This window comes from Ylistrum balloti, unplaced genomic scaffold, assembly GCF_031769215.1.
Source record: "Ylistrum balloti isolate Yb309-2 unplaced genomic scaffold, AGI_CSIRO_Ybal_v1 Utg371248, whole genome shotgun sequence".
In the NCBI taxonomy this organism is placed as follows: Eukaryota; Metazoa; Mollusca; class Bivalvia; order Pectinida; family Pectinidae; genus Ylistrum; species Ylistrum balloti.
The window spans coordinates 1-101,953 of record NW_026782675.1 but is presented as its reverse complement, the minus strand read 5'-3'; the positions used below and the strand labels follow the sequence as shown (position 1 = coordinate 101,953).

The 101,953-nt window shown below is 36.1% G+C and overlaps 2 protein-coding genes across 3 annotated transcripts; one reads left to right on the top strand and one right to left on the bottom strand.

Annotated features, from left to right (window-relative positions):
* The first annotated feature begins 7,956 nt into the window (after positions 1-7,956).
* On the top strand, positions 7,957-43,566 carry LOC132561632 (uncharacterized). The gene is made up of 19 exons (XM_060226333.1): positions 7,957-8,053; positions 9,103-9,319; positions 10,164-10,301; positions 14,791-15,056; positions 17,036-17,557; positions 18,542-18,706; positions 19,882-20,035; positions 20,539-20,722; positions 20,807-20,902; positions 22,209-22,448; positions 22,685-22,812; positions 27,972-28,207; positions 28,814-28,952; positions 31,559-31,562; positions 31,785-31,905; positions 36,958-37,108; positions 37,498-37,610; positions 38,850-39,057; positions 42,954-43,566. Exons 1-19 carry the CDS (start codon positions 7,957-7,959, stop codon positions 43,564-43,566), a joined length of 3,792 nt encoding a protein of 1,263 aa, XP_060082316.1.
* A 6,620-nt stretch (positions 43,567-50,186) lies between these two features.
* Positions 50,187-82,259, bottom strand: LOC132561637 (poly [ADP-ribose] polymerase 2-like). Of its 2 annotated transcripts, XM_060226338.1 has the most exons (18): positions 82,189-82,259; positions 81,307-81,491; positions 78,435-78,549; positions 76,089-76,298; positions 73,870-74,067; positions 66,057-66,172; positions 65,464-65,633; positions 63,324-63,420; positions 61,136-61,225; positions 60,402-60,486; positions 58,404-58,542; positions 57,817-57,880; positions 55,100-55,231; positions 54,481-54,605; positions 53,379-53,478; positions 52,901-52,999; positions 52,214-52,338; positions 50,187-51,824 (listed from the first exon to the last, which is right to left on the bottom strand). In XM_060226338.1, exons 1-18 carry the CDS (start codon positions 82,205-82,207, stop codon positions 51,671-51,673), a joined length of 2,223 nt encoding a protein of 740 aa, XP_060082321.1. In that variant the 5' UTR covers positions 82,208-82,259; the 3' UTR covers positions 50,187-51,670. The 2 variants fall into 2 exon arrangements, with proteins under 2 accessions (XP_060082321.1, XP_060082322.1); XM_060226339.1 differs by lacking the exons at positions 52,901-52,999; positions 53,379-53,478 and having other exon boundaries at positions 51,736-51,824.
* Between the last annotated feature and the right edge of the window lie 19,694 nt (positions 82,260-101,953).

Here is a 101,953-nt window from a genome sequence, read left to right as displayed (position 1 = left end):
TACAGCTAATAAAGGTTTATTGTATTATCGAACGGAAAGGGGAGGAAGTTATATAAATAAACACTAATTTTTAGATATTCGTTATGTAACATTGTTTATGAATATTATACCCTGGCGAATGGTAACATACTTTTATACTTATGAACTTCATCATTCTGACTCTAATTTCATCGATACGCTGGTGAGAAGTTCGGTGAACATAGGCCCTTGTTGATGGTTGTTCGAATGTTTGTTTATAGCGAGGTGTTGTGAAAACGTTTACTCTTCATAGTTAAGTTCTCCATAAACAAATCCGAAATGTACAAACGTCTTATTTTACGTCAAGTTTATCGACTGCTTTGCCTTTTACCAACCCAAAACACCCTTATTGTAATACTTCGAGTAGGCCAACGAGATCCTGTGCACGACACATTAATCAACAGTTCCTGTTAGTTTTGTCAATACATCGGTAACATTTTGCTTTGTTGGCTGTTTTCTTGTGATTCACGCTGCCGTTGTAATATCACAGGGGCTTGGTTTTGGAATTTTGAGTAATGTATGACAACAGTTTATGACCACTGTATTATCAAGCCAGTATTTCAGGAAACCTTTGGGGAAGCAACGTATACAAAATTTTCAGAGTGTGTTTACAAAGTGCTGGAGTTATAGTGTTGTGGTTGCTAACTGATATCATACTTAATTTAAAATGTTGAAACCGAGTCCCTGTGTACTGAATAACCTTTCTAAATGGCTTGCGAAACAAGTTTTCTAGATCTATTCTTAATCCATTAATTAATTTGATTTATTTTTCAATAGAAATTATGTAGAGAGGGGTTCATTGTCACTGATCACCAGTTAGATTTCTGCAGACCAGGACTAACTAGACATCTTCAGTTGTTCAGTCATGCTGGATGTTATGTATACATAAACCTGGAAAAATCTGCATTTGTCTTTCAGCACAAATTATTCCCAAAATTAAACCTGCAGGTTTGCCTGAGGAAATCATGAGCTGTTTTATCTTGTTTATTGGTTTTATTGATAGGTTTTCGTGTTTTCGGCTAGCTAGACTAGCCGTCATCAGAACATGATGACGTCATCAGAACGTCATCCGATGACATCAACAGAATGTCATCTGTATATGACTAGCTTGGTTATCTTGATGAAGCTCTTTTGAACACTGTTTGGTATCCATCTGTGATTCCATTCATTACCAGATCTATGACTGAAGACAATCAGGACGTTGGCTCATTCCTACTCTGTTGAGAGTAAAATTTTTTCACAGTACAATGTTCATACAATACAGGCTGTAAGACACAATCAATATTGGACTATAAAATTCAAATGCATTTGGTATTTTACAAACATCATACAGTAAGCCATTTTAAAAAGTAGATTGAAGTAAACGTGTGTATGGATTTGACTAGGATAATTAATTGACATTATCAGATGATAGTAATTTGATTAATTGATAGAGTATATAATTAAAATTCTAATGTGTAAACAGAGAGTCCTAGAAAAGTCCTGCGATTTGTCAAATGTCTGGCATGATATATCTGTATGGATTAACATTTTTAAAAACCGCTGTGCAAGTTTTTCTTTCATTTTCATGAAGAGCAGAAATGAGAGTTGGTTGTCATTTTACTCTTAAGCTTCTTACAAATCATACTATTCGAACATCAGCCTCTGTAGTCATACATTTACAAAAAGGCATTCAAGTCCAAATATGTAAGTCTCCGTCTTGGTAGAAAATGTGAAAAAATAATGTGAAGAAAACAATTAATGATTTAATGGTAAACCTCCAGTCAGTTTGAATAGGCGGGTAGTTTGAATAGGTGGGTAGTTTGAATAGGTGGTTTGAATAGGCGGGTAGTTTGAATAGGCGGTTTGAATAGGCGGGTAGTTTGAATAGGCGGGTAGTTTGAATAGGTAGTTTGAATAGGCGGTTTGAATAGGCGGGTAGTTTGAATAGGCGGGTAGTTTGAATAGGCAGTTTGAATAGGCGGGTAGTTTAAATAGGTAGTTTGAATAGGCGGGTAGTTTGAATAGGCGATTTGAATAGACGGGTAGTTTGAATAGGCGGGTAGTTTAAATAGGTGGTTTGAATAGGCAGGTAGTTTGAATAGGCGGTTTGAATAGGCAGGTAGTTTTCACAGGCGGGTAGTTTAAATAGGTGGTTTGAATAGGCAGGTAGTTTGAATAGGCGTGTAGTTTGAATAGGCAGGTAGTTTGAATAGTCGGGTAGTTTGAATAGGCGGGTAGTTTAAATAGGGGTGTAGTTTGAATAGGCGAGTAGTTTGAATAGGCGGGTAGTTTGAATAGGCGGGTAGTTTAAATAGATGGTTTGAATAGGCAGGTAGTTTGAATAGGCGGGTAGTTTGAAAAAAATAATGAGAACTGTCCATGAGTAAAGATTGTTACTTTGAAATTGTATGATGAGAAAATGAAGAGATCAAATTGGTGGAGAATGGTGACTGGTTAATCCTTAGGGTAAAACTCGATCGAAAGTTTGGAAGGGCTGGGAGTTAAGAGCAATCTTGATATCAGACATTTGCAGGCTGTATTAGAAAATGTATGCAAACAAAGGTAGTTCACAAAGTGAGCATCAATATTGACAGATTGATTCTGAAAGGTAGGTTTAAAATGGCCTAAGAAACAAATCATCAGCTTGTCATGTGCTATTGGCAGCCTCTGTAGTCATACATTTACAAAAAGGCATTCAAGTCCAAATATGTAAGTCTCCGTCTTGGTAGAAAATGTGAAAAAATAATGTGAAGAAAACAATTAATGATTTAATGGTAAACCTCCAGTCAGTTTGAATAGGCGGGTAGTTTGAATAGGTGGGTAGTTTGAATAGGTGGTTTGAATAGGCGGGTAGTTTGAATAGGCAGTTTGAATAGGCGGGTAGTTTGAATAGGCGGGTAGTTTGAATAGGCAGTTTGAATAGGCGGGTAGTTTAAATAGGTAGTTTGAATAGGCGGGTAGTTTGAATAGGCGATTTGAATAGACGGGTAGTTTGAATAGGCGGGTAGTTTGAATAGGCAGTTTGAATAGGCGGGTAGTTTAAATAGGTAGTTTGAATAGGCGGGTAGTTTGAATAGGCGATTTGAATAGACGGGTAGTTTGAATAGGCGGGTAGTTTAAATAGGTGGTTTGAATAGGCAGGTAGTTTGAATAGGCGGTTTGAATAGGCAGGTAGTTTTCACAGGCGGGTAGTTTAAATAGGTGGTTTGAATAGGCAGGTAGTTTGAATAGGCGTGTAGTTTGAATAGGCAGGTAGTTTGAATAGTCGGGTAGTTTGAATAGGCGGGTAGTTTAAATAGGGGTGTAGTTTGAATAGGCGAGTAGTTTGAATAGGCGGGTAGTTTGAATAGGCGGGTAGTTTAAATAGGCGGGTAGTTTGAATAGGCAGGTAGTTTAAATAGATGGTTTGAATAGGCGGGTAGTTTGAATAGGCGGGTAGTTTGAATAGGCAGGTAGTTTGAATAGGCAGGTAGTTTGAATAGGCGGGTAGTTTGAATAGGCAGGTAGTTTGAATAGGCAGGTAGTTTGAATAGGCAGGTAGTTTAAATAGATGGTTTGAATAGGCGGGTAGTTTGAATAGGCGGGTAGTTTGAATAGATGGTTTGAATAGGCGGGTAGTTTGAATAGGCAGGTAGTTTAAATAGATGGTTTGAATAGGCGGGTAGTTTGAATAGGCAGGTAGTTTAAATAGATGGTTTGAATAGGCGGGTAGTTTGAATAGGCGGGTAGTTTGAATAGATGGTTTGAATAGGCGGGTAGTTTGAATAGGCAGGTAGTTTAAATAGATGGTTTGAATAGGCGGGTAGTTTGAATAGGCGGGTAGTTTGAATAGGCAGGTAGTTTAAATAGATGGTTTGAATAGGCGGGTAGTTTGAATAGGCGGGTAGTTTGAATAGATGGTTTGAATAGGCGGGTAGTTTGAATAGGCAGGTAGTTTAAATAGATGGTTTGAATAGGCGGGTAGTTTGAATAGGCGGGTAGTTTGAATAGGCAGGTAGTTTGAATAGGCAGGTAGTTTGAATAGGCAGGTAGTTTAAATAGATGGTTTGAATAGGCAGGTAGTTTGAATAGGCGGGTAGTTTGAATAGGCGGGTAGTTTAAATAGGCAGGTAGTTTGAATAGGCAGGTAGTTTGAATAGGCAGGTAGTTTGAATAGGCAGGTAGTTTAAATAGATGGTTTGAATAGGCAGGTAGTTTGAATAGGCGGGTAGTTTGAATAGGCAGGTAGTTTGAATAGGCGGGTAGTTTAAATAGGCAGGTAGTTTGAATAGGCAGGTAGTTTGAATAGGTAGGTAGTTTGAATAGGCAGGTAGTTTGAATAGGTAGGTAGTTTGAATAGGCAGGTATTTTGAATAGACGTTTTTTTTCAATAAAAGCGATAAGTTTTCTGTCTAGTTATAGTTTGAACCTTTTCTAATTTGTTACACTTACATTTTGAATTGTTCCAACACATCACAAGACAGAAGTCTTACTGTTGATGAAGGCATTGGCATGGTAATAATCACTCCATGTGGTCACTATTCACCTTAACTTTAAACACTGTGAGTAGCAGGCTATATATGACCATCATAAGCAATTGACAGTATCAGATTACATACATACATGTCACTTAATTAGTATTGATGTGCAGTGTGATTTATTTCACATCTTGCAGTAACATCATGTTCACACCAGCTGACACAACTCTAGGCCCAAACTGTATTACAAGCTAAGCGATTGGTAAATATCTATGGACCATGGGATATGGACCATGGGATATCGGTATGTGTTTTGTCAAAGAACAACCTTGTCTCACTTCACATTTTGATAAGACAGTCACATCAAGACTGTCCCAATAATTGTAAGATTCATAAAAATTTTAACAAACATTAATCCGTAGTCATATTAAGATATGTCAATGCTAACTTCCGCCAATACACAAGCAGAATTGTGCTTTTTACGGGCTGGTTTCTTTGTCACGATATCCAAAGTTATGAAGATAAACAAAAACCGTGATTTCTTAACAGTACAGGAAATTTTTTCAAAAGATAATGATTTTTTAATTGACCTCTTACCAGAAAATGTCATTTCCAACGGGTAGTTTCCTGCCCTGCTAAGACACTTTTAGAGACTTTGTCATGATTTTTCGGCAATTTTGACCCTGATAGTTTGAATTCTAATTTATTTTCACAAGCATGATTTTGTATAATTCCCACAGGTTCAACAATATCTAATGAATTTTGTTCGAACTGAGTGAAGGTTTCCTGTATATAATATGTTGTTGGAAGATTTGTTTAATATTTATTGGTCATATAATATATTGTATGTAACATCCTAATGATAATTGTCAGATATAATCATTCAAAGACATGTTGGCATTACTTGTAAGCGTGCTAAGGGTTGTTTTATATTGGGAATGGCACATGTATACATGAAGGTTTTCAGTGTAACAGGGTGGTCTCCTATGTCCACTATCATTCAATAAGTCGTTACGGTAATAGACATCATAAAAAATCCATAATATCGGTGGTATACTTACTGTTTCGGTATTTTGGTATTTAGTTTATGGTTCAAACTTCCCTATTTTGTTGAAATGATTAATAATTTTTTATCTGTTTTGTGACAGTCAACCTCCATAGTTTAGTAATTTAGTTACATGTTTAATTAATTGGGCAAGTGAACAAATATTTGGGCTAACCTCTATGGGAAATTGAATGACAAGGTGATAATGAATTTATGATTTATCCTGCAACTGGTGCTGCCATTGTCAGAATACGCCTAGAATTTTTCTAATAAGTGATTTTATTTATTGTAACAAACAAGTTTTATTTACAAAAATTCATAAAGTTGTTTTTCCCTATTCAGCAAAGTGTGGAACTATATTTCCAGGTAGAATAACTATTTTGACAATTGCATTTTAACTTTGGAAAGAAAGACAGAAGTAACTTGCCAAAATACAGTTTATATATTCTAAAAAAAATGATAATGGATTCTCTATTTGTGAACAAAGAAATTACTGTGTACAAAATTGTATGAGCTCTCCTGACCCTTAGCCAATTTAAATAACCTGGTCCAGATTATATGGTACACCCCAGAGTACTCAAAGAAATGACAGAAATGTATGTCTGATATATTCGCTACTGATCAGGAAAACACCATCACTTTGGAAATAGGTCAGATAACTGTAATATTCAGAAAAAGGAGACAAAGAATTGGATATTACCTTCCAGTCCGTTGGGACAAAGGTAAGAGTTAATGAAATGTACAAAAAAGGAGACAAAGTATTATAAAATTACCTTCCAGTCAGTTGGGACAAAGGTAAGGGTTAATGAAATGTACAAAAAAGGAGACAAAGTATTATAAAATTACCTTCCAGTCAGTTGGGACAAAGGTAAGGGTTAATGAAATGTACAAAAAAGGAGACAAAGTATTATAAAATTACCTTCCAGTCAGTTGGGACAAAGGTAAGAGTTAATGAAATGTACAAAAAAGGAGACAAAGTATTATAAAATTACCTTCCAGTCAGTTGGGACAAAGGTAAGGGTTAATGAAATGTACAAAAAAGGAGACAAAGTATTATAAAATTACCTTCCAGTCAGTTGGGACAAAGGTAAGGGTTAATGAAATGTACAAAAAAGGAGACAAAGTATTATAAAATTACCTTCCAGTTAGCCTTACCAGTGTCCTATGCAAAGTAAGGGGAAAACGTCTGTGAGCTGGAGTAATGGAACATCTTGAAAGCAATGATAAGTAAGTAATCCACCAGTTAGGGTTTGTAAAGGGAGATCAACAGTATTATAGATCCTCTCTGGACAGAAATAATAGACTGTGGCAAATCAATTACAACACACAATTTAGATTTCATGAAGGCCTTCAACAAGGTTCCACGGAGAAGGTTAATAGGAAAATTGAAAACTTATTGGATCTGGCAGTATACCACACAGTAGTGTCTTGGGACCATGTATATCTGTGCAAATGTGTTACCAGACTGGATAGAGACTATGACATCAATTTTTGCTGATGGTACCAAGATATACGAAAACTGCAGAAATCTACTGGGATACCTAGACAGACTACAACTTTATATAAAGTTGATTCGTGGCCACTGAGATTCCTAATGCAAAAAATGTCCATAGGGATGATACTAGTGAAAACCCCTTGCAACTCTCTTATACAAAGATACTGAGAACTATGAAGGGTGAACTCGTTAAAGTTAGAGAAGAAAAAGACCTTGGTATCATATTAAACATGACAAGCTTAAGTTCCATAATCAAAACCAGGCTGATATAAACAAAACAAATAAAATCATGGTATTGATGAAGAAGTCATACTTACCTTGAGCGACTGTCTGCTTTACAAAGCCCTTGTCAGAATGCATCTACTGTGTAGACCGATAGTCTGGAATCCATGTTTGATAAAAGAAAAGATAGTGAAAAGCTTGAAAAAGTTGAATAACGGCCAAAAATACCAGGAATGAAAGATCTATCATATGAAGAAAGGCTTAGACAATTTAAACTACCCACATTAGGATGATATTGTCATATGCCAGTTGAACAGTATATAGTTCACACCTGAAAAAGCTTACTTTCTGCTGTTTTAGATTAGTAGTGAAGTACTTGGATTAATGTGTTGGGTTGGGGGAAACAAATGATTTACTCTTTGTATGAAGCATCACAGTGCCTGAAAAATTTTAGAATTTTCTACATAATCAATTTGATATCCTGTAGATCTGCACAAGAAATCATGTCAGGGGGACAATACCCAAAATTTGAGGAATATATGTTAGCTTTGAGATGCCATTCATGTTGTATTCATGTGTAGTAATATTGAACTATTAAGTTTTTTTGTTTTTTTTTTTATAGTAATTAATACATCATGACTTGAAAGTGATCTGATGATGAAAGTCAGATTTGGACATGTGGAAAAAGATTCCTCACAAAACATGGCTGGAACTTGTTCAATACAGTCAGTCTAATCATGACAACTACAGGGTTTGGAGTCATGGTGACTTTAATGTTGTCATGGCTACCAAGACTTTGGGCCACAGAGCAATTACATTGTTTACAAGGTGAAGGTAAGCTCATTGTTTAAGCTTTGATAGGAATATTTCTTAGTTTCATGCTCATTTGAAAGGAGAACTGATTTGCAAAACTAAATGAATGTGAGTTGTTATGTGTTTCCAGCATCAAAGTCAAAGACATTACCTAAATGGTTACCATCTGATAATTCGGACACAAAATTTATAGGCAGAAAATGTTTTGGCGATGTAACATGGCATTTAATCCATTTTTCAAAATGTATGAAAATATAAAATAATGTTATTTTCATTTCCTGACAAATGCATTATTTACACATTGTTTAATTTTAGTGTATGTTATAAGTTATTGAAATGTTCATGTTGTTCAATGTCTGTTTTTGTTTCCATGACGGTGACCAACATACAGTATCTAGGTAATCAGAAAAAAATGGATGAATCTGAAAGCAGCATACAAACAATGAAAAAATAATTATATTGCAATGTCAATCAGAAAACTGATGTATCAATATAATAATAAATTAGTTTATCAAGGGAGATACTGAAAGTTATTATCTCAATGTTACACATATACATTGTCATCCTACTTGGCGACATTTGGAATTTCCATTGAGGTATAACTATATCAAAATTTTAAGACTCAAATTTATGTGTATAATAGTTCCTTTTGGCAATAATTGATAATAATTGAATTTTAAATGAATGAAATAATTCATAATGAAAAAATTTGAATGCTGAATTTTGTGAAAAATTTTCTTTCAAAGAATTGTCAAAATTCTTAAGAATATGGATGTTGTACAAATTATTGTATTTTATAAAATGATATCCAGAATTTAGAATTCTATTCCTGAAAGAAGCAACAGCTTGACTTTTATCATCGAAGAATTAAATGAATTTTGGCATCAGACGTCCTGTATTCTTCAAGAAAAAAGGAAAAGAATCAAGGATTTTTACCATATCATCAGCTTTTTCCTGGCTCATATATCATGTACAAGTAAAAAATCATGTTGAGGAAGAATTAATACAGGTTGGAAACAAAAAAACTGTACAATATCAGTAATTATAATATATTTTCTGAAATGATGCAGGACTGGTAAACAGGCGTGAAATGTACTACAACAGTAAGAGTCTGACGTTAATGTTAGAGAGCAGTCACAGTGTGTCCCATAATATCACCAACCAAATCCTAAGAACGCTGCTTACAGAGATAGTGGGGTATCATCGTGTCCAGATACAGAATGAGTTCTCCAATACACTCAACACTACAGCCATACTAAACCGTATGTCCGGCTGTTACAGTAGCGGGTAAGATGATAAATAATATCTCCATTTTTCTGTTTTTAACATGAACAGGAAAAGCTTTTCATTTGCCTAAGATTTCCTCATGTTTTAGTGAAATCTTCAATGCAAATGTTTCTATAAGATTTTGTGTTGCTAAAGTTCTGAATTGATTCTGATTTAAAGATTGGTTACATCTGGATATGCAGTGGCTATAAAACCATGTTTTGTAAATGTTGTAGTACATAGGTCTTAGGAAGAATTCTTTGATGTGACATCATTGAATACACTAAAACTTATTATAGTTAGGATGTATAGTTTATTAGCTCACCTAGCCCAAAGGGCCAAGTGAGCTTATGCCATGGTACAGTGTCCATCGTCCATCATCCATCATCCGGCTTCAACTTTTTCCTTTAAACAACTTCTTCTTAATAAATAATGGATCAAATGTTTTGATATTTGGCTGGTATGTTCCTAGGATAAAGCCTTACAAAGTTTGCCAATTGAAATAACCTTTACCTATATTCAAGATCACAGGGGTCAAATTTGTGAAAACATTTAAATGACTTCTTCTCATGAACTAATAGGCCTAGAGCCATAATATTTAGCCGTATATATATTCCAGATGAGCGCTGCAGGCACATTGGGCCTCTTGTTAAATTATAATATTAAAACTGAAAATGTTATATGTAACGACACAAAGAAACAATGTACTATTCATAACCATAATGTAATGAGCTTCAATGATTATGGAATCATAATATTTAGCTGTATGAAATTATTTAGAATATATTTAATGATATGAACAGCTTTTGAAAAAACTTTTATTAGTAAGGGAGAGATTGAATTTTTTTTTTTTAACATTTTACAGATGTACTGCCAAGTCGAAGTCTGTTGTCCCACGCACAATGATTAATATTGAAGTACCAGTAGTAGCAGGATTTCTGTCCAACCAATGGAATCAGGCCGGCACTGTTGTCAGTGTTGGAGCACTTGGACCACTGGCCAGGTAAGGTTAAAAAGGGACATTATCTAGAATGTAGAGTCTATTAGACACTGAGTTGGAGAGTTGGGTTTTGATTTTCTTGGGGGGTGCAGGATGGAGGGTGGGGAGGGGGGGGCTGATAATTGATATGCATCACCTACATATGAGGTGATGCAGTTCATTGAAAGCAACATGCAGTTAAATCTATAAATTGACAGATTTTGGCAGTTATAGTCTGACATACACAGTTTTATTATGATCACACTGATAAAGTGTTTGTGTATTTTACTATTTTACTCAAACACTGGTAATGAAATGTGCAATAGAATTCTATAATGTTCACTAAAAGTAAAGGGAGGAGTTACTGTACACCCAGGGGGCTGCCTCAAAGTCAAGGGAGAGGTTATAGTAAACCCAGGGTGCTGCCTCAAAGTCACAGGCGAGGTTATAGTAAACCCAGGGGACTGATTCAAAGTCAAGGGAGAGGTTATAGTAAACCCAAGGGGCTGACTCAAAGTCAAGGGAGGGGTTATAGTAAACCAAAGGGGCTGACTCAAAGTCACAGGCGAGGTTATAGTAAACCCAGGGGGCTGATTCAAAGTCAAGGGAGGGGTTATAGTAAACCCAGGGGCTGCCTCAAAGTCACAGGCGAGGTTATAGTAAACACAGGGGGCTGATTCAAAGTCAAGGGAGAGGTTATAGTAAACCAAGGGGGCTGCCTCAAAGTCAAGGGAGGGGTGATAGTAAACCCAGGGGGCTGCCTCAAAGTCAAGGGAGGGGTGATAGTAAACCCAGGGGGCTGCCTCAAAGTCACAGGCGAGGTTAAAGTAAACCCAGGGGGCTGATTCAAAGTCAAGGGAGGGGTTATAGTAAACCCAGGGGGCTGACTCAAAGTCAAGGGAGAGGTTATAGTAAACCCAGGGGGCTGACTCAAAGTCAAGGGAGAGGTTATAGTAAACCCAGGGGGCTGCCTCAAAGTCACAGGCGAGGTTATAGTAAACCCAGGGATCTGATTCAAAGTCAAGGGAGGGGTTATAGTAAACCCAAGGGGCTGACTCAAAGTCAAGGGAGGGGTTATAGTAAACCAAAGGGGCTGACTCAAAGTCATGGTAGAGGTTATAGTAAACCCAGGGGGCTGATTCAAAGTCAAGGGAGAGGTTATAGTAAACCCAGGGGGCTGCCTCAAAGTCAAGGGAGAGGTTATAGTAAAACCAGGGGGCTGCCTCAAAGTCACAGGCGAGGTTATAGTAAACCCAGGGGGCTGCCTCAAAGTCATGGTAGAGGTTATAGTAAACCCAAGGGGCTGACTCAAAGTCATGGTAGAGGTTATAGTAAACCCAAGGGGCTGACTCAAAGTCATGGTAGAGGTTATAGTAAACCCAAGGGGCTGACTTAAACGAATAGATGTCGGTTGGGCATATTATCTGGATATGGGATGGACAAAATGCCAGATGATGTGTCCTCTACTGTTACATAATAATGTTGTGTGTGTGTCCTGTACTGTTACATAATACTGTTGTGTGTCCTGTACTGTTACATAATACTGTTGTGTGTCCTGTACTGTTACATAATACTGTTGTGTGTGTCCTGTACTGTTATATAATACTGTGTGTGTCCTGTATATAATACTGTTGTGTGTGTTGTGTTCTGTTATATAATACTGTTGTGTGTGTCTGTACTGTTACATAATACTGTTGTGTGTGTTGTGTTCTGTTATATAATACTGTTGTGTGTCCTGTACTGTTACATAATACTGTTGTGTGTGTCCTGTGCTGTTACATAATACTGTTGTGTGTGTCCTGTACTGTTATATAATACTGTTGTGTGTGTACTGTTACATGTTGTGTGTCCTGTACTGTTATAATACTGTTGTGTGTGTCCTGTACTGTTACATAATACTGTTGTGTGTGTCCTGTACTGTTACATAATACTGTTGTGTGTGTCCTGTACTGTTACATAATACTGTTGTGTGTGTCCTGTACTGTTATATAATACTGTTGTGTGTATCCTGTAATGTTACATAATACTATGCCAGTATATGTGTGTCACTTTACTGCTATAAAGAAATGTGGAGATTCCAACATTTAACAAAAGACTGTTGTGTGTGTCCTGTACTGTTATATAATACTGTTGTGTGTGTCCTGTACTGTTATATAATACTGTTGTGTGTGTCCTGTTCTGTTATATAATACTGTTGTGTGTGTCCTGTACTGTTACATAATACTATTGTGTGTCCTGTACTGTTACATAATACTGTTGTGTGTGTCCTGTTCTGTTATATAATACTGTTGTGTGTCCTGTACTGTTACATAATACTGTTGTGTGTGTACTGTTACATAATACTGTTGTGTGTGTCCTGTTCTGTTATATAATACTGTTGTGTGTGTCCTGTACTGTTACATAATACTGTTGTGTGTGTCCTGTTCTGTTATATAATACTGTTGTGTGTGTCCTGTACTGTTATATAATACTGTTGTGTGTCCTGTACTGTTACATAATACTGTTGTGTGTCCTGTACTGTTACATAATACTGTTGTGTGTGTCCTGTTCTGTTATATAATACTGTTGTGTGTGTCCTGTACTGTTACATAATACTGTTGTGTGTGTCCTGTTCTGTTATATAATACTGTTGTGTGTGTCCTGTACTGTTATATAATACTGTTGTGTGTGTCCTGTACTGTTATATAATACTGTTGTGTGTCCTGTACTGTTATATAATACTGTTGTGTGTGTCCTGTACTGTTATATAATACTGTTGTGTGTGTCCTGTACTGTTATATAATACTGTTGTGTGTGTCCTGTTCTGTTATATAATACTGTTGTGTGTGTCCTGTACTGTTACATAATACTATTGTGTGTCCTGTACTGTTACATAATACTGTTGTGTGTGTCCTGTTCTGTTATATAATACTGTTGTGTGTCCTGTACTGTTACATAATACTGTTGTGTGTCCTGTACTGTTACATAATACTGTTGTGTGTGTCCTGTTCTGTTATATAATACTGTTGTGTGTGTCCTGTACTGTTACATAATACTGTTGTGTGTGTCCTGTTCTGTTATATAATACTGTTGTGTGTGTCCTGTACTGTTATATAATACTGTTGTGTGTGTCCTGTAATGTTACATAATACTGTTGTGTGTGTCCTGTACTGTTATATAATACTGTTGTGTGTCCTGTACTGTTATATAATACTGTTGTGTGTGTCCTGTACTGTTATATAATACTGTTGTGTGTGTCCTGTACTGTTATATAATACTGTTGTGTGTGTCCTGTACTGTTACATAATACTATTGTGTGTCCTGTACTGTTACATAATACTGTTGTGTGTGTCCTGTTCTGTTATATAATACTGTTGTGTGTGTCCTGTACTGTTACATAATACTGTTGTGTGTGTCCTGTTCTGTTATATAATACTGTTGTGTGTATCCTGTTCTGTTATATAATACTGTTGTGTGTGTTCTGTACTGTTACATAATACTGTTGTGTGTGTCCTGTTCTGTTATATAATACTGTTGTGTGTGTCCTGTACTGTTACATAATACTGTTGTGTGTGTCCTGTTCTGTTATATAATACTGTTGTGTGTATCCTGTTCTGTTATATAATACTGTTGTGTGTGTTCTGTACTGTTACATAATACTGTTGTGTGTGTCCTGTTCTGTTATATAATACTGTTGTGTGTCCTGTACTGTTACATAATACTGTTGTGTGTGTCCTGTACTGTTACATAATACTGTTGTGTGTGTTCTGTACTGTTACATAATACTGTTGTGTGTGTTCTGTACTGTTATATAATACTGTTGTGTGTGTCCTGTACTGTTACATAATACTGTTGTGTGTGTTGTGTTCTGTTATATAATACTGTTGTGTGTCCTGTACTGTTACATAATACTGTTGTGTGTGTTGTGTTCTGTTATATAATACTGTTGTGTGTATCCTGTAATGTTACATAATACTGTTGTGTGTGTGTCCTGTACTGTTACATAATACTGTTGTGTGTGTTGTGTTCTGTTACATAATACTGTTGTGTGTCCTGTACTGTTACATAATACTGTTGTGTGTGTTGTGTTCTGTTATATAATACTGTTGTGTGTATCCTGTAATGTTACATAATACTGTTGTGTGTGTCCTGTACTGTTACATAATACTGTTGTGTGTGTCCTGTACTGTTATATAATACTGTTGTGTGTCCTGTACTGTTACATAATACTGTTGTGTGTCCTGTACTGTTACATAATACTGTTGTGTGTGTCCTGTACTGTTACATAATACTGTTGTGTGTGTCCTGTACTGTTACATAATACTGTTGTGTGTGTCCTGTACTGTTACATAATACTGTTGTGTGTGTCCTGTACTGTTATATAATACTGTTGTGTGTATCCTGTAATGTTACATAATACTATGCCAGTATATTATTTATGATTGAGAAATTCAGCCCAACATCACTTTTATTCCTGCTATAAAGAAATGTGGAGATTCCAACATTTAACAAAAGACATAATATTGACCTGCAGGCCTGGCTGGTATATTGCTGATTACACTATAGACAAGCTGTGGGAGACTGGACAGATTGCTGACCACTGGCGGTCACTACTTCTGGAAGATGTGACCCAGATCTTCTCCATGTCAGACCAACTGCCAGTTTTGAGAAACCTGACTAAGAAAGCTAATGGCGGATACTTGTGTAACTTCCATGGCTGTGTTCAGGGAATCTACTATGGCCCAAGGTGTCCACAGACTGACCAATCCACATGTGCTGTCTTGTTGTCATCCTATCCAGGTACACTCTTGGAATACTAAAATAACTAAATATATGCATTTAAAAACATGAAGTTTGTTGAACTGATGATACAATGTATACAGGCATGTATAAAAAACATCACATGATCCCTTGATGAACTGCTCCCCACTGGAAGTAAGATAGAATGAGATTTGATTTTTAGACCCTGCACTGACTTTCTTGGCCCTATACTGACTTTCCAGGCCCTATACTGAGTTTTTATGCCCAACACTGACTTTCTAGGACCTATACTGACTTTCTAGGCCAAACACTTACATTCTAGGCCATATACTGACTTTCTAGGCCCTATACTGACTTTTTAGGCCCAACACTGACTTTCTAGGACCTATACTGACTTTCTAGGCCCAACACTGACTTTCCAGGCCCTATACTGACTTTCTAGGCCCTATACTATCATTCTAGGCCCTGTACTGACTTTCTAGGCCCTATACTATCATTCTAGGCCCTGTACTGACTTTCCAGGCCCCAAACTGACATTCTAGTCACTATACTGACTTTCTAGTCCCTATACTGATTTTCTAGGCCAAACACTGACTTTCTAGGACCGATACTGACATTCTAGGACCTATACTATCTTTCTAGGCCCTGTACTGACTTTCTAGGCCCTATACTGACTTTCTAGGCCCATCACTTTATTCAATGCCTTGCACTGACTTTCTAGGCCCTGCATTGACTTTCTAGGCCCTATACTATCATTCTAGGACCTGCACTGACTTTCTAGGCCCAATACTGACTTTCTAGGCCCTGCACTGACATTCTAGGTCCTATACTGACAATCTAGGCCCTATACTATCATTCTAGGCCTTGCACTGACTTTCTAGGCCCTATACTGACAATCTAGGCCCTATGCTATCATTTTAGGCCCTGCGCTGATTTTCTAGGCCCTATACTGACATTCTAGGCCCTGCACTGACATTCTAAGCCCAACTCTATCATTCAAGGCCCTGCACTGACTTTCTAGGCATTACAGTCAATGATGTTATGACAAAATGACACAGAAATAAATTTTTCTATGTTGTATGTATAAAAAGTAAAAACAGTGCTGTTGGTTATACCACACTATCTTGCACTAAAATTTGGGGGCCAACATATGTCATCTGATTTAAAGGCAGGAGGTATGCTAAATATAGTAAAAATGTTCCACTTAAAGCAACATATGGGAGTGGGCTTATTATCAGGCATTGGCTTATTATGAGGAAGATACAGTACACCAAGGTATTATACTGTATATTACTAGAAAGCATCTTGAAGGATATTTTTTTTTTGTTGAACTTCTTTCTCTCTTTATCAATATTAATCACTATGCATCATAATGCACATAAAATACACTACAAAGAGAATGCTATCTGTTCCCATGGCTACCATTTTAATTCTAATTGTTATATCAGTTTAATACACTACAAAGAGAATGCTATCTGTTCCTATGGCTACCATATTAATTCTAATTGTTATATCAGTTTAATACACTACAAAGAGAATGCTATCTGTTCCTATGGCTACCATATTAATTCTAATTGTTATATCAGTTTAATTTTTTTAAAACATTCTTATGATCAGGTCAGTTGTTGGAAGGTAAACAATTGTCCATCTATATGGAAGACTATCTAGTTGTTACCATGTAAATCAGTATAGTAGAATTATATCATTTGTAAGTAGATTCCATGGAAAGTTTGTTACAGTGTTGAACTGCGAAGAGAAAACACTGTCTTTTGACAATAAGTTAGAATGTTTCATGACTGAATAGAAAATGTATACAAAGAATTAGTGTTAAAGTAGTATTTTTGTTGTGACTTTGAACAGCAACATGTCAATCTTAAAACTGATGATGTAAAGATTGATAAAGAATTGTGTATTCTATCTTGATACCATGATATGATTGCACATGTGGTATATGATAATCATTTGTTAAAAGAGATTCATTATATGTATTTAATGAAGGGTTTGTTTTTATTTTTCAGAATGGAACAAGGATGTCCTGATAGGCCAAGTAGAGACTTTAGACCTACTTGTAAATATTGCCTGGCTGGGTGACCACTACTGGAGATATATAAGTAATCAGGTGGAACAGCGCCATCCAGTGCTGTTATTTGGCCTTCACCCAGACATCATTGCCTTGGGAGCAGACTTTACCCGCATCAGGTTCCCAACATGTAAAACTCTTCCCACAAACTTTCCTGTTGGCTGTGATTATGAAACAAATCAATTTACAAAATTTGTTTGGTCGAAAATAAAGACAAATGCTCCTGAAGCCTATTATGTCATCTCAAAATTTCATTTTGAACAATTGGAGTTTGAATCTCTACTTAAGAATTACAGCATATCTAAATCTGTATCAAGTGTTGCGTGTGATTGGTTAAATCAGAATAGACATAAATGGTTGGCATGGATACCGAAAAATTTATCGATGAAACAGAAAATTTATTTGCTTGGATTTTTTCCTGTATCTGGAGTACAATGGACTCAACCCGGATTGGTGCAAGGTAAGATTTGTCTTGACAAAAATGTTTAAATTTTGTAAGATGTCTGAATTCTAAATGCTAGTATTTACCAACCTAACTAAATATGATCACTCATCTAATATTTCTGAAGGTGTACAATCATGAAAATTGGATAAATGCTTTGGAGACTTGCATTACTCAGAGTTACTCATATATAACATACTTTTGATGTCTTCCTCTTACATTACTCAGGTGTCAAATATGTGAAAATGAAATGGGTAAACATATTTGATTATCTCTTCAAATTCATTTGGTAAGTGTTATTTAATTCTATCTACAACTGCAGGTATAAAAGTGACATACTCTCAAGGTGTGCTTTAGTGGTAACTTCCAAATTGTTCAGAGGTTCCATTTTAAGAGCTCTGCAATGCTCTCATGCTTAAACAGGATTAACCTTGCGTTCTAGGCCCACCTCAGCATAAAGTGTTATATTACTTTTAAAGTATAAAAGTATACCTTTAACTTCAAACTCATTATTGTATTTACAAGACGGATGATAATTAATTTTTCTATAAAATTTTTACCTAGGAATCACATGCCATAAAAGTATAAATTAAGCATTTTCTTGTCTGATGGTGTTAGCCAAAACACAGCACATAATTGGAATAGGTAGCTTTGAACGAGAGTATCTTACCTTGATTGCTTACATGCTCAGGTGAGATTACAGGCCATCTGGGCCTCTATTGGACCCTCTAAAACTCCTATGCCTATTACAGGTAAAATTCTGTTTAATATGCATACTTTGAAAAAGAAAAGAAGAATAATGCTTGAAAGGTTCTGAAATTCCAACACTATGATTATCCACATGTTTACTTCAAAGGTTGTGATCACCACATTTTCATGTAGGTATTTGACTCATTTTGTTTTTGTTTATTGTGTTATGAAAATGTAATTTCTAGTGGAATCTCAAAGTTTAAAAACTTTCTCAGCAGCCATTGATTAGAATAACAATGTACTTAATTACAGGAGCTGAACTGGCCTTAGACAGAGTAAATAAAAATCCTGGAGTTTTACCAAATCATGACCTTGAACTCATCATTGTTGACTCTCAGTGTAAAGCAGATGTAGCCATGAGGGAATACATCAAATATATTCACAACTCTACCAACCTCAATATAGCTGGTGTCTTAGGTAAGTCTTCAGGGTTTGGTGCAGTAGCTATGGTTCTACCAACCTCAATATAGCTGGTGTCTTAGGTAAGTCTTCAGGGTTTGGTGTAGTAGCTATGGTTCTACCAACCTCAATATAGCTGGTGTCTTAGGTAAGTCTTCAGGGTTTGGTGCAGTAGCTATGGTTCTACCAACCTCAATATAGCTGGTGTCTTAGGTAAGTCTTCAGGGTTTGGTGTAGTAGCTATGGTTCTACCAACCTCAATATAGCTGGTGTCTTAGGTAAGTCTTCAGGATTTGGTGTAGTAGCTATGGTTCTACCAACCTCAATATAGCTGGTGTCTTAGGTAAGTCTTCAGGATTTGGTGTAGTAGCTATGGTTCTACCAACCTCAATATAGCTGGTGTCTTAGGTAAGTCTTCAGGGTTTGGTGCAGTAGCTATGGTTCTACCAACCTCAATATAGCTGGTGTCTTAGGTAAGTCTTCAGGATTTGGTGTAGTAGCTATGGTTCTACCAACCTCAATATAGCTGGTGTCTTAGGTAAGTCTTCAGGATTTGGTGCAGTAGCTATGGTTCTACCAACCTCAATATAGCTGGTGTCTTAGGTAAGTCTTCAGGATTTGGTGCAGTAGCTATGGTTCTACCAACCTCAATAAAGCTTGTGTCTTAGGTAAGTCTTCAGGATTTGGTGCAGTAGCTATGGTTCTACCAACCTTAATATAGCTGGTGTCTTAGGTAAGTCTTCAGGGTTTGGTGCAGTAGCTATGGTTCTACCAACCTTAATATAGCTGGTGTCTTAGGTAAGTCTTCAGGATTTGGTGCAGTAGCTATGGTTCTACCAACCTTAATATAGCTGGTGTCTTAGGTAAGTCTTCAGGATTTGGTGCAGTAGCTATGGTTCTACCAACCTTAATATAGCTGGTGTCTTAGGTAAGTCTTCAGGGTTTGGTGTAATGTTATTTGCATCTATCCCCACCAGGGTCTCATAGTCTTTTGATTAGATATACAAGTTATCAAGTATAGTTCACCATTATTTCAAATTTACAGTTTAGCTTTCGAAAATTTAAGTTTAATCAAATTTCAAGTAGATCCATTTGTAAATCAAAATAGCTGATATGACAATCTTGAGCCTTAGATAATATCAAAACATCTGATTTTCTGTAAATATTTAATTGACTGTTTTATTTTTGGATAGGCCCAGCATGCTCTGATGAAGCAGAGTCCATTGCGTCCCTGTCTAAGCACTTCTACATGTTTACAGTAAGCTACAGTGCAGAGGCATCATCACTTTCTGACAGAGTTACCTACCCTTATTTCTACCGTACAATTCCCCAAATCAGTGTGCACAAGTAAGACATGTTTCTTTGCTCTGAATATTCTTCATATTCACATTGACAGTCTACACCAATATCTCAGTATAATCTCCAGACAATCAGCAGTGTCTACACCAATATCGTAGTATAATCTATATTTACTCTTGACCGTCTTTGCGATACAGAATAAAAAAATCTGTATGTATAACTCCAGTATTTAAATTAAGATGATTTTGTATGCATAAACTATGTTTTACTTATTTCAGCTTTGATACACATCACATACATAGAAATCTACTTAAACTATGTGTAGACGGAGATTTAACTATATTTTTCATCTCACACACATCATACATGTCCTGTCCACTGAAATATTTCACTTTATCATTAAGTAAAAAGTCTAGTTATCATTTGAATATAAATAACTCTTGTGTATAACTTCTCTGCAAATTACTTTTATATGTGTCTATTGTGTTTTAATATATACCTGACTCTCCATGAATTTGAATTAAAATAAGATTTGAAATTTTTGTATTCAGATATGTGTATGAGCAACTTTTCAACAAATTAGAATGGCACCAAGTGGGTGCATTAGCAGAGGCAGGCCAGGAATTGCCAGAGTATCACCTTTTACTTCAGGATCATCTACAGAAATCTGGGGTCAAGGTCGTTATCCGGCACGATATAGTACAAACACATGATCACAGCTATGATGTCACCCAGGTAAAACTTGTGTCACCTGAATGGTATAGTTGTAATGGCTTTTAAATGTTATCATTCCGTGTTATAGTTACTTTTTCTTTTTAGATTTTTGCTGACCTGCGAGCGAGAAATGTCAGGATAATCATTGCTGATTTCTATGTGGGAGCAGCTCGTGCAATCATGTGTGAAGCTTATCGACAGGTTTGTAGCTAATGCATCAGTGTTAAACTGAAGATATATACTTTTATCTTTATATCACAAGATCAATACCAAAAAGTCTTGTTCACACAGATATGGCATGTAATTACTGAGGACACATATCTTGTTCACACAGATATGGCATGTAATTACTGAGGACACATATCTTGTTCACACAGATATGGCATGTAATTACTGAGGACACATATCTTGTTCACACAGATATGGCATATAATTACTGAGGACACATATCTACAGAAATTAAGTTGGTGTATTTTCAAATTTTCATGATCAATATTTTAATGTAACACATGTTTTTCTACACAATGCATAGCTGAACAAATACTGACGTAATCAGATCAGGCTTATTTAACTTAATATGGTCAGATACACACAAACATACATTAGTCACTACGATGGTGGAGGCACAACATCCCTAAAAGTACGATTCGGTGGAAATCCCGATGAACTGGCCATTGATCCAATAGTATACACGAGGTCTCGCTAAAAATCCAGGTAATGAGTACAAAGGAGTGAGTCCAACACAGTAGTTCTTCTGTATACTTGATGTTTATTGCAAAGCGTTGTTCAACAAACAAACAATAGACATCAAGTATAAGGAAGAACTATCAGGATGGACTCACTCCTTTGTACTCAAACACACATTAGACTTAGAAACTGTCCTTAGTACCACCTTGATGCATTCACCCAGGACCATGGTTCTATTTGTTGTCTTGGATAGAGGATCTATAATTAGATTTCATATTATGGAGAGAGTCTTCAAACTTTTTCACGCGACCAATTCAAGGTGACAAGTTTCCTTAATCTCTTGAGTTCAACAAACGTACAATGTAACTAAGCATTCATTGCGTTCAATAAGACCAATTAAATTAGACTGATATCAGGTGTGGATTTATTTTCACTTCCTGTCTCAATCTTTGGTGATGTCACATGACAAGTTCTGTCATGATGTCACAATTGAAACGCAGCCCAGTCACCCACAGCTGTGCTAGGTGTTACATGTCATGTGTTCACTCAACAGAATTTATGTTATGGATGTTATTACTCTGATAACTGGGTGCTTATGTAAACTTTATTGCAATTACCTCTGTAATGTCAATATATGTATCTGCTAGCATGTAAAAAGTTAAGCTTGAGGTTAAGTGTGAAAATCCTCTGTCAACTTCAGTTACCGTCAAAAGTCTTAGATTTACAAAATGTGAGGAATTATCAAAAGAACATCCTTTTAATGATTTGATAAAAGCTGCATCAAAAACAAAAAATAAAATATTTTTTTGTTGTGTTTCAGAGGATGACGGCTCATGAAGGTTATGTGTGGTTTTTGCCTTCACTGTGGTACTCTGTTGGCTGGTGGCAGGTCAGACAAGGGGCGGATGACATTCCCTGTACCACTCAACAGATGCTTTATGCTATTGATGGTCATTTCATACTATCCAAGACTTTTGCAGATTCAGATCAAACAGTCATCATGGGCAACTTTACTGTAGGAATGTTTAAGAAGTTATACGCAGAAAGAGTTGGGAGAGCAGTAGGTCTTCTATTGAAATATTAGAAATTTTACAATATACCATTTCATTTTTGAGCTATATTCAGTTGGTGACAACTATGTAACATTTAAGAATTTTGATGTTATTGAAGCGTCAAAACTACTAAATACTGTGTTTAATAATAGATGATCTTTCCTGAGCTTCCACTCATGTAAGATTTCTGATGTTTTTCCTACTAGCAGTGATACTGATGTTGAACATTTTTGATACTTTGTAGCAGGTGAAACCCAGTCCCTATGCAACTTATGTATACGATGCAGTGTGGGTGTATGCTCTCGGGCTCAACAAGCTTCTCAGCTCGCAGCCAGGAGCATTAGAACTGCTTCATCAAAAATCTACAGCAGAGTAAGTGCCTCCTGTTAAATGAGTGTTACAGCTTCTACCATCAAATGTATTGTTACCACATTATCTTACATTTCATCAAAATGACTTCCATAATTTGTCACCACCTGTAGTAAGTCACCTGTAGTAAGTCACCACCTGTAGTAAGTCACCACCTGTAGTAAGTTATTACCTGTAGTAAGTCACCACCTGTAGTAAGTTATCACCTGTAGTAAGTTATCACCTGTAGTAAGAAGTCACCACCTGTAGTAAGTTATCACCTGTAGTAAGTTATCACCTGTAGTAAGAAGTCACCACCTGTAGTAAGTTATCACCTGTAGTAAGAAGTCACCACCTGTAGTAAGTTATCACCTGTAGTAAGTTATCACCTGTAGTAAGAAGTCACCACCTGTAGTAAGTTATCACCTGTAGTAAGAAGTCACCACCTGTAGTAAGTTATCACCTGTAGTAAGTTATCACCTGTAGTAAGAAGTCACCACCTGTAGTAAGTTATCACCTGTAGTAAGAAGTCACCACCTGTAGTAAGTTATCACCTGTAGTAAGAAGTCACCACCTGTAGTAAGTTATCACCTGTAGTAAGAAGTCACCACCTGTAGTAAGTTATCACCTGTAGTAAGAAGTCACCACCTGTAGTAAGTTATCACCTGTAGTAAGAAGTCACCACCTGTAGTAAGTTATCACCTGTAGTAAGTTATCACCTGTAGTAAGAAGTCACCACCTGTAGTAAGTTATCACCTGTAGTAAGAAGTCACCACCTGTAGTAAGTTATCACCTGTAGTAAGAAGTCACCACTAGTACGAGACATCATTAAAGGGTTTCTATGAGTACCATATGCTTTGACTGAAATAAATCACATGGAACCAATTGCAAATTTACGCTAAATTATTTGAAGATTGCAGTTAAATAACATTCCTGTGTATTTAATTGATAATATATTCTTTTCTTATGTGGTTTCTTGACAACAGTATATGTAGGAAAGCATAGCAGATATTTCCAATAGACTATTGCACCTTGGGATCAATAGGTTGAGGCCCTGGATGGGGGCAACAAAAAATTATACAAATGTGTATACTATTACTAAAGCCATTAAGGAGGCAAGTTGTTTTTTGTATTTTTTGAGATTTTATAGGACGCTGGGAATGGCCCTGAAAAGGGCCATTGAATGGGGTAGGATATTAAGTATACACTTACCAATTAATGTAAATTAATGAAAAGACCTTTTGTGGGCCCCACTGTGCTTGCTTACACATTGATATGCATCACTTTGTCCTGGAGTGAAGAGGTCAAATTTTTTAATGGCTACCATGTTTGTTTACCATGTCCATGACTTTGATGCAGCTTACAAAAAGGTATTATGGGATTATAGGAACTTTATCAACATGCAGTAGTCTTTGTTAATATTTAACAGTACAGACACTGGTGGAGAGGTTGTAATACTCTACATAATGTCAGGCCCTACCTGTGCTTTGGCAATTACTGAAGGCCCCAAACAAGTTCGATATTTTATGTATTTTAAATGAGCAACACAATTTAAAGATACATCCATGAAATAAAGGATTATTTGTGCAAAATTCATCAGTAAACTTTATTGAATGTTACACTGATGATCAGGATAAACTGCCTTCCTTTGTTATATCAACAAACTTTGGTCATCACAACAGTAACCACTTCCTAACTCACCAGTAGTACAAACATAACAATTATATAGTAGTCGTGATATGGTAAGAACGGGTGCAGGTTATATGCGGATCAAATAAAACTTGGCTAATCCCTGCGGTTATACTCGTGCGCTTTATACAGTATATTTTCATGGAACAATAATTGTAATAATTGATCAGTTAATGCCTGACAGTTTAAAGTCATTGTTTCTGTTGTAGTAAATAGGTTTATGATATTGTTTCTGTTGTAGTAAATAGGTTTATGATATTGTTTCTGTTGTAGTGAATAGGTTTATGATATTGTTTCTGTTGTAGTAAATAGGTTTATGATATTGTTTCTGTTGTAGTAAATAGGTTTATGATATTGTTTCTGTTGTAGTAAGTATAGTGTAGGTTTATGATATTGTTTCTGTTGTAGTAAATAGGTTTATGATATTGTTTCTGTTGTAGTAAATAGGTTATGATATTGTTTCTGTTGTAGTGAATAGGTTTATGATATTGTTTCTGTTGTAGTGAATAGGTTTATGATATTGTTTCTGTTGTAGTAAATAGGTTTATGATATTGTTTCTGTTGTAGTGAATAGGTTTATGATATTGTTTCTGTTGTAGTAAGTAGGTTCTGTTGTAGTGAATAGGTTTATGATATTGTTTCTGTTGTAGTAAATAGGTTTATGATATTGTTTCTGTTGTAGTAAGTAGGTTCTGTTGTAGTGAATAGGTTTATGATATTGTTTCTGTTGTAGTAAGTAGATTCTGTTGTAGTAAATAGGTTTATGATATTGTTTCTGTTGTAGTAAATAGGTTTATGATATTGTTTCTGTTGTAGTAAATAGGTTTATGATATTGTTTCTGTTGTAGTAAGTAGGTTCTGTTGTAGTGAATAGGTTTATGATATTGTTTCTGTTGTAGTAAATAGGTTTATGATATTGTTTCTGTTGTAGTAAGTAGGTTTATGATATTGTTTCTGTTGTAGTAAGTAGGTTCTGTTGTAGTGAATAGGTTTATGATATTGTTTCTGTTGTAGTAAATAGGTTTATGTTTTAGGTTTATGATATGCAGTAAGTTTCTGTTGTATAATAGGTTTATGTTTCTGTTGTAGTAAGTATGATATTGTTTCTGTTGTAGTAAATAGGTTAGGTTTATGATATTGTTTCTGTTGTAGTAAATAGGTTTATGATATTGTTTCTGTTGTAGTAAATAGGTTTATGATATTGTTTCTGTTGTAGTAAATAGGTTTATGATATTGTTTCTGTTGTAGTAAGGTTTATGATATTGTTTCTGTTGTAGTAAATAGGTTTATGATATTGTTTCTGTTGTAGTAAGGTAGGGTTCTGTTGTAGTAAATAGGTTTATGATATTGTTTCTGTTGTAGTAAATAGGTTTATGATATTGTTTCTGTTGTAGTAAGTAGGTTCTGTTGTAGTTAATAGGTTTATGATATTGTTTCTGTTGTAGTAAATAGGTTTATGATATTGTTTCTGTTGTAGTAAATAGGTTTATGATATTGTTTCTGTTGTAGTAAGTAGGTTCTGTTGTAGTAAATAGGTTTATGATATTGTTTCTGTTGTAGTAAGTAGGTTCTGTTGTAGTGAATAGGTTTATGATATTGTTTCTGTTGTAGTAAATAGGTTTATGATATTGTTTCTGTTGTAGTAAATAGGTTTATGATATTGTTTCTGTTGTAGTAAATAGGTTTATGATATTGTTTCTGTTGTAGTAAGGTTTATGATATTGTTTCTGTTGTAGTAAATAGGTTTATGATATTGTTTCTGTTGTAGTAAATAGGTTTATGATATTGTTTCTGTTGTAGTAAATAGGGTTATGATATTGTTTCTGTTGTAGTAATAGGTTTATGATATTGTTTCTGTTGTAGTAAATAGGTTTATGATATTGTTTCTGTTGTAGTAAATAGGTTTATGATATTGTTTCTGTTGTAGTAAATAGGTTTATGATATTGTTTCTGTTGTAGTAAATAGGTTTATGATATTGTTTCTGTTGTAGTAAATAGGTTTATGATATTGTTTCTGTTGTAGTAAATAGGTTTATGATATTGTTTCTGTTGTAGTAAATAGGTTTAAGTAAATAGGTTTATGATATTGTTTCTGTTGTAGTAGTAAATAGGTTTATGATATTGTTTCTGTTGTAGTAAATAGGTTTATGATATTGTTTCTGTTGTAGTAAGTTTATGATATTGTTTCTGTTGTAGTAAATAGGTTTATGATATTGTTTCTGTTGTAGTAAGTAGGTTTATGATATTGTTTCTGTTGTAGTGGTTTATGATAGGTTTATGATATTGTTTCTGTTGTAGTAAATAGGTTTATGATATTGTTTCTGTTGTAGTGATAAATAGGTTTATATATTGTTTCTGTTGTAGTGATGATATTGTTTCTGTTGTAGTAAGTAGGTTTATTATTTTCTGTTGTAGTAAATAGGTTTATGATATTGTTTCTGTTGTAGTGGTTTAATAGGTTGTAGTAAATAGGTTTATGATATGTTTCTGTTGTAGTTTTATGATATTGTTTCTGTTAGTAAGTAGGTTTAGTAAATAGGTTTATGATATTGTTTCTGTTGTAGTAAATAGGGTTATGATATTATTTCTGTTGTAGTAAGTAGGTTTATGATATTGTTTCTGTTGTAGTAAATAGGTTTATGATATTGTTTCTGTTGTAGTAAATAGGTTTATGATATTGTTTCTGTTGTAGTAAATTTATGATATTGTTTCTGTTGTAGTAAATAGGTAGGTTTCTGTTGTAGTAAGTTTATGTATTCTGTTGTAGTAAGTAGGTTTATGATATTGTTTCTGTTGTAGTAAATAGGTTTATGATATTGTTTCTGTTGTAGTAAATAGGTTTGATATTGATATTGTTTCTGTTGTAGTAAATAGGTTTATGATATTGTTTCTGTTGTAGTAAATAGGGTTTATGATATTGTTTCTGTTGTAGTAAATAGGTTTATGATATTGTTTCTGTTGTAGTAAGTAGGTTCTGTTGTAGTAAATAGGTTTATGATATTGTTTCTGTTGTAGTAAATAGGTTTATGATATTGTTTCTGTTGTAGTAAGTAGGTTCTGTTGTAGTAAATAGGTTTATGATATTGTTTCTGTTGTAGTAAATAGGTTTATGATATTGTTTCTGTTGTAGTAAATAGGTTTATGATATTGTTTCTGTTGTAGTAAGTAGGTTCTGTTGTAGTAAATAGGTTTATGATATTGTTTCTGTTGTAGTAAATAGGTTTATGATATTGTTTCTGTTGTAGTAAGTAGGTTTATAGTAAGTAGGTTTATGATATTGTTTCTGTTGTAGTAAATAGGTTTATGATATTGTTTCTGTTGTAGTAAATAGGTTTATGATATTGTTTCTGTTGTAGTAAATAGGTTTATGATATTGTTTCTGTTGTAGTAAGTAGGTTTATGATATTGTTTCTGTTGTAGTAAGTAGGTTCTGTTGTAGTAAATAGGTTTATGATATTGTTTCTGTTGTAGTAAATAGGTTTATGATGTTTCAGTACCTTGGTGCACTACATCAATGAAACAGACTTCCAAGGGGTATCTGGGAGGGTACGGTTTGAGGGAGGAGATCGTCCCGGACAGATACAAGTCATGCAGGTCTTCCACAATATCACCAGAGTTGTAGGCAAATATACTCCTGGGGTTCCAGCTGGGGCAGGAACGCTGGACCTGTACCAGTCACACATCAGATGGCTTACCCCCGGGGGTCATACACCTAGCGACGGTCAGCCAGGTACGTGCTTGTTTATTACAGCCTCTTATTCATTCTTAAAAATGCCTTTTCCAAAAATTCCGTTTTTATTTGAAAATACTTTGACTCTGTTGGATAAATTGATTTGCTGCTCATCCAAGTATTTATATCTGAATTATTGTAAAATTTTGAGAATTTTGATGAGATCAATTTCAGATCATGATTGTGGGTGCAATTGTTGTTAAGTCATGGAGTAAAAGTACTTTAATATCTATGTCAAATTGTTATTGAAAATATTGGATTTGTTTTATTTTTAAAGTTTAATATATTTTAATGTGAGAAATAATTAACTTATAAAAATTTGTATGATTTAAGTTTAAAACTGTTTTATCAATTTCAATAACTAACTGTAAAACGATACTTTCAGGTCTAAATACCAAAATACTCATCATGGATGTTACTCCTGATTTACTATAGAATTAGACACTTCAATGTAAAAAATGCATGAAAACATTTCTTATTTATACGTATATCAGGATTTCAAGAAAGTGATATATGTGATTGTCTCATTTAATTACGAAATTGTTCAATGGTATAAATTTTTTTTAAAAGTCTAAGAATGATTTTCCTTAATTCATTTGTGCACAGAGGAGAAGTTGTGTGTGATTGAAGACTTCCGAGAGATGTTCAGTGTAAGCTGTGAGATGTCCATTGTTATTGCTAATGTCATCGGCTTTGGGGTGTTCGTCATCTTAGTTGTGTTTGTACTAGTCGTCATCAAATTCAGGTAACAAGGAATTGATTGTTTGTAAGGTTTGAAAACAGTTACAGTATTATGTAGTACACCTGTCATTTATCATACTTAATCCATCAGTACACCTGTGTTCATTTATCATACAATACATCAGACAGATCCTGTGATGTTTCATCTTCATATGTAATCACTTTAAAGTACACCTGTGATTTATCATACTTAATCACCTGTCATTTATCAAACCATGTACACCTGTCATTTATCATACTTAATCCATCAGTACACCTGTCATTTATCATACTTAATCCATCAGTACACCTGTCATTTATCATACTTAATCCATCAGTACACCTGTCAGTTATCATACTTAATCCATCAGTACACCTGTGATTTATCATACTTAATCCATCAGTACACCTGTGATTTATCATACTTAATCCATCAGTACACCTGTCATTTATCATACTTAATCCATCAGTACACCTGTGATTTATCATACTTAATCCATCAGTACACCTGTCATTTATCATACTTAATCCATCAGTACACCTGTCATTTATCATACTTAATCCATCAGTACACCTGTCATTTATCATACTTAATCCATCAGTACACCTGTGATTTATCATACTTAATCCATCAGTACACCTGTGATTTATCATACTTAATCCATCAGTATTTATCACCTGTACATTTATTTATCATACTTAATCCATCAGTACACCTGTATTTATCACTTAATCTGTACATTTTTATCATACTTAATCCATCAGTACACCTGTCATTTATCATACTTAATCCATCAGTACACCTGTCATTTATCATACTTAATCCATCAGTACACCTGTGATTTATCATACTTAATCCATCAGTACACCTGTCATTTATCATACTTAATCCATCAGTACACCTGTGATTTATCACACTTAATCCATCAGTACACCTGTGATTTATCATACTTAATCCATCAGTACACCTGTGATTTATCATACTTAATCCATCAGTACACCTGTGATTTATCATACTTAATTGATCAGTACACCTGTGATTTATCATACTTAATTGATCAGTACACCTGTGATTTATCATACTTAATTAATCAGTACACCTGTGATTTATCATACTTAATCCATCAGTACACCTGTGATTTATCATACTTAATCCATCAGTACACCTGTGATTTATCATACTTAATCCATCAGTACACCTGTGATTTATCATACTTAATTCATCAGTACACCTGTGATTTATCATACTTAATCCATCAGTACACCTGTGATTTATCATACTTAATCCATCAGTACACCTGTGATTTATCATACTTAATCCATCAGTACACCTGTGATTTATCATACTTAATCCATCAGTACACCTGTGATTTATCATACTTAATCCATCAGTACACCTGTGATTTATCATACTTAATCCATCAGTACACCTGTGATTTATCATACTTAATCCATCAGTACACCTGTGATTTATCATACTTAATTAATCAGTACACCTGTCATTTATCATACTTAATCCATCAGTACACCTGTGATTTATCATACTTAATCCATCAGTACACCTGTGATTTATCATACTTAATCCATCAGTACACCTGTGATTTATCATACTTAATCCATCAGTACACCTGTGATTTATCATACTTAATCCATCAGTACACCTGTGATTTATCATACTTAATTAATCAGTACACCTGTGATTTATCATACTTAATTAATCAGTACACCTGTGATTTATCATACTTAATCACATTTATCATACTTAATCCATACACCTGTGATCATACTTAATCATCAGTACACCTGTCATTTATCATACTTAATCCATCAGTACACCTGTCATTTATCATACTTAATCCATCAGTACACCTGTCATTTATCATACTTAATCCATCAGTACACCTGTCATTTATCATACTTAATCCATCAGTACACCTGTCATTTATCATACTTAATTCATCAGTACACCTGTCATTTATCATACTTAATCCATCAGTACACCTGTCATTTATCATACTTAATTCATCAGTACACCTGTCATTTATCATACTTAATTCATCAGTACACCTGTCATTTATCATACTTAATTCATCAGTACACCTGTGATTTATCATACTTAATTCATCAGTACACCTGTCATTTATCATACTTAATCCATCAGTACACCTGTCATTTATCATACTTAATCCATCAGTACACCTGTCATTTATCATACTTAATCCATCAGTACACCTGTGATTTATCATACTTAATCCATCAGTACACCTGTGATTTATCATACTTAATCCATCAGTACACCTGTCATTTATCATACTTAATCCATCAGTACACCTGTCATTTATCATACTTAATCCATCAGTACACCTGTGATTTATCATACTTAATCCATCAGTACACCTGTGATTTATCATACTTAATCCATCAGTACACCTGTGATTTATCATACTTAATCCATCAGTACACCTGTGATTTATCATACTTAATCCATCAGTACAATCCATCAGTACTGTGATTTATCATACTTAATCCATCAGTACACCTGTGATTTATCATACTTAATCCATCAGTACACCTGTGATTTATCATACTTAATCCATCAGTATTTCACCTGTTTTATCATACTTAATCCAGATCAGTACACCTGTGATCAACTGTCCATCAGTACACCTTATGATTTATCATACTTAATCCATCAGTACACCTGTGATTTATCATACTTAATCCATCAGTACACCTCAGTACACCTGTGATTTATCATACTTAATTCATCAGTACACCTGTGATTTATCATACTTAATTTACCATTTTCATGTCAGTTACAATATATTTGATAATTAGGAGTTTGTTCTTTTTTTAGATTGACTTCCTCACAGAGTCTGAGATAATGAAACGGTTTTCCCATCCAAATATTGTCAAGTTACTTGGGGTGTGTACAAGGGGCGAGCCAGTGCTTGCCATAATGGAGTACCATCTCCATGGTAAGTTTTTAGCCCACCATGAGATGTTGGGCTATTCAAATCACCCTGTGTCCATGGTCTGTTGTTCATCTGTCTGTCTGTCCGTCCGTCTGCAAACAATTTTTGTTATCACTATTTCTTGAAAAGTACTTTAATGGATCTTTCTCAAGTTGTATATGTAGGTGTGGTGATCTGTTTTTTTTCAGAATAAGTTAAAACAAACTCCTCTGTCATTTATTTTCAACAAGAATTTTATTTTGGATCACAAGATCCAGAATCTAGCCCTGTAACAACAGATAAAATTACAATTACTTAAAATCTACACTTACACACATATCACATATAACTTGACACATAAGTATGCACTTTGCCAGGCAAGGGAGATAACCCTTACTAAACTTATACGTCATTCAAATTATTTCAAATTACAATTATAGATGTAAATTGTAAATTAAATTATATTCTTGGGAACATTACATGTACCAATTGACATCAAATAACATTGTAGAACATATCGTACCTCCGTGCGGCACAAAGCCTTTATTCTGACCAAATAGACTTCTACAGCTGTTCTGTTCTAATACTGTAAAGGACAAATAAAAAATGGACTAAAAATATTTCCAAATCTCAAATACATATAAGAACAGAAACATATTTAGATCACTTTGGGAATTTGACAAAGTAAATCTTACAATATATGTTTTTCTAGATTTCACAATTTCAATCAATAATCATGATTAATTATATCTAACTAATCATATTAACTTGATAACCAAATATGGATCTAAAAATAAAAGCGTTGCCACACTTCAATAAAAATCATTCAAACACTTACATTCAAAAATATGTCCGTCCTGCCAGGAGTCCACTAAGGGTACTGCCTAAACAGACTTGAAACACAAAGAAACACGCACCAAACTGACCATAAGAACCTACCAATAAAAGTGGACAGGATTTTTTCAGTGAAGTTTGTTATGGCTATTTCTTGAGAACTACTGTATAGATCTTTCTCACATTTCATGTATAGGTTCCTCTTGGTACCTGGTTGTGCCCATTTAATTTTGGGACTGATCAAAAAATAAAAAAAGGCTCACAAGCAGCCATCTTTGATTTTGACTTTGAAAGATTTTTTTCACTATTTCTTAAGAAGTACTCTATAGATCTTTCTCAAACTTCATGTATAGGTTCCTCTTGGCCCCTGGTTGTGCCTGTTTGAGTTTGGGACTGATCAGAAAAAAATAATTGGCCGACAGGCAGCCATCTGGGATTTGGCTAGTAAAGGTTGTTCTCCCTATTTCTTAAGAAATACTTAATGGATATCTTTCAAATTTCATATCTATGTTTCCTTTGGTCTCTACTTGTACCCATTTGATTTTGGGACTGATTAGAAGAACAAAAATAGCTTCCAGGCGACCATTTTGGAAGATTATCATCACAATTTCTGCCAAGGAATGTTCCAATGTCTTATCATTAAGAGCAAAAACAGAGAAGAGAAAAGATCCAGTTTCCTAAAAACAAATAAAAATAAAAAAAATGGTGTGCACCAAGATCCTTCTGTACCTGTACAATACAGCCTTGGGGGTTTTACCTGTACAATACGGCCTTGGGGGTTATACCTGTACCATACAGCCTTGGGTGTTATACCTGTACAATATGGCCTTGGGGGTTTTACCTGTACAATACGACCTTGGGGGTTATACCTGTACCATACAGCCTTGGGTGTTATACCTGTACAATACAGCCTTGGAGGTTTTACCTGTACAATACGGCCTGGGGGGTTATACCTGTACCATACAGCCTTGGGGGTTATACCTGTACAATACAGCCTTGGGGGTTATACCTGTACAATACAGCCTTGGGTGTTATACCTGTACCATACAGCCTTGGGGGTTATACCTGTACCATACAGCCTTGGGGGTTAAACCTGTACTGTACCATACAGCCTTGGGGGTTATACCTGTACAATACAACCTTGGGGGTTATACCTGTACCATACAGCCTTGGGGGTTATACCTGTACAATACAGCGTAGGGTGTTATACCTGTACAATACAGCCTTGGGGGTTATATCTATACAATACAGCCTTGGGGGTTATACCTGTACCCTTTGGGGTTATACCTGTACAATACAGCCTTGGGTGTTATACCTGTACCATACAGCCTTGGGTGTTATACCTGTACCATACAGCCTTGGGGGTTATACCTGTACCATACAGCCTTGGGGGTTAAACCTGTACAATACAGCCTTGGGGGTTATACCTGTACAATACAGCGTTGGGTGTTATACCTGTACCCTTGGGGGTTATACCTGTACAATACAACCTTGGGGGTTATACCTGTACCATACAGCCTTGGGGGTTATACCTGTACAATACAGCGTTGGGTGTTATACCTGTACCCTTGGGGGTTATACCTGTACCATACAGCCTTGGGGGTTATACCTGTACCCTTTGGGGTTATACCTGTACAATACAGCCTTGGGGGTTAAACCTGTACTGTACCATACAGCCTTGGGGGTTATACCTGTACAATACAACCTTGGGGGTTATACCTGTACCATACAGCCTTGGGGGTTATACCTGTACAATACAGCGTAGGGTGTTATACCTGTACCCTTGGGGGTTATACCTGTACCATACAGCCTTGGGGGTTATATCTGTACAATGCAGCCTTGGGGTTATACCTGTACAATACAGCCTTGGGGGTTATATCTATACAATACAGCCTTGGGGGTTATACCTGTACCCTTTGGGGTTATACCTGTACAATACAGCCTTGGGTGTTATACCTGTACCATACAGCCTTGGGTGTTATATCTGTACCATACAGCCTTGGGGTTATACCTGTACAATACAGCCTTGGGGGTTATATCTGTACAATACAGCCTTCGGGGATATACCTGTACAATACGGCCTTGGGGGTTATACCTGTACAATACAGCCTTGGGGGTTATACCTGTACAATACAGCCTTGGGAGTTATACCTGTACAATACAGCCTTGGGGTTATACCTGTACAATACAGCCTTGGGGGTTATATCTGTACAATACAGCCTTGGGGGTTATACCTGTACCCTTTGGGGTTTTACCTGTACAATACAGCCTTGGGTGTTATACCTGTACCATACAGCCTTGGGGGTTATACCTGTATCATACAGCCTTGGGGGTTAAACCTGTACCATACAGCCTTGGGGGTTATATCTGTACAATACAGCCTTGGGGGTTATACCTGTACAATACAGCCTTGGGGGTTATACCTGTACAATACAACCTTGGGGTTATACCTGTACCATACAGCCTTGGGGGTTATACCTGTACAATACAGCCTTGAGGGTCATACCTGTACTATACAGCCTTGGGGGTTATACCTGTACCATACAGCCTTGGGGCTATACCTGTACCATACAGCCTTGGGGGCTATACCTGTACCATACAGCCTTGGGGGTTATACCTGTACCATACAGCCTTGGGGGTTATACCTGTACAATACAGCCTTGGGGGTTATATCTGTACAATACAGCCTTGGGGGATATACCTGTACAATACAGCCTTGGGGGTTATACCTGTACAATACAGCCTTGGGGGTTATATCTGTACAATACAGCCTTGGGGGTTATACCTGTACAATACAGCCTTGGGGGTTATACCTGTACAATACAGCCTTGGAGGTTATACCTGTACAATACAGCCTTGGGGGTTATACCTGTACAATACAGCCTTGGGGGTTATTCCTGTACAATACAGCCTTGGAGGTTATTCCTGTACAATACAGCCTTGGGGGTTATACCTGTACCATACAGCCTTGGAGGTTATACCTGTACCATACAGCCTTGGAGGTTATACCTGTACAATACAGCCTTGGAGGTTATACCTGTACAATACAGCCTTGGGGGTTATACCTGTACAATACAGCCTTGGGGGTTACAGCCTTTGGGGTTATATCTGTACAATACAGCATTGGGGGTTATACCTGTACAATACAGCCTTGGGGGTTATACCTGTACAATACAGCCTTGGAGGTTATACCTGTACAATACAGCCTTGGGGGTTATACCTGTACAATACAGCCTTGGGGGTTATACCTGTACAATACAGCCTTGGAGGTTATACCTGTACAATACAGCCTTGGGGGTTATACCTGTACCATACAGCCTTGGAGGTTATACCTGTACCATACAGCCTTGGAGGTTATACCTGTACAATACAGCCTTGGGGGTTATACCTGTACAATACAGCCTTGGGGGTTATACCTGTACAATACAGCCTTGGGGGTTATACCTGTACAATACAGCCTTGGGGGTTATACCTGTACAATACAGCCTTGGGGGTTATACCTGTACAATACAGCCTTGGAGGTTATACCTGTACAATACAGCCTTGGGGGTTATACCTGTACAATACAGCCTTGGGGGTTATACCTGTACAATACAGCCTTGGGGGTTATACCTGTACAATACAGCCTTGGGGGTTATACCTGTACAATACAGCCTTGGGGGTTATACCTGTACAATACAGCCTTGGGGGTTATACCTGTACCATACAGCCTTGGGGGTTATACCTGTACAATACAGCCTGGGGGTTATACCTGGCCTTGGAGGTTATACCTGTACAATACAGCCTTGGGGGTTATACCTGTACCATACAGCCTTGGAGGTTATACCTGTACCATACAGCCCTGGAGGTTATACCTGTACAATACAGCCTTGGGGGTTATACCTGTACATGTTTGGTGTTTTTACCTGAATACACTAATTATATTTTTCATTAGCTGTGTACAACAAAAAAATGTCTCTCCATTAAAATATTCATTTTTATTAGCTCTATGTTTGGATTGAGAGAGCACAGTAGGTGGTTTTTTAATAAAAAGTTTCCCTTTGTACCTGTGGAGTTTCAGCAGTTCCGCCTCAAACTAATGTTACTAATAATGATGTTATCATCTCTGATTGGTCCATTATATACTGTGTTATTTGATCTTCATGTGTTGACACTAATATATAGTCATATAGTGTTGTCTTTCTGTAGTAAAAACTTTTTATACACAATTATTAAAATAAACACATATTCATGTGTGACCAGGTGACCTGAAGACCTATCTGTTGTCCCGAAGGAGTCTAGTTGGTCAGGCAACACGAGAGGCTGAGGACATCAGTGCTGAACGTCTCACACAGATGGTGCTGGATATCACTAGTGGTCTGAAGTACATACATGACCTTAGATATGTACATAGGTAATATATATATTGTATCAGATATGTACATAGGTAATATACTATATATTCTGTAATTTATATATTCACATATGTACATAGGTAATATATATTCTGTATCAGATATGTACATAGGTAATATATATATACTGTATCAGATATTTACATAGGTAATATAATACTTTATCAGATATGCGCTTATCTTTGATATGGTAATGTTTCAAGATAATTAAACATTGATTTATATAATAAGCTGACTTTAACTGACCTGGAGCTTGGAGTAAAAAAGCCTGTTTAGACAGACTTTCTGTGTCAAATCAAATATCAAAAAGCTTCTGCTGGGTTCAGATGGATAAATCACGCGTTTATTTTATCAATATACATTGTATGATACAACTTTAATGTTACAGAGATTTGGCGTGTAGGAACTGTCTTGTGCATGCCAATCAGACTGTGAAAATTGGAGATTTTGGAATGACAAGGACATTGATTGAGTCTGATTACTACAGATTTACTAAAAAAGGTACCTAACGTAATAGCCCTCAGCTTTATCTTTATTTACATATATTATGTATTTTTTCTGTCAAACTGGGAGTTGATTTTGACTTTTATTAGGTCACTTGAGACAAATTCTCAAGTGACCTATTGCTATCGCCCTTTTTCCACCATCATGCATGGCAAACAATAAACATTTTTGACTTCCTTTTAATAACCAAAAGGCCCAGAGTGCTGATATTTGAACTGTAGCATGCTGGAATGAAGGGTATGCAAGTTTGTATAAATTAATGACCTTGACACGCTTTGAAGGTCACGGGGTAAAATGTGTTGAAATTTTTAAACAACTTCTTTTCAATAACCTAAAGGTCCAGAGTGCTGATATTGGGCTTATTGTATGCTGGCATGATTGGCTACCATGTTTGTTCATATAGTTGACCTTGACCTTCTTTCAGGGTCACATGTATCAAATATGTTAAAATCTTTAAATGACTTCTTCTCAATAACAAAAAGGCACAGGGTCATGATATTGGGCCTGTAGCATGCTGAGATGAAGTGCTATCATGTTTGTTCAAATGAATGACCATGAACTTGAGTTAAGGTGTCACAGGGGTCAAATATGCTTAACTACAACAACAGAGAGTATTATCAGTTCAGTTTACCCGGTAATTGAAAATTAAGCCTTCAAACTTAGAAACAATAAAAAAGTATACATACATCAGTTCTGTTCTGTCTGTCCCAATGCTAGGACTGATGGACAGGTACTAAAACTGTCCAAAGACCTGAAGACCTCAGGTGACTGTTAAGGCCCACTGGCCGCTTGTTTTGTATGATAACTTTGCCCTTCTCTGATTGGTCAAGAAGTACATTGAAATTTTGTATTAGCACATTGTCAACTCAGGAAATGGAGTTCAGTATCAATACAGTAAAATGAATCAGTGTAACCTGCCAACACATGTAGTTCTAAAATTAGCAACTTGGGATTTTTCGTTTCACCAAATCACAATACAAATTATTGGTGCGACAAAGTAGTAGACATTGATGACAAAGAAGCTACTGCGACAAAAGTATGGTTTGATGTTTTTTGGATCTTGTTCATTACTTAAATGTGATCGATTTTTAATCATAACTAAGGCCATCATATATGGATTACTTAACTGTATACAATAGTATTATCAGTACTTTGAAATCCTAACTAGTTTTTAATTTGTAATGATGGTTTAGGTAAAATGCCAGTTTAAAATACTTTTACTGTTTTCTCCTTAAGGCATGTTACCTGTGCGATGGATGTCTCCTGAAAGTTTATGGGATGGAATGTTTACTTCAAAGTCTGATATATGGAGTTTTGGGATCTTAGTGTTTGAGGTGGTAACATTTGGGAGTTTTCCATATCAGGGATTATCTAACAATCAGGTGCTGGAATTCGTTAAAAAGGGAAACAGGCTCATCCTTCCTGGCAACTGTCCTGAAGATTTGTAAGTAATTTGAACAAAATTTAATCTGATATTTTCCATCGCCAATATGTTATATATTTTATACAGGGGAGGAGGGTAAAGAAACCAAAATAGAAATAGAATGATTAGGATAAAAAGTACCGTTATGTGTAACTGTATGACGACCCATATATAATTGGTATTTGTCAAAAACATATTTGAGAGAAATTAAAGACTTACAAAATTTATTGGAAGTAAATGTAAAAAGGGAAAATTTAGATCTCTGAAAAATGCATTTCATTTCAGTAATAATAACCATAACTTTAGTATTCAAATACAGTACCTACATCCATCTTTGTATCCCAACAACAAAACATTCAAACAATCCCGCCCTCCCTAGGATCCATGAGCCATCACGGCAGGAACATGGAGTGATCTCCCTTCCTCTTACCTTTATGGCTGCTGACGAGTGCGGAGGTGTCTGAGCTAAGCGCTTTTCTTACTTCTTCTCTTCGTACTGCTATTGTCGTTTGAGTATATTGTTACTCATTTAGTAGTCTGTAAACCCATCTCCCAACTTATATTGTGAAATTAAGTATTGTCATTTGTTTATTTTGACGGTTTTTCCGGCTGTGTTTTCCTCCATGTGTTCGAGTGCGTGACCACGTGTCTCGTCGTTTGGATTTTCGTTAAGTTGGAATTTGTTTTCTTGCTGCTTTGTTGGCCGTTTTGTACGACCCTTTTCTTTTTTGCAGTGCAGTCTTGCTGCGTACGGTAGGCTTTGTACTCTCGTTCGTAGTTTTTTGATTGTTAGAAATCTTCATTGTCCTTGTTTGTCCTTGTTTTTCATTATTACAATTTTTATTGTTTTGATGATGGATAGTGCCGGGTTACGTCGGGGGTCAGTGCATGGGTGTTCCCATTTCTATGGCGAATGGGACCCCCATGATGCCTGTCCCCTTTGCCGACCTTGCAGCCAGACTTCGCCGTCTGAACTTTGTTTGCAGTTACGGACCTAGCCCATACATGTCTGGGTGTCCACCTGGTGGGAGTGGCCGTCTATCCATATTTTTCGGACATGGTGGCTAGCCCCAGACTCAGGCGTGACATGTGCCTAACGGTGAGTAGGGTTCCCAGGGGGAAGATGGCCCTGAGGCTGCTGAAGCTGAGACTCAGCATGCTCTGTCTGGGATGCAGGCCCTCCGGGCAGATGTCTCCCGTATTCTTGGGGCGGAGGTTTGCCCACCACCTTCTGCGTCATCGATTCTTGAGTCCACCACCCTTTTAGGTTCTTTGGTGGCCCCTCAGGCATCTGGTCGGTCAAATGGTCTCTGCCAGAAGGCACTATCGTGTCTTCAGCTCTGGCCACTGCCCGGGCTCGGGTTATGGAGAAGAATTCTTCCTCTACCCATGCTCCTGGGTTTGCTGGGTTGCAACTCGGCATTGGTGATCTGTCGGAAGCTTCTGCCAACGACTATGCCAACTAGCAACTAGCCTCTCAACCAGCAAGGCTGGAATCGAGAGAGCTGGCGGTCCAGCCCGGCAAATCGGTGGACCAGGTGATGTTCGGTGCTAAGGAACACCATAAGATGGATAGATTGTTGCGTCTCTACATCCAGATTCTGTCGTATATAGACTACCTGACAGTTTGTCTATATAGGGTATCCGACTTGCCTGAGGGTCGGTTATCTGAGGCAGAACAGGCCGACATACAGGACAGAATCACCTCTGCCCTGAACACGGGTTTGAGAGCATCGGCGGCCTTGCAGGTCTCCATGCTGTCTAACGTCGTGTTGGCCAGGTGGTTTTCAGTATTGAAAAACTGCCAGGTTGAGGAACCCTACCTCTCCCATTTGTTGACTGCCCCCTTCTCGGATTCTACCCTGTTCGGGGGGGTGCTTCCTTCTGTATAGAAGGACATGATGAAGGAGGACTCGGTTGCCTCAGCAGAGGTTTCAGACTGAGAAGGCCAGTGCCTTACAGGGGTCAGCGCCTCCTAAGAAGAAGGCGAAGTCTTCTGCGATGCTGAAGTCCAAGCCTCACTTCAAGGCCAACAAGGGGAATGGTAGGAAGGGTAAGAACCCTCCTGGGGGCAAGAAGAAGGGTTCCTGATGCCTTCAGCTCCATGGCCGCAGCAGACCAAGAGCCCGGTTGGGTGGACAGCTGTCTTCCCATCTCTCCTGCAGTGGCGGGAGATCACGGAAGATGCTTGGGCTTTGTCAGTGGTCAGGGAGGGTTTAGGTATCCCCCATCTTCAAGATCCGCCCCTCACCGCCCAGTTGATTTTCTTTCCCCCTCCGGGGGATGTAGAAAAGGCTTGGTGCTCCAGGAGAATGTAGGGACAATGCTGGCCAAGGGCATGGTAGAGGAGTGCACTCCCGGCTTCTACTCTAGAATGTTTCTGGTTCAGAAGAAGTCTTGGGCGTGGTGTCTGATCATAGATCTCAGTGCCTTCAACATGCACGTAGATTCTCTTCACTTCAAGATGGAGACCCCACGGGGCATTATGGCCTCTGTGAGGGACGGAATGTGGGCAACTTCAGTAGATCTGAAGGATGCCTACTTCAATATCCCCATCAAGAAGTCGGCACGGAAGTTCCTCCGTTTTACGTGCAAAAGCAGGGTCTTCCAATTCCGGGCCATGCCGGTTCACCAAATTGCTGCAGGTGGTTGTGGGATTCCTTCACTCGCGCGGAATAGACGTCCACATCTATTTTGACGACTCCCTCATGCTTGTTTGGTGAGGGAATCGCTAGTGAAGGACACTCAATTGGTCTTGAAACTCTTGCTCAGAGTCAGCTTCATTCCTTCCAGAGAGAAGTCAGAGGTTTCCCCGTCTCAGGATTTGTCTTCCTGGGGAACACGGTTCGGGGCTGAGCCCTTCCACCTCTGGAGAAGTTCGAGAAGGCCAGGGCTCTGGCTCTGACCTTCATTGCTTTGTTGCATGTCCAGGCACGTTGGTTCCTCAGTTTTCTCGGGTATCTCAACTCCCTGGCAGATGTGGTCCCCCTAGGGAGGCTTCACATCAGACTTTTCCAGATGTTTCTCCTGTCCAACTGGGTTCCATCATCCCGAAAGTGGGAGGCCTGGATTCCACTTACCCATTCGGTCAGGGAGTTGGCTCGCTAGTGGACCATTCAGGATAATGTTCTCCGCAGGGTGCCTCTGACCAAGCCTGTCCCCTCTATGACCCTGTTCACGGATGCTTCCGTGACGGAATGGGGAGCTTACCTCGACGGCCAATGCCGCTCGGAGGAGTGGTTTGGCGAACAGTTTTCGGAGCACATTGATGTGCTCGAGATGAGGGCTGTTCTTTTGGCTCTGCTGTCCTTTCCGGGTATCCTGCAGTCCAAAGTGATTTGTATGGCTACCGACAACTTTACAGTTCTTGTGTATCTGGAGAGGCAGGGGGGCACCAGGTCTCAGGGCCTGTGTGCCCTTCGCCATCCTCATCTTTCTTCTCTGCCAGGACATGCAGTTGACCATAGCGGTCAAGCATCTTCCTGGCAGTGGGGTGCTCCATAAAGGTTATTAGAGGAAGGGAGATCACTCTATGTTCCTGCCATGATGGCTCATGGATCGTAGGGAGGGCGGAATCGTTTTTATCTTTTGTTGTCGGGATACAAAGATGGGTGTAGGTACTGTATTTGCATACTAAAGTTATGGTAAGTATTACCTCATAAAAATTGGTTTTACATGAAAAAACCTCCAAATAACTGAACTACAAAATTATATTCCAGTTAGAAATTTTAATTTTGTGACTTCAAACACAGAGTTATGATCACTATTCATATTGAAGATTGATTCATGCTTTGATGATATTTCACTGCTTATCAATAAAAACTTCTCATTGTTAACATTTCTTACTAAAGCACCTAGTTTTTGTAAGCTGACCTACTGGTAATGTGATCTATAATAAACAAACTGATTGTTTACAGGTGTGACTTTATACATTCCTGTTTATCCTATGAGGCAAATGACCGTCCAGACATTGAAGATATATTTGACAAGCTGATGAAAGATCCTACTTTCATTCAACCGTGTCTGGATGCTCCGACAACAAGTGTTGTGATAGAGGATATGGAATCAATGGAACTAGTCAATGCTTCCTGTCAAAATACGATAACAAAATCTCACTCGGTCTTACCAACCCTTCTTAATAGACTCTCACAGACATCTCAGGATGTCAAACGCCTAAGTGCTGGTAGTCAAGGCAATAAACTGTCCACGCCCACAAAACTTTCAATCAAAACTTTTGTGCCTTCTATATTTACACGCTCCCGTAGCAACAGCCTTGACCTGGTGGCTCAATCACCATGTAAGAAGGACCTGTGCAATCAATTTGAAGAAATCCAAGATTATGAAAGTCCCGACAATTCAGAAACTGCAATAAAATCCAATCACAACTCCCATGAAATCCACGTAGACAGTGGCTACAGCCAGTATCCTCTCCTGAGTCCAGGTGAGCGTGGTGACTCCACCAGTGATTACTTCAGTGATAAAGATCAGTTGACGGTGCTAGAAATGTGTGAAACTATTACCTCAGTATAATGGTGTGGAAATCTAGTTTCTTAAAATCTTTTTGATGTGATGAAAACCCAAAACTGTTGTAGTAACATAACATTAAGTCTAAAATATAGACTTAGACGTATGTTAGATGCCTGTGAAAGCTGAGGTAGTTGGATTCTATTCTCAAGACTCACCTTTATCTCCAGACTCGGACCTTTATCTCCAGACTCAGACTTTCGTCTCCAAACTCATACCTTTAGCTCCAGACTCAGATCTTCATCACCAGACTCAGATCTTCATCTCCAGACTGAGACCTTTATCTCCAGACTCAGACCTTTATCTCTTAACTCAGACCTTTATCTCTTAACTCAGACCTTTATCTCCAGACTCAGACTTTCGTCTCTAAACTCATACCTTTAGCTCCAGACTCAGATCTTCATCACCAGACTCAGATCTTCATCTCCAGACTGAGACCTTTATCTCCAGACTCAGACCGTTATCTCTTAACTCAGACCTTTATCTCTTAACTCAGACCTTTATCTCCAGACTCAGACCTTCAACTCCAGATTCCAGACTCCGACCTTCATCTCCAGACTCCGACCTTTATCTCTTAACTCATACCTTTATCTCCAGACTCAGACCTTCATCTCCAGACTCAGACCTTCATCTCCAGACTCCGACCTTCATCTCCAGACTCAGACCTTCATCTCTTAACTCATACCTTTATCTCCAGACTCAGATCTTTATCTCCAGACTCAAACCTTTATCTCCAGACTCAGACCTTCATCTCCAGACTCAGACCTTCATCTCTAAACTCATACCTTTATCTCCAGACTTGGACATTCATCTCCAGACTCAGACCTTTATCTCCAGACTCAGACCTTCATCTCCAATTTCTGATCTTTATCTTTACATACCACATTTCAACTTTGACCTTAACATTTCCAGATATTTTACCTTTCAACTCCTTGCAAACACTGAACTGATTTTTGCCTTCATCTTCAGACTTTGACCTTCAACTTTATATAAAAGTTTCTACCAAATCACAGTGAATGTTAGGCTGTTGGAATCTGTCTGAACTTCTCTGTAAACAGTTCTTGACTTATACTGTGACCTTTATAAAGTTGATGTGTTTTTAATAAAATATATTTGGAGGCAAATTCTGCTGGAAAAATGTTGGACAGAACTTCCTCTTGAAATCATTGAACTAGATGTGAATATCTCATGAGTGAACTTAAGAGAAGGACACTACATGAAAAACTTTTTTATCATGTTTATTTGTGATACTGTTAGAAGATTGTTGTTAATGACATTTAGCATTATTACGTTTACAAGCATATTTATTGATGTGGAGACATGAAATCATTCCAGGTTTTACATGTACATAATTATATATATTTCTTATTTGTTGGTAAGAATACATTCAGGATTAATAGCATTACACAATATATATATGGTTTATATTTTAGAATAATTGTTTAAGTCTTTTGTTTACATTTCATATTTGCTTTGTGAGAACAAAATTATATTTTCACAATGCAGAATTTTATTTTTTTTTGCCAAAAATACAGAAAAATAATTTGTCATATCATTTGAAACAGAAGAAATTTATGGATGAATATATGACATTCACGAAGTTTTAATGCCTATCAGTGACTTTTAAGTAATTTAAGAGTACCTTTGTAATTTTTTATTTTGAATTTTTGCAACTTTTAAAACTAGTTAAAATTGTTTCATTCTTCTTGTGCATGTATAAGTGATACCCATGCAAATTTATTTTTATGTTACTGTAAGTAGTTAGATAGAAGATATATTTTTGTATATACTTCAGTGACCTGTAGCCTGAACAATCAGTGTAATGTGTTCTGTAGTTGATGTTTAAGACAATTTATATTTACATTGTGAAACAAGTTACCACAATAGATACCATGATTCAAATCTCCAGCTATCTAAGAGGTCACAAATTTACTAAGATTATTTTTGATATCACTGTTTTTTAACAGCATTATCTGACACTAGATATCTCCTGCCCAGACAGCAATTTGCATTTCATGCAATATCATCATGATACATGACATGCTTTACAATTACTACAAGCAATCCACTATCTGATTCAATTGTAGGATTAGCTTTCTATAACAGCTGATATTTTTTTTATTTTGTCATAAAATGATTTTAAAAATCTGTCAAAAATAATAATGAAGAAAATATTAAGACATGATTATAATCAGATGTATAATGTATGATAGAAAATCATGGATTAAATTTTTCTCTTAAGCTATATCAAGATTGCTTTAGCCACATAGAAAGCTTTGCTTAATTATCTGCCATCAGGCTACAGGAAAACAAAATGCTAATTTCATAAAAACTTGGATTCAGTACAACAGATAAATGTCAAAACATTGTTGAACTGGGGTACAATGATATGTTTTACACAAAATTTTATTGTTTAGCATGAATTTTCCTATTGATTTTTAAATATATCTATTTACAGCATTTGATAAGGAAAAGTAATAAACAAAGGTTCAATGATACAATGGGTCAATGTTACCACAACTTTCCTTTCAAAAACAATGTATAAAATGTATTTTCTTGTTTGAAAATAAAACCATGTCAAAATATCAATCATCAGATGAGTATATCTAATTTATTGAAAAACCTACATGTACGCAAAATTTGAACTGAGAAAAAAACCTCTTTGAATCATGCCTTCATATGCAATATCTATTAAATGAATATTTTTTGTGTAAAATACAATGATTTTTAGCCCACCATCATCACCAATTGTCAGGCAGGCAGCCATTTTGGATTATTTCTATGAAGTATGTTATCGCAATTTCTTGAAATGTATGGGACGAATCTCTCTTAAATTTCATATGTAGGTTCCTCCTGGTTCCTAGTTGTGCCAATCTTATTTTGGGATTTATCAGAATGCGGCCATTTTGAATTTTGACTTTGAAAGTTTGTTATCGCTATTTCTTGAGAAGTACTTGATTGATTTTTCTTACATTTCACATGTAGGTTACCCTTGGTCCCAAGTTGTGCCGATTTGATTTTGGATCTGATAAAAAAAACAAAATGGCTGACATGCAGCCATCTTATATTTTAACTTTGAAAGTTTGTTATTGCTATTTCTTGAGAAGGACTTCATGAATCTTTCTCAAATTTCATATATTGGTTCCCCATGGTCCCTAGTTGTGCCTGTTTGATTTTGGGTCTGATCAGAAAATCAAAATGGCCCATAAGCATCTTGGATTTTGACTTTGAAAGATTGTTGTCACTATTTCTTATGAAGTACTCTATACATCTTTCCCAAATTTCATGTAAAGGTTCCTTAATGTCCCTAGTTGTGCCTTTTTGAGTTTGGGACTGATCAGAAAAACAAAATGGGAGAAATGCAGTCGTCTTGGAATTTGCGTAGTAAAGATTGTTACTGCTATTTCTGAAGTATTACTGTATGGATATCTCTCAAATTTCTTACATATGTTTCCTTTGGTCTCTACTTGTACTCATTTGATTTTGGGACTGATCAGAAGAAACTAAATGACTTCCAGGCGGCCATTTGTGATTTGGCAGGTAAAGATTATCATTGCAATTTTTGCAAAGGAATATATTATTATCATTAAGAGCAAAAACAGGAAAGAGAAGAGAAAAAGACCCCTCGCGTGTTTCCATCCGAGCCAACAAGAGTGATTTATATAAGTTGGAAAAACTTGCTTCGCAATTGTTGTATAATAAATAAAGTTTATTATTATTAGAGAAAAAGAAGAGAAAGGAAAAGTTCCAACATTCAAAGAGCAAATAAAGATCAAACAATGGTGGGTGCCAAGATCCCTCTGGGATGTCTTGTTGAGACTTTATCTCCAGTGACCTATTGTGATCGCGTTTTTCATCCTTCGTTGTGCCTCAATTTCTTCTATTGTAGAAGCAGCATTGAGGAAAGGCCATGTGTCAATCACACACTAAATTGAAGTCATTATTGCTTGACCTATGATTAAGGTAATCTATAATACATAACCTGGTCTCTATGGTTACAAAATACATGTTTTTGTGATGGAAAGTTTAGTATCATTTAGATTAAAGCATTACTGATGGGATCCCTGCCTTTTGTCACATGACTGTATATTCCTTGCTTATTCAAGATGGCCACTTTCGATATAGTTACCAATTCTCATATATGTACATCCCATTTAGTTTGGGGTTGTTATTAGTTACCAAATTTCTTTGCTGACTGTGGGATATGTATCTGTAATAATTCCATCAAGGAAGTGTCCAAAGATTGTGCACAGGATCTAAGGAGTCCTAGGACAGATTTAGTGTGTATTCACACCATTGTAGTACAACATATTGGTGATCATCAATCAAGGTTCAAGGTCACCCTTGACCACTTTCGCAATAAAATACCAGCTTACAAGGTATTTCATACCATGCACCCATGATTTACTTAAAGAGATCTCAGAGGGATGCTGACCAGGGTATAATCTTTATCATATGTTGTATTGACTTAATCATAGGGTAACATCAATAAACAAGGAGAGGAAAGTATACAACTCCATCTAGTACATAATTAAGGACCAGGGGGAACCTACAAATGAATTTTTACAGCAATCCATTAAGTATTCCTCAAGCACAACAAACTTTTGTAAAATCAAGATATGGCCCCATGTTAGCCACTTTATTTCTTTCAATCCGATTGGAGATTGAACGAGCTCCACTAAATACGGAGATCAAATGAATACTACGAAAGACAGGAATTGAAATTGCACCAGAAGAGACACACATTTATAGGATGTTGGAACTAATATATATAAAGATCAAACTGCAGATTTGGAATTTCCTTTCAAGCATAAAAGAATGATCTAAGAATAAGATATCAATTAACTCCTACTTGATGTCATAATTCACTCGGAAATATGTGTGTGCACCAAACCTGCTTTATGCTGAAATTCTGAAAACTAATGATATTCACCAAGTTGTTTCAGACACGTATGGCTTGGCCCCTCAATCTGCATGTGCCCAATATAGTCCAGCCTCGTTCCCAGTCTGTACCTGGCGTTTTCTTGCAGGTTCAATAAGTTCTACCACTTATGCGAAAGCGTCAGAAGACTATTGTAAAAATACAGTCATTTCAATTTTTCTAATCAGTTCAAATGTCCAAAGGGCATAACCAGAGACCATTGGGAACCTACATATGAAATTTGAGAAATAGATTTCCTGTGCTTCTCAAGAAATACTGGTAGTGATACAAAAAATTCATTATCAAAATCCAAGATGGCGTCTGTTAGCCCTCTTGTTTTCAAATTCATACTCAAAATTTGAGGGTACAAGCGACTGTTGGGACCTTACACATGAAATTTGAACAGTATCTTTCCATAAATTCTTAAGAAATAATGAAAACAAACTTCAACTGTCAAAATTCTAGATGGTCGTCTGTTGGCCATTTTGTCTTCCTTAATAGCCTCAATATTATTGTGAACAACTAAGGATTGAGAGGAACCTTAACATCAAGTTTCAGTTTCAAATTCTGATGATGGTGGGCTAAAAAGATCACAGGGTGGGGAGGTAGATTTATGTAAACTCTTGCTCAACCAGGATATATTAAACATTCTTCCTAAACATCTCTAGAAATAGCAATAAAAAACCATTCATTACCTGATCAGATTCAAAATCGTAACAGCGCAACTGTGGACTGAGGGGAACCTACCCATCAAGTTTCAGAAATGTCTCGCATACTTCTCAAGAAGTCATAATCCGCAATGACCACAGGTCAAATATTTTGTTATTATGATCAAAATCAAAATTAGATGGGCACAAAAGACAAAGGAGATTTTACGTATGAGGTTAGAGAAATATCCCTCTAGTAGGTATGTAACCTTGGTAAATACTAACCACAATGTACCACTCAGAGAGAAGGTAACCCTGGTAAATACTAGCCACAATGTACCACTTGGCTAGAGGGAAGGTAACCCTGGTTAATACTAGCCACAATATACCACTCAGAGAGAATGTAACCCTGATAAATACTAGCCACAATATACCACTCATAGAGAATGTAACCCGGGTAAATACTAGCCACAATACACCACTCAGATAGAGAGAATGTAACCCTAGTAAATACTAGCCACAACATACCACTCAGAGAGAATGTAACCCTGGTAAATACTAGCCACAATGTACCACTTAGATAGAGAGAATGTAACCCTGGTAAATAGTAGCTACAATATACCGCTCAGATATGGAGAATGTAACCCTGGTAAATACTAGCCACAATATACCACTCAGATAGAGAGAATGTAACCCTGGTAAATACTAGCCACAACATACCACTCAGATAGAGAGAATGTAACCCTGGTAAACACTAGTATTAATATACCACTCAGAGAGAATGTAACCCTGGTAAATACTAGCCACAATATACCACTCAGATAGAGAGAACTTCTGTTTAATTTGATCGGTTGAATGACAGGCTAGTAAGCCAAGGGTCACGGGTTCGAATCCTAGAGGAGCATTGAAATAGAAAATGACCTCTGTTACATTCATGATTAGCAGTATTTTGTAGGAGAAGCTGACTGCTGGGCCATGGATGCGGGGCCATGAGATGAATATATCATTATGGTCCTTTGAACCAGGTGAGCTAAAAAAGAAAGTGACACTACAAACAATTTCAACTAAAAGTTTTACCATTTATTTCTAATGACCATTTCAGACATGGACAAGTAAAAGTGTCATTTTCTAAGGAATACTATTTAAGTATACAAAAAAATATACTGTGCATTCAAAAGACATACATAGATATGCTATCTAGTTTTTACAGTAGTAATGATAATGTTAAAATTTCAACATCACTGACATGTTTTGAAAAGTGGAATTTTCGTTGATTGTGTTGTGTGTTAGATTCTTGAAGCATGATGTTGGGACTGTATCAAAATATATATCGTAGAATTCTAATTTACACAGAAATTCATGTTCACAAATACATACAACATTCAGTTAAACACAGACCAGTGTATCAGTGATCATAGCCATCAAATAGCATCCTTGAACCAAGGAATACTTAAAATTCCAAACACTCTTCCATAATTAACAATTACTGCATAAAGTGTGTATTGTGTTACAGTGTAAACAGTAGCTGCCAAGTCAATATGTAAGATGACCTGCGATTGGACAGAAAAACATGATCTAGCCTTGACAACACAAACTACAATGTACCTGTTTCCAAGGCCATCTTGATACAAAGGCCATCTACAAAGGCCACCTTGATATAAAGGCCACCTTGATACACAGGCCACCTTGATATAAAGGCCACCTTGATACAAAGGCCATCTACAAAGGCCACCTTGATACAAAGGCCACCTTGATATAAAGGCCACCTTGATACAAAGGCCACCTTGATACAAAGGCCACCTTGATACAAAGGCCACCTTGATACAAAGGCCATCTTGATACAAAGGCCATCTTGATACAAAGGCCACCTTGATATAAAGGCCACCTTGATACAAAGGCCACCTTGATACAAAGGCCACCTATAAAAGCCACTTTTTTATGCCTTTGTATGGGATTCATAGATATTTCACCTCTATATATAGGACACTCATATATAAAGGTAAATTTTCTCTGGCCTCTATACACAGGTTTGACTTTACATGTACTAGCTCTCAAACAGATTATAATGATTATCATGTGGATCCATGATAGTTACCAACTATACAATATCAAAACCAGATTGATTCCACACCAATAAAACCTTACAATGGTTCAAAAGTTTGATTGTTTGTTTGTAATGCTAGATGTATACATACATGATTACCGTTGAAGGAAAACATACCAACCCTTCAGAAGGAAACCTCTGACATCTCTATTGATGTAATCCAATCACATATACCTATTACAAATATGAAAATCATGTTCTTAACAGAATTTGTCTCCAAACATTTCAAATGTAACTTTATCAATAAAGAAAGTAACACAATTAAGTTAGGTGTTTGATCAGTATCTCCCAGTATTCAATGTCATCAGGCTTTGATTTTTCCACTCTGGTTTTAACTGAAGTTTGATGACATTTCATAAACTGATCATGATCACCATGAGGTTTTACACTGCCATTGCACCACAATTAATGTCAAGAGTATTTTCTACATAGTTACTGTCACTTAAAATTCAACTTTACTTTAACAAGATATTTCATGCGTATCTGTTTTGTGTCATACACAATGAATTCGTTGTAGTTTAGAGTGTAGCCTTTCGGATTTTTAACTCCAGTATCCTTACTCTTGCCAAGGGGGACAACTGTGCCATCAGATCTGCAATATTATGCAAACAGGAGTCTGAGTATGTTGTAGCAATTCTAAGCACTCAAGAAATAAATTCAATGAAGCTGTAAGATAAAATGCTTTAACTGTTTGAGTATTTGTATTAAGGGGACAATTTCTAATGAGTCACAAAATGTTGACCAAATCCAATATTTTACTCTCCTTGATAGCTAGTTTTTTTGATGGAACTCCTTTAATGATGAACAAATCATGAACCATATATCATAATCATGAACCATATATCATAACCATCCCTTTCAATCATAAAATTTATATTTCATCGGATCTATTTCAGTTTCTCATTGGAAAAAGATTCTTATCAGTATCCAAGCACTCAGCAAACCAAGTATTTGGAATCCCCAAGGGTTGATATGACTTACAGTGTTTTGTTGCAGGCTGGATCTGGAGCTACCCTACCCAGGCCCCTTGTGCTGTGTTTGCCGGGGGGCAGCTTGGCTGCATTATAATCAGCGTTGAGTAAGTCATTAGTCTGTCCCAGAGAGACCTGGAACAAAAGGTATTGTCCACCTGATAATCACCTTGATAAGATAATAGTAACATTTAATATCATTCAATTATCTTCGATAAAAATGTACTGTGTAAGGCATGTGCCGAAGACATGCACACTTTGTGAAACATTTACCTCTCCATTGTGGTAATGATTTGTTTTTTTACTTTCAAATGTAGGTCAAAGGTCACGACCAAGGTCAAATGGTGAAAAACTTTGGTACCACCATCAAGGTCTTGTCATAAGGAACACACATGCAGAATGTGAAAGCCCTACCACTTATAGTGCAATAGCTATTGTCAATGTTAACACTTTTTCAAATGTTGGTCAAAGGTCACATTCCAGGTAAAAAATGTTGGTTATGGGCAAGCTTAAAGTTGAAAACAGACAGCACAAAAATGATATGCCCCTGATCTTTCAATCTGGGGGCATAATAAATATGTTTTCTTACTTGAGGAAAAAGCAACCTTATTACTAAGTTTTCAAATAATGCCAACACACACATAACATTAAAGTATCTTGACGTCCTACTTGATTCCTATTATAATTCAAACTTTACCTCACACAGAAGGATGAGAGCTGTGTTTTTCGTCTTGGTGGCAAAGCAGTAATTTGCACTTTTACTGGACATGTCAGCAAAGTAGACTCCCTTGCCAAACTGTAGTAGAGTTATTAAGATTTGAGTAATACAATGGAGGTTGATTTAGTAAATATAGTTGTAGATTTTACAACAAGATGTACTGCTCAGTTATCAGAATATCAAATTTAGGGGACAAAAATGACCCATAATTACTCAAGGTAAGGATTGCTTTTAAGATGTTATGAGAAATTTACATTTTATTTCAAATGTTTACAATCAATATCAGTCAGTGCAAGATATTGTTATCTACATATGTCAACAAAGAAATACTGTTATGATATATTCAATACATTTCTCATCAAAATCTTTAAAATGCTATTAAGGATATTTTCAAACTGAATCTAAAGCTTTCATTACCTTAGGTATTCTTACATCTCTAGTAACAAATCCTACATACCATATATCCTGTGACAGGAGCCTCTGGTGGAGCTATCCTTAAACCTCTACTCAGAATTCCAACCCAATTTGTTAAACGGGAGCCGTGCCACAGCAACATCCTATGACAAAAGACAGGCTAATAGTGTGATATTGCTACTGCAGTTCTGTTGTGAAAATGATACCCAATTCCTTCAAAACCTGTTGGACAGCTCCATTAGATATATCAATTTGTATTATTGAAGTAATTTTGAAGTGAATACATCAAAAATGTTGAATCTTTTCCCTTCATTTGATTCTTTTCTCTGTTCTTGTTCTTAATTACGTGTAATTTGAAAATGCCTTAGAAGAAACAGCAAACATAATCTACAGCTGTCAAATCCAAAATGATTTCCTCCTGGCCATTTCAGTTTTTTAACAGTATCACATCTAGGGACTAAGAGGAATCTAAATATGGAATCTGAGAAAGATTCATCAAATACTTCTCAAAAAATAGCAATAACAAACTGTTATTGTCCAAATTCCCAAATGACTGTCGGCTATATTGTTTTTCTGATTTTTCCTTAAATCAAAAGGGCCCAAATCAGGACCATGTGGAACCAACGTGATGGATGGATGGATGGATGGACGGGTGGATGGATGGATGGACGGATGGATGGATGGATTGATGGATGGATGGACGAGTGGATGGATGGATGGATGGATGGATGGATGGGTGGGTGGATGGATGGATGGATGGATGGACGGACGGACGGACGGACGGACGGATGGGCGGGTGGATGGATGGATGGATGGACAGACTGACATATAGACCACAGAGGTACAGCAATTTGAAAATGAAAATGTATCTGAACGTTTTGTGTCCTATCAAAGAAAGTGAAAGTTTCTTCTTTCATTTATTTTACAAATTTTGATTACAAATGTAGCACCAGAGCAGATAAGTAATATTTTTTTGTTTATGGTTAAAAGAAGTAGGTTTTATCTGTGTATTGTTACATTATCTAGGAGAAAACTTAATGATATGTGTGATTTGAAAAAAGACTATATTAACATATCCTTTAAGAATAATTGAAGTAAGATTTTGTCCTTGCCTATTCTTACAAGATCTGTAAAATATACTTTACCTATTTCCATAATCTTTAAACACAGTTGCTTCTCCTTCTTTGTCAACTTCAAAGATGTCTAGTACCTCGTACTTGTACTGGTTATGTGTGGCCGCATGGGTGTTAAATAAGTAATCTTTTATCATCTAAAACAACACAAATCATCTGTTATCATCTAAAGTAACACAAATTATCTGTTATCATCTAAAGTAACACAAATCATCTGTTATCATCTAAAGTAACACAAATCATCTGTTATCATCTAAAGTAACACAAATCATCTGTTATCATCTAAAGTAACACAAATCATCTGTTATCATCTAAAGTAACACAAATCATCTGTTATCATCTAAAGTAACACAAATCATCTGTTATCATCTAAAGTAACACAAATCATCTGTTATCATCTAAAGTAACACAAATCATCTGTTATCATCTAAACCAACACAAATCATCTGTTATCATCTAAAGTAACACAAATCATCTGTTATCATCTAAACCAACACAAATCATCTGTTATCATCTAAACCAACACAAATTATCTGTTATCATCTAAACCAACACAACAAAATGTGGATTTGAAGGCTTTTGCAGATCGGAATTTTCTCGTTTTTAAATGCCCATGCAATATATGACCTACCTTAAAGTCATCTCCATTGTGGTCCATGGGTTCCATTTTACACTTGAGTGAGTGGTAATGTCTATCTACAGGATTTTCTGATCTATCTCCCATTTTCAGAGTCTTTATAGCAATCTCAATATCACTGAGTGCCTACATAAACATACAACCACTATTAACACAGCAAGCATAAACCACAATTTTACTGTACAATACTAGCCTGGTACCAAGCTTAATCATGTTAAATCATCTTGAACACCCTATATCTGTCTGGTACCAACACCCTATATCTGTCTGGTAACAACACCCTATATCTGTCTGGTAACAACACCCTATATCTGTCTGGTACCAACACCATATATCTGTCTGGTAACAACATCCTATATCTGTCTGGTAACAACACCCTATATCTGTCTGGTAACAACACCCTATATCTGTCTGGTAACAACATCCTATATCTGTCTGGTACCAACATCCTATATCTGTCTGGTACCAACATCCTATATTTGTCTGGTAACAACACCCTATATCTGTCTGGTACCAACAATATCACCCAACATATATCTGTCTGGTACAACATCCTATATCTGTCTGGTAACCAACATCCTATATCTGTCTGGGTAAACAACATCCTACAACATCCTATATCTGTCTGGTAACAACACCCTATATCTGTCTGGTAACAACATCCTATATCTGTCTGGTAACAACACCCTATATCTGTCTGGTAACAACACCCTATATCTGTCTGGTAACAACACCCTATATCTGTCTGGTACCAACATCCTATATCTGTCTGGTAACAACACCCTATATCTGTCTGTCTGGTACCAACACCCTATATCTGTCTGGTAACAACATCCTATATCTGTCTGGTAACAACACCCTATATCTGTCTGGTAACAACACCCTATATCTGTCTGGTACCAACACCCTATATCTGTCTGGTACCAACACCCTATATCTGTCTGGTAACAACACCCTATATCTGTCTGGTACCAACACCCTATATCTGTCTGGTAACAACACCCTCTATCTGTCTGGTACCAACACCCTATATCTGTCTGGTAACAACATCCTATATCTGTCTGGTAACAACACCCTATATTTGTCTGGTAACAACATCCTATATCTGTCTGGTACCAACACCCTATATCTGTCTGGTAACAACACCCTATATCTGTCTGGTAACAACACCCTATATCTGTCTGGTACCAACACCCTATATCTGTCTGGTAACAACACCCTATATCTGTCTGGTAACAACACCCTATATCTGTCTGGTAACAACATCCTATATCTGCCTGGTACCAACATCCTATATTTGTCTGGTAACAACACACTATATCTGTCTGGTACCAACACCCTATATCTGTCTGGTAACAACACCCTATATCTGTTTGGTACCAACACTCAATATCACCACTATATCTGTCTGGTAAACACCCTAATCACCCTATATCTGTCTGGGTAACAACATCCTATATCTGTCTGGTACCAACACCCTATATCTGTCTGGTAACAACACCCTATATCTGTCTGGTACCAACACCCTATATCTGTCTGGTACCAACACCCTATATCTGCCTGGTACCAACACCCTATATCTGTCTGGTACCAACACCCTATATCTGTCTGGTAACAACACCCTATATCTGTCTGGTAACAACACCCTATATCTGTCTGGTACCAACACCCTATATCTGTCTGGTAACAACACCCTATATCTGTCTGGTACCAACACCCTATATCTGTCTGGTAACAACACCCTATATCTGTCTGGTAACAACACCCTATATCTGTCTGGTAACAACACCCTATATCTGTCTGGTAACAACACCCTATATCTGTCTGGTACCAACACCCTATATCTGTCTGGTAACAACACCCTATATCTGTCTGGTAACAACAATATCTGTCTGGTACCAACACCATATATCTGTCTGGTAACAACACCCTATATCTGTCTGGTAACAACACCCTATATCTGTCTGGTAACAACACCCTATATCTGTCTGGTAACAACACCCTATATCTGTCTGGTAACAACACCCTATATCTGTCTGGTACCAACACCCTATATCTGTCTGGTACCAACACCCTATATCTGTCTGGTACCAACACCCTATATCTGTCTGGTAACAACACCCTATATCTGTCTGGTACCAACACCCTATATCTGTCTGGTACCAACACCCTATATCTGTCTGGTACCAACACCCTATATCTGTCTGGTACCAACACCCTATATCTGTCTGGTAACAACACCCTATATCTGTCTGGTACTATATCTGTCTGGTAACAACACCCTATATCTGTCTTGTAACAACACCCTATATCTGTCTGGTACCAACACCCTATATCTGTCTGGTAACAACACCCTATATCTGTCTGGTACCAACATCCTATATCTGTCTGGTAACAACACCCTATATCTGTCTGGTACCAACATCCTATATCTGTCTGGTAACAACACCCTATATCTGTACGATCATGCTTTACAAGCTTTGGACATTAGGTCCCTTGATCCATTAGAGTTCAAGTCCTAATATTTGAAATCTTATTTGAAAAAAAAAGATTATCTACATTTCATTTCTGTAAATGTGTGTTTTTAAGGAGGATTTATCACATAATGATGAAAAAGGGTTTTCTGGCAAATTTTCTACTGAATGTAAAATGTACTGATATGTTGTTACCTTTGGAATAAATTGAATTCAACTTTTTTCATTGTTCATTACCTCAAGAAGCTGCATTTTGAGTTCTACAACCTCTTTGGTCCGAATCACAGGTGGCGTGCGCATCCTTAAACAGATCACTTCTAATCAGATATACAATATCATGGGTATTACGAAGCGTAAGTAATACTTTATCTATATACAAAACCAAAATCATCTATATTTGAATATTTATTTCTATATATTCATATCTGGTTATCCTGCACATATATTTGCTATTACAACTGTATCCCTTTTCTGTATGTCCATAGACATAATATTAAACACTTCTTAAAATATATCTTGGGACTTTAAAAAAAAAAAGAAATCTGTTTTAAAATTTCTGCATCTACTTTTGAACTGACTGGTATTAATCATTTAGTGTTAGATGCAAAGATTGATGGAAACACTATTCTCCAAAAAACTCACATGTATATATTCTTTTAAATGCAACACTGAAAATAAATCCTTTATGTAAAAGTTAAATTTGAAGAGCTGATATCTTAAAACAATTCTGGTAGATGAATGGAGCAGATTCAGGGTTGCATAGACACAGGTTTTCTGACTTAAGAATAATAGGTTTAGAAACGATAATGTTAAATAGTACAAACCCAAATTCGTGGGGAATCCTTGTGTAGAAATCATCACATGCCCGACTGAGTCGTGTACCAAAGTCATTGTTGGTTATACAGGTGTCAATGACTTTCAGGGCAGCATATCCTGCTTTAACTTGTTCTGTTGTTAGCTTTCCTGTATAACATGGAAACATCAACAAAGTGAGCACGGGCCCACATAGATATACAGCTCCCCCCCAATCTTGTATACAACCTTTTACTACAAAAATTGACTAGGGCAACTTTTGACCTTTAAACTTAATCAATGACCATCAAAATTGACTCGTGTGTTGTGATTCTATGGTGCGAACATAACAAAATTGACAGAATAGAAGTTCATAAAACATAGCCAGTAGAAGATAACACTGTCATCTTAGTCAACTATTTTGGAATTTTTTTGTCATCAATGATCTGATTGTTGAATGATTTGTAAGTGCCTGTAATTGATCTGCAACTTAGACTGCTTTCACTCTAATGTAGTGAATTTCCTGTCTTCTCCGGATTCTGCTCTTTTTTCTGATGTTCATTAAGTCAGACCCCTTACAAAAATTCCAAAGCAGCATAGTTCTTGTAGCCAATCTTGTGTATACATATTCTTTGACATTCCTCTGAGATCTAAGGATGGACTAGAATATTTCAGAGTCTTGAGAAGTTTCATTTTTGATTTGTTCTTTTCTCTGGTGTTTGTTTCTTAGTCATTTTGCTTTTATCAAGATCGTTTTTTTTTCTTCTGGATTGCCCAATCAGGGTGTGCACATGTTTTCACTGTGGATGTGATTGTGCTTCTAGTCTTGTTCTTATGTGACGCTAATCTGACATCTGTTAAGCAGAGTTCATACAATACCCATCTTCTGGTGTAACCTGTAGTGCGATCGAAAGCTGAGGTATTGGTGTCTATAGACCAATACCTTGATAGTGTTATTATATTTCTTGACTCTCAGACATTCATGACCAAATGTTAAAACAAAGCAAATTGAATACAGTACATTGTTACCATCTTCAGAATATTTATATCGATGATCTTTCTCACCATCTTGTCAGACTATTTTTGACCAGTGTACATAGGATTATAGTAAGGTTGAACAAATTTGTTGTTTCCTTACCATTGAGGACACTACCTACATCAGTGCTACTGTTTCACACTGGTTATTTGTCTGATCAAGAAGACAGTGTTGTCATCAAATCATTATATTTCAACCTTCTAATGATTGTATTTATAAGAACTTTTAATATAATGACATGAAGAATATGTTCCAAAATGTACCAAACCAGTTTAGAGCTTCATGAAATAACTTGTACACAAGGTTATAATGGATGGATGCATTCACAAACAGATGACTTGTTTACTACATACAGTGCCCACCATATCCTTCTTACATAAGTGGGAGGTATAAAAAGGTAGAGGGAGGTATAAAAAGGTAAAGAGGGAGGTATAAAAAGGTAAAGGGAGGTATAAAAAGGTAAAGAGGGAGGTATAAAAAGGTAAAGAGGGAGGTATAAAAAGGTAAAGAGGGAGGTATGAAAAGGTAGAGAGGGAGGTATAAAAAGGTAAAGTGTGAGGTATAAAAAGGTAAAGAGGGAGGTATAAAAAGGCAAAGGGAGGTATAAAAAGGTAAAAAATGTAATATTGACGACGCTGCTGATTAATATGACAGCACTGCCTTGGACATTTAAATCAGGCCTGCTTCCAATGTCCACAGTGCAGTCATAGTAATCTTCAGCATAGGCCTATTTATATATTCTGAATAAAAAGGTAGGTGTAGTAATTTTTTTATTGTTTCTGAATGCAACTGGACACTCAGCCAAGAAATTTTCCTTGAAAAAAGCACAGGCGCCCTTATTGAAGCATCCTAAAGGGTCATACACGTTTATATGTATGTAACAAACTACAGTTAGTAACAGATGTAAAATTTTACAATTACTATGGAACTTCATGAATCCATCGTTCTACAGCAATGTAAGTAATAGTTTCAAAAGTTATATAAAGACACTGACCTAGAGGAGCTTTTTTTGCATCATATTTCATCTCAATCACAGCCTCCTCCATAGATTTGATGTCGCATATCAAATTCACCAGGTCCTGAATAATACATGTTGTGGTATCATAAATGAAAATCCTATCAAGAAAATGTACTGAGAAAACTGATTTCACTGACATACATATCTTCAATATATATAGGTCCATCCCTGCTACTTCAACCACTCTCTGCAGTCATGGAACATTTCATGGCAAAAATGAAGATTCTGCATGCCACATGAAAAGAGTAGTTTGATCCTTTGATATTCATCAAACCAATGTTGAGATCACATAACAGTATATTGTACTGGCTTCGAAGTTGGGCAATGCTCCTATGTAATCTTAAAAGGAGCATATCAGCCTGTGATTGGTCAGTTTTTGCTCCTGAAACTCACCCCTAGACTAATCAAATTATGCTGCACGTGCCTTCAAGTTTGCCATGAAGTGTTCTGGGGTTGCAGAGAGTGAATGTGAGCATAATCCCTGGATTATCCAGGATGATATAGGTCTACAAGGATGTATTGTTGTATCAGAATTGATACCAATAAAAGGCATTATTTTCAAAGGGTTCTGTTTTTCGCATTTATGTGGATAGACCAAAATTGTGAAAAGAGACACATTTGAAAACGAAACAAATGGAGAACCTCCTAGTCCAATTTGAAAACTTCATATCTACATCTGTATATTTGATTGTGCCCCAGGGCCATCATACCTGTAGACTCTGTTCGAGTTTCGAGGGAGGGCATTCAACATCCTTGTCAATACTTCCCGAAGGTCCAGCATCCATTTCATCATCACCTTCCTAGAGCACAATATCAAGTGGTTTAGAATATATTACATAATATTAATGTAACAGCTCCAGCTTACTGTATAAAGAGGAGATAACTGTTTTACTAGACAAGATTTACATTATCAATGTAACAGCTCCAGCTTACTGTATAAAGAGGAGATAACTGTTTTACTAGACAAGATTTACATTATCAATGTAACAGAAACACATGTACTCCAGCTTACTGTATAAAGAGGAGATAACTGTTTTACTAGACAAGATTTACATTATCAATGTAACAGAAACACATGTACTCCAGCTTACTGTATAAAGAGGAGATAACTGTTTTACTAGACAAGATTTACATTATCAATGTAACAGAAACACATGTACTCCAGCTTACTGTATAAAGAGGAGATAACTGTTTTACTAGACAAGATTTACATTATCAATGTAACAGAAACACATGTACTCCAGCTTACTGTATAAAGAGGAGATAACTGTTTTAATAGACCAGATTTACATTATCAATGTAACAGCTTCAGCTTACTGTATAAAGAGGAGATAACTGTTTTACTAGACAAGATTTACATTATCAATGTAACAGAAACACATGTACTCCAGCTTACTGTGTAAAGAGGAGATAACTGTTTTACTAGACAAGATTTACATTATCAATGTAACAGCTCCAGCTTACTGTATAAAGAGGAGATAACTGTTTTACTAGACAAGATTTACATTATCAATGTAACAGCTCCAGCTTACTGTATAAAGAGGAGATAACTGTTTTACTAGACAAGATTTACATTATCAATGTAACAGCTCCAGCTTACTGTATAAAGAGGAGATAACTGTTTTACTAGACAAGATTTACATTATCAATGTAACAGCTCCAGCTTACTGTATAAAGAGGAGATAACTGTTTTACTAGACAAGATTTACATTATCAATGTAACAGCTCCAGCTTACTGTATAAAGAGGAGATAACTGTTTTACTAGACAAGATTTACATTATCAAGGCAGTGTGTCCTCATTAAAATTACAAATTTTCCCAAGGTTAGAAATATGCCTCCATGAGCATAAACAGGGACCTTCTCTATTTTATTCATTTTATTTTTTATTTTTTCTGTAAGACAGGATTTCGTCATTCAAAAGACAATTCATACCCAATATTGGTAATAAACAAAGCACATCCAATCTGCTGTTATTGGGCTGTGTCCTACACAAAACACAGCCTGATTATTGAATCATCTCAAGCCGACATACAACTAAAAATTCTATATAGAATAGGCATACAGTAAATATCCGGTCAGTTCAAAAAGGTGGGTAGTTCAAACACAAGATTTTTTCAATAAAAACAATAATTTTCTGCCTAGTGATGGATCAAACCATTTCTAGTTTGTTACACTTATGTTTCAATTTGATCCAACACATCACGACACAACGTCGTAACATGGTGTGCAAGCCAGCTGACACAATTCTAGGCCCAAACTCTGTATTACAAGCTAAGCGATTGGTAAATACCTATGGATTATGGGATGTCAGTATGTGTTTTGTCAAAGAACAACACTGTCTCACTTCACATTTTGATAAGATAGTCACATTCATAAAGATTCATAAAGATTGTCAACACTAACATATGCCAATACACAAGCAGAATTGACCTTTTTACGGGCTAGTTTCTTTGTCACACTATCCAAAGTTATCAAGATAGAAATAAAAACTGTGATTTCTCAACATTCAATTAACATGTATTATAGTGCAGAAAGTGTTTCAAAAGATAAGGATTTTTCAAACAACCTCCCCCCCCCAACTCCACCTGCCCCCCAGAAAATGACGAAGCTTCCTATCTTGCTAGAAAACTTTTAGACACATTGTCCTGATTTTGGGTAATGTCGACCCTGATTGTTCGAATTCTAATTTATTTCACAACCATAATTTTGTATAATTTAAGCAGATTCAACAATATATAATGAATTTTGTTTAAATTGACCGAAGGTTTACTGTATATACATGTACCTAAACCTCTCCAAAACAAAAACAAATTTGTATACATCTGAGGAATTTCTGTCACACCCATGGAAAGAAATTGGTTAAGTAAATGTGAAATGCTTTGTCTATGATTACAAACCTTGGAACCATAGTCCATCTTAAGAAGGTCATATTTTCCAGGAATTTTGACAAAATTGTCCCTGAGAGCCCAATCATTTTTTGTCTTGTCTGAAAATCTGAAAAATGCATCATTTTAGTTATGAACATGAAACATGTCTATCCTGTTTATCACAGATCATGAAGACACTTTGTTTTAGCTAGATTTGATAAAAATTCATTTTTATGAATTCTGGCTACTTTTGCTCAAAATGAAGTAAACGTGGAATATGCTAAGCAATTGCTGTGCTAACTGCAATTGCAGTTCTTAAGCTGTAAATGAGTAGAAACAGATATCCTGAAAACTCAGTGTCCTAACTGAAGCGGTTCTTTAGCTGTAAATGAGTAGAAACAGATATCCTGAAAACTCAGTGTCCTAACTGAAGCGGTTCTTTAGCTGTAAATGAGTAGAAACAGATATCCTGAAAACTCATTGTCCTAACTGAAGCGGTTCTTTAGCTGTAAATGAGTAGAAACAGATATCCTGAAAACTCATTGTCCTAACTGAAGCGGTTCTTTAGCTGTAAATGAGTAGAAACAGATATCCTAAAAACTCATTGTCCTAACTGAAGCGGTTCTTTAGCTGTAAATGAGTAGAAACAGATATCCTGAAAACTCAGTGTCCTAACTGAAGCGGTTCTTTAGCTGTAAATGAGTAGAAACAGATATCCTGAAAACTCACTGTCCTAACTGAAGCGGTTCTTTAGCTGTAAATGAGTAGAAACAGATATCCTGAAAACTCACTGTCCTAACTGAAGCAGTTCTTTAGCTGTAAATGATGTAACACAATGGCCTTATTACGTAATGATTACATGATCATTACATGATCCTGTTTCATTACTATTTCAAGATATGAATTTTATATTATATATATTAGTGCGACATAATCATGTTTTCCTGTGGTAGCATGTTTTCCTGTAGTAGCGTAAACAATGTTAATACTGTGTGTATCGTACATTAAGGGTAATGGGTTAACTGGACGATAATGGACCATGGAGATGACACAGGCTGATAAAATAAATGGGTAGGAAGAATGAACGTACGTGGCCGTTGGTCAAGAGCCAAATAGAGTACCATTTCAAGATGGTCAAAGTATCAATTAATACAAATCCATTAAGTTCAATTTACACAATTTGATTGTATGGATACAGGTCAGCCGACCTGGGGCAAAACAGGTGTGTTGACTCCCGCTGGGATGTTGTGGGCAGGGGAGTTGACCAATCGCTGACATTCATATGTCACAGGTATTATAAAAGCAGCCCTGGAGACTTGCGGAGGCAGTCAGCTCGGAGAACCTTTACTGACGCCAACCTGCGGTCTCCGGCTACCTTCGGCCATATGAAACCTAAAATGTTATAGGAACTTTCGAACTTTTCGCCAAGAAGATTACTTAGTTATACACCAGTGTGACGGGTCGTCGGTCCACTGTTTTACTATAGTTGTAACGTATCCTGTTGTTATTCTCGTGGAGCCATACCTGGTGAATTATGCTAAATAAAACTGCGAACCTTTGGAACCTGGGTTGTTGAACTTTTGTCATTTCAATACGCATATGAACACCTGAAGTGTTATAATGAGTAGAAACAGATATCCTGAAAACTCACTGTCCTAACTGAAGCGGTTCTTTAGTTGTAAATGAGTAGAAACAGATATCCTGAAAACTCACTGTCCTAACTGAAGCAGTTCTTTAGCTGTAAATGAGTAGAAACAGATATCCTGAAAACTCACTGTCCTAACTGAAGCGGTTCTTTAGTTGTAAATGAGTAGAAACAGATATCCTGAAAACTCACTGTCCTAACTGAAGCGGTTCTTTAGCTGTAAATGAGAAGCAGATATCCTAAAAACTAAAAAGTTACACAGTTCTTATTTCCTTTAGTAGTAAGCAAAATGCAGGTTCATCTATGTAAGAAACCACAGGCTTATTTTCAGGAGAGGTTTATTTTTGAGGCATTTGATAACTGATAAACACCTTAACATGTTAACCTCTTTTTTCTTGCCGAACATTTTTTTCTGTTCATTCACCCTATAGAAACCTAGACAAGTAATCATTACCATTTCAATATTTGCTTGGTTGTGTTGGAGATCACATTCACAATGCTAACAAATACATGAACATGACCTACTTTTTTGAAAAGACTTGCTTGGCTTTGTCAAGGTCACCTCCAAATGGTACCAGATTGTTCTGACCATTGTAGCCAACACGCCCCCATCGCTGCCAAACATAGTACTTGGACTTGCCTTCATTGAGGAGCTGGATGAGGTAGTACTTATTGTTGTTATTACTCACATTGGTCTGGAAATAAAGTCAAACTAAATTACTGATTTCTTACAACCATTTTCTCGTAAAGCTTCTCTTTTTAATCGAAAACAATTTTTTTTATTTGATATAACCTAACAAAGAATTTTGCTCTTTTTCAAAACACCTTCTGGATTAAGAGAGAGACAACTTATTATCTATCTATTTACATGTACAATTCCTAGTCAACAGGTGACTGTAGGCTACAAGGAGATAATTAGGTGATTGTAACTTACATGAACATAATTTTTACACAGTTATTATAAAGTTCCGTCAATGAAACTTCATTACATGGAAACATTGTTTATATATTCTTTCAGTTTTCATAAGAAACTGTCACACAGGTAAATCATCCTGTGTCTTATCTACTTGGTCCTGGGTTTGTTACATTAAAATGTTTAAGAAAGATGTTCTAGTTACCTGATTGAGCATACAGTCCCAAACATCTTTGCCCTCGGTAAAAACCTCAGCTTTTCCAGCTAGAGAACATTCTGGATCTACAGGTGCTGCTCCTTTCTTTACAATCACAGTCCTCACTATATCATAATAAATTAAAACACCTGGTTTTACCTGTATGTAACATACCTCACTACCCAAAAATCAAATGTAAACACCTGTTACTGACACTATCTCATTCCCTTGGGTCAGCCCAGGAACCTGCTAGCAAAGAATTATTCTTTAGACCTTTCAGTTAATCCAAAGAAAAGGTTTTAATATTTTAACAATTTTGATTCCTGTGACTGTGAATATGGTATTTGGTTATTTCTTTTCACACACTTTATTAGAATTTATGCAAAGAACCCAACAGTAAAATATCAAAATTCTTGGCCTTTTGGTTCATAATTAAAGAAATCGTTTGAAAGTTTTAACAAATTAGACTCCTGCATCCTGTGATCTTTAATATGTCAAGTTAACTTATCTCATCAAACTTTGTCAGACTTCAACAAAGGAACAGATGAACCAGTAAATTATGATTATACCCTTTTGGGAAATCAGAAGTCATCTGAAGGTTTTGACAAATTTTATTCCTCTGATATTGAATATGGGTCAAGGTAATTTCTTTCCACAAAATTTCTAGACCTTCATCCAATGAACCTGCTGAAATATCATGATTCTAGACTATTGACTATAACAGTGCAACATTCAGTCTTTTTTTATATAATTATAATATGTAACGGGCGTTTTACTTTAAATATGTAATTTTATTTGCATGGGATGGATAACAGTAATAAAAGAGATCTTGAAATAATGACGGATAAAAGAAAAGAAACCTAATCATCGACAACAAAGGCTATTTATAGTCTTTGGGTATTTACAAAGTGATCACATTCAATATAGAGGAGCGAGCACATGTTTTATAGGACCTGACTTATTTTGCTGAGATTATTCATCACTACAGTAAGATATGCTACTAACTTTGTGCATATCACCAGTTATTACATGTGATAACTCAGCGAAATATTGACATGTCACAATCAAGGCGATAAAATTCACCCGTGTTGTGTCTTAACATGAACTGAATGTCAAAACTGCGATCTAACAATGTTTACAAATGATGGAGTGATGCGGTAAACATGTATGCCACAAAGAAATGAACAGTGCGTTCATCTTACCACCAAATCATAGGTAAGTATTATATGAAAACAAAAATGTATTCGTGTTATGCCATCTATGATGATACAGGTTTTCCTGTACATTAATTTCTAGATGTATGAGGCATATAAAGAAGAAAACATGTATATACTGAGCTACTGAGTGGAATATATAAATCACTGAAATAAATCTGTAGACTCGAGGATGCATGCGCAGGGTAAGTTTTTTGTAGGTGAATGGTGGCTTGGGGAAAATAACATTTGTAGGCATAATGTTTGCATGCACTCCACAGAATAACTGTTCATTTCATCAATCTTTCAAACTTATCAGCCTATTTCAGCAAAATACCATACAAAGACAAATCTCAATAGTGTACATACAAAGATGAATCTCAATAGTGTACATACCAACAATAGTGTACATACAAAGATGAATCTCAATAGTGTACATACCAACAATAGTGTACATACAAAGACGAATCTCAATAGTGTACATACAAAGACAAATCTCAATAGTGTACATACCAACAATAGTGTACATACAAAGACGAATCTCAATAGTGTACATACAAAGACGAATCTCAATAGTGTACATACAAAGACGAATCTCAATAGTGTACATAGTGTACAAGACGAATCTCAATAGTGTACATACAAAGACAAATCTCAATAGTGTACATACAAAGACGAATCTCAATAGTGTACATACAAAGACGAATCTCAATAGTGTACATACAAAGACAAATCTCAATAGTATACATACAAACAATAGTGTACATACAAAGACGAATCTCAATAGTGTACATACAAAGACAAATCTCAATAGTGTACATCTCAATAGTGTACAAAAAGACGAATCTCAATAGTGTACATACAAAGACAAATCTCAATAGTGTACATACAAAGACAATCTCAATAGTGTACATACAAAGACGAATCTCAATAGTGTACATACAAAGACGAATCTCAATAGTGTACATACAAAGACGAATCTCAATAGTGTACATAATACAAAGACGAATCTCAATAGTGTACATACAAAGACAAATCTCAATAGTGTACATACAAAGATGAATCTCAATAGTGTACATACCAACAATAGTGTACATACAAAGACGAATCTCAATAGTGTACATACAAAGACAAATCTCAATAGTGTACATACCAACAATAGTGTACATACAAAGATGAATCTCAATAGTGTACATACCAACAATAGTGTACATACAAAGACGAATCTCAATAGTGTACATACAAAGACGAATCTCAATAGTGTACATACAAAGACAAATCTCAATAGTGTACATACAAAGACAAATCTCAATAGTGTACATACCAACAATAGTGTACATACAAAGACGAATCTCAATAGTGTACATACCAACAATAGTGTACATACAAAGACGAATCTCAATAGTGTACATACCAACAATAGTGTACATACAAAGACGAATCTCAATAGTGTACATACCAACAATAGTGTACATACAAAGACGAATCTCAATAGTGTACATACAAAGACGAATCTCAATAGTGTACATACAAAGACAAATCTCAATAGTGTACATACAAAGACGAATCTCAATAGTGTACATACCAACAATAGTGTACATACAAAGACAAATCTCAATAGTGTACATACCAACAATAGTGTACATACAAAGACGAATCTCAATAGTGTACATACCAACAATAGTGTACATACAAAGACAAATCTCAATAGTGTACATACAAAGATGAATCTCAATAGTGTACATACAAAGACGAATCTCAATAGTGTACATACAAAGACAAATCTCAATAGTGTACATACAAAGACGAATCTCAATAGTATACATACCAACAATAGTGTACATACAAAGACGAATCTCAATAGTGTACATACAAAGACAAATCTCAATAGTGTACATACAAAGACGAATCTCAATAGTGTACATACAAAGACGAATCTCAATAGTGTACATACAAAGACGAATCTCAATAGTGTACATACCAACAATAGTGTACATACAAAGACGAATCTCAATAGTGTACATACCAACAATAGTGTACATACAAAGACGAATCTCAATAGTATACATACCAACAATAGTGTACATACAAAGATGAATCTCAATAGTGTACATACCAACAATAGTGTACATACAAAGACAAATCTCAATAATGTACATACAAAGACGAATCTTAATAGTGTACATACAAAGATGAATCTCAATTGTGTACATACCAACAATAGTGCACATACAAAGACAAATCTCAATAGTGTACATACAAAGACGAATAGTGTACATACAAAGATGAATCTCAATAGTGTATATGTATTTTTTTCATCCTTTACATAAATTAAACTTTATTCCTGGTTTATTAAGTGTCCTAAACTTTTTGATATCTGAAATAGTTTTTTTTTGGTTAACCATATTAGCCAACAATGCAGGTTGAGATTAGATTTACAAAGTTCAGTTTTCTTTCTACAGCAAACAATGTCTAATAAAACTGATTATGACATACAAAACAGTGCCATGTAAATATAATAATTCCATTTGATCAAATTTGTTTGTTTGTGATATCTAAATTGCTTGAAACCTGTTGTTCCTATATTTCCCCGTGTCAGATATACTGCCATTTTCTACCTGATTAATACTTATTACAAATAAATTTTCTGAGTTCTGTAATTTTTTCATCTGAATTAACCATTTTTTCTCATTTTTGTTTTGTTTGTTTGTGTAAGGTACTCAGTGTATTCTAAATAATTTCTCCACTACTGTAAAAGATATTGTTTGTAACATAACCATATAATGCATTCACAAAATACACATTATTGTATGGAAAGGACAAAATTACAGGGATCAGTTCCTATCGGCCTTCATCAGAAAGAGGTGATGATATGATACCTTTACATATTGGAGGTAGTGGGGACATATGAATGCTAGGTGATTAGAGATGTACAATATAACCTGAATAAAGTGGCTCCTGTCTTATTCAGATCCCTGGTGTTACTATCTTTGATGTTTGGTCCTTATATATTTTTTTCTTAAACACTGTCAAAACTAATCTACAACTTAGTTTAGTTTAGTTTCTAATTGATTTAGAAAATGATAGCTGAAATAGCCAAGACAGGCAATGAAAAAAATATGGATTCTGGTCAAATTGTGTTAGATTATGAGGAGCCATATAAGTAATTAAGTTGTGATTTTAAACATCAGCCTAAGATGGTCGAAAGACTTTCACTAGACCACAAATATCCTGAACAGACTTGGCAACTGTTTAAAAAAAAAGAAAACACATCTTTGAAGTAGCATGTGTAATGACAAGTAATTGCTATATTATATTTTTTTCACTGTTTGAGTTTAGAATGAGCCTTACACATTGTATTTTGAATATGAAGATCCACCAATCCCTATAATTTGGAAACCTCTGTAATTAGGAAAATAGTTTGAAAAAATGTAGCATTACAATAATGGCGATACTCTCAACCCTTACTTGCTTGAACTTCAGCAAACTTTGTTTTTTATAATGTGTACATGTAAAATTGTCTGAATTGCTATCCATATAGGTACTGACTAATACATTTGATGACTTTGATATCAAAATTCCTGAATAAATCCTGTCAATAGATTTGTTAGTACATGTATTACTGATGTGATACAGTCTGTAACATGAACATCACATGTCTATTTTATTCAAACCTTCAACTATTTTGTGATGAAGTATAAATTGAAATGTTCCTAAGTGTACAAACGGATGCTTATATCAACTTTTTTTTTCTAATTGCTAACTTCAGGTATCAACACAGGACTGCTGTAGCATGGACTGTGATGATACTGAAGCATCCAAGTCAAGCAAGTGCCATCAGAACCAGCAAATTCTTCACTTATCTTTCCTCCTGATTATTTATTTGTATGGAGGGTTATGTAAAATTAAAATGATTTCATCTAAATTATCCGTTGTTGTTTTTAACTTTTAGTAAGTGTTACAACTAAACGCCTCAATCTAGTACAAGTAACTAGTTTTGGAATCACCATCATGATCTTAGCAATAATATTATTACTCTGAAAGACAAAATGTTTTGATAGAAATGTACAGACATATGTTTCCATTTTGATAAGACACTTACTACAATCAGCACATTTTGAGTGTTGTTGTGTCTAATTTTGAGAAATATATTAATTTTTTTACTAGTGTCTGTTACCATCCTTATACCTTTTTTTGTATTTACACAGAAAATGAAACCCGACAAGTGGAAATGTCAAATGATCAATCAAGTTTGAACTTCTTGGCCATCATATCAACTAAAATCACATACAGAATAAATATTGGTTTTATATTTCTACTACATGTAGTTTATGTTAATATGATGAACAAATATGATCACTGTCTACATCATAATTTGAAAAATACAAGTGCAGCTATAATAATTACAAGAGATATGATTAAAAACTGGAAGAAACATCTTAAATAAAATCTTCTGAAAAATTATTATGTTTTTTCAAACTGAGTTATCTACCCTAACATCTGAAAATAAATATTTAATAATGCTTGTAACTGCATTAAGAACACTTCTTCAATACATCAGAACTTACAAAATGTGTATAAAATAACTTTTCATTCAATTCTTCACATATCAAATTGGTTATAAACACAAATTAACCTTTTTCAAAATTTTCAAATTCTGGTTGCCATAGCAACTTTAAAATGCAAAAAGAAATAAATTTGTTTGGAAATTGTAACAAAGAAGCTTTTTCAGATTCCTATTATACATTCTGGTGGTTGACTAAACTACTAGTTTTGTTACGGTAAATCTGCAGGTATGTTTTTGAGGTCAGATTAAAAAAAAAAAAAAGTATATATAATATAAATATTGATTACAGGTCACCATGGTGCAACAATTGATGTTTTGATCCATTGATAATTACGAAACCACAATGAGTGTGTACCTAACGCATTTAATAATCTTATGTAAACAAATTCATGCAGGTGTCTGACTTAACAAGCATGGAAGACTAGGTTAATTGGATAACAGGTAATACACTGAGTATGAGGACATGCTACTTCAAGCCCAGCTTGGGCTGGACACATGCTATTGGTCAGAAAATGAAGCTGTTTTAACAGTCTGAAAATGTTCAATCCTACCTTTTCCCCATGAAAGCAGGTGATATGTTCAGTATTGGCATGATCTTTCATGGTATCTGTACCCACTTTGGTATCCAAAGGTACTTAATGATAGATTGCATACATCGACTTTGACATGAGGAAACAGCTATCATCATTTACAGCCAAAGAGAAACTGGATGCTATTGACTATGCCGAAAGACCCACTTTGACATCACAGAATCCAATATTTGGGCATGGAATAAAAAAGAAGAACGCCTTAAGTCCCAACCCCTGACCAGAAAGGTCAACAGAGAAAGCTCTGTATAATTTTGTATGCGAATGCTGAGATGCCGGCATTGCTGTCAGTATGACAGAACTGCACGTGCGGGTCATGCAGATCCAGAGAGGTCATAAGGTCACTGACTTCAAAGCATCAATGGGATGGGCTTAAAGTGGACTGGTCGTTGATGTTGACATGGAGGACAATTACAAGGATGATTACAACCTGTTTTGCCAATGAAAAATCTACTGAGACAGACTTGGATACTTCTTTAACAGTGACAATGATGAGGAAGAATTCGAAGGATTTCAGTAACGAAAGTGATCGATGACTGTGTTCAATAAAAAGTAACTTCAGTGCTATGAACTGCTTCCTACTTAGTGTTCTATGGAATTATCAGTTGTAAGCTGTTTATTTATATATATAAAAAGTAATGAATTGCATTAAAACATTCAAAATTTATTTTCTTCTTTGTTGTTTTTATCTCCAATCTATCATATGTGACTAACGACTCTAAATATAACTTTGTGAAGGGAGGTAATCCAATATGGCAGACAGAAAACTTGATATGACAACACCTAGAATGGCATGTTCCTATGTAAAGTACACACGCCCTTTAAGACATGACAGTTTTTGCCCAAAAAAGTGTGAACTGTACACACAAATTTACTGTATACAAACCTTTTCTTATTTAATGAAATATGGGCAGACAGAAATAAAATTTGGTAATTTTAACCATTTGTTATATTTAAAGAAAATGAGCTGGGAACCAAGGCAACAACCATGAATGAGTAAATTCCTGGCACATCCATATCCTTAGGTTCCTACCTCAGTAGTACACAATACTATGAAGTTTGGAAATTATTTTTTTTTATATTCACTTCCATCATTGAAAACATTTGCTAATGATTTTTCAAATATTCAAAATTCTGGTTGCTATGGTAACATCACTAATGGTAAAACATGATTTATGTCAAAAGGTGTTAAAAGATTGTATACCCATGTTTTTAAGTATATAGGGGTTGCTTACCAAAAAGTTGAGTGGAAAAGGGTATAAATCCATGTTGAAGGAAAATGACAAATTTTCTTCCATTTCATTAAAAGTACGTTGGAGTTAAGGGGTTAAAAGGAAAAGTTGATGCCAACACATGGATGCCCGACACTGTACCACAGTATTAGTATCTCACTTGGACATTTGGACCAGGAAAGATCAAGTTGAAACTATCCTCCTTGTATGACTTTTATGTTGAATTATCTAATTTGTACAAACCCTTGGATTCGCCTTCTTCCAACCGACCAGAGCCTTTGCCAGATTTTGCAGCTTTTCCTCCACTCTTTGTTGAACTACCTCCTGATTTTGTTACACCATTGTCAACTGGTTCTGCCTTGACCTTGCTGGATTTTCTTGCTGCAGCATCACTTTGGGAATCAGACACAACAGGTGTTTCTCCTGAAGGATCCTCAGCATCTGTAATAACAACATCATTCCAGCAATATATACATGAGTTTAAACAACAAGTCCTTGAACAGAGATCAGAGTGTGACACTGGGAGATTTTTCTCTGCTGTCATATATACACTCAGTGGCTATCGTACACAACGTACAATGATTTCTGTGAAATATTTTTAATACTTAATCACCATCTTTCATACAGCAAATTAAGATGATTTTTCCTGGAGGGATTATTGAGACACCTAAATTTACATCACCACTCTCGATTATACTTCATAACTTTGTATTTGTAATATGTGTTATGTACAGTTAAACAAGGATAAGTCGAAGTCAACGAGATGAAATGAAATATTTGACTTAAATGTGTTTCTATGATTGGAGACAATTTGACCCTATTTTCATCAGTTGTTTACCAGATATGATTCTCAATGCATCACATTAATGAATAATTAATAAATAAATGAAATTGTTTTGTAATTTTATTCACTTCAACATGTTAACAATGCTCCACAATAAACATCTATCCCTGTAGTGATTGTTCTACACTGATGTAAGATCGATAGCACTGAGGAAGGTTACGAAAAGGTGAAAGTCATGTGCGGCAATATCACTGAAGCATAACTTTACATGTACAGCACTGTAAGAGTGTAACCGTAAAACAGAATAAACTAAAACTCACAGTTTGTATATGTACATGTATATCGGTATACGTCTTTAAAATCATAAACAAATATGTCTATGACAAATTAGCATTTTTATCAATCTGCATCAGCGCAGTAGTTATCACTTGTTTCATCATTTTGGTTTCCAGCGGCCATGCACATCAAAAAGTAAACAGAAAACAGTAGATTTACGATCACCAGACTACAGTATATTTTTCTTGAAGTTAGGTAGCCTAATTCTTTATGTATTCTAACTTTGACTTGTGCACCTATGTAAACAGAGATTTAATGTTCAATAGCAAATTACAATAGGGCTTGTTAACACAGATACGGCCGACCAATCACACTCAATCATTTGGACCAAAGCCAGTAAATTCTCACTTAAGACAAGGTGACGCCTGAATATTCAACACAAAAAAGAATATCATGGTAGAATTTATAAGGGATGGACCGCAAAATATATTCTACACAAACTTTGTATGCAACTCAACAGTGTTCAAATCATCTGTGTTTAATTTACTAAGACAAAGAAGAGAAAAAATCAGGACCGAACAAAACATGTGACTTATCTGATTTAGTCGTTTTAAGCGTGTTTGACACTAGTTAGTTTTACTGTTTATGATGTAATTTATGTAATATTTTGTGTCAGATTTGAGACAGACTGCCTCAAATTGACAATTTACTTGTCCGTTCCGTAATTATTATTTCATTGATCGTATAGATATATATCTACATATGGAAATTTAAAACAATAGAAGTAAGAAGGAAGAAAGATGACAACCAGAGTAATCTGATGCATCACATCCTGGGCTTGTTTATATTAATTAGTGAGGAAATCTTCTGTATCAAGTAAGATGTGAAACTGCCAAACAATTATTCAGCATGCAGTGTACCAATGATTGATTCCAAATGTGGAGACAAAGAAGTAAATATAAGCAACCATTAGGTGGTTTATGGAAGTACAAACAGTAGCATTATCAGAGAGTTGAAGGCAATGGAAGTACAAACAGTAGCATTATCAGAGAGTTGAAGGCAATGGAAGTACAAACAGTAGCATTATCAGAGAGTTGAAGGCAATCATTGTAGCCACCATCTACAGCTTCAAATAAACCAAATGTATCATATATAATACTATGTGTTATATTGTTGAATATTGAATAGAATATTGCTGTAACCAAAACCTTCAACTATTGACAGGTATTTGAAATATAAAATGTAACAGTGACCTCAAGGATTCAGAGGTGGAATACTCCAGAAAATACATATAAAGAGTAGATAGAAGTTTAATGGGTGTCCATTCGGCAATCCCTCACTGCATTTATGAAATTATAATGACATTTAATCAGATTGAAACATATCTATCTCAACAATATACCCGATTTGATCCTGGCCACATTTCTCACTACATCTGTGACAAGGTTGGTCTGTTCCATCTTTGTGATATTCAATCTGTACGATCGTGCACAAGCTGATATATCTACTTCAGTCTCCTTCAGCTGACGAGCTTTCTCTAATTTGACGGCAACATCATAACTGTATGGGTTCCACTTTCCTCGTTCATCCTCCCACTGCCAGACATAGAAGCCTAACAATTCAGAAAGAATTCTGCATAATATCTACAGACAGAGGACAAATTCTGCATAATATCTACAGACAGAGGACAAATTCTGCATAATATCTACAGACAGAGGACAAATTCTGCATAATATCTACAGACAGAGGACAAATTCTGCATAATATCTACAGACAGAGGACAAATTCTGCATAATATCTACAGACAGAGGACAAATTGCAAATTCAGAAATGAAAAACCACAGAGGGCTCAAAGGTGTAAAACATAAAACATCACATGATTGTTAGAATTAGATGATGTGTGTCATTTTTATAGTAATTTCCACAATATTAATTTGTTATTGAAGCCAATGTGTTCCTGGTGACCTAATGGATCAAATATCTTAAACATATAACACTTGATACGGAGATAAGTAATAACCAAAACGAAAAGGGAGCAAATGTAATGAAAACTTCTTCCTTCAGAGCAAAAATAACATCAAAAAACTGTCTAAGAATCCATGAGGAAGATTCTGAAGCAAAAATATAGTACAAGAAATCCAGAGGGATCTTGGCGCCCAACATTGTTTGATCTTTATTTGCTCTTAGGTTAGATCTTTTCCCTTCTGTTCTCCTCTATTCTCCGATTTTGCTCTTAATGAGAAGACATTTGAACACTCCTTTGCAGAAATTGCATTGATAATCTTTACCTGCCAAATCCAAAATGGCTGTCTGGAAGCCATTTTTCCTTGTGATCAGTCCCAAAATCACACGAGAACAAGGAGAGACCAAGGGAACATCGTATAAAATTTGAGAGATATCCATTCCATACTTCTTAAGAAATAGCAATAACAATCTTTATCAAGTGAAATCCAAGATGGCTGCCTGTCTGCCATTTTATTTTTCTGATCAGTCCTTAAGTAATACAGGCAGAACTAGGGACCATGAGGAACCTACACCTGAAATCTGAGAAATATCTATAGAGAATTTCTTAAGAAATAGTGATAACAAACTTCTGAAGTCCAAATCCTAGATGGCCACTTGTGGGCCATTTTGTTTTTTTTATCGGTACCAAAATCACACAGACACAACTAGGGATCAAGAGAAGCATACACATGAAAATTTGAAAAAGATCTATTATGTAGTTATCAAGAACTAGTGATAACAAACTTCCAAAGTCAAAATCTGAAATGGCCGTCTGTCGGCCATTTTGTTTTTCAGATCAGTCCAAAAATCAAATTAGCATGACAAGGGACCAAGGGTAATCTACATATGAAATTTAAGAAAGATCCAATTTAGTACTTCTGATCACACGCGAAATCAAACCAGCACAACTAGAGACAAAAAGGAACCTACATATGAAATTTGAGAGATCCATCCATTACTTCTAAAATAACAGCCATAACAAATTTCAAAGACAAAATCCAAGACACAACTAGAGACTAAGGGAAACCTACTTAGGAAATTTAAGAGAGATCCATCCCATACTCTTCAAGAAATAGCAAAACCAAACTTCATTGAAAATATCCAAGATGGCCATCTGTCAGCCATTTCATTTTTACTATCAGTCCCATAATCAAATGGGCACAACTAGGGACCAAGGGGAATCAACATATGCAATCTGAGAAAGATCCACCCAGTACTTCTCAAGTAACAGCAACAAAGACGCACCACGGATGCAGGGCGATTTGAATAGCCCACTATCATCATTACACTAGAACACCAGCACAATATACAAACCAAGATCAAGATCAACAAGGTGAGACAAAAAGACAATATAAAGTAAACCTACAAAAAGTTCCTAGATTTTACAGGATGTTTTCATAATTTTTCATTGCGAATAGACAATGTTCTTAAGACATACATTTTTCCAAATGCAAATACTTTAAACTTCCAACATGAGTAAGACAAGGCTCATCAATTTTGATCATACCTTTGTTTTTTTCGTTAAATTATTTTATTAATTTTCAAAAGTAAATGGCCATAAGTTTGAACAAAATAATAAGTAGACAAAATCAGAATTAACCTGCATCTTATTTCTATACATACCGTTTAACATCTCTACCTGTTTAAAAATAAATGAGTGGACACAAAATTATGATTGCATGGTGAATGAATAAATAAATATTGGCACCAGGCGTAAGTACACAACACAAAGCACAACAGTTACCATTCTTGTCCTTTACACAACATCTTAAACGTCTCTGCCACCCAGTTTTCTTGTTTTTCTGGACCATTGGTTCAAATCTGACAGCAAAAGACGTTTTTCCAACATCAAAGTCAAGCTTGAAAACAAAAAAAAAAAGTTATTTTCATGAAAAAATAAAGAAATCAAAATGTTTTGAAAAAGAAACAAAAACCAGAGATCCCAGAGGGATCTTGGCACCCAACATTGTTTGATCTTTATTGGTTCTTTGAAAGTTGGATATTTTCTTTTCTTTTCTCTTTTCTGTTTTTGCCATTAATGATAAGACATTGGAACACTCCTTTGCAGAAATTGTGATGATAATCTTTACCTGCTTAATCTGAAATGGCCGCCTGGAGGCCATTTTATTTATCGTAATCAATCCCAAAATCAAATGAGCACAAGGAGAGACCAAAGGGACCACACATATGAAATTTGAGAGATATCCATTAAGTTCTTCTTAAGAAATAGAGATAACAATCTTTACTAGGTGAAATCCAAAATGGCTATCTATCAGCCATTTTGTTTTTCTGATCACACCCAAAATCAAATGGGCATAACTAGGGACAAAGGGGAACCTATACATGAAATTTGAGAAAAATCTATACAAGAGTTCTCAAGGAATAGTCAAAGTCAAAATCCAAGATGACCACCTGTCAGCCATTTTGTTTTTTCTGATCTGACCCAAAATTAGGGAAACCTGCATACAAAACTTTAAGAGAGATCTATCCAATACTTTTCAAGAAATAGCGACAACAAACTTCATTAAAAAAAAAATGGGCACCTGTTGGCCATTTTGTTTATTTGATCAGTCCCAAAATCAAACAGGCACAACTAGGGACTAAGGAGAACCTACATGTGTAATTTGAGAAAGATCCATCCAGTATCTCTCAAGAAATAGCTATAGCAAATGTTGTTTACGGTTGGATGACGGACAGAGAACGGCAGACACAAGGCAATTTGAATAGCAGATGGTGGGCTAAAAATTCTAAAAAGAGCAATTGTTTAAATCAAACCAGTTGACGATGATCCAAACAACAAAGCAGTATCAAATCCACTGACAATGACAGCACATATAGACTTCCCTAACAGGAACTTTACTCATATCCCAACTTAAACATATATATTATGTACTGAGTTGAGTTTGGTTAACAACTTTTTTTTTAGTGCAAGTCTGTTTGCATGTTATTTATTTAAAGCTGAAAATAACAGCTTTCTCTTTGATTGCATACCTGTCAACTTTCTCAATTCAGTCGGGAGTTTCCCAATTTTCACTCCCCTGCCCCGTCTCTCGATCGTAATGATCAAAATTGGGGTATTCTCCCGATTTCAGAGATCCTGCTAGGCAGGTCATCAGTAACTTTGCCATATTTGTCAAATCAGTATGGTTAACATCTGGACACATCATCAAGACCTAGCTAGGTGAGTATACTGCCGAATCATCTAATTAGTGTCACCCCATTCAAGTTAATCCTCGTTGACCGCTACACTTAGCAGCATAATTGTACACGGCTGATTGTGCCCATCCTAATTAATTGTAGACCATTAGTCAGGACTCAGGAGAAGGTCCTAGTAAATGGTCGGTTAAGATAAGGTCATTATACAGATAATTAAATAGTTATTAACATGTTTGTACTACCTATTCAGTCAAATAACAAATTTAACAAGAAAATGGTTTGTAAAATGATCTTATTGATGTAAAAATGTGCATGTGTTTCTCAATCAATACCAATAGTTTAACCACATCAGTCCTTAAAAAACAATGTATGGTTCTCCTCAAAAAACGAAAATGGTTAAACAGGAAGCAGCTTCACTTATACAAAAAATCAATGGATCTACACCAAATTTCTGGATCTACAATTATTTTCTAAATGTACATTTCAGGGTAAATAAAAAAATTCAAATATCCTGGACCATTAGATCTAGATCAAAACATTTTGAATTTGATTGAAGTATTCTCGAGACAGAGATACCCCGATCTCACTCAGTTACAGGTAATAGATCTATTTTCTCACACCTACTACTCTGAAAATTATTCAATATTTCATCAGAGTTTGTCATATCTTATGGGAGCCTAAAACTACCCACAGTCTTTTTACTTTTAAGCAATGTTTGGATGCTGTCGCATAAACAATGGAGTCCATAAATAAAAATACTGTACTACCTTTCAAGAATGTGCGGTCACATTTTCTATTTCATTTTAAATATGATTAATCAAATAGAATATCGTTGGAATTTTAACCATAACATAACTTACATTTGTTGGAATGCACGGGTGTAGGTGCCATGTATGCCTACACACGGATAAATAAAAAAATTCCGCAAAAACGCAAGTAGGGTACTAGACAGATCAGGCAAGATAAAAAAAATCTAGGATGGGGTTTTACGTGGGATATCCTTGTCTGAGGTGCGAAAAATACATATCCTTACTAACAACCAAACAGATAATCATAAATCTTTACAGCTATGTTGAGTGAGTTCAATGAATACTGAGAATTTAAAGGAAGAAACTCCAACTTGATCATTACTAAGCAATGAAAAAAAAGCAGCTATTTTTTCATTGCATAGTAATGCATGTAGTTTATCAATTTAAAGTTATCTAGAATACTGAATAAATATACATTTATTGATTTTTCCTTTGTGACAAATGTCGTGGCGCGCAGGATATCATGGCCAGTCAAAAATGTTGTTCACACACTTTTGTCCCTCATGAGAATTTTGAAAAGTTGGCAGGTATGTAGCTTAGATGAAGATAAATTTTATTCTCTGTACCACTGTGTTGTCAGTCTATGATGGGTCTTTCATTCAACCCTTATTTCAATTGTATTTGTAATTCCAAAAATGGATACAATCTTACCTCCTTTAAACCGTTGGCCACTGCAGCACATATTGAGTCATTCAGATTGCTGGCATATTGAGTCCATACATTTTTGTCACCTTCCCACTCCCAACGAACTGTACAAGAATCAATAGTTGTATCCCCTGTACCTTCAACACACGACTTCTTAGATGAGCTAGCATCCCCACCTGCTTCAGCATCGACTAAAACATATTTTAACGACAAAGTTATACTTTCGTTCCTTTTAGGAATATATTGATTTAATTTTTGGAAAAAAAAATTGTAATGGGGGGAGTGAAATTTCTGGGAGTAAAAGGTAACTTTGGGGAATTTGACATGAGTATGAACTTATCTCAATTGTGAATGTATCAAATTCATTATCGGTCCCCCAAAAAATGTCTTGATGGTAAAAAACAATAATATACGATCCTTGAAAATATGCCAATGTCCAATAAAATGCTAAATTTAAGGAAATTTCGATATCTAAATTAATTCATTCAAAGTGCCAGGTTTTAAAAACATTGAAGTACATTTGTGTAGAAAATTTTAGACTTATTGGTACACAAATTCACCCCCAAGCTACAGCAATGACTTTGTACACCGTCAGTCAGGATCCTTCGGACTACCGATTACCACGCAATTCCATTGTAACATAAAGAGAGCATGCCTGATTTTACCTTTTCAATAAATCGATATAATTCTGGTTTCATGTACAAAAGGACATAAGATCAACAAAACAACGTGAGTATACCAAAGTGGATGGGACGCGGGAATTCTCGAAACCGAATTGAATAAAATCCCTTTTCGTGAACCTCCAACATCTCTAAGTCCAGACAACGTCATCACATAAACGATCCGATATTTGTCCTACCATGTCACCTGGAACAAAGCGTTTCTCACCTTTCCTTTTCCGTGGCATTGTTTTCAACTCTTTACTTCACAAAGTTTGTGTACATTCAGCAAAATGATTATTACAGAGGTTTATGTATATTTCGAATTTAAGAATAATTTAAAGGAAACGCAATGCATTTAATGATAAATTTAATAAGCTTATACATATGTTATTTCAAAACAGATCTGATAGACAAATTCAATTTGTTCTATATTTTCAGATCCTTCATGCATATTTATACTTCATGAGTTACTTTCTTCTCAAATTTACATTCGTATGAATGGATTGCGCCTACGTAGTGATGATGTATTAAAAGACACAAAAGAATTGCTGTACTGACAACAAGCAACTGGGTGCGCTTTTAGTTCGTGAACAATATTTTAGTCCGATATCTGCTGGTAAATGCAACAGAAAACCTAAAGCTGGCGTTTCCGTTGAAGGATACGCGCTAACCCTCAATGGAATAAAAATAAAATAGCAACAAACAACAGTTGTGATGAAAAACAAACAACAATGTTAGTCCCTACAGTCACGTCTACAATTGTTGCTTGATGGTAGGAAATATCACGATCTATGTCGATTAGCCTGCCGCTGTAAAATGCACGTGTCAGAAATAAGAATATGGTCAAGAAGCGAGTTTCGCGTGAGTCCTATTCTTGTCGGTCTGTTGATCACGTTAGTCAAATTGAAGGATTTCATTAAGTCAAGAGCGTGTGGTTATTATCTAATGCTAGAAAGTCAACATTTATATCACCAAGTATAACTGCATGCGGAGTTTCATTCAAAGCTGTTTCCATTGAGAAACGAAAGAAGTCCCAAAAAGAGTGAGGGCTATTTGGTGGTCTATAGACTGTGCATAAAAGGATATTTTTACTTGGAAACAGGACCTCCATCCATCCAACTTCACTGGACGGAATTTCTACGACACGTGCACAGAAGACTGGAATAACGAAATAAAAGTAGTGTGTGTAAAATTAAAAAAAGTTAGGGTTATCAATGAAACTGGTTAAGAGGGGTTGCACAACATGTGATAATTTGATCACCGAGTACATCATACTAGACCACACTCCATTTACCAATTTCATGAGATTAATAAAGAAAACAAATTGTTTCTAAGTCACAACGCAGTGTGTCCGAAAGTAAAAACAGCCGATCGTCGCTCAGTAGGGCACTTAATCGTTACCCAGTCATCAAGTATAAAACAGAATTACATATATAGTTGCATATTTACAACACCGTTACAGAAGCACGCTCACCAAGTAGAGTTACAGAGAGTTCATAGAGGGCAGGAAATGAATTGAAAAGGGTTTACAAATAACAAGAAAAAAGATATAGAGGAGGGGGGGGGGGGGGTGCTGATTGATACAATGAAAACTGGTGTCAATTTGTACGTTCTTGTAACTGGTACATTATTCATTGGTATGTGAGGAAGATGAGATGGGAGGGTGAGGGGTGACCATTCCTGAAAAGTACATTGAAATCTGGTAACTTTTTGCAATAGGTACATTATACGATTGTTTGTGAGGAGGGAGGGGGTGGTTACGAGGGGAGGTGGTTGATTGCTACAATGACAACTAGAATCAATTGATACGTTGTTGTAACTGGTACATTGTACAATTGTATATGAGGAAAAAAGGGTAAGGGTTACCATTCGTGAAAGGTACATTAAAATCGGATAACGCTTTGTAATATGTATGTCATATGCTATTAATAGTATGCGAGGGAGGGTGGGGACTGATACAATGAAATCAGGTAACAGTTTGTAATAAGTACTGTTATGTTAAGGAGGGGGTACTGGTGCAATGAAATCAGGTAACAGTTTGTAATAAGTACTGTTATGTTAGGGAGGGGGACTGGTGCAATGAAATCAGGTAACAGTTTGTAATAAGTACTGTTATGTTAGGGAGGGGGACTAAATCAGGTAACAGTTTGTAATAAGTACTGTTTTGTTAGGGTGGGGGACTGGTGCAATGAAATCAGGTAACAGTTTGTAATAAGTACTGTTATGTTAAGGAGGGGGTACTGGTGCAATGAAATCAGGTAACAGTTTGTAATAAGTACTGTTATGTTAGGGAGGGGGACTGGTGCAATGAAATCAGGTAACAGTTTGTAATAAGTACTGTTATGTTAGGGAGGGGGACTGGTGCAATGAAATCGGGTGACAGTTTGTAATAAGTACTGTTATGTTAGGGAGGGGGGACTGGTGCAATGAAATCAAATACCTTTTTTAAGGACAGGTATATATAATAGATAAGTATCTGTATTTTAAGTGTGATATCAATATGATTATATTAGATGAAATCGGAATAAATCCGTGTACATTTATGTGTTAGTTTTTGGATCTGTCTTATTATTACAGGTGACGTACACGTAAAACTGTGTCATATGCTGATATATTTCAAATTCATGCAAGATTTTGAAGTCTAACAGTCAAACTTATTAAATAACAAGGTATACAAATTTGATATTGTTATATCGAACTCATTGAATTAATAACGGTTCATGACCAGGCACTGTTCAAGGTCGCGAATCCTCTGGACAGTGGACATCATACATATGGGAGCAAGATTTGATGGATATTTTCCTGTCGTATCCGCCACGTTTGATGAAGATTCTGCCATCACTGAACTAAAAAGAGTCAATAACACCTGTAGACTGTGAAGTAAAGAGGTCTTTCATAAGTTCCTGTCTGACGCGAGTCAGATCTTCATTTCAGAAAATTTTTATTGATATAATCAATCAACAGGATTAGACAGCAGGCTACAGCCTAGATAAATCTTCTCCTAAGACAACATGGTGGTCAGACCTATACACTATAAATATATGTATACAAACATACATACATTACACACATACAATAATAAATTTAGTGTTGACAGGCTGACAAATTTTAAATTATTGGACACAACTCTATTATTTTTTTTATACTTTAAACTTATGGTTATAAGAAGATAATTAACAATCCACCAGCTTTTCAGTTTACTATGGCTTATAATATTAAATGTGCATTACATGTACTTTCTCTTCCATATAAAAGGGGTTTGGGTCAGAATGTCCATGATATAAAAGTTAGCTCTCCCACTTCAGTGAGGGAGCAAGTACACATAAAGCACATTTTTCTTATATCAAAGGATTATTATTCTAAACAAAAAGGATATTCAGACCAAGATAAAGATTTTCCACACGTCCAGTTTATATCACACGAAGAAATAGGATGAGTTCACAAGGATGACCTGAAAACTTTTCATCAATTTGCATTTTAAAGCCCTGTATCACGTGTTTGTCCGACATATGACGACGCGACGCAGGGCGAACTTTTAACCAGAAATTAAGTATGATATCGGGCTTCATTTAAAACGACTGTGGTACGAATAGGGTCATATAAGGATCCATCATGATCTGTTTATCCATTGCTTACCACACTATATATTTTGTATGAGGAAACATTTATGTTTCAGTTATTTGGCTTGTGTACAGCTTATAATGTGTTGCATTTTATATTATGTGACGTCCATAATTACTCTTTTCCTGTTTTGAGCTGAAATATCAAACTAGTAATTATTTATAACTTCGTCTTTAGTCCATTAGGTTACTATACCGAAATGTATTGTGTGGTCTGAGGTGCAGAGGTAGAGATATAGAGTAAGATAGACGTAGAGGAGGAGGTATTGAGTCAGCGAGTGGTAGGGGAGAAGGTGAAGAATCCGATAGGGGTAGAGAAGAGGTATAGATAGAATTAAATAGGTGAAGATAAGAGGTATAGATAGAGTTAAATAGGTGTAGAGAAGGAGGTATTGAGCCAGACAATGGCAGGAAAAGAGGTATAGAGTAAGATATGCGTAGATGAGGAGGTATAGACGGAGTGAGTTTGATGAATAAGAGGAGGCTTAGAGTCAGAGACAGAGAGATGTTGGGGAGGAGATAAATCGCAAAATAGATGTAAAGGAGAAAGTTCGATAGTTGTAAGAATTGAGGTATAGATAGTTGTAAAGAAAGAGGTATATAGTAAGATAGGTGTAGAGAATGAGGTTTATAATAAAAAAAAGTGGTAGGAGAGCAGGTATAGAGTCAGATAGGTGTAGAGGACAAGGTTTGGAGTCATAAAGGTGTAAAGGAGGAGGTATAGAGTTATCAAAGGAGATAGGGATATAAAACGCGGTATAGACTTAAAATGTTTAGAGGAGAAGGAGTAAGATTTGCGTCAGATAGGTGTAGAGAAGGAGGCTTAGAGTCAGATAGTGTTATAGGAGAAGGCTAAGAGTCAGATAGGTGTAGGAAAAGAGGTATCAAATTAGATAAGGATATAAAACGTCAGATAGGTGTAGAGGAGGAGGTATAGAGTATGATAAGTTATCAGATCAGACTGGTATAAGCGGAGGTAAAGATAGAATGTAGATGAGGATGTATAACGAGTCGGATAGATATAGCGGAGGAGGTTCAGAGTTAGACAGGTTGAAGGGAAGAGGTATATAGTCAGATAGGTTAAGAGGAGGAGATATACAGTAAGATAGAGCTAGAAAGATGTAGTTGAGAAGGATTTGATTTGGATAGGTGTAGAGTAAGCGGCTTAAAGTGAGACAGGTGTAGAGTAGGAGGTAGTCAGATAGGTGTGGGAGAGACACTTATAGGAGGCGGTATAGGGTCAGATAAGAGTAGAGGAGGAATGTCAGATTAGGGTAGAAACAGAGACTGACTCCTCTACACCTTTCTGCTACACATAACAGTTTAAAAACTACTCTTACTGCGGTATTTCATTTCTGTCAATAAGACGATTTATCTTGTATTCAGTGACAAAAGTAATATTATCGTATACTAATATTAAGCAGAGAAATTAGCTCTTTTACTATATACTCATCTATGATTTTAGACCTTGAAATTACAAATAAAACATTTTCCGTTTCATTGATTTTGCGTTTAGGTTATGTGAAAAAGTGGATGGTATACATAGTTATTATGTTGAGAGAGAGAGAGAGAGAGAGAGAGAGAGAGAGAGAGAGAGACAGAGAGAGAGAGAGAGAGAGAGAGAGAGAGAGAGAGAGAGAGAGAGAGAGAGAGAGAGAGAGAGAGAGAGAGAGAGGAGGTATGGAGAAGAATAACAGAGAGAGAGAGAGAGAGAGAGAAAGAGCGAGAGACAGAGAGACAGAGAGAGAGAGCGACAGAGAGAGACACACACAGAGAGAGAGAGAGAGAGAGAGAGAGAGAGAGAGAGAGAGAGAGAGAGAGAGAGAGAGCACTGTAAGATTGCACCTTTCTCGTATGGACTCTGAAGAATAACAGCGTGATAACAGCGGCCCAGCGGTGAGGGTAAATTGGCATTCGATAATTTTGAAATTGTGCCAGACTATACTATCAAATTATTGAAATTTATCTAGTGTAAGATGATCCCCTTGTCCTTCCTTTCTGTTACCTGTCTTGTTGCTGCGACCTGCTTAGTGCTACGCCAAGGGGTCGTCTTTAAAATAATCGAACCGATCTATACCTTCTATACATCTTTCAAGGACGCCTTGTTTAAAATACATAATGTGCTATTCATTACTTCAAATATAAATGTAAAGTCAGAGCGACTGTGCTATTGTATAACAAGATTTTTAAAAACCCGAACACTGTCAGTAGTACTTAGTGGGAAGGTATGATCAAAAGTATAGTTACCCGAGATAATAAATATATCTTTTTATTGAAATCAAAGTTAATCATTCAATAGTATAAAACCGGTATTCTGTAATATTTCATGCAGTTACAATCGTCTGTGCTGAATGAGATCGGTAAGATGTATAGCTGCATCTTCTTCGTAGTCAAAATGACTTTGGTACCAATAGGGTCATATCTTTACCAATAAAAACATTAAGTGCGCGAAATAACCAGAAACAGAAAGAAATGCGATTAAGAACTCATACAAGGAAGTAAATTGTATTAGACCGCTAGGTGTCAGTCAGTTATGATTGCGTAGTATGTCCTATAAAGTGACTCCAACATGGCGGATATGTGGTCGTGATTCTCGTTTTAACAAGAATGGGCGTGGACCTTAACAGCTGAAGGTAATCGATATTATAGGTATCATTTATTACCCAAGCTATATAATATAATTAATGAAGCATATTGAAAAATATAAACCCAGAAAAAAAAACTTTCGTATTCTTCTCGCAGGGTGGATTTATGCCTCGGAATGACGGTATTATGTAATATTTCATGCATTTACGATCGTCTGTGTTGACATCGTTACTGAGATCGGTAAGCTGTATAGAGGCACCCCTCCTTAGAATGGCCTTTTGTTGTACAGGGCGAAAGGAATTGTTTCAGAATGATTGTGGTACGAATAGGGTCATATAAGGATCCATCATGATCTGTTTATCCATTGCTTACCACACTATATATTTTGTATGAGGAAACATTTATGTTTCAGTTATTTGGCTTGTGTACAGCTTATAATGTGTTGCATTTTATATTATGTAACGTCCATAATCACTCTTTCCTGAGCTGAAATATCAAACTAGTAATTATTTATAACTTCGTCTTTAGTCCATTAGGTTACTATACCGAAATGTATTGTGTGGTCTGAGGTGCAGAGGTAGAGATATAGAGTAAGATAGACGTAGAGGAGGAGGTATTGAGTCAGCGAGTGGTAGGGGAGAAGGTGAAGAATCCGATAGGGGTAGAGAAGAGGTATAGATAGAATTAAATAGGTGAAGATAAGAGGTATAGATAGAGTTAAATAGGTGTAGAGAAGGAGGTATTGAGCCAGACAATGGCAGGAAAAGAGGTATAGAGTAAGATATGCGTAGATGAGGAGGTATAGACGGAGTGAGTTTGATGAATAAGAGGAGGCTTAGAGTCAGAGACAGAGAGATGTTGGGGAGGAGATAAATCGCAAAATAGATGTAAAGGAGAAAGTAAGATAGTTGTAAGAATTGAGGTATAGATAGTTGTAAAGAAAGAGGTATATAGTAAGATAGGTGTAGAGAATGAGGTTTATAATAAAAAAAAGTGGTAGGAGAGCAGGTATAGAGTCAGATAGGTGTAGAGGACAAGGTTTGGAGTCATAAAGGTGTAAAGGAGGAGGTATAGAGTTATCAAAGGAGATAGGGATATAAAACGCGGTATAGACTTAAAATGTTTAGAGGAGAAGGAGTAAGATTTGCGTCAGATAGGTGTAGAGAAGGAGGCTTAGAGTCAGATAGTGTTATAGGAGAAGGCTAAGAGTCAGATAGGTGTAGGAAAAGAGGTATCAAATTAGATAAGGATATAAAACGTAGAGAAAGAGGTATAGATAGAATCAGGTAGGTAGTGAGAAGGTATCAAATCATATAGGGATATAAAAGGTGGTATAGATACAGTTAAATAGGTGTAGAGGAGGTAAAGAGTCGGATAGATAGAGGAAAAGGTATATAGTAAGTTAGGTTTTCTTTTCCACTGAAAGGCCGAAAAGTCGTAAAAGTGGATGTAACAACCCGTTAAATCAATAAACGGGGATGCCGTTTAAAAGTAGTGTTCTATTTGAATTTGTTAGTAATATATGTCTAGCAAATTAGTTTGTGATAATATGATAAGGTAGATATGCATGCAACGGAAGAATAAACGGAAGTAAATGCACGTTAACGACGGCATTACAAAGATGTCATCAAAAGACTTGACAAGTAATCACGAGTTATTTGAATCAGTCGCGATTGGTTCTGCCCTGGTATTAACACGATAAAAATACTACGCGAAATATAAGAGATTTGCAGTACTACCAATATGCATTTGTATGTACTAATGTACAGCTCCCTTACGTAAGTGTCTAATTAACGGGAGCGATATAAAGGGACACACTATAAGAAACCCCTGTGTTTATACCTGCACTGGGTAATATATTTCCATTAGCAAATTTAACTTACAGCAACAGGAGGCGTAATGTCGTATACAAGCTCATACTATTATGCACATTCCGGCTACCCATCGAACCGATCTATACCTTCTATACAACATTCTATGACGCTATGTTTAAAATACATAATGTGCTATTCATAACTTTAAATATGACTTTAAAGTCAGAGCGAATGTGGTCTTGTATACTTAGATTTTAAAAGCACACACTGTCAGTAATAACTCAGTGGGAGGTATGATCAAAAGTTAAGTTACCCGAGATAATAAATATATCCTTTTATTGAAATCAAAGTTAATCATACAATAGTATAACATCGGCATTCTGTAATATTTCATGCAGTTACAATCGTCTATGCTGACTGAGATCGGTAAGCTGTATAGAGGCATCCCCTCCTTAGAATTGTCTCTAGCTGTACAGGGAGAAAGAATTTGTTTCAGAATGCCTCTGGTACGAATAGGGTCATATCTTTACCAATAATAAACATCTACATCACGAATTAATCAGAAACAGAAAGAAATGCGATTAAGAACTCATACAAGGAAGTAAATTGTATTAGACCGCTAGGTGTCTGTCAGTTATAATTGCGTAGCATGTCCTATCAATTGACTCCAACATGGCGGATCTGTGGTCGTGATTATCGTTTTAACAAGAATGGGCGTGAACCTTAACAGCTGAAGGTAATCGGTATTATTTGAATCATTTATTACCCAAGCTATATGATATAATCAATGAAGCATATTGAAAAATATAAACCCAGAAAAAAAAAATCGTATTCTTCTCGCAGGGTGGATTTATGCCACGGAATGACGGTATTATGTAATATTTCATGCATTTACGATCGTCTGTGTTGACATCGTTACTGAGATCGGTAAGCTGTATAGAGGCGCCCCTCCTTAGAATGGTCTTTTGTTGTACAGGGCGAAAGGAATTGTTTCAGAATGAATGTGGTACGAATAGGGTCATATAAGGATCCACCCTGATCTGTTTATCTATTGCTAACCACACTATATATTTGTATGCGGAAACATTTATGTTTCAGTTATTTGGCTTGTGTACAGCTTATAATGTGTAGCATTTTATATTATGTAACGTCCATAATCACTCTTTCCTGAGCTGAAATATCAAACTAGTTATCATTTATAACTTCGTCTTTAGTCCATTAGGTTACTATACCGAAATCTATTGTGTGGTCTGAGGTGCAGAGGTAGAGGTATAGAGTAAGATAGACGTAGAGGAGGAGGTATTGAGTCAGCGAGTGGTAGAGGAGAAGGTAAAGAATCAGATAGGGGAAGAGAGGCGGTATAGATAGAATTAAATAGGTGAAGAGAGTCAGACAGATGTAAAGTAGGAGGTATAGAGTCAGACAAGAGGCTTAGAACCAGATTAGTGTAGACGAAGAGATATAGAGTCAGATAGATGTAGAGAAGGAGGTATAGAGAATGATAAGTTATCAGATCAGATAGGGATATAAGAGGAGTTGTAGAGGAGTCAGATATGTGTAGCGGAGGAGGCTTAGAGTCAGATAGTTTTATAGGAGGAGGCTTAGAGTCAAATAGGTGCAAGGGAGGATTTATCAAAACAGATAGGGATATAATAGTAGGTATAGATATAGTTAAATAGTTGTTGAGGAGGAGGTATAAATAGAGTCAGATAGGAGAAAAGGAGGCGGTATAGAGTCTGACAGATGTGAAAGACGCTTAGAACCGGATAAGTGTAGAGAAAGAGGTATAGATAGAATCAGGTAGGTGTAGAGGAGAAGGTATCAAATCATATAGGGATATAAAAGGTGGTATAGATACAGTTAAATAGGTGTAGAGGAGGTAAAGAGTCGGATAGATGTAGAGGAAAAGGTATATAGTAAGTTAGGTTTTCTTTTCCACTGAAAGGCCGAAAAGTCGTAAAAGTGGATGTAAAAACCCGTTAAATCAATAAACGGGGATGCCGTTTAAAAGTAGTGTTCTAAAGATGTTTGAATTTGTTAGTAATATATGTCTAGCAAATTAGTTTGTGATAATATGATAAGGTAGATATGCATGCAACGGAAGAATAAACGGAAGTAAATGCACGTTAACGACGGCATTACAAAGATGTCATCAAAAGACTTGACAAGTAATCACGAGTTATTTGAATCAGTCGCGATTGGTTCTGCCCTGGTATTAACACGAAAAAAATACTACGCGAAATATAAGAGATTTGCAGTACTACCAATATGCATTTGTATGTACTAATGTACAGCTCCCTTACGTAAGTGTCTATTCATTAACGGGAGCGATATAAAGGGACACACTATAAGAAACCCCTGTGTTTATACCTGCACTGGGTAATATATTTCCATTAGCAAATTTAACTTACAGCAACAGGAGGCGTAATGTCGTATACAAGCTCATACTATTATGCACATTCCGGCTACCCATCGAACCGATCTATACCTTCTATACAACATTCTATGACGCTATGTTTAAAATACATAATGTGCTATTCATAACTTTAAATATGACTTTAAAGTCAGAGCGAATGTGGTCTTGTATACTTAGATTTTAAAAGCACACACTGTCAGTAATAACTCAGTGGGAGGTATGATCAAAAGTTAAGTTACCCGAGATAATAGATATATCCTTTTATTGAAATCAAAGTTAATCATACAATAGTATAACATCGGCATTCTGTAATATTTCATGCAGTTACAATCGTCTATGCTGACTGAGATCGGTAAGCTGTATAGAGGCATCCCCTCCTTAGAATTGTCTCTAGCTGTACAGGGAGAAAGAATTTGTTTCAGAATGCCTCTGGTACGAATAGGGTCATATCTTTACCAATAATAAACATCTACATCACGAATTAATCAGAAACAGAAAGAAATGCGATTAAGAACTCATACAAGGAAGTAAATTGTATTAGACCGCTAGGTGTCTGTCAGTTATAATTGCGTAGCATGTCCTATCAATTGACTCCAACATGGCGGATCTGTGGTCGTGATTATCGTTTTAACAAGAATGGGCGTGAACCTTAACAGCTGAAGGTAATCGGTATTATTTGAATCATTTATTACCCAAGCTATATGATATAATCAATGAAGCATATTGAAAAATATAAACCCAGAAAAAAAAAATCGTATTCTTCTCGCAGGGTGGATTTATGCCACGGAATGACGGTATTATGTAATATTTCATGCATTTACGATCGTCTGTGTTGACATCGTTACTGAGATCGGTAAGCTGTATAGAGGCGCCCCTCCTTAGAATGGTCTTTTGTTGTACAGGGCGAAAGGAATTGTTTCAGAATGAATGTGGTACGAATAGGGTCATATAAGGATCCACCCTGATCTGTTTATCTATTGCTAACCACACTATATATTTGTATGCGGAAACATTTATGTTTCAGTTATTTGGCTTGTGTACAGCTTATAATGTGTAGCATTTTATATTATGTAACGTCCATAATCACTCTTTCCTGAGCTGAAATATCAAACTAGTTATCATTTATAACTTCGTCTTTAGTCCATTAGGTTACTATACCGAAATCTATTGTGTGGTCTGAGGTGCAGAGGTAGAGGTATAGAGTAAGATAGACGTAGAGGAGGAGGTATTGAGTCAGCGAGTGGTAGAGGAGAAGGTAAAGAATCAGATAGGGGAAGAGAGGCGGTATAGATAGAATTAAATAGGTGAAGAGAGTCAGACAGATGTAAAGTAGGAGGTATAGAGTCAGACAAGAGGCTTAGAACCAGATTAGTGTAGACGAAGAGATATAGAGTCAGATAGATGTAGAGAAGGAGGTATAGAGAATGATAAGTTATCATATCAGATAGGGATATAAGAGGAGTTGTAGAGGAGTCAGATATGTGTAGCGGAGGAGGCTTAGAGTCAGATAGTTTTATAGGAGGAGGCTTAGAGTCAAATAGGTGCAAGGGAGGATTTATCAAAACAGATAGGGATATAATAGTAGGTATAGATATAGTTAAATAGTTGTTGAGGAGGAGGTATAAATAGAGTCAGATAGGAGAAAAGGAGGCGGTATAGAGTCTGACAGATGTGAAAGACGCTTAGAACCGGATAAGTGTAGAGAAAGAGGTATAGATAGAATCAGGTAGGTGTAGAGGAGAAGGTATCAAATCATATAGGGATATAAAAGGTGGTATAGATACAGTTAAATAGGTGTAGAGGAGGTAAAGAGTCGGATAGATGTAGAGGAAAAGGTATATAGTAAGTTAGGTTTTCTTTTCCACTGAAAGGCCGAAAAGTCGTAAAAGTGGATGTAAAAACCCGTTAAATCAATAAACGGGGATGCCGTTTAAAAGTAGTGTTCTAAAGATGTTTGAATTTGTTAGTAATATATGTCTAGCAAATTAGTTTGTGATAATATGATAAGGTAGATATGCATGCAACGGAAGAATAAACGGAAGTAAATGCACGTTAACGACGGCATTACAAAGATGTCATCAAAAGACTTGACAAGTAATCACGAGTTATTTGAATCAGTCGCGATTGGTTCTGCCCTGGTATTAACACGAAAAAAATACTACGCGAAATATAAGAGATTTGCAGTACTACCAATATGCATTTGTATGTACTAATGTACAGCTCCCTTACGTAAGTGTCTATTCATTAACGGGAGCGATATAAAGGGACACACTATAAGAAACCCCTGTGTTTATACCTGCACTGGGTAATATATTTCCATTAGCAAATTTAACTTACAGCAACAGGAGGCGTAATGTCGTATACAAGCTCATACTATTATGCACATTCCGGCTACCCATCGAACCGATCTATACCTTCTATACAACATTCTATGACGCTATGTTTAAAATACATAATGTGCTATTCATAACTTTAAATATGACTTTAAAGTCAGAGCGAATGTGGTCTTGTATACTTAGATTTTAAAAGCACACACTGTCAGTAATAACTCAGTGGGAGGTATGATCAAAAGTTAAGTTACCCGAGATAATAGATATATCCTTTTATTGAAATCAAAGTTAATCATACAATAGTATAACATCGGCATTCTGTAATATTTCATGCAGTTACAATCGTCTATGCTGACTGAGATCGGTAAGCTGTATAGAGGCATCCCCTCCTTAGAATTGTCTCTAGCTGTACAGGGAGAAAGAATTTGTTTCAGAATGCCTCTGGTACGAATAGGGTCATATCTTTACCAATAATAAACATCTACATCACGAATTAATCAGAAACAGAAAGAAATGCGATTAAGAACTCATACAAGGAAGTAAATTGTATTAGACCGCTAGGTGTCTGTCAGTTATAATTGCGTAGCATGTCCTATCAATTGACTCCAACATGGCGGATCTGTGGTCGTGATTATCGTTTTAACAAGAATGGGCGTGAACCTTAACAGCTGAAGGTAATCGGTATTATTTGAATCATTTATTACCCAAGCTATATGATATAATCAATGAAGCATATTGAAAAATATAAACCCAGAAAAAAAAATCGTATTCTTCTCGCAGGGTGGATTTATGCCACGGAATGACGGTATTATGTAATATTTCATGCATTTACGATCGTCTGTGTTGACATCGTTACTGAGATCGGTAAGCTGTATAGAGGCGCCCCTCCTTAGAATGGTCTTTTGTTGTACAGGGCGAAAGGAATTGTTTCAGAATGAATGTGGTACGAATAGGGTCATATAAGGATCCACCCTGATCTGTTTATCTATTGCTAACCACACTATATATTTGTATGCGGAAACATTTATGTTTCAGTTATTTGGCTTGTGTACAGCTTATAATGTGTAGCATTTTATATTATGTAACGTCCATAATCACTCTTTCCTGAGCTGAAATATCAAACTAGTTATCATTTATAACTTCGTCTTTAGTCCATTAGGTTACTATACCGAAATCTATTGTGTGGTCTGAGGTGCAGAGGTAGAGGTATAGAGTAAGATAGACGTAGAGGAGGAGGTATTGAGTCAGCGAGTGGTAGAGGAGAAGGTAAAGAATCAGATAGGGGAAGAGAGGCGGTATAGATAGAATTAAATAGGTGAAGAGAGTCAGACAGATGTAAAGTAGGAGGTATAGAGTCAGACAAGAGGCTTAGAACCAGATTAGTGTAGACGAAGAGATATAGAGTCAGATAGATGTAGAGAAGGAGGTATAGAGAATGATAAGTTATCATATCAGATAGGGATATAAGAGGAGTTGTAGAGGAGTCAGATATGTGTAGCGGAGGAGGCTTAGAGTCAGATAGTTTTATAGGAGGAGGCTTAGAGTCAAATAGGTGCAAGGGAGGATTTATCAAAACAGATAGGGATATAATAGTAGGTATAGATATAGTTAAATAGTTGTTGAGGAGGAGGTATAAATAGAGTCAGATAGGAGAAAAGGAGGCGGTATAGAGTCTGACAGATGTGAAAGACGCTTAGAACCGGATAAGTGTAGAGAAAGAGGTATAGATAGAATCAGGTAGGTGTAGAGGAGAAGGTATCAAATCATATAGGGATATAAAAGGTGGTATAGATACAGTTAAATAGGTGTAGAGGAGGTAAAGAGTCGGATAGATGTAGAGGAAAAGGTATATAGTAAGTTAGGTTTTCTTTTCCACTGAAAGGCCGAAAAGTCGTAAAAGTGGATGTAAAAACCCGTTAAATCAATAAACGGGGATGCCGTTTAAAAGTAGTGTTCTAAAGATGTTTGAATTTGTTAGTAATATATGTCTAGCAAATTAGTTTGTGATAATATGATAAGGTAGATATGCATGCAACGGAAGAATAAACGGAAGTAAATGCACGTTAACGACGGCATTACAAAGATGTCATCAAAAGACTTGACAAGTAATCACGAGTTATTTGAATCAGTCGCGATTGGTTCTGCCCTGGTATTAACACGAAAAAAATACTACGCGAAATATAAGAGATTTGCAGTACTACCAATATGCATTTGTATGTACTAATGTACAGCTCCCTTACGTAAGTGTCTATTCATTAACGGGAGCGATATAAAGGGACACACTATAAGAAACCCCTGTGTTTATACCTGCACTGGGTAATATATTTCCATTAGCAAATTTAACTTACAGCAACAGGAGGCGTAATGTCGTATACAAGCTCATACTATTATGCACATTCCGGCTACCCATCGAACCGATCTATACCTTCTATACAACATTCTATGACGCTATGTTTAAAATACATAATGTGCTATTCATAACTTTAAATATGACTTTAAAGTCAGAGCGAATGTGGTCTTGTATACTTAGATTTTAAAAGCACACACTGTCAGTAATAACTCAGTGGGAGGTATGATCAAAAGTTAAGTTACCCGAGATAATAATATATCCTTTTATTGAAATCAAAGTTAATCATACAATAGTATAACATCGGCATTCTGTAATATTTCATGCAGTTACAATCGTCTATGCTGACTGAGATCGGTAAGCTGTATAGAGGCATCCCCTCCTTAGAATTGTCTCTAGCTGTACAGGGAGAAAGAATTTGTTTCAGAATGCCTCTGGTACGAATAGGGTCATATCTTTACCAATAATAAACATCTACATCACGAATTAATCAGAAACAGAAAGAAATGCGATTAAGAACTCATACAAGGAAGTAAATTGTATTAGACCGCTAGGTGTCTGTCAGTTATAATTGCGTAGCATGTCCTATCAATTGACTCCAACATGGCGGATCTGTGGTCGTGATTATCGTTTTAACAAGAATGGGCGTGAACCTTAACAGCTGAAGGTAATCGGTATTATTTGAATCATTTATTACCCAAGCTATATGATATAATCAATGAAGCATATTGAAAAATATAAACCCAGAAAAAAAAAATCGTATTCTTCTCGCAGGGTGGATTTATGCCACGGAATGACGGTATTATGTAATATTTCATGCATTTACGATCGTCTGTGTTGACATCGTTACTGAGATCGGTAAGCTGTATAGAGGCGCCCCTCCTTAGAATGGTCTTTTGTTGTACAGGGCGAAAGGAATTGTTTCAGAATGAATGTGGTACGAATAGGGTCATATAAGGATCCACCCTGATCTGTTTATCTATTGCTAACCACACTATATATTTGTATGCGGAAACATTTATGTTTCAGTTATTTGGCTTGTGTACAGCTTATAATGTGTAGCATTTTATATTATGTAACGTCCATAATCACTCTTTCCTGAGCTGAAATATCAAACTAGTTATCATTTATAACTTCGTCTTTAGTCCATTAGGTTACTATACCGAAATCTATTGTGTGGTCTGGGGTGCAGAGGTAGAGGTATAGAGTAAGATAGACGTAGAGGAGGAGGTATTGAGTCAGCGAGTGGTAGAGGAGAAGGTAAAGAATCAGATAGGGGAAGAGAGGCGGTATAGATAGAATTAAATAGGTGAAGAGAGTCAGACAGATGTAAAGTAGGAGGTATAGAGTCAGACAAGAGGCTTAGAACCAGATTAGTGTAGACGAAGAGATATAGAGTCAGATAGATGTAGAGAAGGAGGTATAGAGAATGATAAGTTATCAGATCAGATAGGGATATAAGAGGAGTTGTAGAGGAGTCAGATATGTGTAGCGGAGGAGGCTTAGAGTCAGATAGTTTTATAGGAGGAGGCTTAGAGTCAAATAGGTGCAAGGGAGGATTTATCAAAACAGATAGGGATATAATAGTAGGTATAGATATAGTTAAATAGTTGTTGAGGAGGAGGTATAAATAGAGTCAGATAGGAGAAAAGGAGGCGGTATAGAGTCTGACAGATGTGAAAGACGCTTAGAACCGGATAAGTGTAGAGAAAGAGGTATAGATAGAATCAGGTAGGTGTAGAGAGAAGGTATCAAATCATATAGGGATATAAAAGGTGGTATAGATACAGTTAAATAGGTGTAGAGGAGGTAAAGAGTCGGATAGATGTAGAGGAAAAGGTATATAGTAAGTTAGGTTTTCTTTTCCACTGAAAGGCCGAAAAGTCGTAAAAGTGGATGTAAAAACCCGTTAAATCAATAAACGGGGATGCCGTTTAAAAGTAGTGTTCTAAAGATGTTTGAATTTGTTAGTAATATATGTCTAGCAAATTAGTTTGTGATAATATGATAAGGTAGATATGCATGCAACGGAAGAATAAACGGAAGTAAATGCACGTTAACGACGGCATTACAAAGATGTCATCAAAAGACTTGACAAGTAATCACGAGTTATTTGAATCAGTCGCGATTGGTTCTGCCCTGGTATTAACACGAAAAAAATACTACGCGAAATATAAGAGATTTGCAGTACTACCAATATGCATTTGTATGTACTAATGTACAGCTCCCTTACGTAAGTGTCTATTCATTAACGGGAGCGATATAAAGGGACACACTATAAGAAACCCCTGTGTTTATACCTGCACTGGGTAATATATTTCCATTAGCAAATTTAACTTACAGCAACAGGAGGCGTAATGTCGTATACAAGCTCATACTATTATGCACATTCCGGCTACCCATCGAACCGATCTATACCTTCTATACAACATTCTATGACGCTATGTTTAAAATACATAATGTGCTATTCATAACTTTAAATATGACTTTAAAGTCAGAGCGAATGTGGTCTTGTATACTTAGATTTTAAAAGCACACACTGTCAGTAATAACTCAGTGGGAGGTATGATCAAAAGTTAAGTTACCCGAGATAATAGATATATCCTTTTATTGAAATCAAAGTTAATCATACAATAGTATAACATCGGCATTCTGTAATATTTCATGCAGTTACAATCGTCTATGCTGACTGAGATCGGTAAGCTGTATAGAGGCATCCCCTCCTTAGAATTGTCTCTAGCTGTACAGGGAGAAAGAATTTGTTTCAGAATGCCTCTGGTACGAATAGGGTCATATCTTTACCAATAATAAACATCTACATCACGAATTAATCAGAAACAGAAAGAAATGCGATTAAGAACTCATACAAGGAAGTAAATTGTATTAGACCGCTAGGTGTCTGTCAGTTATAATTGCGTAGCATGTCCTATCAATTGACTCCAACATGGCGGATCTGTGGTCGTGATTATCGTTTTAACAAGAATGGGCGTGAACCTTAACAGCTGAAGGTAATCGGTATTATTTGAATCATTTATTACCCAAGCTATATGATATAATCAATGAAGCATATTGAAAAATATAAACCCAGAAAAAAAAAATCGTATTCTTCTCGCAGGGTGGATTTATGCCACGGAATGACGGTATTATGTAATATTTCATGCATTTACGATCGTCTGTGTTGACATCGTTACTGAGATCGGTAAGCTGTATAGAGGCGCCCCTCCTTAGAATGGTCTTTTGTTGTACAGGGCGAAAGGAATTGTTTCAGAATGAATGTGGTACGAATAGGGTCATATAAGGATCCACCCTGATCTGTTTATCTATTGCTAACCACACTATATATTTGTATGCGGAAACATTTATGTTTCAGTTATTTGGCTTGTGTACAGCTTATAATGTGTAGCATTTTATATTATGTAACGTCCATAATCACTCTTTCCTGAGCTGAAATATCAAACTAGTTATCATTTATAACTTCGTCTTTAGTCCATTAGGTTACTATACCGAAATCTATTGTGTGGTCTGGGGTGCAGAGGTAGAGGTATAGAGTAAGATAGACGTAGAGGAGGAGGTATTGAGTCAGCGAGTGGTAGAGGAGAAGGTAAAGAATCAGATAGGGGAAGAGAGGCGGTATAGATAGAATTAAATAGGTGAAGAGAGTCAGACAGATGTAAAGTAGGAGGTATAGAGTCAGACAAGAGGCTTAGAACCAGATTAGTGTAGACGAAGAGATATAGAGTCAGATAGATGTAGAGAAGGAGGTATAGAGAATGATAAGTTATCAGATCAGATAGGGATATAAGAGGAGTTGTAGAGGAGTCAGATATGTGTAGCGGAGGAGGCTTAGAGTCAGATAGTTTTATAGGAGGAGGCTTAGAGTCAAATAGGTGCAAGGGAGGATTTATCAAAACAGATAGGGATATAATAGTAGGTATAGATATAGTTAAATAGTTGTTGAGGAGGAGGTATAAATAGAGTCAGATAGGAGAAAAGGAGGCGGTATAGAGTCTGACAGATGTGAAAGACGCTTAGAACCGGATAAGTGTAGAGAAAGAGGTATAGATAGAATCAGGTAGGTGTAGAGAAGGTATCAAATCATATAGGGATATAAAAGGTGGTATAGATACAGTTAAATAGGTGTAGAGGAGGTAAAGAGTCGGATAGATGTAGAGGAAAAGGTATATAGTAAGTTAGGTTTTCTTTTCCACTGAAAGGCCGAAAAGTCGTAAAAGTGGATGTAAAAACCCGTTAAATCAATAAACGGGGATGCCGTTTAAAAGTAGTGTTCTAAAGATGTTTGAATTTGTTAGTAATATATGTCTAGCAAATTAGTTTGTGATAATATGATAAGGTAGATATGCATGCAACGGAAGAATAAACGGAAGTAAATGCACGTTAACGACGGCATTACAAAGATGTCATCAAAAGACTTGACAAGTAATCACGAGTTATTTGAATCAGTCGCGATTGGTTCTGCCCTGGTATTAACACGAAAAAAATACTACGCGAAATATAAGAGATTTGCAGTACTACCAATATGCATTTGTATGTACTAATGTACAGCTCCCTTACGTAAGTGTCTATTCATTAACGGGAGCGATATAAAGGGACACACTATAAGAAACCCCTGTGTTTATACCTGCACTGGGTAATATATTTCCATTAGCAAATTTAACTTACAGCAACAGGAGGCGTAATGTCGTATACAAGCTCATACTATTATGCACATTCCGGCTACCCATCGAACCGATCTATACCTTCTATACAACATTCTATGACGCTATGTTTAAAATACATAATGTGCTATTCATAACTTTAAATATGACTTTAAAGTCAGAGCGAATGTGGTCTTGTATACTTAGATTTTAAAAGCACACA

Bases quoted from the DNA above. Each gene is read 5' to 3' on its own strand.
- LOC132561632 (XM_060226333.1), top strand. From the start codon at position 7,957: ATGACAACTACAGGGTTTGGAGTCATGGTGACTTTAATGTTGTCATGG. The intron at 20,903-22,208 runs GTTTGTAGCTAA...GTTGTGTTTCAG, and splicing joins TGTGTGAAGCTTATCGACAG to AGGATGACGGCTCATGAAGG. The intron at 37,109-37,497 runs GTAATATATATA...TTAATGTTACAG, and splicing joins GACCTTAGATATGTACATAG to AGATTTGGCGTGTAGGAACT.
- LOC132561637 (XM_060226338.1), bottom strand. The intron at 55,232-57,816 runs GTAATGAACAAT...ATGTTTATGTAG, and splicing joins TCAAAATGCAGCTTCTTGAG to GCACTCAGTGATATTGAGAT. The intron at 53,479-54,480 runs GTAAAGTATATT...CTTTTGTCATAG, and splicing joins TTTAAAGATTATGGAAATAG to GATGTTGCTGTGGCACGGCT.